The sequence below is a fragment of the Artibeus jamaicensis genome, unplaced genomic scaffold (genome assembly GCF_021234435.1).
Source record: "Artibeus jamaicensis isolate MK-2021 breed Jamaican fruit bat unplaced genomic scaffold, CSHL_Jam_final contig_444, whole genome shotgun sequence".
NCBI lineage: Eukaryota > Metazoa > Chordata > Mammalia > Chiroptera > Phyllostomidae > Artibeus > Artibeus jamaicensis.
In genome coordinates, this window is record NW_026521831.1 from 4004433 (window position 1) to 4145370 (window position 140938).

Below are 140938 nucleotides of genomic sequence, written 5' to 3' on the forward strand. Positions count from 1 at the left end.
GTGTCTTTCCCTCTCTGACCGGCGATTTCAAGTCTTGCCCTGGGCGGAGCAGCACTTGGGGGGAGGGGGCGTTTTTCCAGGTCGCAGTAATTGTCAGGGGTGGGAGGGGATCGGGGGACCGGAGTATCTTCGGAGATCTGGCCACGCTTACTTCAGGGTCAGCGCGCACGGGTTCCTCTCCCACGTGGAGCACCTCTACTCCGGCACCCCTACACTTCCCACAGACCCTAAGAGGGCGGGGACATGTTCGGCCCCGAGGAGTTAAAGGGGTGAGGAGGTGGGAGCGCACAGAGTGCGGCGAACACTCCTTCCGGAATGGGACTCGGACAAGGTGTCACGTTCCTCCTCCCCCAAGTGTGCTCTGAATTCTCTTCCCTTGGTATCTTTCATTTTGTCCACTTGGCTCTCCCAGCGTTTGTACTATCAGGATTTACAGGGAGACACTTTTTGGAAGTTTAACCCCATGCCCCAGTAAAACAAAAAGTAGAAACAGCCAGGCTACTTTCCGCGGAGATGAGCAGTTGACCATCTCCCCTGGTCGCGGTGCCCACCCCAACCCTCCTCCGCAGCTGCCCCTCCCGCTCCCCCCTCGGCCCCCCGCAAGTCCGAAAGACCTTTCGGTGGGCGGGGGGGGGGACTGGCCCGGATTCAAGTTCCACACACACCGCACTCCGCCCCCCTCCTCAGGGGGTCCTGTTCCCTGGAGGGGAGGAGGGACAAGAGGATTTTCTTTTATTTAAAAATATCCTGCCCACCGTCCTCCTCCCCCTTTAGCGCTGCCAGTGCACGCGGAGGAGAGTAGTGCACGGAAACGCCGTTTGCACGTGTGGCCGGCCTGGACTGCGGGTGTGCGCACGGGCGAGTGTGTGTGTGTGGGTGTGTGTGCGCGCGCGCGCCAGAGAGAGTGTGTCTCTGTATGTGTGTGTGTGCTTTCTTGTTCTCTTACAGGGTACAATGTTAAAAAGCCACCGCTAGTCGCCCCCAGTGCTCCGACTCTCTGGGTCTTTTTGTCTCTCTAGTGCAGATTAAACGTCACGTCCGCACTTGAACTTGAATTTTATCCCATTGTACAGAGGCAGCCCCAGCCATAGAGAGACCGAGAGCTCCCAGAGAACCCGGACTCCGCCATCTTCACGTTGCAATCTATAGCTCCCAGTCCGCGCCCGCACCGACCCAGGCGCACTGGGCGAGCCGCCCCTCGGCCCAGCTCCCCCCGGGCCCGCGGCGCCAGGGGAGCGCGGGGGAGCGCTCGCGGGGACCCGGCAGCCTCTCCGGCCGGCGCCAGCCTGCCAGGTGAACTGGGAAGGAGCCGATCCTGGAGTCCCCCCAGAGCCTCGGAAGGGTCAGGCTCCGAGAAAAAACCAGGCAGCCCGCAGGAAACCCAGAAACAAGCAAACCCGGGCAGTTTTACATTGCTTCGGGTTTTTTTGAGGGGGCGGGGTAAGGGGGTACGAGACAAGTCCCCAAGTTTTCTTTGCTTTCTTTTCTTTTTCTTCCTTTATTTTTTATTTGTTTGCATTTTTTTTCTTTCCCCCTCTCCTGGTAGAAGTGCGCTTTCCACCTACCAGACCCTGAAAGAAAGTGTCAGGAGCCGGTGCAAAATCCGGTTTAGTTCAAGAAGACATTTGGAAGTCCAGGAGGCCAAGCAGTTTGAAGAAGTGCAAAGGATTTTTTTTTTCATTCTAAAGAACATATTTTTAAAGAAACCAGCCAGTCGGCGGCAAGCCAGAAACAGCAGATTTTTTTTTTTGCCTCTTTCTCATATTTTAGATCGAGGGTTTTCTTTCCTTTTTATTATCTTTTTATTTTTGCAAACAAAGCAAAAAACAGCATAGAAGAAGGAGCAAAATAAAGAAGAAGAGGAGGAAGAGAGGGCAAGAGAGGAAGGGGGAAAAAAAAGCCAAAACACCAACCCGGGCAGAGGAGGCGGCGGCAGCGGCGGCGGCGGCGGCGGCGGCGGCGGCGGCGGCAGCGGCAGCAGCTCGGACCCCCTCCGCCGGCTCCCCTCATCAGAGCAGCTCTCCGGGCGATGCCAGAATAGATGCCGGGGCAATGTCCCGCCGCAAACAGGGCAATCCGCAGCACTTGTCCCAGAGGGAGCTCATCACCCGTAAGTGTCTGCGGCGTGCGCGCGAGGGGCCGGAGGATGGGGCTCCGGACGCCCGGGGCTGGGGACAAGGAGCCGGGTGCAGCCAGGCCGGGCGCCCGGGCGGCCCGCGAGATCGCGGCAGCAGCGGCGTCGGCCCAGAGCCTGGTGGGGGGCCGGGGGGGCCATAGGAAAGTTTCTTTGCATCCCGGGGACTCGGGGCGCTGCGCAGTCAGACGCGCCCCGGGCTCAGGGGCCTGCGGAGCGGGTGCTGGGCCGGGGAGGGGACGCGCAGGCTGGAGGAGGTGTGTAGGTGCGCGCGCGGAGCCCGGCCGGACCCTAGTCCCTCCGAGCTGCGTGTGTGGCGGCGGCGGCGCTGGTGGCGGGGTTTGCAGAGGAGGGGGAGGGGGCTGGCGGAGAGGAGGGGGAGGGGGAGCCGGGAAGTGGGGAAAAGTTGGCGAGCGCGTGGGTCCGCGCGGACGGCGCGGGCGGAGGAGCGCGGGGTGCGCTCGGGGCCGGGGGAGACGCTGGTCGCTCGGCAGCCGTCCTCCCCGAGGCTCCCGGCCGCTGCGCCAGGCCGGGCAGGGCTCCGGCCGCGCGGGTCCTGGGATTTCGCGGCCGCTTTTCTCGCCCCTCCTCTTGCTATTTGCAAAAGAATCCAGCTGCGCGGCTGTTTGCCGGGCTCTGGCAGCACCCCCACCCCCATCTCCCCACCTCCGCGGTCTCCTGGGATGATCTCCTCTCCCCCCTCTTAAAAAAAAAAAAAAGTGGGATTGGGGGCTGATGAAAAATCCACGCCATGGGGGGGGGTTGTCAGCTAGAAGTGGGAAGAGAGGGATGTGCTTGTAAAATAATAGTAAAAAAAAAAACCAAAATGAGAGAGACCTATCAGTTTCTTTCCCACCCTTCTTTCTCAGTATCTTTCATCTTTTGTATCTAAATAAACAAGGCAGGTCGCAGTGGAAATCCATCGGCCGAAGTCGTGTGGATTTCAAGCCCATGGCGGGGCGGGCAAAGTCAGGCGGAGGGGCCGAGAGTTGGGCTGATGTCGCGAAGGGAGAAAACGGGCGCGAGCGTGAGCCGGCCGGTTCGGGGCTGGCCGCGGAGCTGGCCCCGGGCGCCTGCTCAGCTGCAGCGGGAAGGTCGGCTCGCCGCGCCACCCGCTCGCCGGGCCAGCCGGGGCCAGTGCTTCGTGGCGCGGGAACATTTCCCCGCGGTCCTTGCTCTCGCGGTGCCTCGGTCGCTGTTGCTTTTTTTTTTCTTTTTTAAAATTATTGCAGTAGAAATAAAACATCCTCTGGGTGCCATCGAGACCGCGGGCAGGTTGTGTCCCTGCAGTCCTCCGGGCACCCCGGGCTGGGGCCGGGCTGCCCGCGCGGAGCTGGAGAGGACGGCGCGCCCAGCCGCCGCCGAGGACTGGCTGCGGGGCGGCCGAGAGCCGAATATTTATGTTATATTTTAAAAAAATTTAAATAAATAAATAAATAAATAAATAAATATATATATATAAAGGGGTTCTCCCCTCCCCTGAAAACCCAGCATCAGGAGCCATCTGCTCGGAGCAGTTGCTGCTGCTATCGCGCCTTTGTTACGGCAGATACCTTAGTAAGAATTTGCGGATTTATTATTATTTTGGGGGGGGGAGGGGAATAGATATTAAAGTGGGGTTCGCCCGGGGAGAGGGGTGCCTTGGGAGGGAGGGACGAGGGCGGCCCTTTTATTTTTCACCATTCCATCGTGAGAGAAGACCCTCTGGTTGAATTTAATACGTAGCGTTTGGCAACCAGATCTGAGCCTGGTTTGACCCAGTCCTCTTTTTGGCCAGTTGATATTTGGTTTTTTTTACCAATAATCAATTGCTTATCCCCCTGACCACCTCCCCTCCCCCCTCCTTTAGATGGTGGAGTGGTCGTTAGAATGTCTGTAACTTGCAGATGCCTAATTTCTCCAGGAGGCAATTGGCCCCACATAGCTTCTGTATAATCGCAAGAGTTGTTTTTGAGGAGGGGGAAGTTGGGGGGGGGCGCCGGGGAAGGGGAGTCGTCAGGGGTGCATTGCTAAGCCAGCAGCTTCAGAAAAGCAGCCAGGCGTATTTGCAGTGGTGTGTCAGGGGGAAGAAGCAGGTAGGTCTGCTTGGCGTTTGCTCTCTCCTCTTCTGGCATCCCTGGGACATCAGGAGAAAGCCCGGAGCAGAAGAGCTGGTGGCAGCTGGGTGTGGGGGGTGAGGGGTGCCTGGTGCGCTATCCTTCCCGGCTCCATTTGTTCTGAGTCTCTCTCTGCCTCGCTCAGAGCGCGGCTGGGGAAAGCCAGCGCCGAAGCAGTGGCAGGAGGGAAGCGAGAGGAAAAGGAGAAGGGAGGTGGGAACAGGCAGACAAGAGGGCAAAGGGCATCCTGCCTGCCTCTCAGGGCACAAGGAGCCCAGGGCCTGTGCAGGGGTTTCAGCGGGGAGAGTGGTCCAACCAGTTTCCAGACAAGCCTATTTATTATCAAAAAGCAGCTGGCTTTTCTGTCTGTCCTGTGTCACTCGGGAGGTGGGAGTGCAGGCAGGGGAAAGGCAAGAACTGGGTGCCGTTTCGGCTGCGTGGCCGGTGGGTGCGCTCCTCCACCCTGATGCAGGAGACGTGGGCTGAAGGTGCTCTGGAGTCCTGGCCAGCACAATGGGTGCTGTCACAGCCCTCACCTGGGGCTCACACTTTAGATTTTAAATGTGAAAGGAACCACCTATAACTCGGTACAGCTTCAGCTGGGTGGCAGTCGGCCGGCCTGGGGAGCAGCGGCCTGGGGTTCCCGGGGATGATGCAACCTTAGATAACGGATGGTCTGGGAAACACCAAGAGCACACAAATAGCCTCGATGATCTTGGGGTGGGGGAGTGGAAGGACTCCTTAACGAGCTAGTTAAATTTACAGACAGGGCCAGTGAGAAGAGGAGGGAGGGATGAAAGAGTGTGGGAGACAGCTGGGGAGGAAAACCTGGGCTTCTGGTTTGTTTCAAATGTTTGACCCAGATGGATATGGCTTTTCAAATCGGAGGACAGACACAGCTATTAATAAAAAACAAACAACAACACAGTGACAATAGTGAAGAGGGGAGAAAGGGGGACATTGATGACCAGGCGGAGGGAAGGGCCTCGAGCTGGACAGGGCGAGCGGAGAGTGGTGTGAACACTGGCCCACGAGGGCACTGAGGCTTTCGAAGAGAGCGAGATGTTGATGGTGATCCCACCACCCCGGTGAATGCGATTTTTCGACAACCCGCCAACAGGTTTCTTGGGGAGATGAGCCATTTTCCGTCTGAATTCACCATTTTGCAAAACAACTAGAGACCTAAGATTTAACTCAGAAGTTGGGTTGTGTTCATTCTATGGTTACCTTTAAATTAGGTTTTGCCGTAGCTGTATGTGTGGAAGGCGGCCGGGCTCACAAGGATCTTTACTCCCAGGGGACCCAGTATATCTCCAGTTGCCCACAGATCTTTCAAAATTGGGCCTCCGATAAATTTCATAAGATACAGGCCCCCTTTTTTTTGTAGTTGGCAGGGTGGGGGGGTGGGTGGGGGGTGAAGTTTGTCTCCCTTCTGCACAGAAGGAAACCCCATATCATTAGAAGTGTGATATAAGTCAGCTGCTCCGGTTCCACGGGAGAATAAAATGTGTTCATCAAAGGTGTTATGCCAGCCTGCTTTTATTCATTTGTAATTCGCACCTGAGAGAAAACAGCCGTGAGCATATTTTAACAACCCCTAATATTTTTAAAGGGTATTCTTTGCCTCCCTGAAGATTATGTACCGTTGCAAATTTCTTTTTATTTTATGTTATTTTCCTTTTCGGGGGGGGGGGGAGGTGGCTCTCTGCCTATGCTCTGGCCTTGGTGATCTTTGGTCTTCAAAACAGTTCCTCGTGGAAGAGGAACCACTGTTGCAGGGCTGGAGTGACCACAGCGGCTTTGGGAGGCCTGCCTGCCCTAGGAACAGGGAGGCAGGCCAGGTCAGAGGGCCGGCCGTGGTGCCTTGCTGACCACGGTGCAGGACCGGATGGGTCCTCCTGACGGAAGCAACGGCCAACTCTGGGCGCATTTGACAGTGATCCGCGTTCTGTCTCAGTGAAGGTGGAGCAGGCAAAATAGTCCCTCTGCAGACACCAGCTCCCGACAGTGGAGCGCACGGGTTTCCAGTGCCTTCTCAGAATCCAGCTCTCGGCGCTGGTTTTTCCCTGAGAACACGGCTAGCACCAGCCTTCCCTTTTTCTTTTCATCTCCCTTTCCATCGCTTAGCAATCGCTGTTGCTTGTTGTGATAAAAGACTTTCCAAAATAAACTTTCAGTTGCATTGGCTTCTGGTGGATGGCAGACAAGCCTGAGGAGCCGCGCCGCGCCTGGCGCCGCTTGGCAGCTAGGGGGCGCTCGGCGCCCGTGTCATGGCTCGGCGCCTGGGCTCCGAGGGGCTGGGACCGGCCTTCTGCCGCCAGCCCCGGCCCTTTGCGTGGCTGCAAAATGTCTTAAGTGCGAAGTTGTAATACTGATTTTCATGCAGGGGTTTGAGCAGTAAAACAAATCAGAATATAAGTTTGCGAATCTGTTTTCAAGCTATCAATATTGATGTATAGGCTCCCACTGGGCAGATGGGGGCTTTTAAAAAATTTCTCCTAAAAAAATAAACAATTAAAATGGTTAGTTTTAACCTGTGGCATTGACTTCCTGAAAATTCCTTTAGGTTGCCGAGGCACCCCTGTTCCTGCGAGGGGGACTGGGAAGAAGTGCCGTTTTGTCCCTTTCTGGGCCGCATGTCACACAAGCAGGGGACAGCCGAGAATCGGTGCTTCGGGGAATCATGTACCTAAAACAGCTCGATGAATGAAAATCCTTTTAGCCCGTGTTTTATGATTCTTGGATTCTCAGTTCCATTTGTCAGCTGAGGTTCCCACTGTACTGAGGGAATGGCACCGCTCCCCAAAGACAGAAAGTGCCGACTCGGATAACGTGTGAAACTTCGTTTGGATGGGGGTGTGCTTGCTGGACCCGGCGCTGCTGACGCCTTTCACCCCAAACGGGGTTCCTAGTGGGTGGCTTTTAAAGAAGCTGCGCCTCCCTGGATGGGCAGCCCAGGGCTGGGGGATACGTGAGCTCTCGATCACAAGATTTCTGGGTTATTGTGCCTTCTTCAAGTTCAAGGAATCTGGAGATAGCCCAGTTGACCCCGAGCCTTGGACTTGAGTTCAATGTATGGGCAGATGAAGTTCCCCTCCGACAGGAAAGCATGCTCTCTTCTAACCTGAAAGAGAAATAAATTAGGTCAGACAAAAGCCAAGTGCGGTCCTCCGCTGCAGAAGCCTTCCCTCTCCGGCCGGCGTGCTATCTGATGATTTCTCTCCTTCATTTAACGTTTGAATCGAGCCAGTTGCAAGTGTGTCGCGGCCGCAGGCTCACTCGACGACTCCGAGATGAAGTGGCCTGTCACCTGGCTGCTTCTGGCTGGGCCGCGGCCTCTGGCCTGCAGAGAACCGTTAAAAACATTCTCTTTAGAAACCCCCAATCCTGTGCTTTGGAACTTGGGGGAGTTTCACGAGCTGTAACTAAACACAGACCACAGACATGACAGAGCTTGAAAAAATATAGGTGTCTGTTGGGGGAGGGTGAAGAGGAGGTTCTTGACCTTGGGGGGCTGTCTCCTGCATCTCCTGTGGCTCAGGGAAGGAGCCGCAACTCTCCAAGGACTTTGGCTCCTAGGTCGAATGCTGCGTCACATTTGGGAGGACAAGGGAAAATGACTGCTCTTTGGGGACTGTGCCCTGCTCTCTCTGCACAGTCAAGTTATTGATGCCGGTGGAGCATCCTTCTCCGAAGGTGGTGTTAGCTGTAGGGACGCGGACGTATTTTCAACGGGGAGAGTGCACAGAGGAATATACTGGGGATGAATGAGTGTCTCTGTCATCCAGCTGCTCGGGGCATGGCATTGGCACTTGCGGCATTCTTTATTTACTGACGACGGGGCCCGGAGTCCTGTGTGTTATGTGGCGCCCCCCCTCTGGCCCCCCCGCTGCTCCCCACTCCCACAAATCTCTCTTTCCCAGGGAGACAGACGTCACCGAAATCTACTCCCCTTCGTCCCCTTCCCAGGAAGAACCGAGTGTCGACTGCCTCCCCTGAACGGTAGTTTTCCCAAGGCGTGGATAGAAAGCCCGAGACCAGGCTATTTGGAGGCACAGGAGAGCTGAGGGCACACTTCCCGCACGAGCCAGGGAGGGGGGCCAGGGGAACGGCACCATTTTTACTGGCAAAAGTGACACCAGATGGGAGGTTTGATTAATGGTGCCACCTTCACGGGGACTTTTCGGCCGGCCGGCATTTTGACATAATGCAAGTCTTTTGTGTAGTTGGTGAAATTCAAGAAATTCATTCGTTTTTGTTTTTGTTTTCTTTTTCTGAGGTAGCCGATAATCTGCTTGGGTGTTGAATTAGGCAGGCTGAGCTATTTTACTGTAATGAAAGCCCCGGCCACACAAAATTAAGCAACTTCAAAGTTTAAAAAAATCCTCTGTTTTACATAACTTTTTCGTGACCCTCTTCCACTCAACTGCTGAAATACGAATGCATTTGTTAATGTTCTAAAGTGAGTTCGGGACTAAGACAACACGCCAGAAAGCGGCTACGGGAAGCCAAATGCCAGGGGCGCCGCGATTTACGTGGGCTGCAGAAATCGGGGTGCTGCCAAGGAAAAGAAATGGGGCTGCGTGTGAGCGTCGACCGTGGACGTGTGCTGTGGGGGGCGGCCCTGTCCCTGCAGCCTCGGTGTGGCCCTCAGAAGGTCTCCCTCCTTGGCCAGCTTGCAGCCCGAGTCCTGGATGGAGGGCCCTTCCTTTCTCCTGCCGAGCACCTTTGAGAAAGCACAGCATTCAAGAAAACGAACCTCTTCATTTGGCTGCAAACGTGCTTTTCTATCATCTCCTTAGGAGCCCCGGCGTGCTTCAAAAGATTTAAGGCATGTGCAGTTTTATAGGATGTTCTGAATGTGTTTAGGAGGATTTCTAAACACCACGATCTGTCCTTTTTTTAAAAAATGAAATGGACTATTATTTGTCAACACGTAGGTCACCACATTTATTGTTGTCATGGACGTGGCTTTTTTTTTTTTTTTTTAGTAACCTTTTAGTAACTGACGGGCGGGATCTGTGAAGACACCTGGATGCTGTTTTCCTTATTCATTTGGTCCTTTTCTGCTTTTCAGTGTGTGAGACTCGGCCTCCTGAGCCCAGTGTTGGGGGCTCTGGAGAGGTGTGTGCGGTGGGCGCAGGGGGAAGGTTGGACTCAGCCTGTGGAGCGAGGTGGGGTGTCCTCCAGGGAGCCGGTTTGGACGAGCCGCAGGGTCCTGGCACCAGGCGGTGGGGTGCAGGACCCTGTGTGTGTCTGGGGCTCTTCACGCCTTGCCCTTGCCCCTCCGGGCCTGTCCCTGCGCCGTGTGGCCGGGGTTCTTCCTGCCCCCAAACCTCTTCTCCCATCAGCAGTGTTGACTTGTGGCATGCAGCCCAGACCCGGGCCGCCGCCCCCGCCCCTCACCAGGCCTGGTCAGCCGGGCCCCTTGTCATTCTCCTGGAACGGGGAAACCCACGTGGCAGACAAGGTTGTGCCCCGGCCGCCTCTCCGTCTTCTGCCTGGACATCAGAATCTTGAAAATTTCCTCTGGAGATGTGGGCCGCATGAGAGGGCGGTCCCTGTGTGCGCCTGTCTGGTCCCACCAGTACTTTGAGGGTGGTGGGGAGCTGGCCTTTGGAGGGTCTCGGGGCGGGGGTGGGGCTGGGGGGCCTGGACCAGAGGCCCTGGGGCACCTGGAAAGGATGGATGCCTCAGATCTTCTTGCAGCAAGGCAGGTGGTCAGGGGAGAGAGTCCATCTGTATGTCGTGTCCTGCTTAGGACTCGGCCTGGCTGTGCCCTCCCAGGGTCCAGCAACAACCCTAAGCCTTGCTGGCCGTGGGAATTTGGGGGGCAAATGGGCTGGGACCTGGACCGCAGCCCCCACTCCCGGCTGTGTCTTCACCCTCTGTGGCCTCGGGAGGTCCGTCCTGCCGTCGGCCGGGCAGGGTCTCTCCCCTCTGCCAGGCACCTCATCATCCTGTGCTGGGAGAACGTCACGGAGCCCCTCGTGCCTCCCAGCGCCCTCTGGTCCCGGATTATCGCCTCCACCAAGCACGATTCCTTCTCTCTCTCATCCCCTCCCCCCACGGTTGTTATTTTCTCTTGGATCCAATAAATTAAAAATTGATGGCAGCACAGCAAGTGTGGTGCTCTGCCGAGTGCGTGTGCCGGGTGTGTGCCGGCCCCTCCCCGAACCTTCTCGGGGAGGGAATGAGGCAATCCCCGCGCAGACATCCGTGAGCGTGGGGAGGACTCGTCTTCGCAGGAAGCAGGTGGCAGGTCTCCCGTCGGAGGCAGGGCTCCACGCAGGGATGCAGTCAGTTCTTGTAAACACGAGAACACACCGCGATAGTGTCTGTGACTTTGGTGGCATACGCTTTTAAGACCCTGGCGCCCCTCCCCCATGCTCTTCCCTATCCCCCCATTCCCCCGACGCAACCCCCCCCCCCCCATCACTGAAACAGCGGTTCCAAGTATGTTTCTCTCGGACTGCGGCTTAGCCATGGAAGGCGGAGTTCGGGATTTGAGTCACTGCAGGGTGAGGGGACGCGGGCTGTGTGCTGTGTGTGCAGCAGTGCCCTGGGGACAGCAGGTGGGGCCTCTTGCTGGAATTCCCCGAGGGGCAGGTGCCAGGGCAGTTGTCAGAGGTGGACCAGGGTGGGCGGGGCCCGGGGGCCCTGTGTGGTGGCGATCAGGGGCCAGGTAAGGCCCTGCTAAGCCTGCGCAGCTGCCGGGAGCCTGTGGGCTGCCTGGCTGGGCCCGTGTTAACCAAACGCCGTCACAGCCGGGCGGAGGCACGGGCCGGTGTGTCTTAGGATGAAGCGCTTCCGCGTGCACTTAACGGCCATGTCCATTATTAGTTGTGAGTCCTGATTTCATTGCTTCTAAATGCGTTCACCAGCTCGGAGGAGGCCCAGCACTGTACATAAAATGTGGTTTTGTTGTAAAAAGAAAATGAATGTGTGTGTAAACACAGAATTGTGCGTGTACTTTAGGATGTAACATCTCAGGACCCACCCCCGCCTGATATGTGGCTTGGGGACCAGGGACCTGTGCACCCATCCCTGTTTTCCTGTTAACGAATCAAACATCATCGAGAATTCTCTGCCTCAGCAGCAGTATTTTCTAGGGCCACCTGGCGTGGGGCGCCTTCCACGATGGCTCACATCCTCTCCGGGAAAACCTCCTTCTGGCCTTGTTTTTTGTGAGGCCTGAGTTTGCCGGACACGGCAGGGGGCTGGGTGCAGGGCCTGGGGATGCAAAAGGCCGATTCTGTTCACATGTGGCTTGTCTCTTCCCTGGAGCTTGCTCAGCTGTGGGTGGCAGTTGGGACCACGCTGCCTGGCACCCAGAGGCTGGCTCTCTGAGGCTGTGCTAGGCCGTGCTGCTTGGTGCCCATGGGGCAGAGGAGAGAGGCTTCTGGGGGGCCAGACGTGGCTTTACTTTGCCCTTCTCTGAGCTTTGCCAAGTGGCTCTTCACCCTTTTATTTCTCCCATCAGTCATACGGTTCTCAGAAGGGACGCACACACGCACACACACCCAGCTTGGTATCCGCCTGCCAGCGGAAACGAAACCACAGCCTGACTTTGGGGTGTCTCCCTGTGCCTTGGGTGTGAGCTTTTAAGGCTCAGCAAGCTGTCTTGGTCCCTCTGCTCTGACCCAAACGCTGGACAGTTTGGGGGTTCAGGGTGCCTCTGTTGCCTGGACGTCAGGGGTGCCGTTGCCACAGTCTTGGGGAAGCGTCTCCTGCAGCAGGCCCGCACCCCGGGAGGTGGGGGGGGGAGGAAGCCCCATTCTTGGAGCTGGGCGAATGCCTTCTTCATCTGGAGTTTTACTTTCAACACTGCAAGTGGGGCCAGGGAGAGTTTCTGGTGGGTGTTTCTTTGCCTCCTGGCTCCTGGGTCAGGGGGTGGGGACCCGAGTTCAGAGCGGCCTGGTCACACCAGCCCACCCCGCCGCCCAGGTGGGTTGGCCAGGAGGGGACTGGAGGCGGGACCTCACCTGCAGGCAGCACGGTGAATGGGGGTGGGACACTTTCAAACGCGGTTGCTGGGGCTCACTGGGCTGGCGGGTGGGTGCGCAAGGAGAGTGAAACAGCAGGGGCTGTCCAGTCAAGGGAAGCTGACCAACTGTTACAAAAAAAATAAAAGAAGGATGAGGAAGACTGTGCAGAGTCCTTAGCAAAAGATAGAAGGGGGTGCTGCTTCCGAACAGGCCCATGGGACCCTTGCTAATTTATACTCAGTCTGTGCTTCTTTGGAATTACAAGATGAATTTGAAATTATGTACCTTTACACCGACCCCCCCCCCCCCCCCGCCGCCCCCGGCAGAGAGGAGCTATTGGTGCTTCTAGAACTCCTTCCTGCACAAGGAGGGGAGCCTGGCTTGGGGCTGGGAAAGTTGATGGAGAGCAAAGCCACACACAGGCAGCCAGCGGAGCCCAAGGTGAAGTTAAACAGCAGGCGACACCTCCCCGCCCCCCGGAAGGACGATGGGGTTGGGAACGGGGCGGGGGGGGGGCGCTGTCTCCCTTGTTTATTTGTATCCAGTGGCCTTTTGGACGGGCAGCGTGCCGGCCTGCCCAGGCTGTCCGGGCTCTCAGCGGGGTCTCGTCCACCTTCCCCGTCACCCAAGTGGTCCTTTTCTTTCTTTCTTTTTCTTTTTTCTTTTTTTCTTTTCAGAGCATTTCCTTTGTGCTTCTCTCTCTCTTTTTTTTAAAAAAAAACAAAACAATATTTTGACACTCTCCTCCCATTTAGTAGAGTTCTGTCTCTAGAAATGACGCACAATACGTCCTTATATTTCTAAAGAACTGTTTTCACAACCCTCTCCTTTGGCTCTGAAATTACGTATATGTAATTGGTAATTAAAGGTGTGAGCTCTTCAATATCAACAGTATTGCTCAATGTTAGATCATTAAAGGGAGCAGAGGCTCCGAATAATTATCTTTTCTCTCTGACGCACTGTTCACAGGGACCCAGTCCCCCCCAGAGCCGCTGTTTGGTGGGAGGGCTGCAGTCACATCCTAACCACAGCCAAGCATCTTCGCAGAAAATAAATTGGTAAATTAATGATGAAGCGTTGCCTTCCAAGCCCCTCTGTCAGTGAACTCTGACTTCCTGGTCAGGTGCAGTGAAAGGTCGCGGAGGCCGGCTTGGCAAGCTCCGCGTCTCGCACGCTCCAGGCTCCTTTGGTTGGACGGAAGTGGACCATGGGGTTCGGGTCTCCTCCTCCACCGGGTAGTTTTGTGTTTTTGTAGGACCACGTGGCGAATGTGCGTCTATGTGGGGTTCATCGAAGGCTCTGCCTGCTTTTCTAGAGCCCCAGGCAGGACCTCAGATGCTCACCCCTCTTCTCGGCGACGCCTACTCATGGGCTCCCACACTCCGCATTCACGCGTGTTCCGTGTTGTGGGCCAGCTAATCGAGGATCAGCCCTGCACATGGACTCACAGGCCCTGTGGAAGCCTGTGTCCAGGAAACACAGAGCAGTGATTTATGTGTAGGATGAAGGATGCCACAGAATTTTTCCCTTAAATTATCTGTTCTTTGGCTCAGGCCCGCCCATAACTTCACTGCCACGGAATGTGTTTTTCTCCCTTCCTTTCCTTCCCTCTGTTCTTCTGTGGTTCCCGCCACCCTTTCCTAAACATTGCGCCACTTAAAATTTACCTGCCCCCTCGGGTCTCCAGCCTTCGAAGACCCTGACTCGCGGGCCGTCTACCCCACCACTGACATCCGCCCTCAGAAACTTCCTCCCCGAATTTGCTCGGACCCCCGGGGGGACACGCAGCCTCCTGGCCCACCTCCCTGATTTATGACACTCTCTCTGCTGCCCAGTCTTCCCCTGAGGGGATTGCTGCTTTTAGAGGCATTTATTAGCTCCAAAATATTTGGGTCCTCTGCCCCCCACAATAAAAAGGAAGTATATCCACCACGCAACAAATAGGAAAACACACAACCCGTTGAAAGTGTGGTTTGTCCTCTGCCAAGAAATGCTTTTGAGTCTGAAGAATTTTTTCCCCCTTTCTTTTGAAGGGAGTGAGAGTAAAACAGGGCGGAGCCGCTGAGGAAGGCTGGGAAACCCAGGAAGCACAGGGGTGTGACCAGGTTGGGGGGGGTGAGGGGGGTGGGGGGACGGGACAGCCAGCTGCCCCTCTCAGCCCGCACGCCCGCAGGGTCCCTTCCAGGGGCTCATTTTCCTTTCGATGTTTCCTTTGGAACCGTCCCTCGCTTGTTGCTTTCTGAGCATGTGGGCTTCTTTCCGAAGGCCTGGCTCGCTGACGCTGCCTGGGTTTCTGTGTTCTTGTCTGGTGTGCAGCCAGGTCTCAGGTAGAGGAATGCAAGTCGGCCACACATGAATAGGGAAGCCATGAATGAAAGGGGGAGGCGAGGGGGGTGCCCAGCAGGGCCAGACGCCTCCGGCTCGAGGTCCTTGGCCTTGACTGCCCATCGGGATCACCCAGGAGGCTGAAACAACGACCCGATGCTTGGATCCCAGGGTCCTTCGTTGGCCTGGGTGTGGAATGTCTTCCTGGCTCCCAGGTGATTCTCGAAAGCTGCAGAAAGGGAGACTCGTCTCTGGCTGCCGCCGCCACGGTGGGATGGCCACGGTGCCTGTGGAGCCAGGATGTGCGGTGTGCACACGCACTCACACGTGTCCCTGGGCTTCGGGGAGGAGGGGAATTGGGAAAGAAGGAACTGGAAAGCAGTCAAGCCAGCACCGCTGAAGCCATGGCCTCAGGGAGCCGTGCTGTTGCTCCTGGGGCCCCAGGGTGCCCATCTGTTGCCCACCCGCGGGAAGGCGAACCCCCTGCCTCCAGGAATGCCGGGAGGACTCGGTGCGCCCTGGCCTCCCGGGGCCGAGGGGCCCGCCTCGAGGTGGGGAAGGGTTGGAACGCACGATGGGTGCTTGTGACTGCCTAAGCCCATCTCTGTCTTCTCTGCCCTCCCTTCTCCTTTCTCTCTGCAGCAGAGGCTGACCATGTGGAAGCGGCCATCCTTGAAGAGGACGAGGGTCTGGAGATAGAGGAGCCCAGCGGCCTGGGGCTGTTGGTGGGTGGCCCCGACCCTGACCTGCTCACCTGTGGACAGTGTCAGATGAACTTCCCTCTAGGGGACATCCTGGTTTTTATAGAGCACAAGAAGAAGCAGTGTGGCGGCAGCCTGGGCGCCTGCTATGACAAAGGCCTGGACAAGGGCAGCCCGCCGCCCTCCTCACGCGCCGAGCTCAGGAAAGTGTCCGAGCCAGTGGAGATCGGGATCCAGGTCACCCCTGACGAAGACGACCACCTGCTCTCGCCCACGAAAGGCATTTGCCCCAAGCAGGAGAACCTTGCAGGTATGGAGCGTCGCCCTCACCTGGCTGTGCCGCCGCAGTCTCCCCTGTTCCATGCCTGCCTTCACCCCTCGCTGTGTCAGGGGGTTGTCCTCCGACTGGGGGTGTCGGGGTTGGGACAGCTCGGGAGCTACCAGGGTGGCCTCTGGGCTACCACCGGGTGCGCCCTTTCCGAGGCCCACCATCCAGGGGACCTTCGGGAGGAGACGGGCCCGGGGTTCAGGGCAGCCTGACTGGCTAGTGGTTGCTTTGCTTTTGGCTGTGGGACGCTTGCTGCACAGGTGCGGCCGGAGGCGTGGGCAGCCAGGAGTCAGCACGGGGATTTGGGAGTGTGGTTGGCCCTCAGTCTGCTGGGCCTGGTGGCCTCGTCTCTGGCTCTGGAACCAGATAGTCTTGGGTTGGAGTCTGTTCTTTACAACTTGGCCTAGTCAGTTCCGCCATCTGGGAGGTGACACTGGTGAGCCCTCTTCCGTGAGGGTTGTCGTGAGCTCGTGGTCCTGGCAAAGTGCCTATGAATGGCATTCACCCCCTCCCTCTCCTCTCTCTGGTCTCAGTTTCCCATCTGTGCAAAGAGGCCCCTTCTGACACTGTCTTGTCCCTACGGGTAGGTGTGGGGAAGGGCTGGTGGGCACTTACTGGATGCTGTGCCCCTTAGGAAGGGAGGATGTTGCCCTTGGCACACCCACTTGGCCGGCCACCTGGACCACTGGTTCTTACTATTCGAGGACTAGGTGTGGGGCTGGCCTCCTCCAGCCGCTCGGCCACACCCCCCCCCCCCCGCAGCGGGTTTGCACTGGGGCCCTCTCTCCAGGCTGGGGCCACCGCCGGCCGGACCCCCTGCCGCGGAGCCCAGGCTCTGTGCGCCCAGAGTGCTTGCTTCTGGTTCGCCCCTCTGAGCCCAGGAGACCTGGGGGGGCAAAGGAGGGCTCTGCCAGCCTGTGTGCCCTAGAGCCGCAGTCTGTCCTACAGCGAGACAGCGGCAGAGCGTGTGTGGAGGAGGTTTGAATCACCACAGCCGGGTCCCTGCCTCAGTTTCCCCACCTGTCTCGGGATGTGGTAACGCCGGCACACTTGCGGGTGCACTGCAGGAGCAGTGGCTTCGAGAATGCTTTGCCAGTGGAATTTTTCTTGCGGGAGGCCCCTCTGTGCCGCGGTGTGCAGACAGGTGTAGGCGGCCGGCTGGGAAGACGTGCGGATTTGTCTCCATTGTGCTTCAGACGTGGAAGCCAGGGGGGAATGCTGGAGGGACTGAGGTTTTGTGCTCTCTGGAGGGTGAGCTGGGGTCCCCCACGGCCATGGGGGACACGGATGGGTGTGTGCAGGCACTCCTGGCACCAGGAGGCAGTGGAACAGGGTGACCCAGCAAGCCCAGCTTCTCCGTAGCAGCCACATGGCAGCTTTGGGATCGTGGGCCTCACTTTGCCCATCTGTGCAATGGGATTGACCAGAGCTGTCCTGTGCAGAGACTGTGGCAGTGGTCAGTGGGGACACTGGCCTTCTGGTGTGTGTCCCAGCGTGAGCACTCACATACTCCGCAGGTACAGGGGCGCTGAGAGAAAGGTCCCAGGCCGCAGGCACGCACACTCTGGTTCCGAGGTGTGTGCAGGCCTGCGTGGCGCTTCCTCTGCGGAGGCTGCAGCTTTCCGGGGGGAAGGGTGCTGCGTGGTCGGGGTCCCCACCCTCTGTTTCCTCCATCAGGCGCTCGAGGACTGTTCTCATGAGTGGGGTCAACGCCGGGGACCACTCAGGGGTGGGCCCCTGATCCATGTCTCGGTGGGAAGGCTTTCCGCTGACCCCTCTGGAGTCCCCATCTCCCTGGGAAGGCAGCTCCCTGCAACAGGCCGCAGATCCCCTGGGGGCAGGCTCATCTGAGAAGGGGGGGACACATGGTTCCACAAAAGGCAAAGGTCGTCTCCAAGGCGCTTTGTCCTCCCCCGCCTCCGCCCGCCGGGTTGGGATGCTGCAGAAGCGCCAGTATCTTTATTTCCTGTGTGACGACAGGTACCCTTGCCCTGCCCTGTTCAGCAGCAGGATGAATGGATCTCTTCATTCTTGAAGAAATACCCAAAATAATCCCTTGAAGTCGAAAGAGATGTGTTTGTTCAAAGTGCTTTCAGTGCCGTGTTAATCAAAGACGCCAAACAGACCCTGCGCCCCGTCAGCTGAAGGCGACCGTCCGTTCCTCGGCCCGTCATGCCCTTCGCTCTCGGGTCCCCTCCTCCCCCCCTTTTCTCTCCCTGCTTTGGCACCAACTTTTTCTATTTAATAAAAAGGAAAGATTAAAGAATAAAACTTCAGGGGCTCCAATGTATAAAGTCATTTGATAGGGTGGGAGCATTAATTATTTTAGCTTAATTGAATTCCGAGGGCTGCAGTGGCTGCATTTTTGCAGACGAGCCCCGTTTATTATTTCTCCGTGTAGAGTAACAGTAAAGGAAACACAGATAACTTTCAGTTATTTATTGTAAAATAAATGTGTCAATTCATGTGTAAAGCAAGCTGCTCAAAGATAATTGAGTCTTTATATTTTAAGAGAGGGACAAGGAATCACTTTTCCGCCTGGGCTTCCGGAGCCCCACCCGCCGCGGGCTCTGCGGGCCGCGCCCAGGCCTCTCTGGGGCCTGCCTCCCGCCGTGGCGGGCAGGGGATGCTCCAGCCCTTCCCTGCACCTCCGTCCCCATGCCCAGCCGCTGATAATTCTTGGGGCTTCACCTCTGGCTTGGCCATCTCAGGTGAGGTGCCCACGGTGGCCAGGAGGGCCAGGCTTTTCCCAGAGGGCAGTCAGTCTGCATATTGTCCTCCAGGTGCTTCTGGAAGCCAAGCTCCAGAAATGGATAGGCAGGGCTGGCCTGCAAATACTTGGGGTCCCTTCTGCTTTTAGGGGTGTCCCCAGGGTGAGAAGTGAGTGGGGATTCTGTTGGTCAGGGTTGGACCCCGGATCGACCCTTTCCCTGGGACGGAATTCTGGAGATGGGGTGAAGGGAGTAGTTACTGTTTCTCTTTGTTTTAAGTGATAGAGAAATAGGAGAGGGGAAGGAGGAAGTTTCTGAAGCTTTGTCTCCTGTAGGGCTTTCATTCATTCATTCGTTCATTCAGCGCCGGCGCACCTACGGCACCCCCACGGCACCCCCACCTGGCCCCCGTGGGGTGATGGGGGCTGGAAGCATGTGGAAAGATGGCCGTCAGGGCTGCTGTTCTGTCTCTCGTGAAGAACTTGGCCGTGGGGTAGACAGGTGGTGCCCCTGCCCTTGATGGGTGTAGCTGCGGGCCCTGGCCCTGCCCCCTGAGTGTCCGCCGTGGGTGAGGAGGCGCCATGGAGACTATGTCCCATCTGGGGACCGTGGGTGGAGAGGGTCAGAGGTAAGGGCCTCAGCCTAGAGGTCCAAGTCTGGTGCTGGCATCTGATTCCAGTATGTGTCCGCCGATGGAGGAGTCTCTCTGCTTCTTAAGATCCCTGACTCTGTGAGTTTTCCGATGGCCCTCGGGGTCTGTCCTTCGAGGGAGATGGCAGACCCTGGGACGGGGCACCAGCGGGCTTCGGGCTTTGCACTGCGCAGGAGTCTCTGAGCTGTTCTCTGGGATGGCCATTTTGAGGAGGGGCGAGGAGACCAGGGGGTGCAGGGGTGTGGGTTTGTGGCCTGCTGCATGCAGAGGGACCCAGCCCAGGGGTGCACCACCCTGCTGCCTGCCAGGCTCAGCAGTGAGACTCGACCTGCTGAGCTGCAGTCCCTGCATCTGGGGGTAAACCTAACAGTAACTGGACATCCAGTGGCATGTGCTACACACGTGAGTGCCTTTCCTCGCTCCGTCATTTCCTGGGGTAAGGGTGGGCCTCCCTGGACCATGTCCCCGTTCTGTCAGCCCCCATCTTTGGTCCCATTACTGTCCTCTGGTGAAGCTCTCACGGTGTGTCGCCTTGGGGAGGGGTCTTGGGGGTCAAAGCAGCGAGGCTTGGGCCTTGGCCAGCCAGGGTGGAGTTCCAGTGCCCACCCAGGCAAGTCAAGTCACTCTTCTCCTCCTCTGTGTTAGGCCGGTTGCAGCCCAGGTTCCAGCAGGAGGTAGATGACAGAAAAGTGGCAGCTTCCAAAGAGCCAAGCTCAGCGTGGCCTGGGCCCTGCTTGGTAGCACGAGGTGCTGGCTCTCCTCGGTGAGAACCTCGAAGTTACCTCAGCCCTCTGGCTCAGCCGTCCTCTCCAGGTGCCCCTTTAGAATTCCCATTCTGCTGGAGGGGAGGCTCTTGATTGCAGGTAATGCGTCCTTGGGTTCCTGTGTGCTGCCACCTCTTCCGTCACCAAATGAAGCTATAACGGGAGGAATGAGCCATCAGCTGTCACTCAGAAGTTTGCCTTTTGCCTTTCCTTCCTCCTCCCCTCAAACCCCAAATGTCAGATTTCTGGAGAAACGCAGGAGACAGGCAGCGGGTGACAGGAGGTGGCAGGTCCCCCTGGGCTGGAGGTGGCAGGCAGCTCCCAGCTGCGATGGCCCCGCCCGCTGTAAGTCTGCATCTGAGCCCCGAAGGAAGGTCGAGGGGCGCGCCTGGGATGGTGGGCGTTTCACGCAGCAGGCAGGGCACCCACTGAGGGCACATTTGGTTTGGGGTGCCGGCGACCCCTCGCTGGGCAAACTGTTGGAGAAAGAAGGACTTCTCATCAGCTGAAGGACTTATGTGCTGCTCTGAGAAGGTTCATTTCAGACTTTAAAAAATAAATAAAATAAACGCAAAATAAAGAAGAATGTTAGTTTGGCCAGTGGCAGAAAGGAAATAATTTGCTTGTGCTGGAAATGGGAGATAAACTCACTCGCAGGTTGTCTGGGAAAAACTTGCATTTGATACATTTAGAGTTGTTATTTTCCCTCCAAATTAAGACTGGTTAAATCCATGTGTCGTGGCACGGATTATCTTTTTCTATTATTAAATCGTGACAGCTAATTATTAGCTCTGTCTACACCAAGGAGAAGTGGCATGTTTCGAGGGATGTGGCCCCGCCCGGGCTCAGGCTGGGGTGCTGGGGACTGCAGGGCTGACCCCAGAACCTGGGCCGGGCTAATGGGTGGTGGGGAAGCGGGGACCTGCCTGGGAACCCCCACTATCTAGGGGTTATCTGACTTAGAAGTAGACAGCAACTTTGAAACAATACCTCTGACCCCACTTTGAAATAGACATTTCTAACCCTGCTTTAAACCGGGGTTCAGAGAGGTTAAGGGACTTGCCCAAGGTCACACAGCAAAGTGTGACCCGGGTCTACCTGGCTTCTGTGGATCACACAGGGTGCGGAGGCTTTTAGGGAGAGGCCGGCAGAGCCACTGGGGGCAGGTACTACCTCTGTACTCTTTCCAAGGGGGTCCTTGAGGCTGGTCCCAGGCTCAACCCCTGCCCACAGGCCAGGAGCCTTCCAGCTGTCTGTGCGCTTCCTGGCAAAGGTATGGGGTTGGGAGGGGCAGGAAGGAGCTCTAGAATGCGAATTCAGACGGACCTGGGCCAGGATTTTGGTTTCGACAGTGACTTCCCTGACCTTCGGCTCCCCAGGTCTCTGTTTCCTATGAAGTGGAGATAATCTTTCTCATCTTTCAGGCTTACGAGGTTTGATGGAGACAATGTACACACGTACCAGGTGTACTGTCGGCTGTTGTCAATAACAGAGAGGTGCCAGTGGGGTGTGAAGTGGGGTTCCGGCCTCCTGGCCTGGGCGGGCAGGACCTCGTGGCCAACCTGCCCGTCCTCCCGTGAGAAAGGACTTGTCCGAGCCTGTGCCTCTGATGCTGGCAGGGCTGCGTCCAAACCCAGCGATGTTGCGTCAGGACAGGTGACCTTTGGCCACGCCTGGCTGCCTGGCCCTGTGGCTTGAGACAAAGCATTTTCCCCTGCAGAGTTCTGGTTTCCTCACCTGTAAATGGGGGGGAGAAATTCCCATCCTGCCTGGCGGCCTCCCAGGAGGGCAGTGGGCTGAAGTCTGCGTGCAGACTTGGTCAGCTGATCCAGAAGGTGACCGTAGTAGCACTGAGTTGCAGGGGAAGGTTTTACTGAATGAAAATGAAGACGAAAGGTACTGGTCAACTAAAGGGTACTCTTCGTTGTCTTCTTTCTAAGTGGGGGGCTGTAGGCTCTGTGATTCATGCAGGTGGCTCCTTGTTCCGGTTCAGGACCGAGGACGAGAAGGCGGGGGAGCGAGAGCAAGGCAGCTGGAGCCGCCCCAACGTCAGCCTAGTTCCCGTTATTACTATTAGGGTTTTTATTTGACAGTAAATAGTTAGCAGTTGACTTAAGTTTTTTATTAGGCATTTGACAGCTTTTTTTTTTCTTTGCTAATTTTCATGCCTGACTAATGCGTCCCCACCAGCCCCAGAGTCTGCTGGGCGCGCTCCCATCAGGAAGCCCGCCTGTCACCCTTGTGCCCTTGGGTTCATCTTTTTGCAGAGCAGAGAGAGAGAGAGACTGAGTGTTTCGTATTAGGACTTTTAAGTTAACACATCCTTTCAGAGCTTCCCATGCACCAGTCCCCGAGTGAAGGGCTTTACAAATCTAAGGAGTTTAATCCTCCTAACGGCACAGCCCATGAGGTGGGTGCTCGTATCAACCCACTTTACAGAATGGGAAACCGGGCAGAGATGTTAACTCCCCTGCCCAAGGTCACACCGTCGGTGACTAGGGGCCCTGAGTGCACTCCGCAGTCACACTCTTCTCTGCTGTGTGGCAGTGGTGTCCCCTTCGTGTTACATGGCAGGGTCCCACCCCCGGTCTCCGCCCCCCAAAGGAGGTAAATCAGACATTCCCTTGTTTTATGGATGAGGAGACCGAGTTACAGAGAGTTTTAGGCATCTCGTACCATCATGTTGGGAGTGAGCCGCACAGTTGTGCCCGGAAGCGAGGTTCCCGACTTCCTGCCAGTGACCTTCAGAGAGTGGCGCTGGGTCTTCACTGGGTCACCTCCTTGGGCTGGTGTGGCCTGTTCACTCACCGCCACAGGCTCCCTCTGCTCACAGCCAGGCAGTGAGTGATTTCCTGTCTGAGGGTGAAGCTCCGTGATGGAACCTGGGGACTAGTGTGGGGACAAAGAATCAGGACAGTGGGCCTCCACCTGTCCTACCTGCGCATGGATCTCGTGCCGACTGCCGTTTGGGCAAAGCCGGTCTTGTTAGGAGCTGACTCCTGCTCAGCGCAGTTGGGTGGCAACAGGCACGTGGGCATTGTGGATGCACGGTGGGGAGGGGCGATGTGGACTTGTGGACTCGGGCCTGAGACGTGGAAAGGTGTCCTCGCTCTGTGGCCGACACGCTGTGTGTGACCTTGAGCAGACGCTCCCCCTCTCTGGGCCCCAGCTTCCTGAGCTGAAGAGGGAGAAGGTGCCTGCCAGTGACTCTGACAGCTGCAAGGGCCTGGCCGGGGGGGTGGGTGGGGGGGTGGGGGCTTCAGTTCCAGCTTCCCACCTAGATCCCCCTCCCGCCCAGCAGACCCTACCCAGACCCACCCGCATTTCCCATTTGTTAAATAGCAGACGAGTGTTTTCTGGGAAGAAATTGGTGGCTGGAAATGAAAGCCATTATACTAGAGGATAAACAGGGTCTCTCCCCGCCCCAAGCTGTGAAGATTCTTCTGGGAGGCTTCAGGGCACTGACTGAGGCCGAGTTCAGGCCCGGGGCCCCGAGTGTGCCCAGGCCCTTCCTGGGCACTGCCCCTAATGCTGGAGGTGTGCTTCAGGATTTGATTTGTCAAGAGGGCCCTCCAAATTGTGCAAACCTCAGGCCCCACAAAATCTGGACCCAGCCCGGCACCAGCACTGCTAGGTGGCAGCCGGTGACCCAAGGGGCAGGATGTCCAGCTGCCCTAATGGAACCCAGGGGGGAGGTCTGCATGGTGGCCTGCTCAGGGCTGCTCAGGGCATGGGGTCCAGGGTGGCAAGGCCTCTAAGCCTTGTATTCTTTCAGTGAGTTTCCTTGGGGCCCTCCAGCTGGTCTGCTGCTTTTGATGTGGAAGGGGGTGGTGGCTGAGGGAGGAGGAGCTGGGCAGGGAGTAGGGGTGGGGGGAGGAGGGGTGTGAGAGGGGACGCCTGGGAGGGAGAGGTGAGACCCTTGATGAGAGACAGGTCTGGGGAAGCAGCTGCCTGCTGGTGCTCAGACTGCATGGAAACTGGGCCTCTGGGCTCCTTTGGGTGGGAAAGAGCAGGGAAACAGCCTTGCCTTGGAGGACCGCCATCAGAACAGCCACTCTTGGTGCGTAGAGAACCGCTGCCATTCGGATGGACCACAGAGGCAGCGAGAACCGCCTGGCCCAGGGCAGCAGTGTTTGCTTAGGGCTGTTGACCCCTGGGGCTGAGTCCTGGAGCAGCTTCCAGAGCCTTCAGGTTGCAGGTGTGGACACAGCAGCCTTAGACAGGCAGACGAATCGAGACTCAGAGGTGCAAACAGGTGGGTGGGTCAGCGCCCACCCAAGATGAACCCACAATGCAGAATCCTTGGCCTGCATCCCTAGCGCCGGACTGCCATGGGGCTCGAGGGAGGGCAGCTGCCCAACCCTCCGTGTCCAGAAAACTGGGTGCCACTCTCCTGACCTCAGGAGCCAAAGGGATCCCTGAACGCAGTGGAGAAGCCCTGGCTTTGTTTCAAAGGCTTTTGGGGGCAGAGTATGATATCTGGAAAGTGTACCACCCCCCAAACGGGATTCTAGGGGGTCCTCCCTTGAGGTTGGGGGCCTGTCCAGTGCTCAGTGTGATGTCTGAGTCTTCCTGTCCCTTAGGGAGAGACAGGGCAGACCTTTGATGACCCCTTCTCACCCCAGCAGCTGGCTACATTGGCTGAGGTTGGTAGACCCCACAAAACTGAGTTCTCCAAGGAAGCCAAGTGGATTCTTTCCCTCTCCCACCCAGAGTTCAAAGCCCGCCAATTAAGCAACCTAAACAGTGTGGTCTTCTCCCTGCATCACTGACATCATTGGCTTGTAAAACTTTCCCTGAGAAGGAAAAGAAGTCTGTAATTTTCCTGACCTGGCCTTTGCTTTGGAGAGAAGGGGAAAGAGAGAACCATTTCCAGAAACAAACGGGCAAACAGGGGACATCCAGTGTCGCGGCCCTGCGGTCCCCAGCGCCGGGGGCCAGGGCACGGAGAACCACGTGCTGTGCAGACTCAGGACTCAAAGGCGGCTGCCGCGGGCTTCGGGGCCTGGGCTGGCTCGTTCTAGGACTAGCAGGCTGGGGGGAGGGGCGCTGGACATCCAAGTCCTTCCAGCTCGGAGACTGACCCTGTTCTCCCGCTCCCGCGAAACCACCTGCCTCACTACTACAGCAATTTCCCCGAGGGCTCCGACGGTTACAGCTCGCAAGACTCGTTTTGTTCCAGTCCGGCTCTCCAGCGACCCCTCCCCCCGCCTGGCCCCCTCTACTCCCTTCGACCTTGCCCACCCCCCTGCAAATCATCCCTTCCCTCCGCGGGAGGGGGCAGGGACAGAGCTCCTCCGGCCTCGAGAGGGGGGCGGGGGACACTTCAGGCTCCGCCCCCAGGAGGGTGCTGCAAGGTTGGGGTCCATTAGTCTCCCTTCACTAAGTCCAAGTCCAGGCGCACGGTGGCCTTTTCTAAGGCCGGTGACACCGAGCTCCGGCGGGGCGCAGGGTCGGCCGGCAACTCGCGCACCCTGCACGGGAAAGGGCAGCCATTCTGGCAACGTACTGGTTGCGTCGGGGGCTCCCCTGCGGCCCGTGGCGCTGCCCGCCGGGTACCACCAGGGCCTTTGGGCGCCCCTGCCCGGCGTGGGGCAGCCGGCCTCGCCCGCCTGTGCCCCGGGCGAGAGGCTTGGCGACCAGCAGCCACCTCCTTCCGGCTCCCCCGGCCCGGCCCGCCGCGCGCGTTGATTGTGCCTTCAAGGGGCGGGAGGGCCGAGGGGGCTCCAGGTCCATGCATAATTCGGGGGCTTAATGGGCCAGCTGCCGGAGCGGGGCGGTGAGGGGCGGGCGGGGGCGCAGCTGACCCTGCCCGCGTCTGGCCTCTCGGGGAAAGCGCGCTCCTTTCTTCCTCCGGTGACAGCTCCCCTCCCCCTCTCGGCCGGGGTCCGAGGAAGGCGGGGGGCTGGCGAGTCGTAGCGTAAGCCTAGGGGAGGGGGCGTCCGTCGTGCTTCCGTGCAACTTTTGCTTTGAGGGGCAGGAGGCGTGCAGTGAATCGGACCCGCCCCAGGACCCGGCTCCCGAAGGAGCCGGTGGGGGGGGGAGCTGGAATGCAGGTTTCCTGGGAGCACTCTGCTGCCGAGTCTTTTATTATTATTTTTTCCCTGAGTCCCGTCCCCTGGCGGCCCCTCGCCCCGCTGCGGCCGGCGAGCTCGCCCCTGGCCCCGGGCCAGCCCCCTTCCTTGGCAGCGGGCGGAGATGGATGGAGGCAGAGACCCAAGGTCAAGGGCGGGGAGCCCGCGGTCCTGGGGCCCCTTTGTGCACGCGGGGCCGCCCCTCCTCCACCCGCCGCTCTCTCCCGGGCTCGTGGGCGCGCACCCGGGCTACTGACGGTCCCAGGCCTGGGGAATGGCCTTTCAGTGTCCTGAGAACCAGCCGGAGGCTCCCTCCCCGAAACTGCCGCGGTAGGGGGGCGGGGCTCCTTGCTGGGGTAGCGTGCCTGAGTTCTGGAGGGTCCCGGGATCCCCACTCCTCCTGCTGCCAAAGCACAGAAGGGTCCTCCCAGCTCACGTTGGCCCGACAGAGCCCGGCAGGTCTCAGGATCCAGGTGAGGCCCGGTTGGAATGAGCCTCAGAGTTTCCCCTGTGCGTCTAGGGTCCGTTGGGACAACAGTCCAGTCCAGAGCGTGTTGTTTTGGAGTTCTCTCCACACTCCCCGCCTGCGGGAGAGGGAGCCTGCATTTCTAGAGGGAATCCCTGGGGCTGGGATTTTAAAAACACTCAAGAACAAAAGTGTTTTCCCAATTGTGTGTGAATGGAACCCTCCACTCGAGTGGGACACAAAGCCTCGTGGAATTACAGGAAATTAATGTCGTCCTGCCTCCAGCCCCCCCTTCTTTTACAATGCACTCCCTCCAGGAGAATTTGTATGCTAATGGTCACCTCGCTAAGAGTCTCTATTTTTGCTTCTTAAAAATTGGCCTCCAATTGTTTAAGCCCTGCAGCCCTTTACAGACCCACAAAAGCAGGGGCTGGACGCCCAGTGGATTTACCACAAAGCTCTGAAAGAAATGTTCAAACATTTTCCCAAAGCTGTTACTCTGGAAATAAAAATGTATGCTATTCGGCTGGAGAAGATTAAAGTTTACCTTCGGTGTGACAGCTTTTCTGGGCTGGAATTGGAACCACGTCTCTATTTTTTGTAATTCAGAAATTTGCTGCAACAGGCGTCAAGGTGATTTAAAAAAATATGCATGTACATATCTATTTATGATTTGGGCCGGCCAGATCATAACAGGATACTGCACCTTCTGTGTTCTCAGAAATACAGTATTTTGTAACCGATGCCTTCATGGCATTTCGAGTAAGAGTTGATCTTTAACAACAACAAACATTTCTTATTGAGGGAACCCCGGTCCAGCAGCCTGCTTTTCTGTAGGAGGACTCTGAAGGCATTTGTCAATTTACTTTTTTTTGAAAGGCCCCACGGAAAAGGTAACAAATTCAGCACTTGGAAACTCAAAAGCTGCTGGCAGTCCCGGGCAGGAAGGTTTTCATATCTGCCCGAACTTGCTGGTCGATTCTCAGCCGTCCATTTCCAACAGTTCCGACAAGACAGAATCTGCCTGTGAATGTCTGCAACGGCGGGCAAAGATCACAATCCAGTTCTCAGAATGGCCCACGATTGAAAAGGCAGATTCTCGTGTTTGATTAATATTTATGTTGCCGGATTCCTTTGGAGAAAGGGAGAGAAAACACTGTCATGTGAGTGAGCGAGGGCCCCGTCCCAGGTCCCTGCAGTCCCCGACTTAGAAGGATGTCTGTTTTAGGATTTGGGGAAACAAGGTGTGTGTGGGGGGGTAATTGTTTGTGTGTTGCCTGGAAGTCAGGGAACCTGTGGTTGGCTGGCTTAATGGCTATTACACAGGGGAGGAGGGGGCCCACTTAGCTGTTTTCTTTCTTTTGATGATTCATCCGTGATAAAAATTACTGGTGAGTTCTCCCTCTAGTTGTAGGTTAAGGCTGGGGGCAGAGTGGTGGGAGCCCTCTCCCCCCTTTTCTTTTCCTTGGGAGGCACACACCTTTGTGTCCCTGCGGCAGGGTGGGCTGCCCTGTGGTGTGTTGTTCTGTTCTGTGACAAGTCCCCAGGGTACAGGTGACTTGCCTGGCTTTTGTTCAGGAGCCACGTGTGGGAGATTTACTTGGGAACCCGGGATTTTGTCAGCCGGACTGTGCTGAAATAAATACCAGTGCAGTTGGTAGTCAGAGGGATCCCGGCCAGGGAGGCCTCCTTTGGAGGTGTGGGTAAGCATCTTCAGTTTTATTACTTTCAGAAATCTAGGTGTCTTTATAGGGTTTTCTGCAAGGGTGGCCTCCCAGAGCCCCGGTAAGACCTTCGATCAGAATTTGTTGTTGCTGGAACGTGAGGGAGGGGCCACCACAGCGTTGAAGCACCGATTTAACACGTGGGCACGCACTGCCTGCCGGTCCCCAATACGTCTGCTCCCAAATGGCCCAGGGCAGACCGGCTCCTAGTCTCTTCATCTGTCAGATGGGGATGTCCAGCCCGGTGCGCCCCTGCCAGCATCCAGGTGTGAGAACAGACCTCTCCCTGGGAGGGGAGTCATTGCTCGTTTCAAAGACACAGAGTGGACTGTCATTGTTCAGTCCTCAGGGCAGGGTGACTGGATTGTGAAGGACAAGGAATCACAGGCTACTCGGGCAGCAAGTCATGTTCAAGGTATGGGGAGAAATTAGGGGATTTAGGGGGGATGCATAAAAAAATTCAAGGGGCGTCCTCGAATTTTTAATTTAGTGATCTAATACCAATAGGAAAGCTGTCTGTCCCATTCTCATTCACTTTAGGGGACTGTGCCCCAGCTCCTTGTTTGGGGACCGTCACGTGACTCAGAACTTGAACGCAGATTGGCTTTGCTGTTGCCCTTGAGCTGAATGTACCGGAGAAGGTGTCTTTCCTGATGTTTGGTGTCCGGCTCCAGGAAGACAGGACTTGGGCTGCGGGAGGCAGCAGACTTGAGTTGGGGAGGAATGCATACAGCAGGCAGCCTTTAAGTGCACAGTCTTGCTCGTTGCAGGCGAGGAAGCAATGTGGCCCAGACCCGTGAGAAACCCTTCTGCTGCCACCTCTCGAAGTGAACGGAAATTGGCATTTGTACCCACAGAGCGAGCGCACAGCTGGCTGCTCTGAAGCGGCCCCTTCCCCGGGAAAGTGAGAGGCCCCCAGTGTCCTGCTGGGGCTCCATCTTACTTTAGGGGGTTGTTTTTCTTTCGAAGAGGCTTGGATTCTTTTTTCCCAGCAAATGCTGAGTGACCTGAATTGGAGTTTCAACAGGAATCCCTCTGGCAGGGCCCAGAACCTGTGGTTTAGACTTGCCACTTAGAAAATACACATGCTTGCTTTATATATTTGGTTGATTCACCCCCACAAGGCCAAGATCTCAGGCTTGAGTTTTGGGGTAGCGGTGGGGGAGTGTGGCCCTCTGCCTTTTCCACAGGTGACCTGTGGGAGCCCTTGTTCCCCAGCATCAGAGCGGAAGTTGGGGGGGGCCGCGACAGACCCCTGTAGCCTTCGTTGGTGCAGGCTGGGAGCCAGAGGCTGTCTGGCGTTCCGTAATTGAATACAGATCTCAGTCAGTTCCACGTGGGCATGCCAGGATGGGCAGGGAGGGCAGGGAGAGTCCTTCCTCTCCCCCAGGTCTGGTCCTCGGAGCTTGGACTGCGCCCCCTCACCTCTGGACCTGGCCCCACCTGAGGGGCCTCCATGCCTGTCCTGGCACTGGCCCACATGGTTTGCAAAAAAGGAAGGGAGGTGGGCGACAGGATCGTGCAACGCCCATGTAAACACTGTTTGTGTGAACTGGGTCTTCTCTCTTTTGTTAGTGGCAGCTCGTTAATTAACCAGCAGATTAGTGCTGCCTTCTTTGACACATGCATGTATTTGGGGGCAGAAGATTCTTATTCTCCTAAAACTCGGAATGGAGCTGCTCTGGAAGTCCTTGCAGTTCTGCCACCTCTTCTCTGGGTGCCCGTGGTCCTTCCTGCTGCCCCTTCCCATTCCCTCCTCCCCAGCCGTCCCCTTCACCCGAGTGGGCACCTAGTTTCGTGGAGGACAGATGCATTCAACACAGCTAAATAAATCATGTTTACGCTGGGTGTTCTTGGTAGTGCAGAATCTGTTGGCTGTTTTTACTTCCTTATTTCTCAGCATTTGCTTCCTACCTGTTTTTGAGATCATGCCCAGAAATAGTAGTTTTGTCAAATGAGGGTATAATGCCAGCCAGCCTCTCTTGCTGCCAAGGAAGCTGCTGGATTTTGCAAAACAGAGTGACGTTTCTTCAGTGACACTGATGTTTTCCCCCCACCCCACCTCAAAGAAATTAGGACATAGAATAAGGTTAGGAAAATGCACCCAGGGAAGAAAAAAATATACCCACCTCCCAGTCACCCCCAAGGCACAGGGACCAGCGGGGAGTGGGTCTGCAGACAGGTCTCACTTCCGTCTGCTCTTGGCGGCTCCAGGGCAGGGGGCAGCCAGCAGATCCGGAGGGGCTGCTTGTGCGTCGGCGGAGAGCTGACTCCGTCCCTGCTCTCAGCTCCAGACTTCATTTTCTCTGCCGTTTCCGATGAAATGGTGCAAAGATTCTCCCCCCCACCCCCCTGATTTCTGGTTGCTTTCGTGTCTGTTTAATTTCTGAGGCCTCCTGAAACTGTGTGCTGGATTCTTGCTCTGAGCTTACAGTTAGAGTGTAGTCCCCGCCGGGGCTTGGAGCACGTTGGGATCCAGCTATGCGCTCATTGTTTGCATAAAGAAAAGCCGGGGAGGCATCCCTTTTGCTGCCTTTTTCTCCACCACGGCGTTTTGGGGGTATCTGAAAAGTCCTTGTCATGATGGGGTGCTGGGCAGAGAATTACAGCCCATTAGAGCCTGCAGGCTAAGATTTATTTTTGGTAGGGAAGAAGTATTTATTTATTACTTTACCTTTATTGTTTACACTGTTACAGATGTCCCCCTTTTCCTCGCCTTTGCCCACCTCGTCCCCCCCTTCCCTCTGGCCATCAGCACTCTGTTGCCTGTGTCTATGGGTTATGCATGTATGTTCTTTGGCTAATCCCTTCATAAAAAAATTTTTTTTAATGGTTTCAAAAACAAACACATGCCAGGAGGCGAGGCTTGACTTTTCTGGAGTCTTCGCAAGGCCTCTGGAGCGCATTCAGTCTGAGGTCCGGCACATCTGTTTCAAAGACAGCCAAGGGAAAAAATGACAGCCAAATCGAAGTCAGCGTGCCGTGATCGCCCTCGCTTCTAAGGGGACTACCCTGCAGTGGAAACGCTATTTCCACGGAGGACCTGCTACTGGTTCCTGTAATTACATTAACTAGCGGGATAAACCTCAGCTGAACGTAAACCTCTGCCGCAGCGGCATCGGGAGCGTGGCTAGATTGAGTCGTAGGGAGCAGTGTTACTTCAGCTAATGTGCTAACAATCTTTGTTAAATTAGTCCCACCAAGTGTTAATTTTTACAAATTTTGTGGTGCAGGCACTGTATGTCACCGTCGGTGCGTTAGGAGACGAAAATGGGTTTCACATCAGAAAATAAAGCAGGAAGGGACCTGTCAGACGGCTCCCTTAGAAGAAAATTTGTGATTTCAGTCGTCAAATGCTACCTGTGCTGAAAGGCAGGCTCGCAGTGTGGACGTTAAATGCCATCTGCATACGGAAAACTCGGTTAAAGGGACGACTTTGTTGGAGGTAATTACAGGCCTGCTCCGTGCTTTGGTGACATTTCAGACTTGGCTTGGAAACATAAAGAGGCCAGAGAAAAATTTTGTTCTCATGTGATGCAAAGCACTGAACTTCAATATTCTATATGTCTGTTAGTAAAAGGTAAAAAGAAATGAAAAGGAAAAAAAAAGAATTACCAACAAAACCCAAGGGAGAGTTGGATTAAAAAAAAATTTATTATAACACGAGAGACCAATTGCATGTAACTCTCATAACTAGAACTAAAAACAAACAAAAAAAAAGCATTTAAACTGAAGCAGGGTCCTCTCTTCTGCCACTTGATTTCTTTTTCTTCCTTCTTTTGCAACCCTCTTCCCACTAACCAAGTTAAAATTTTATTCCACCCACAAAAAGGGTGGCTCTGGAGTCCGCCCATTTCCTTTCTGCCCAGGTACAGCTTTATGGTCTGATGTTAAAAACCGGGGAGGCTGCCAACAGCCCTGGAACCCCTCACTCCCCCTGCACCTGGGACTGCACCCCTCTTCCTGGCTGCTCCTGGCTTGCGTCATCACAGTTACCTCTTTGCTGGGCACCCCGTTCCTTGGCGTGGTTTTCTTGGCTGGGCTGCATTATTCTTCACTCTGAATGCTCCTGGATTCTCAGAGTTCAGACCTCCTCCTGTGCGCCAGGCGGCTGAGCCAAAGCAGAGTCAGAGCCCGTGGGGACCACAGCATCTTGAGCCTGCCCGCTTTTGAACGTGATGTCTGAGGGGACCCGATTTTCCACGCGGGTCTGGAGTCAGCATTTGCAGGTCATTCGGTCCTCGGCTGTGGATGCTGCCGGCAAAGAAAAATGTGCTGTTGGATGGAGTGATCTTCTGGTTTGTTTTGCTCATGTGACATGTGACTTCAGTCTTGGCTATCCCCCCCCCCCCCGCGTGCGTGTGCGCGCACACACACGCACACATACACACAACTACGGGGAAATGGGAACATGTCTGAGGGACACCTGGATGAGCTGGTCATTGGAGTCTGGCCATGATGTGCCATCGGAAAGGGGCCGCAGGTTCCTGACCCCAGGCCCCCAGTTCTTCATGCCTGGGACCCAAATGGCTTATCTGGCTTTTTGTTTCCGCTGATGGGCTGTGCCGATGGTCCAGGGGCAAGTCGTGAGGGTTTGCGTGGTGGGTCCCGACACACCCTGAGAGGAAATTGTCGGAGGAGCTCGGATAAGTTGTTCTAGGGCAGCAACTGCTGGAGGTGGAAGCAGATCAGAAGGCCTGAATCAGGAAGAAGGGGCAGCTCCTCTTCGAGGTGTTGGCCCAGTTTTTGCTGGTGACACTCAGAGACTCTGTCACCTCCAGTTTGTCTTGGGCCCCTATCAATTCCTGGGGATGCGAGCAGACACTGTTAGCATGTTCACTTTGCTGATAGACGTGTGTGTCTCTGTGTGTGCGCATACACATAATCTCTGTGTAATAGGCTTGTAGGCACACAGTTGTCTAACCAGTGAAACACGTGGTTTCGCCTTCTTTTGTCCCCATTCTTGGGTCAGGGGTCCCGATTCGGTGGGCCCTGCCTGATGAGGTTGCCCCAGAGGACTCTTGTCTGGTTCCTGTGTGTGTCCCAAAGGCAGGGTGCTCAGGCCTCTACTTCCGGCTGGAGTCTAAGGCTTCTGTCCTGTGTCCGGCGGTTCAGAGAGGTCCAGGGATTTCCCCGGGCGCCCAGCACAAGGACAGAGTGGAAGCTTCCTGTTTTCCCCGCAGGTGCCCGCTTCAGGGTTGGACTGGTCGGCTCCCTCCACCTTCCCCTGCGTCATTCATAGAGGACGGTTGGGACACACCCTCCGTCCGCAGCAGTGTCTGAAGTGCCCTCCTACCCCCCTGGGAAGGACCACCGCAGGGCTGGGCATTTGTGATGTAAACTCACTGATGCCTGACTCAGGGTGCAGAAAGGGGACCTGCTGCCCCAGAGTAGCCCCCAGCGGCTTGCACCTTGAGGAACCCGGGGTTGGCAGCCTCTGGACCTGGTGAAGGGCTGCGCCCGCCTCTGCTTCTAACGGCAAGAAGCAGCTGCTGGGGAGGACCTTCCCTTCCTGGCCCTGGCAGAGGGGGAAAGCAGGTTTCGGTGGTGTTGTTGGGGGCACAATTGTTCCTGGGCCTGGCCTGTCCCTTTGCTGGGAGACACTGAATGTGCAGTGTGCCGGGGAGCAAAAATAGTTGAGGCAGTGATTCACCGCCGCTGACAGATCTCTGCGTGCAGGAGGGGAGGTGCCCAGAGGAAGGCAGCCGGGCCTGAGGTGCTGGGAGGGATGTGCCTTTGGCTTCCCCTCTGTGGCCAGGCCTTCTCGAGGAGGTGGGCACCGGGCGATGCCCTGTGGTACACATAGGGCCGTGAGTGGTCCCCAGGGCCTCCGGATGGTCCCTGCGGAAGCCCAGAGATATTCTTGGGGGCCCCTGGCAAGCCCACCTCTCCCCTGTCCCTCCCTCCGTGCCCCCACCTGGAGTGGCCCTGTCTACGCCCAGCCGCCCAGCCAGGACCAGGTGGTGAGCATGCGCACCGGCAACCTCCACGGCCTCAGAAGGCCTGCTCTCGGCCACCGGAAAGGGCTGAGCTGTGAGCAGGCAGCCTCCGTAAAGGCTGAGGATTCGAACTGTGTTTCCACGGCTCCTCCGTAATGACCCTGAAGGAAGTCTTCAGACACAGCCCTGCAAGCTCTGTGGGACCCCATTTCCCCTTCCTGTTGCTCCTCTTTTAAAGAACACTTCCTCATGCACCCCAAACCCTAGCTTGTGGCAGCCAGGGCCCCGGAGACTGGTGATAGGCACCTGACTTAGAAAAGAGAATTTGGGAGTGGGGAGTGGAACATGGGGAGCCCCACCTCTTCGCAGAGGACTTCCGGGTCCCCCAAGCGCTCTGGTGCTGCCCGAGGCGCCTGGCACGGCACTCACCCCCTGGGCTTGCAGGTTTTGCTGACTTTCTGTGCTCACTGAAATGCCTGCTCGCATTCCCTTTCTGTTTTACTATTCTGTGTGTTTTTATAGTGAAATGAAAAACAGGTTCCCGTTTTTGCTGGCTCCCAGACCTTGGTAGTTAAAAACTAAGAAAAAGGCATGCAATAATACCTGTGGATTGAAGGAATTTATGTGTTGAGTACCCCCCCCCCACATGACCCCTGTAGCTCTGATACTGAGTAACAAAGAAGGTGCTTCAGAAACCTCCTCTGTTCCTGCTGTCTTGGCCACACCCCTGTCTCCACCTGCCCCCGCCCCCAAATGTCGGGGTCGGGGCCAGGACCTGCCTGGCAAGCACCTAGGCTGTCTCATTTAAGGTGGCACTCCACTTCTTTCAAATAGGAAATTGCCAAAATGGATGTCATCGGCTGCTAATTAGACGTGTTTTAACTGCGGGGTCGTTTTACCAGCTAATACCGCTGCTGTGTGCTTCCGAGGGAAGTGTGCTGGAGCTGTGGAAACGGGGGAGCCTTCGGCCCCAGCAGACAGCTGGTGGAGCCGGCAGCTGATGGAGGTGCTCTCCCTTGGCGGCAGCTGGTCCCCACGTGGCTGGCCCTGTGGTGGCCAGGCCAGACCCCATACCCACGTCTGAGTCCTTTTGGCTTCTCCATGTGTTTTGACCAGGGCTCTAGCCCAGAGGAGGCACTGAGCTCTCCAGATTGGGGTCCCCAAAATCACACCCCTCCCCCTTGAGGGGTCACTGCCCTCCATTCCCCCACCACCCAGAAGCAACGAAATGACCCACCGGCCTTGGGTTTTTAAGCCAGAGCTGGCTTCCTTCCCTCTTTTCTCTCTAGCAAACCGGAAAAAGAGCCCCGATTTCCCGTTAGGTCGGGGGTGGGGGTTGGGGGGTGGGCTGGAATCAGGATAATGATCCTTAAATGTGAGCGATGCCTTTGACTTCCTGTGATCTCTCTCTCTCTCCGCCCCTAGCCCCTTAACACAGAGCATTTTCATCATCCTTAAGACCAAGTAGCTGGCAAAATATTTAAGCGATCTGAAAGAAATGTTTTTATTTGCCCACGTGCGAATTGGGTTATCTGCCTATCCTGTTTATGAAATTCGGGGCTGCCTTTCCTGCAGTCTGTTCGACTCTCAAACCTTTCTCGGCTCCCATTTCCATATTTCTGCGTGCATGTTCTTTGTTAATCACTTGGCAAGCGCTTATTTGAATATTAAAAATTTCTTTAATCATCAAAGGCAGGAGCACAGTCTCATGAATATTCATATTTTCCCCCTCCTCATTACCCTGCAGTAAAAGCCAAACAGCCATCAATCGCCCTCATTACAGGCTCTGGCGTTTTGATTGGCTGCTGGCTGCCCAGAGCTTTTTATTTTTTTATTTTTCCCCTTCTCCTATGAGCTGTCTTGTACCTGCCAACAACCAAAAAAAAAAAAAATCAACAATGCAAGAATAAATTTCTCTGGTTGAAAAACAACTTTGCAAACTTGTCAAACAGACCTTGTGGCTTGCTGCTGCCAGAGCGACCACCAGCACAACCTGCACCCCTAAAAAAACATAAAGATGCAGGGAAAAGTCGGGGAGGGGGAGGAAAAATTAAATAAATAAATAAAGAGGGAGAAACTTGAGCCTCGGCGATGAATATTTGTCAAGAGAGTTGACGTAAGTTTCATTTGCATAATGACTTTGTACTTCTGCATTAATAAAATTTGCATATGAAGCCATGTTAATTACTCCTGATCATGCTTTTTGCATTCATGCATAGTAATTTTCTCCGACTTGTGAGAATTAATGTCTTGGCATGGGGGAGGGGGGCGACGGGATCGTCAGGTTTTCTTGCCAGTGGCCTCACTCACAGGCGCTGGCTCCCTGTGTGTCTGTCGCCCTTCTGGATCTATGACTCATTTTTGCACTATCAGTAGGAGTTCTTGGCTTTAAAAAAAATGTATCCATTGAAAGGCACTGGTAGGGAGAAAAATATACATCTGCACGGAGTATTCCAGCACTGCTTTCCTGGTCGGGAGACTGTAACCCTCCCACGTGGGAGGGGACGCCCGAGGAGTCCGCGCTGGGAAGAATCCCATCCTCTGAAACCCAGGCTGGGGCTCCGCCAGGCGAGTTTTTGTGTCTACCCGCCGGGGGTGTGGGCGTGTTCGCTGGGGAAGTGCGCATGTGTGAGGAGCCGAGCCCGACCATCTGCAGGGCCCTCTGGAAGGGAAACGGGGTACAGACCCCCTTGGAATGGATGCAGTGAAAGTGACCTTACACCTTCATCCAGAGGTTAGGAAATGTTCTCGGGGGCCTGATGCTTGGACTTTTTTGCACCTCCCTGTGTGGGCTGCTCAGGGGGAGATTCTGACCCTAAGAGCAGCATGGTGCTGGACATCCAGCCTCAGTTTCCTTATTTGTGGGGGGGGGTCGTATTACCGACCCCTCCTAGGGGGGCTGTGGGGCTTAAACCAGGCGATATATGTATTCATTGTTTATTTCTTTCTTCCTAATGAAAGTGAACTTCCATGGCAAGGAATCCGGCCAGCCCCAGGGGTTTACTCTTAAGACACCTGGATCCCCCTAAGGCTGGAATGGCGTCTTGCGGCCCCTCGACCACATACCGCCACGCTCGTGCGTCTGCTCCAGTTTCAGAGCGGAACCTGCCCAGAGAAAGTGTTTTTTGTAGGAATGACCTGCAGGGTATGACTGCTTCATAGGGTGCCTTTCCGTGGGGTGGGGGGTGGGGGGTAGGGAAAGTTCTAGAATGGAGAATACATGAATCATGTATTGAGTGTTTACTAGAAGCGTGGCTCTGGCCAGGCATGTCCTGACCTCCCTTTAACAGCAAGGCTCTGAGCAGGTGACTCAGACTGGGTCACGGGGCCAGGAAATGGCAGAGGAGAAATTCAAACCCAGGCCTCTGGCTCCAAGGCTGCATCTGAGCCCCCAGCTTCCCCCGTGCCTGTCAGTCTCTCCCCACGGGGCCTCAGGCGCCCTGCCAGGTGTTCTGGGTTCCCTGGCTGCTCTCCGCAAGGCTGACACCCCTCCCTTGAGGAGGAGCAGGGGCTGGGAGGTGGCCTGGGACAGGCACTGAGGCCAGGGGCAGTCCTCACCTTGACCTTTAAAAGACATCTAGATAAGATTCACCTAACGTACAGTTCACCACTTTATCCATTTTATGTTGTCCCGTCAGTGGTTTTGAGCACATGCTCAGTGTTGGGCAGTCACCGCTGCTGTCTAATGCCAGAGCCTTGTCACTGCAGAAGAGACCCCCTGCCCAGGAGCCCTCTCACTGCCCGCCAGCCCCACCCGCCCCGCCCTTCCTCTGTGTCCATCCGTCTCTGTGGACTGGCCTGCTCTGGACTCTTCCTACACATGCAGTCATACAATAGGTGGCTTCTTTTAAATTCAGTGCCTTGGACCTGGGTACTGGCTTCAGAAGAGGACTTCTGGAGTTCCAGAAGGTTCTGAAATTGCTCCAGCCCAGAACCTGCCCCAGAGCAGCGGGCCCTCTGGTCACCCACCCCCAAGGGTCCTCTGCAGGCAGTTCAGGATTGGAAGCCCCTTGATCTTGCTGGCCCCTCCCTGCCTCCGCTGAGCCGGCCCCTGGAGAAGGTAGACTTAAGCAAGGTGAGAATTCCTAATAAGGTGTGGAAGCCCCTCCAGGGGCAGCCCAGCCCCCACCCCTCCCTGAGTGGGGGATGACTCTGTCTCCACTGACTCTGGCCTGAGCCCAGCCTTTCCAGAAGTAGGCGGCGCTGCTGGACTTGCCCTGTGGCTCTTCCTTCAGACCATGGAGACACAGGTTCTGCTCTCTTCCAGCTTGGGCAATGTCACCAGGCCCAGGGAGGAGCAACTTTTGGTTTTCTCAGCCCTGGTACCTGCTGGTGGCTGGGTTGTGGCCTTACCCAGAATCGGGGAGCCCACTTGGATTTGCTTTTTTGCAACCTCTGATGGCTTGACTGAGCCCTCAGGCCCCCCTCAATCACCCACGGCCCTCCCTGTCAGGTTCCTGGGGCACTCTTGTCACTCCACCTGGCTGCAGCTTCAGGTGGGAAGCACGCACATGCAGGCTTTGGAGACACAACTGGGTTCAAGTTCCACCTCCCTGAGCCTCAGCCTCCCCACTGTGGAACGGGGATGATCTGCGGTGCGGAGCGGGGCAGTTACAACAGGCGTTCAGCACAGTTAGCGATGATCCAGAGTCTCCCATGGTCTGTAAGCGAGGGCTACATAGTGGACAGGGTCAAACGAGCAGTGACCAGGGGGTTACAGGTGGGAACTGGCCAGGGCAAACTTCCAGAAGGAGACAGGTGACACTGGCCTCAAGTGCTGACCTTTCTCTGGGGCCTTCCTTCCATCTGGGGCATTGCTTTTTGCTCAGCATCTGTGGCGGGACCTGCCTATGGGGTCCTTGGCCACATCCTTCCTGGGCCTTCGGTTCAGAAACATCTCGGGCCCTGGGCTTAGCCTAGTAGGAGGTCGTCCTGGGCCCAGAAGGGCCCATGTGAGTGGGGTCAGCTTCGTTCCCCTGGGAGGACACTTACAGGTCTTCTCAAACGTCCCGACGCCCCTAGTCCTGGGTAACCGAGAAAGAGCCCCGGTTCTGAGGCCAGGCAGCCAGGGATTGCGGGGCTGCCTGCTGGTGTGTGCAGCCTGCTGCAGCCACGTGGCCAGTTTCCTGGTCTGGGCCAGGGGCGTCGTGAGCCCCGCCCCGCGGCACAGTGGGAAACTCACTCCAGGCGAACATGTGACTCCTGGCCCGCAGTGGGTTCGCAGTGGCCCTTCTGGATGGGGGCCCCCACGTGGGGCCGTGGGTCGGGCGGGTTCCCCGCCCCCCTACAGGCGGCATGTGCGTGGGGCGCTGAGCAGCTTCCCTGGCAGCGCCGGCCCAGGGCCCAGCTGCCTGTCGTCTTGTTGATGTTTTCTTTTTGTCTCTCTGATGCTTCCCTGCTCAATTATTTACCCAGGGAATTTGGGCTTCTTCACTTGTGGTTTTGGCAAGGGCTTCACACAAATGTTTTGCCCTGGTGGTCTCTTAGCCATTTAAGATAAACGGTCAAATCAAATGCAGGCTGTGCCGGGGAGCCGAGGCGAGGCGGGCCCCCAGCCCTGCGTCGTGGCCGTCAGACTGGGGAGTCAGGAGGAGGGGTGCCGAGCAGAGCTAGAGGGTTCTTGGGGGGCGTTCAAAACCTCCTGAAAGGCCTCTAGGCCTGGGTTGATGAGGAGGACCATGGGCAGGAGAGAGGCACCAGCCGGCCCTTCACCAGGCTGGAGGTTAACCGTCCCGATAGAGCAAACAGTGGTGGCCAGGAGTTTCCCAGAGGGGGGTGGCCCAGATTTTTGGGAACAGATGCCCAAATGGAGCCTGCTCTACAGCCCTTCAGAAGCCCTCATGTTGGGGGGTCCCTACCTGGGAGTGGGCCCCCTGACCACTCCCTGCAGTAGGCCCCCAGGGATGGGAGTCCGGCCCCAAGACAGCCCAACCTGGCAGCTGTGGAAGTGGCATCCCTCAGGCCCCGGCCTGTGCCCCGGGGGTCTCCCCCATGGGGGCTGGCACCCCAGCAGGGCGGCCCGCAGCCCTTCGCCCCGGGCCCCCGTGCCACGCCCCGAGCCCCGAGTACCCTGCAGGGCCCGACTGACCAGACTTTTCTATTGTTTTTTCTCCAGGGCCGTGCAGGCCTGCCCAGCTGCCAGCGATGGCCCCCATAGCTGCCTCCTCCTCCCACCCTCACTCATCCGTGATCACCTCACCTCTGCGCGCCCTGGGCGCTCTGCCGCCCTGCTTCCCCCTGCCCTGCTGCAGTGGGCGCCCCGTCTCGGGCGACGGGACTCAGGGTGAGGGGCACGCGGAGGCTCCTTTTGGATGTCAGTGTCAGTTGTCAGGTAACAGACGCCGCGGTGGGGGGCGGGCTCCCGGGGGGGTGGGGCAAAAGCGGGGACTCCGGGGGGGCCGTGCAGCCCCTGCCCCAAAAGGCGTTTCTGGTGGGGGGGCACCAGGGAACGTGGTGAAGGATGCCAACAGAACTGCGTACCAGTGTCCTGGTCCCCACGGGTTGGGAGGTACCCCCACGCCTCCATCCATTCTGAAAGTCTCCCAGGAGGAGCACCCCCCCATCCTCCAGATTCCATCTCTTTGGGCTGTTTAGCTAAAGCTTAATTGGATAACGCTTAACATCTGAGGTTTTCTTCTGCCACCCGCTCCCCAGCCCCAACCCCTGCCCCCCGACCAGACACGGCCAGAAGGTTCCGTGGTTGTCTGTGTACATTGCTGAGCCGTCCGGTACGCGGGGTTTCTTCTTTGTGAGAATGTGTTGCCCATTAACTGAGGAAACAAAGTTACTCTAAAGGAGCCTTTCGGGGGGTCGTGAGCCCATATGGGGTGTGTTGGGGGCTCAGGGCAGGGCCACGTGTTTCCCCGAGGGGCTGAGCACCCACCGTGTGCCTGGCCGCTGGTTGGTGTGGCTGCCCATTTTACAGATGGGCACGCAGGGGCAGTGAGGTGACTCAACCTGTCCACCATCAATTACATCCTCCCCCCATTCTGTCCCCAAATAGAACCCAAACTCCTGATCCAGCCCGGAGCCCCTGGGCCTCCCCTCTGGCCTCTCTGGCCCAGGTTCTCAGCATGGCCTGCCTGGTGTGAAGCACATCAAGGCCCCCTGAGGTCCGGGTGCTGACACGCCCCGGGTGGTGGCGAGCACATGTGGTCTGGTTGCCAGGCAGGGGCCTCGTGAGGAGAGGGTGGGTGCAGAGTGAGGGCACCCTGCAGGACTTCTTTTGACTTGGGTGGTGAAAGGAAAATGCTTTTTTATGGCACAGGGTTTGCTTGTAGGTGTAGCTCTCCCAAGGGAGGGAGGGGCCCTTTGGAGCCACAGCTCTGCAAAGGGCCACAGGCAGTCCCAGCTCCAGGGCCAAGAGCTCGCAGGGCCTTGCTGCTCTGGAGGCGGCCTGCAGCCTTCGGCACCCTCCTGTGACAGATGGCGACGTCACAGGTTCCGGGCTTAGCTCTGCCTGCAACAAAGCAAAGATGAAATCACCTGGGCAGGGTGGGAGTTGCAAAGAAGCAGGCTGGCCCGGGGTTCCGGGTGCCAGGGGCGCCTGTCCAGGCTCCACGGGTCTGTGCCGTGATCCCTGCTTGCGGGGCGCCGGGGGCTGCCCTGTCTGGGTGGCTGCCCTGTTCTCTGGCTTTCCTGTAATTAGTGCTGCAGCCCCACGAGGAGGGACGAGCTCTCACAGATCAGCCCAAGTGTTTATGACTGGACTCGGTCAAGTTCTGCGGTACAGAAACACGATCCCCCTGGCGTGCAGGGAGCGGCTTAACTCTCTGCTGGCGCTGGCTCTGCCTAGAAGCCACTGTGCTGTACAGGGGCCGTTCCGTCCTCATGGTACAGATGGGGATGTCAAGGCGTGGGCAGGGTAAGTGGCTGGACCAAGGTTGGGGACCTGGAATTTCTCATCAGGATGCCTCCTGACAGGGCCACCCCTCCCACTGGGCCATGTGCCTCAGCCTCTGTCCAGGGGACGTGCCTCACACACTCGCTCAGCCACAGTGCTACCCACTTCCTCTTAGGGACTGTGTATTGAGGGCCTACTGTGCACTGCCTGCGCTCGGCATTTTGTGTGCCTTCTTGAATTTCTTCCTCGTGGCCATTTTAGGAGGTAGTTCACTCCCCACTTTACAGATGAGAGAATGAGGCTCAGAGACTTTGAGGTCTCAGAACTCCATTCATTCATACACTTACTCACTCATTCATTCACTCACTCATTAACTCACTCACTCATTCACTCGTTCACTCACTCATTAACTCATTCACTCACTCATTTACTTATTCATTCACTCACTCATTCACTCACTCATTCACTCACTAACTCATTCACTCACTCATTTACTCACTCACTCATTCATTCACTCATTTACTTATTCATTCACTCACTCGTTCACTCATTATTCACTCATTCACTCACTCATTTACTCACTCACTCACTCATTCATTCACTCATTTACTTATTCATTCACTCACTCGTTCATTCATTAACTCATTCACTCACTCATTTACTCACTCACTTATTTGCTCACTCATCCATTCTCCCTCAAAAAGCCACTTCCTGGGCACCTAGTTTGCAGACACTACAACTAAGGCAGAGTTGGGCACATGGGCCCCTGCCCCCCTGCAGCCTGGCGGTGGAGGGAGGATTCGGGAGGGGGACGTGCACACCTGTAAGGAGGACCCTTTGAAGGGGCTGGAGGAGCAGAGGCGGGATTTGGTCCTGGGCCACTCATCCAGCACCTAGTTCATCTTAGACATTGGCTCTTCAGGCTTGGTGGCCTTTCTGGGCTTTATAACTTGATTCCACAGGGCTCAGAGCCCGCGAGCAATCCCCGCACTTGGTGGCAGTGTGGTGTCGTGCCTGAGGTCCATGGGGCCTCTTGTTCTGACCCAGCTCTCAGCCTCTGGCATGGCACACCAATCCCCAGCACTGTCCCCTCATCGCGGGGTCCCCATTCGTCAGCCTGCATCAGGCTGTACCTCTGTATCTTCTGATCAGTTTTAGTACCAAAAACGTCCTATTCCAGTGGTTTTGGTCCCTTGGTAGCTTCTGTCCCTGGCACTGGGCTCTCCGCTTAAGTGCTCTTAGCGCCTGTTTAATTAGTAGCTGGAGTGGAGCCCTTGCGTCCCCAGGAACCGGCGAGGAGGAAGCAGGCCTGTGTACAGCTGGGAAGGGGCCGCTGCTCTGGCTTCGTCTTGTTCCTTTCTGGGTCGGGACGCACTGCACCTGTCTATTCAGATTAATACGGAAAACCCCGTGTCTCTGCGTTTGGCTCGGGTTAACTGCATGCCCGGGAACACAGTGATGGTTATTTATAGAAGGGTGTGAATTTGTGGGGGCGGAGACCACACAGGTAGATGTGCTGCTGTGTACCCCTCCGTCCAGCGGCACCCCAAACAGCCCCGCCTCCCAGAGCCCCAACCCTGACCTTCCGCGGACAGTCACGGTGGGAGGGGGCACTTCTCTGAGTCCTGTGCACCTGTTGCGCTTTGCGTCTGCTAAATAACGGGCGCCGGAGCCCAGGCTGAGACACTCCACGCAGGGGCTTCCCCAGGCTGCCTGCGGCGTCAAGGGGTTTGGACTGTGGTCCTGGCCCTTACTCTGTCTGGCTGGTGACCTTGAACAAGTCATTTCCTCCTCTCTGGTCCTCAGCTTCCCCTTCTATGAAAATACATATAATACACACACACACACCTAGATCTGTGATATATATGAAAATGACACATACATGTGTAACACGCATGTGTGTGATATCTGTGTCCTTAAAAACGAGGCTCCTCGTATTGACCCCTGAAGGGGAGCGCACTGGCCTGTTGGGAGGACGGAGTCCCTGTGGCAGGCCGGGTGCGGGGCTTGGCTCCGGTCCCCAGGGCAGGGGTGGGTGTGCCGAGCAGAGCTAGAAAACCGCTGGGCTTTGGCCTGAACCTGTCTCCGTTCTGAGGCTTCTGCGATTCAGAGGCTGACATCCGTGTACAGCAGCCTCTGAGGTGAAGGGTGCTCTGTCCTCTGAAACTGTGTGGCCTTGGACAAGTCATTTTCCTCCCTCTTCCTCAGTGTCCCCACCTGTAACCTGGGTTGATGCTTTGGGGGATGGTGATCGAACGTGGTCCGGTGCCCGGCGCTGAGCCCTGTAGACGTCGTGATTCGTGCGGGAGTAGCACGGGTCCCACAGCTTCACAAGGTCCATGTCTGGCCCTGTGTGGACTCTTACTTCAAGCTGGATGCCGAGTTTCCGTTCCAAAAGGCATTTAACCTCTTGGCCGGCTTTGATCCTGCATCAGCATCAGGGGGGAGAAGAGAAATAGAGAGGCGTGCCTGCGTGTTTAAAAGCTGCAAATAGTCATCAGCCCCATTGATTAATACATGAGCTCGGTGAAGTTCAAGGTCTCCCGCAAGAACACACAGGATCTGCCTGAGCTCGGGGAAGTGGGAGTGTTTGGATTTAATAGGAGGAGTCAGTTGCCATCATTAGTACCTGCTGCAATCACAGGGCCATCCTGTAAGGTGAAGTTCAATGTGCTTTTCTATGGAAAGCGTGTTTGCCATGTTATTTAACTGGTCTGGGGTTTCTTGGCTTGGGTTAAGGGGACCATAAAGGGAAAAGAATACCTGTAAGTAAATAGTAGGGTTTAACCGTCGAATCTGTCGTTTTCTCCTCCTTCAGTTATATCCATCCCAGTGTTCGTTTTGTGTCGGGTTTTATAACCGGTGCCGTCCAATGGGACGCCATGGATTAGACCACCCCGGCTGTGCAAGCTTGGTGCAATTAATACAGTCTGTCTGGAAAGTGGCCTTATTTCTGGAAGTTTTATGTTAATGATATGGTCTGTGCTTTGCACATTTCATACCAGAACAAGAAGCAAGCTGTAGTTTCGTTCTGGACTGGGTTTGATTAGCACCGGAGGATCAGTGGGAAGCAAGGGGCGCTGTGGGCCGGGCTGGCAGTGCCCGCCACGCCCCCGCCGGCGCAGGGCCTCGGTGCTGCCTGAGGGGTGCAGAGGCGCCCCAGTGGGGTGTGAGAGCCTCCATGGAGACTCTGGAGGGAGGGGTGAGTATGGGGCGAAGAAGAAGAGAAGGGAGTGAGGGGTGAGCGTGTGTGGACTGCAGAAGCGCCCGGCGGGGGAAGGTTCGAGACACGCTGGGGCACCTCCCTGTGCGAAGTTGTGTTTGTTGTTGGGTTGTTCTGGGCCCACTGGGGCCCAGGTCGATGGGGATTGGCCCACTGGGGAGAAGGGCTCCCAAGGGAGTTATTAAAAATTTAGAGTCATCTGCACGCCTTGTGATGTCTGCATCACCAAAGGGGCTGGGGCTCCAGCAGATGCCACCCAGTGGGACTTCTGCGTGCCAGTCCCTGGGTTCTGCTCCCCTGTCTGTCTGCTTCTGGGATCACCCCGCCCAGAACCACCTGCCTTTAGGACCCGTAATCAGAGAAAGCGCTCGGAGTCACCGTGGAGAGCCGCAAGGCCCTGGAATGCAGAGAGCCACCTCTCCAGGCTGGCGGAGGTGGCCCAGGGCTTCAGGGCGTGGGCGAACTCCAGAGAAGTCTCCCGTCTGATGGAGCCTGGAAGCCATGTCTCCGGCACCAGCCACCAGCCGAAGTTGCTGGGCAGGAAGTGGGGGGCTAGGAGAGGAGTTGACGCTGCGCAGCGGGGGCAGGGGCACCTACCAGTGTGACTGTCCTTCAGTAAAAAGATCCCAGCAACGTCCAGACGAGACCCGCAGTCAAGCCAGATCCCACCCCACTCTGCGAGCCGTTCTGAAGGCAGAGCTAAATCAAAGAATTCTGTTCAAATTCATACAAGATGTTGCTGTTTTTTTCTGCTCTGACAGGAGAGGCATTTGGAAGTGCAGTTTCTTTCTTTTTTTTTTCTTTTTTTTTATAGCTGTCTTAAAAAGGAGTTTGGCTGTTTAGCACAGCTGGCGCTCATTACATTATGCACTGGCAATAAAATAGCATGTGTAATTAATTTTTAATGCAGCCTGGATGCAGCATTTTAAGGCAGTTAGTGGATGGGAATAACCGGCCCTGGCCACCGGCACCAGAGATCTCGGAGCAAGGCCGCCAGGTCCTGCCGCTCCAAAGGCTGTCCAAACGTGGCGGGGGCCGCCGCGTGGAGCCGCGTGGCCCAGGACCGGCTGCACCTCGGTGGCCTGAAGGCTTGAATAAGCTTTAATGAGCTGGGACCTGGGGTCCCTGAGGGATCATTTCATCCAGCCCCTTCATTATCTAGATGGGGAAACTGAGGCAGAGAGTGGGGACGTGTGTGGCCGACCTGACCAGGATCGCATCCTCAGGCTCTGCCCTCCGGACCACCCCGCCCCATTGGAACGTGGACAGGGAAACCCATCGTCTTGCTGGGGCCACGTGAAATGTGCAGAGGGGCCGGGCAGCCACCCTGCACAGTCAGCCTCTTCGACCCTCCCTTTTGCCGTCTGCAGTTGGAACACGCCTCTGAGCATCCTTGGCACGAGACACTCTGTGGTCACACTGCCCCATCTTCTCTCCTGGGGACTCTGTGGCATGGGCTTCAGTCTGAAACGAAAGGTCACTGTGGGCACATTGGCGGGAGAGCTGCAGGCACGGCGGGGCACCGCAGAGATGGGGCCTTGCTTGGCTCCTGGTCTCCAGGGCCCTGGGTATGGCCGTGACCCTGGCTGGCCTCTTCCTGTCTTCAAGCCTTAGTGTCCTCACCTGTGAAGTGAGGGCACTGGAACTCTGCTCAGCACCCCTGCACTGGAGGGTCCACTGATGGGCCTCCCAGCTGGAGTGGTGGCAGCTGGTCCCCGCGTGTGGGGCCGCAGAGGCAAAGGGAAGTGTGGGAGGCAGGGGGGAGGGAGTTGCTGCTGAAGAGCCTTGAGGATGGTGGGCTCTGGCGTGGACTTGGCCGCCATATCTTTGAAGGTCTCCTGCCAGGAGGTTTCCTTAGCGTGAGTGGAAGAGGAGAAGGGCTCAGTGCTGTCACCACTGCTGTGACTGGCTGCTGTATTCTAAACGGCCTGCTCTGTGCCAGCAGCATCCTAGGCCCTTTGCACACCTTGTTCAGGCACCTCATATCCTCATAGCACCCCTAAGAAGAGGTAGCGCCCGCCTTTTGCTCACGAGGATACTGGGCTCAGAGAAGTCAACAATGTACCCGGCGTCACACAGCACAAAGTAGCAGAACTGAGGTTGGGACTCAGGCCTGGCCGGCCCTGGAGTCGTGATGGCAGCTCCTGCCTCCAGCTCCCCACTGGGCTGCACGGGGCTCTGCTGCAGGTGACAAGAATGCAGCCTGCGGTGGGGACCCAGGCCGTGTTTGGACCTGGGCCCAGGGCGGTCCCCGAGCTCTTCCTTCATTCGCTGGCCGTGCTGATGCTTGATCACGGGCTAGGTGCAGAGGTTCAGAAGTGGGCTCAGTGGGTCCTTGACCTGGAGGAGCTCACGGTGGTGCCGCTGCACAGCGAACTTGAGATACATGTCCCATGATGCTGTTCTAGGGCTGAAGACAAATTGAAGGGCTGGGCTTATGGGAACTGGGGGGACCGGGACGTAGAGGGATTTTCCCACTGGGGAAGGCAAGGCTGGAGGCAGGGACAGATGTGGGTGTGGGTGTTCTCTCAGAGGGGTCCTGCTGACCCGTCCAGCTTCCTCCAGCCCTGGGTGGCCCCTGAGGGGTCCGAGTTGTTAGCGACTTAAGGGGACACAGAGTAACTGATCCTCGGACCACCAGAGGGAAGTTGTGACATTGAAGAAGAGGCCTGGGGCGTGGGAAAAGCTTTTCTCATTACATCGCCCTCAAATTGCATTTCTGGGGCCTGGGCAGCTGGCCCCACTCTAGGCTCCAGCGGGTTCACACGCGTCCCTGTCTTGGTCACCCAGCGCCAGGGCTGCCACAACCCTGCAGGTGCCCTGGAGATGCCGGCGGGCAGCAAAGACCCAGAAGAGGTCATATTCACGTCTGGGGGGGAAGCAGAACAGGCGCACAGAGCGCCGCTCATGTCTCTTCATTTGGGGGCACCCCCTCCCCCCGGGAAACCATGTCTGTTTGTTCAGGAGAAGCCGGCTGTCGTTGTCCTTACAAGCTTGGCGTGCTTGCTGTCGCTCCTTTGGTGGGGGGACAGAACGCACTTGTCTTTCCAAACCTGCGGGCTGGGCTGGGCCAGGGGCTGCGCACTGAGCGTATCTCACAATCAAACCCAAATTGTCCAAACTGTGAAATATCATTTATCCAAACAGTGAAGGCCGGCCAACTTCATCCGAAAGGCAGTGGGAGAGCGTCTGGTGGGCAGGGGACCCCTGGCTGGGGACTGTTCACCCCTGAGGGGACTGTGGCCTGCCCGTCACTTCAGCCCCTCCTTGGGGTCATCTGATAGTAACCAAGGGTGAGGGGCTGGTGTGTGGCCACAGTGTGCGCTCAGTGAGGATGGAAGCATGAACCACGGTTTCCTCTCCCTATAGGCTCCTTCTTACACTTGGCAATGGAGCCACCAGGTCACGGTCAGGTTAGCATTTCTGTGTCCCCACTGTGCGTCAGACCCCTCTGCAGAGGCCTTTTCAGACGTGTAAGCTCCCCAGCAGCTTCTGCCTGAGGAAGGTGACCTTCTGTAGTTCACAGGTGCAGACTGAGACCAGAGAGGCAACATGACTTGCCTGAAGTTGCACAGCTTGTAGGCGGCAGAGGTGGGCTTTGAACTCAGCTCTCCTTGGGTCTGGGGGCCACAGCCTACTTCTCTCCTGTCTTCCTGGCTCCCAGTGGCCCTCCCGCTGGCCTACCTGGCAGGCACGAGTGGCTGCAGCTGAGAGAGAGAGAGAGAAAGGGAGGAGGGAGGGAGAAAGGGGGAGAGAGGAGCTGACGGCTCACAGAACTGCGGTGGCCTGGCCGAGCCAAGTCCAGGATAATGAGAAGGCCTGCCTTTTATGATTTCAGCGAAAGGGATCAGAGGGCTGGGGCTTCTCCAAGGAGGTTAATGCAAACACAGAGTCCCTACCTGCAGAGACGGGGGCAGTTGGAATCTTTTCATAAATCTGGATGCTTTTAAATCATTGCCTTTGTTAATAAGAGGCAAGGGTCGGCCGGTGGGAGGAGGCCCTCTGGGCCGTGAGCGTGTTTAGCCAGTTCTTTCTGACGCGGGCTCACTTTTCTCCCAGTTCCTGGCGCTTGATTAACAAGCACTTCGTTTTGTTCTTGCTGTCGTTATAAAAGCAGCCATCGCTTGCGGGCCCACTGTGTGCCGCGGCCACCGTACAGCATTACTGCCACTGGTGCTCATGAAGGCCCAAGGGCATGTCCCTGGCATGGTTTTTTTGTTGTGTAAATTGCACGCACACGGAACCGACCACTGTGACTGTTTGATGGTGCACAGTTCAGCGGTGTCAGGTCCATTCGCCAGGTTCTGGTGCCGGCACCACCATCCACTGCCCCCAGGACTATTTTGTCATCACAGACTGAAACTCAGCCCCCATTAACCGTTCACTCCCTGACCCTACCCCTGCCCACAGCCCCCATTGTTCTCTCTGTCCCTATGAGTTGTGCGCCACCCCCCACCGGGACCCCACAGAGGTGGAGTCACACAGTGTCTGTCTTTCGTGTCTGGCTTATTTCACTTGGCATGTCCTCAGGGTTCACCCACACTGCGGCAGGCGGGAGGCCGCCCTTCCTTTTCAAGGCTGCATCGTATTCCACCACGCAGTTGGGCCCCGTGTCCTCTATCGGTTTGTCCCGTGATGGGTACTGGGCCGCTTCCACCTTCTGGTCATTGTGAATGACGTTGCCATGAACCTGGACACACTGTGATCCAAGGTCCTGCTTTCAGCTCTTTGGGGGGCACACCCAGAAGAGAAATTACTGTGTATGTGGCACTGCCATGAGTAGCTCACTGGGGAGCCGCCCACCCGTCCTCCACAGTGGCCCCACCTTTTTCCATTCTCACCAGCCATGCACCAGGGGCCCTGTTTGTCCACATCCTCACCTGACCGTGGAGTTTGCACTTGAGGATGCTGAGTCTCAGGGTCCTGGACCACGATTGGCCTAAGTTCAGCGGTTAGTGCACCTGGGGGTCCGGACGGGACAGCTCCCTCGGACTTCAGGCTCGGTCCTGCAACCACGGTCCTGGGCAGCTCCTTCGGTGCCTTTGTCTGAGGGTCTCTTCCCCGTGATGGCCCTGTCTCCCAGCGTGGCTGGTTTTCGGCAGTCAGTTGTAAACATTTCACTGGCTTGAGTGTTTGGCGAAGAACATTCTGCAAGTGGACAAGTTTCACTTTCTTTTCTGCTGGGTCCTCAGGGCATTGATTTGGGTTTGGTTTAGCAGAAGGAGCCACGTAGGTAGGGTGGGGACCCCTGGGAGCACCGTGGACCTGGCTGGTCCGCGGGTGCACCTCACTCCCCTCAGAGCCCCTAGGGGGGGTTCTCCTGGTTGCCTGGGGCCCAGCATGCCGGCCTGCCTTCTGTGGCTGGACTGGGAGGGATGGGGGTGCCCTCTGTGTGTGTGGCTCTGATGGGGTACCACGGGCTCCTTGTTGAAGGGGACAGTGACCATGGGGCTATGCCGAGGGCTTTCTGGGGCTGTGATTGCTCTCTGTTGCCCTGTATTTGTCCCCTACGGCTGCCCTAGCAAATGACCACAGAATGAGTAGCTTCAAATAACAGAAATTTATCGTCTCAGGCCCAAATTGAAGGCGTGGGCGGGGCTGCACTTTTCCTGGGGTCCCTGTCCTTGCCTCTTCCAGCTTCTGGTGGCCCCGGGTGGTCCTGGGCTTGTGGCTGCTTTTCTCCAGTCTCTGCTTCAGAGTTCCTCTTCTCCTCCCCTGGACAGTTAAAATCAAAAGGACAACTGTCATGGGCGTTAGCAGCCCACCCAGATAATACAGGAGGATCTTGTCTCAGATTCTGAACTTAATCACACCTGCCGTGGCCCTTTTCCTGAAGAAGGTCACAGGCAAAGATTCTAGGCATTTGGTTGCAGACATTTGGTTTTGGGGGCCACCCTTCCGCCCACGCCATGCCCCTTGCTGGATTGTGGGCCCCTGCAGGGCAGGGACCCCAGTTTGGTGTTCTCGGCGAACTCCAGAGGCCTGGGACCAGTTCTGGCGCACGTGGGCATGCCCCAGGTGTGTGCTGGGTCGAACCTGGAGGTGGTCTGTCTCCACGTGCCCCCCATCCCCAGGAATTCTGGGATGCTTAGATGCTGCCACCTCTGGGGAACACGAAGACCGCCATGGTCAGAGCACCGTTATTACCAGAGAGTGGGGTGGCTTTAAACAAACGTCTGCAATCGTTATGAAGAAAAATTAGCAGAGTTGAGTAGGAGCTAAAAATAGCTGGACATATACTTGCCTATAATATAGTTTTTTTTAAAGAAAATGTAATTATTTTTATGAACCGACTCTGAGAGGCTAGGAGTATTTTTAGTCTGCATCTTCCAAGACGTCGTGAAGAGCATTGTGAGCAGGGGCATGGGTCGCGGGGCTGGGGCCCAGCGCTGGGCTCCGCTTGCTGAGTGTGTGTCCAACGGGAGGATCCTCCACGAGCAGCCCGGTCTGGCGGCTTGGGATGTCCGGCCACCCCTGGTCAGGTGGCTGGTAGCATGGGGAGGACTGTGGATGCTGGGGCTCAGGAGCCAGAGGGTCGGGGTTCCCTCCGGGGGAAGGTGGCCTGACCCGCTGTCCCAGCGAGGAGCTGGGCCTGAGCAGACCTGTGAGGAATAACCCAGATTTGAGGGAACACATTCCATGGCTCTTTCGCTGGGAGCCAAACATTGCCTCATATAATTTTCTCCCTGGTTTTTCCCATTGCCTCTGCCAGGGTCCTTGGGCTTGCCACAGACCCTGTAATGAAGGGCCTGTGTGTTTGTGCGTGTATGTGCATGTGCATACACACTTGCATGTGTGTACACACGGTGTATGTGTGTGCGCCCACACGGGTGTGTGCATGTGTGCGTGCACACGAGCACAGGCGAGTGTGTGTGTGCATGTGTGTGCCTGTGTGTGCGTGCACACACTTGTGCATGCTGACGTGGGGGAGCCATCAGTACAGAGTGCCCCTGCCCGGCCTCCGTGTGTCCAAGGTGGGGGCGTTGTGACGCCTCTGAGCCCTGCCCATTGTTGCTCTTGCTGCAGCATGAGCTCACAGCCACATTTCAGCGCCCAGGCCCCCAGGGGCCTCTGCAGGTGCTTCTCTCTCTGGGGATGGACTTGCCTTCCCAGTGCTTTCTAGGGGAGACTTTGTCCCCCCACCCCACCTCCTGCCTCACAGGCCTGTCCCATGTGTCACCACCGCCCCTGATCCCCACAGGAATGTGCTGGGGAAGCTCCAGCTTTGGAGTCAGGCAGCTGGGTTCAAATCCTGGCTCTGATGTTCATGAGCTCTTTGACCTTGGCAGGTGACCTTGAGTCTGTGTGAGCCTCAGTTTCCCTGTCTGTGAATGAGGATGGCAGCAATGGAGTGAGACGGGCAGCTATGACAATGGGGCGCTTTGTCAAACGTGGGCTTCATTCTGAACGTGTCTTGCCCCGCCTCTGTGGGGAGGGCACCGCTGTCCTCATGTGGCAGGTGCGGAACCTGAGGCCGTCCGGACTCAGAGCCCCGGGCGGCTTTGTTGAGTAGTGGAGAACCTTCCCTGCCCACTGGACTGCCCTCAGCAACAGCTGGTGCGCGAAACGCGGTGAGCAGTAGCAGGTATCGCTGTCGCTGTGACGGTGATTATTGTTATTATTGCCACCATCATCATTGCCATTGCCCTGGGTGGAGGTATCCCAGCATCTGCGTGGCTTTGCCCATGGTGGCCGGGACCTGCCTGAGACACCTCTGCTCTGTGGGCCCTTTCGGTTCTTGCCATGGGGCAGGCACGGCACTCTTCCCTGGCACCCCTTGCCCCCTCTGCCTCGTCTTCCCTTCCCCGCTCAGGTGTAGGCATATTTGGGGCCTCACATAGTCTTTCTCTTCTAATTGAGATAATGAACACAGTATTTCCAGAGCTGCTGCACTAAAAGTCAAGTGCAAAGTGATGGTTTTCATTTGTTGTCCTCTCTCTTTCTTTCTCTCTCTCTGAATATGCATCTCTTTACAGAGGGATTGGCTGAAAGCAAACAGCTAATAACCTATGGATTTATGGAGCCAGCGCGAGCCGGCTTAATAAGCTTTTATACCTGGAACCAGCATTCTGGCCCTTTAAGTTGAAACTCCGACTTGCTTGGTATTTTACAGTGCCTGGTTTCGTTTATGCTGGAGCCAGACTCACTATGTGAGAGTCGTCCACATGCTGGAATTAGTCTTAAGCTTGCTTCTGTGGCGTTGCCAAATTCCATGTTTGTGTTTTATTTAGAATTCTTTTCACGGCCAGCCGATTCTGTTCCGGCACACACAGGCGCTGTTGCGCCCCATGGAGAAAATAAGCAAGCTTGCGTTTTCTTTGGCAGAGGCCGCGGCCACAATAGACTGCGGTCTCCGAAACATTTTTTAAAAGCTATTTTAACCCATAACAGATGCATAAAGTCGGCACAGGCATGCCAGTTTTCTTAGTTTTAATTAAAAAATAATTACAGTCTAATGGGATGTTAGTGACACATTTGGATGAATGGTGAGTGACATTATCTGCCACTTATAAATGAGCGCCTCTCCCTTGGCCGGAGCAGGGGTGGGGGGAGAGTTGGGGGAGGCGGACTGGGTATCTGTTCGCCCTTGTAGGCCCCGGCCGGGGCACGGTGGGGTCCTTCAGAGGCCTGGGTGAGTGGTGTACAGCACTCAGAAGGGACAGTTGCAGTGGCCAGCCAGGTAGCAGCTGACGGAATGCGGCTGCCATTTCCTGGAACATCCTCCACGCCGCAGTGCTCCATGGGAAATTCTCACCTGCAGGGCTCCTGGGTCGCGTGAGTGATGGTGGGATGCCCATGCCTGGACGCCATGGGCTCAAGCCAGCACCTGCTCCTTGGCCCCCAGGATTCCTCCTCCCCTCCAGGAACCGCCCATCAGCCAGAAGCCCTGGGGACCGAAGGGGGACCCTGTTAGTAGGAGGACACAGCCGAGAAGGTGAAGAGGCAGAAAAGTGGAGTCTGGCCAGGTCCTGTTGCCTGTGAGAAGTATGCACCCCCAAGCTCACCCTAGGCCGGTTTCTGTGTAAAACTTGACACTCACTGGGATTTGGAGTGGGGTGGGCTGGACAGGGGACTCAGGCCAGGGGTGTGGGTCTGGCTGGCTGGCTGTGTCAGGACGGAGGGGCCTGGTCTGAGAGGGGTGGGTCTGGAGCTTCTGGGATGTGTTACCATGGAAGTGGGGGGGTGTCAGCCCCTCTGGGGTGAGGACTGTGGCTTGGGCAGAGGGGGGGCCCAGTGTCCTGGGGCTCAGCCCCCCAGGAGCCAGTTCTGCTCAGAGGTGGATGCTACAGGGTTGGGATGCTGAGGCTGTCCCTCTTTGAGAGGTGCTGTCATGTGGGTGGACAGCCTCACGTCCAGCCCACACAGCGTCTCCTGCCCTGGGCCCTGCGCTTCCAGGGACTGGAGGGACTGGCCCCAGGCCACCAGCTGAGTTAGGACCTGCCTGGCTGGCCTCAGGCCCCATGCTTTCTGCCGAGACCTCGAGCTCTGCTCAGGCCCTGCTTAGGCCCGTGGAGGACCGACCCGTCCGGTGGACAAGGGGCAGTGCAGGGCACCTCTGTTTTTCCCTTTGGGCTGCTGGTCTGCACTGGTGCCGGTGCAGAAAAACGAGTGTTTCTTAGACGATGCTTCCCGGAGCCCAGATTCCTCAGAAGTGAGAATTAGGCTCCTCTATTAAAACCATGAGTCATACCAGCCCAGATGAGAGCCGTTTTGGCGTTCCTCGAATTTTTGGAAGGGAAACATGGCATTCATGCTAATCCTTTCAATTATACCTTATTGCTGAATAATCCACCGGGCGCTCTGCATGGCAGCCCCTCTGCAGTCTGGTTCCAGGGGAGCTGTGCAGGCAGCCCCGGAGGAGCGCTCTCGGGGCCCGTGCTTGCCTTTCCTGGGTGCGCCTGGTCGGCAGAGCCTGGCTATTCGGCGCCTCGGGGCTCCTTCCTTCCCAGGGCTCACCCGATGCCATGCACAAGGTCTCGGGGGTCTAATGGCAGCACATGATTCATATCCAGTTGAAAAGGTGCTGCGTGAATTGTCTTCCCGTGTGAATTGGAAGCAGGTGGGAGTGGGGTGGGGTGGGTTCCCGCTCCGTGCCTGGCCGTGGCACAGAGCCCTGGGCCCCCTCTCCCTGGGGGTTTCCCTGCTCAGGTGAGGTCGCAGGCTGGCGAGGTGCTGTTCCCTCAGAGAGACTGGTCTGGAGATTTGCTGTTACCGTGTCTGTCCCGGAAGCCTCCCGTGATCGGGGGCCATTCAGGGAGGTGTCACCGGAGGGAGGGGCAGACTCAGAGACTTCGGTTTGAAGACCACGTGTCCCGCTTGGGGGGAACAAAACTGGGCAGGAGAGGGAGGCAGGAGAGCACGGTGAGGCAGGCTCTGCCCCTTGGCTGCGGGGTCTGCACCTCACAGCGGGCCCCAGCCGGCCTGGGCTGCAGTGAGCTGACCTTTGGCCCCAGGGGCAGCTTGCAGGGGGCAGTGGGGGATGGATGCCCTCCGGGAAGTGAGTGTCTGCTCCCACCGGAGGAAACTGCGGGTCTGCGTTTTTGAGAAACGTGAGGCTTGAGGCTCTGCCAGATGCAGCTGTCCGGCCAACCCGGGATCTGGCTCTCTGACTTCGGGCATGCCAGTGGGTTTGCGAAGTGTAGCCTTTTGGGGGAGCCCATTGTTCTTCTGCTCCTTATTCAACAGGATGCTCCGGCCCACCCACTGCCCAGGTGAATGCCCGTCTGGTCCGGGTGGGGGGGCAGTGCCTCGGGACTGTGCCCGCGGGGCCGGAGGGCTGGGGGCTGCTCCGGTGGAGGTGTGCTCCCCGGACGGCACAGGCCCTCGGTTTGGACTGCGTACAGAGCGTGGTTCTGAGTTCGAGTGGATTTGGGGATGTGTGTGGAGGCGTGGGGGTGAGCAGGGGTTCAAGTTTGTTTCCTTCCATTAAGTTGAAGTTTCCTCTTTTCATGAGGAGGGAAAAGTCCACACAGATGATGACAAGTGCCGGTGGGACAGTCTGGGTTTGTCTGCTCCTTAAATTCCCCAGACAGTAAACAAGGGTTTAGCACGGACGGACCGCACTGGGGAGCTCGGGAGGGTGGGAGGGGCTTGATGATGACCCCCACCTGCAGGTGCACTGCTGTCCAGGGGACAGGCGTGGCCTGGGGAGTGAGGAGGGGTGTGCGCGCGCATGAGTGTGCCCACACCTGCACACACGTTTGCACGTGTCTGTGTATGCCATGTGTGCACACATCCGCACAGGTGTGGACATATTCGTGCATGTGTGTGCGCATGCACCACCAGTGTTTCTGCCCTCTGTTCCGGGGCCCAGGCTCCGTGGCCTGCTGCCCCGTGGTGCTCTGTGGGGAGCCCGGTCCCAGGCGCAGAGGACTGGGAGGGAGCAGGCACTGAAAGAACATGGAACGGGTGAGCGCGGGCTCTCTCGGGAACGGCCCTCACTCACCCGGCACACAGAGGCTGCCCTGATGCTATGTCAGAGGCAGAGCTGGGCGGGCAGGGGCCCTGCTGGGAGCTGCCAGGCCTGAGGTGGCCTGGCTCTGCCCCATCCTAACTGGGTGACTGTGGCCCTTCAGTCCATCTCGGAGCCTGGGTTCCTCTCTCACTGAAAGGGGAGAACGGTGTCTCCCAGGTTCCAGTGTGTGCCCGGTGCTGAGTACAGGGCCTGACACCTGAAGGTCCCAGCCAAGGGAGGTGGTAATGATCTTGTTATGACAGTAGTGGCTGTCCTCGGCGAGAGGGAAGGTGTCCTCTCCTTGGTAGCCCCAGGGCAGGCCGTGCAAGCGGCTCTGTGTGCTGCTGCGCTCACCTGGGCCCAGCTCTGGAGAAGTCCTCGTCCCCTGGGGGAGCCCTGTGCTCAGTCTCTCTATAGGGCCTCCTGGAGCCCCTGGCCTACGTGGTCTCCTGCCGTGGCTGGGCGCCTTTTCTCCCCGAGTGGCCCTTTGGACCTCTCGGCCAGGGATCCAAACTTCAGGATGGCAGCTTCCTGGTCCTCGGGCTTGGGGGGCTTGGGCACCTCCTTTGGGGGCCTGTTTCAGCTGCAGAACGAAGGGGCTGGAGCTGGGCGGGGGCGAGGCGAGTAGAGATCTCTGTTTCTCCCTGGAGGAAACCTTCCAGTAAACACCTCTGTAGTCAGGACGGACTGGAAAACTTGTGACCTTGGCTGTTGCTGATAAACCCCAGAGAAGTATGGAAGTTCTGGGCCGCTCCTCTTCCTCCTCTCCCTGGGTTGCGCAGTTCTTGTGCTGTCCCAGCTTCCTTATTATCTACAGTTCTTGCTCCACCTGTTTTGGCTTGTTTCTCCCCGAAGGAATGAGGATCTGTTGTTCAGAGACGGGGTGGGCAGGCACCTGTGTAGCATGGGCACCTCTGTCGCTCCTTCCTGTGCCCATGGCAGACAGCACTAGTCGATTGCAGCGTCTCTACACTCTGCTCCCAGGCCTGTGTGTCTCAGGTGGAGGCACTCGCTGCCAACTGGTTGTACAGGCCCGGAAGCTGGAATTTCCTTTCCACCCCAGCATGACATTCCTGAGAAGAAAGGGTGGTAGAGAAGGCACCACCTTGAACTGTTCCCCGAGCCAGTGAGGCAGGTGCCTGGGGGGTCGGGGAGGGCTGGCCTGGTCCTTAAGCCCCAGGGCTCTCACCTCCCCTGAGCATCGCTCTGGAGGCCCTGGCCTGGCCTCACCTGGTGGTATTACTCTGGCTTGGCTGCCTGCACTGCAGTGTGGGCCTGGCTACCCCAAGGCCAAGTTCTCCTGCCTGGCTGGACCCCCAGGGACCTGGCACCTGGTTGAGTTTGCTGTGAGTGTAAAGGGCAGTATGAGGTTTCGGCCACCTGCTTCTCCTCTCTGCTGTCCCTGGTGCTGCGGCCGCTCTGAACTGGTGGCCCTCGTGCTGACCTTGGCCTGGCCCCAAGCTGGCCTGGGCTTGGCTCGTTCCATCACGTGGCCTCCATGGTCTCCATGGGTTTCCACCCCAGGGCCGCGGCCTGCTCTCCAGTCGCCTGAGAATTCCCACTGATGTCCGTGGAGGCCATGTGTTTTGATCAACAAGCTGTGGAGCTTGGGTCCAGTAGGACTGTGAGCTCTCCAGGAGGAGGAAGATGGGGTCAGGGCTCTGGGAGGCAGGATGGCCACTCCCACCTCACAGATGGGGAACCTGAGGCTCAGGAAGGTCAAGGTTCTCCTGCAGAACCACACGGCTGTGAAGTGACAGAGGGAGGGTTGTGCCAGGTCCCCCAGGCCCCAGTCTTGCTTTTCCTGTCTCTGGATGTGGTGTGAAGCAAGGTGCCTCCGTCCTGGGCAGTGGGCAGAGCCCCAGCTTCTGTCACTGTGTGCTGCCCCCTCCCCCACAGCACGCCCTCCTCCCTCTCGGGCACTCGCTGTTCTCACATCTGTGCAGGTCTTGACCTGGTGGCAGCAGGTGTGTTCGTCTGTGCGGCCCTCACACCAGCCTGGACCTTGGCTGAGGTGGGGACTGAGTGTTGAGACCTCTGTTCCCTGATAGGAGCATCCTGCCTACCCACGGAAGGGGCCTCATGGAGTCTGGCAGATGGGTGGGTGGGCACCAAGGTGATTCTTCCAGCAACTGTCCCTCCACGACGACCTTCTTGTACCTCGGCCCCACACAGAGGCCCAGATGAATTCTGGGACAGGATGCGGGCAGCCTGAATTGTGGGGTTATGAGCCAAAGAGCACCCGAGTCCCATTCCTCTTGTTAAGGGCGGCCCCGCACTTGACTTTGCTTCCTTTGGTCTCCTGTTTGCAGTGGGATGGAGCTGCCCCTTCATGACGTCAGTGTTCAGGAGACCCAGGGGCAGCCAGGTGCTAGTATTAGCGCCTGCCCATGGCCTGTGGGGCAACCGCCTAGGAGCTCCGAGTAAGTAAGGTGGTGGTGATCGGGGTGACAACAGCCTCCTTCGGGGCAGGCCCCTTGCCCACACCTGGCGTGAAGACTCAGGGAAGCCCCAGGGCCCATGGTGTGGCCTGGCGGACACCTGGGCTTTTCTGTTCCAGCAGGGGACGGCAGGCTTCAGTAAGCTCAAGGTCAGACTGTAGGACAGAATGGCGAGGGCCTAGAACTGCTGGCTCCCAGGTACCCCCTGGGAAAGCAGCTCCCCACTGTGCACGCACAGCCTCGGGCGCCTCTGTACTCAGCTCTCAGAGCTGCCCGGTGTACTCCAGCACCCAACCAGGCCGCCTGTCTTAGCTTCCACTGATTAAGTTCCCCCTTGGAGGCAGGCCGGCTGTCTCACATCCTCTGAAAGGCTGCTGCTACACTCTGCATGTGAGGAATAGAGACTCAGGGAGCCCCTGTGACTTGCTCGGGGTCGCCTGGCTTGTACGTGTCTCATTTCTAGGTGGAGCAGTGGGTGGGACTCGGCTTGCCCGGAACCCCGGTGGCACAAGGCTGGTTGTTACTGATCTCGGTTTCTTGGGCTTGTTCCTGGGCTCTGGGTACCTCTGCCCTTTGAAGCCCAGCTGGACTCTGCCCAGAAAGTCCCTGGGTCTCTCTGGGCATCGGGGATCCTGTTTACTTCCTGAGACTCAGCTCCCTGCAGCATCTCCAGGAAAAACTCCCTGGGGCAGCTCTCAGCACGCACCTGGGCTGAGCTGGTCACATGGTACCCTGTTTGTGGGAGCGGGAGGGTCTCTGGGGCACGGGTTGCGCTTTGAGTGGGTATGTGGGTCTCAGCAACCGGGGCAGGCCTTGGGGCCCAGGAGGGTCTGGGTGAGTGAGAGGCGTCTTTCTTGCTCACCAGCAGCAGGTAGGACACTGGAAGTGACCAGAGCGAGTGCCCAAAGCTCGCCCAGCTTCATGCTTGCATTCCCAGCCTAGAGGACTCAGCCAGAGGGAGTTCCTTCCGATTGGACAGGGAGGAAATGGGGGTGGGAGGTGGGTCCTTTCTCCAGGAACATTCTGAGAGTGGGGCTTGCAAGGGCTCATCAGATGCAGAGAGACCTGAGCTACAGCGCCATCCTGTCTCTGCACTCTTTCTCTTCCTTCTTTATGCCATAACTGCTTCCATAATAAAGGAGTCTGAAGCTTCTTACTTTAAGTAAACTGGTAACAGAAGCACTAAAATGATGGTGAAAGCAAGGGAGCCATACCCTGAAAAGATGGGAAAGGTTGTTCCAGGAACCTACACTGTAGTGGAGGGCAGAAGTTGGCGCTGAGCTTCCTGGTAGCCTTGGCAAAAAGAGAAATATGGTGAATTCTGATTTGCTTATAAAAGAAACAGTAATGGTTCATCATAGATTTCTGCAACAAACTCAAGCCCGGAAGATTGCCTCTCGTGGTTTTTTACATAAGATGGGGCCTTTGTCTGAGGTGGAGGCCCATACAGTCAATATTTTAGGCTCTGTGAGCCGAATGATTCTGTGGCAACTACTCAGCTCTGCCATTGCCCGGCGAGAGCGTACTTGGACCATGCACATCAAATAGATGTGGCCGTTGTTTCCACAAAACTCCGTTTACAGCAGCCGTCATCCTGTCCACAGCCCGCTGTTGGCTGAATTTTGAGATAAGGAATTGTGAGTGTCGCCCTGATGGCCATCAGGATATTGGCTCACAAAGCCACAGACATCCTCTGTTGACCTTGATGGCAGGTGAAGGTGAAGGGTCTGGTGTTCTTGTGCCTTTGGGGTTGACCTTCCTTCAACACCTTGTTTCTGCAAAGGAAGGGTGTTTGAAGCAAGGCCTTTGTGGCTCCCCAGGGGGTCAGAACCGACCTGCTCTTGGGAACCGATACGTGTGTGCTGGCCTTCTCTTTTAATTGTTGGAGGCAAAATAGGGGGACAAGAAATTGCGTGAAGCTTGCTCATTTCCTCTTATTTTTAAATCTTTTTCTTTTTACTGACTCCTGACCTCATTCCACAAGGACCATGGAAGGTGAGACCGCAAAGGTGTGCGTCTGAGCTTCTTTCTCCTGCTCCTGATGCACGCAAGGTGGGCCTGGCAGGAGGTGCGGGGGTCCATCTCGTTTCCTTAGCTTCCAGTGTAGCCGCCGCCTTGCCCTGGGGCTGCAGAAAACACAGTTGGCAGAAGTGGGGGTGTGCAGCCTTCGGGGGTGTGCGGAAGTGGGGCGTGCAGCCTTTGGGAGAACTTCCAAACTGGATAAAACCCGCGTCAGGGCACCAGAGTGGATGGGTTCTTTCGGGGTGTGCCTGGGTGCTTATTTTTAGGGTCTGGGGCACCTCTGGCCACACCACCATGAAGAAATGGCCAAGGACAAAAGCACCATCTCTGCCAACCGCAGAATTTTCTTGGCAGCCCAGGGTGGCCTTACTGGTCCTTCAAGGACCTGATCCATTTCCTCCCCCCTCCCCATCGCTATGGAAGGTCCTGTTGCCACCAGGTGATGGTCAAGTCGCCCTCCCCTTAAAAGGAATTTAACTACAGGTGCATGTCCTGAATGCCTGCCCATAGGTGACCTGGAACCTGGCCCACCTGTCCCGTCTCAGGTGCCCCTTGGGGAAGCCGTGGCAGGTGCTGGGTTGTCACACCAAGTGGCCTGAAATGAAGGCCCCAGCCAAGCAGCTGTGTCTTCCTTCACCCGTGTGGCCTTATTGTGGATGACGTCATTACTTTCTTTAGGTTTTTAACATTTGGGGGCAAGAAATGCCCTTCATGAGGACCTCCAGGGACCCAAGGGCAGAACTAAAGTGGTGGTGCTCGGTTTTGTCTGAAAGTTCCCTTTTGCACTTGGGCCAGAGCTCTGCCCTCTCTGTGTTCAGGGAAAGAGAGCAATTACTGGGGAAGGAGAAGCTTCCAGACTTTGGTGGGCCAACCTTGGCCCCCAGCTCCCAGCTGCTCAGCACTGGCCCCAACAGTAAGGACACATTGAGCAAAGGGGGTGGGCAGCTGTGGGGTTGCTGCTGGGCCCTGGCAAGACATCTGTGGGGCAGTACCTGGGGGGTGAGGGTCCTGTGCCCCCTGCCCAGCACAGAGCAGGCACAGGACCCCGGGGCAGCAGACCCATTTGTGAAATCAAAGAGCAAATAATAAGTGAACGAATGCATGGGTTAATGAATGAATGAATGAGTGAATGAATGATCTCCTCTAAGGCAGGGGACCTTGGCAGGATCCCCACAACGCCAGGCACATAGTAGGTGCTTAGGAAATGCTGTGCAACCAGTGAGCACAGAGAACCCATTCTGAACCCACCTTTAGGAAGTTAAAGCCACTGTGCAAGCCTGTGTTCCGTCCGCCACGGATGTGCCAGTCAGTGTCCCTGCTGCTGAAAGGGTGTCTGTGGTTCTTCTCCTCACGGAACTGCCCCGTGTCCCGAGGATGCGTGCGCTGTTCTGCCCACGGAGGTGGGATTTGCGGGCAGGGACCTGAGCCAGGTGGGGACCCCAGGCTGGTGCAGCTCATGTAGCCTGTTCCGCCCACCAAGACCCTGGGGGTGGGCGGGGAAGGGGTCTGCTGGGCAGTGCCGTGGCTGCTGCCTTCCTGTTCTGTGACTGCAGAAGCTCCCTCTTGACTCTGAAGCTGCAGAAAGTGGGAGCTGATGGAGATCCCATGTGCAACCGCCCAGCCTGGTGCCTGGGCAGGCTGGGGGCTGGAAAAGCAGCTGCCATGGGTTTTGTCCAGCTGGGCTGTGGCTGTTGGGCTGCTGAGGGCAGGGCCACGGGGCCCCTCTCCAGTCTCCATGGACATGGCTTTTCAGTGGTCACCCCTGCCGCAGAGCACCTGGGCTGTGAGGCCACGGATCCTTGGTGGAGGGCAGAGAGCTTTCTGGCCTGACTCCCTCCCGGAATGGAGACCCAGGCCCAGAGAGGGGGAGGGTCTTGTTTGGGTCACTCAGCAGGGGCAGAGCAGAGTTGGACTCTGGGCTTGCACCACCCAGCTGCCTTGCTGTCCCCATCGTGAGCTGGCCTCTGAGGTGCTGTGGTCTAAGTGTGCCCCCCCCACCAATTTATACGTTCAATCCTAACCTCCAAGGGGATGGCGTTAGGAGGCGGGTCTGCGGTAGATGATTAGGTCGTGAGGCTTAGTGTCCTTATAAAAGAGGCCTTGGAAAGCTCCCTGTGTGAGGAGGACACAGTAAGAAGTCGGCGTCCGTGACCGGGGAAGCGGGTCCTCCAGACACTGAACCTGCAGCGGCTGCCTCCTGGACTCCCGGCCTCTGGACCTGTGAGGATGCGTAGCTGCTAAGCATCCAGTCGACGGTGCTCTTTTAGAGCAGCCTGGACGGACTGGGACCATTCTCTGTTGCCCCAAATTACTGCCTGGTCCCTCCCCTGCTCAAAGAGCAGCTGACTTGCTGAGCAGAGAAGGGGAGGGCCTTCCTTCTCCCGGAGTGGGTCGGAGGAGAGCCGCCTTTCCCTCCCACCGTGTACAAAGCCTTCACAAGAAACAACCAGCGCCAGTGGTGCTTATAGAAAAGGACAGTGTGTCCGACTGACGCTGGCAGCGCACACCTGTCAGTGCTTGGGACCCCCTTGGAGCCCTGCCCTGGTCTAGGCCCCGGGCCACAGGGGCACCGTCAGTCGGTGGAGGTCACCAGGGACCGTCAGGGGAGGCCAGGAGCTCTGGAAGGGGTTCTGAGCTCTGATGTGAAGGAGACAGAGACATCCCCTGGTGTATGGAGGATGGAGGGCCGGTGATGTGGGGGCGCCTAGAAGAGGGTGCGGAGAGGGTGGAGGGGGCTGCAGGCAGCGGCTGAGGTGAGAAGGGCCTCAGGCTGTGGAGAAAGGGTTCACAGTTTCCCAGGGGCAGCCCCATCGTGGGTGACTGAGGGCTCCCAGCTGTGTGGCCTTGGATAAATCACTTCACCTCTCTGAGCCTCAAGCAGTCATCCATAAACTGGAGGGAGCACCCCAGAGGGATGACAACGATGGTGATGTCTCATCAGGTCGTTGCAAGGCTTAGCTCAGTGTCCAGATTTGAACATGCCTAGTACAGGGGAGAGTGTCCCTGTCCCCATTTGCGCCCCCACACCCAAAAATACTTCTTCAGTGTTTGATGTGTTAACTGTATGTGATGCTTTGACCATGAACCAGTTTGGGGCAGTGGGTGGTCAGCTTGTTTTCTTTACAGTGTTTTGCCTTGGCTTCCTGGGGCAGGCATCCCAGGCTAGAGTTGCTTTTCCTCTGTGGGAATATTTGCCCAGGCTACTGGCCACCTCTCTTGAGAAAACAGGTGACCTGTGGTGTGGATCCCGCCCTTAGAAAAATGCTGGGGGCCTGGAAAGTTGGGGTGACGTGTGTTTACTCTCCAACCTGCCCTGACGCCCCCACCACCCTGGGTGAGGCTGTGCCCACTTCCCCATGACAGCTAAGGCTGGCCTGGAAGGAAGAAGGTCGGAGTGCTGCCCGAGGCCCCCTCTGTGGCTGCTAGACTCTGGCAGGCCGCTTCATCTTCCCTTTGCCTCACCTGACAGTGACCGAGGGCTGCTCTGTGCCGGGCCTGGGGGAGAGCCCCGGGCCCTGCAGTCGAATGGTTCCCACCCTGGGACTCCCTGCTTCTGATTCCGTTCTGAGTTTGCCCAGCAGTGGCTGTGCCAGCCTCCTGCCCTGTGCCAGGGGGCATATGGCCTGGTGAGTGTGGCCTGGCCCTGGTGCAGGCCTTTGCAGGGGAGTTCAGAGCCCTGGCTGGAGGGGGGCCATGTGAACACAGATGCCCCCTTGCCCCAGTGTCATGGATGAGGTGGCTTCCCTGGGCCTGGGCGGGGAATCCTCCATCTTGTGCAGGGAGCAGACAGAGCGCCAAGGCCCCCAGAAAATGTTGTGGTTGGAGGGCTTCCAGATGTGGGCTCCCCAGAACAGTGCTTCCAGTAGCCCCCTTGCCCCGTGGCCGCTGTGGCTGGACCTCAGCACCACCCGCGTTTCCGGCTCTGGCTGTGGTACCACCAGCCCTCCAAGGCTGGGCACGCTTAGCTGTGGGCTTTCTGAGCAGGGATGACAAAGCCCCAGATAGGATTCCAGCCAATCCCCCTCCCCTGTCCATGGGGCCCAGGCTTTCAGGGCCAGGGAAGTGTTCCCTGGGACCTGCACCCCTGTAGCACCAGATTCCTAAACCCTCAAGGGTGGGCCTCATGGAATGTGGCTGCTTACTGGTGCTGCGTGTTAATAAGATTGTGAGCGGAAAAAAGGACCAGCATCCCCATGGTGGTGGAATCTGGCGCTGTAGAAGCGGAGGGATGGAGAAGTCAGGGGGAGCTCTTTCACAAGAAATCCACTCTCCTGTCTTGGGATTTGGGGGAAGAGAACAGACAAGGGTTTTTTTTCCTTCCCAGGCACTGCGTATTATTAAGACACTCTGTCTTATAAGGGATGTTGGATAATTAATCCTGTAGTGAGGCAATAGCAACAAGCCTTCGAATATATTTAAATAATGAGGAAGCGTTCTTACATGGACCCGGCAAACCATCGCCGGCTGTGGTGTGGTGGAGGGAGCATCGGATTTATTGGGATGGACTTCCCCCCCTCTGAGGATGGGCCCTTTGCGTGTGCCCTCCCACGTGTGAGTGCACGCACACACACACAGACACACACAGAGCATTTAGCCAGAACCCTGCTAGGTCGTTCCCCTTTTCAGTGGAAAAGAATCAATTATGCCTTGTGGTCGCTTTCCAAAAACCACTTTTGATGGTGTGATTTTGTTTCAGTCGAGAGTGCTCCAGTCAGCCCCTCGGAAACAAGCCGGGGCGGGGGGTGGGGTGGGCAGCCCCTCTCACCAAATATCTGGGCGCCTCGCAGATTCTCGGCAATCGAGAATATTGATGGCAATCAGAGTTCCATGGCTGCTGAAACTTCGCCTCTAATTGAACTGGGAAAGGTAAACCCAGATTCAGGGCTCTGCACGCTGTAATTGCAATAATTTAATTTAGCTATTTAACCTGTAATTCAGTGGTATTTATTAAGAAGCATGGGAGAAAATGAGGCCATTAGGAGCCAGAGATGAATACATTGAAGTGGAAATGAACACTTCTAACTGCCAGTTGACCTCTGGTTTGTAGCAGTTTTTATTAGGCTGGTCACGGTAATTACCGGGACGTGAATCAGGGAGGAAAGCGAATAATTCCGTAATGAACATTTTTATTCATTATCTCGCATTTTCAGGAAGCAGACGAGCATCGCGCAAAAGTATTAGCGACGTGCTCGTTCTGTTTGTTTTTTTTTAAAAATGATTGTTTGTGGACAATAGCCCCATGCAAAGCGTCGTGCCGTGGGGAGGGAGTTGGTGTCCAGGGAGAGGAGAGAGGCCCAGGTGCGTGTCTTGGGTGCGCCGGATGGACGGCTGTCCTGGATGCAGGCGGCGTGGTCACCTTGGCAGTGAGTGGCCAGGAGAGCCCCAGGCAGGCGGCCTGGCGGGGGAGGTTTTCCCCAAATCATCCATTAAATGGGTAGCTTTCTTGATGTGGGTTGACTGAGGGCGGGGTGAACCGGCTAAGCTGGGGGCCCATGAGGTTGGGTTGTGAAGCGGAGCAGCGTTGGAGGGCGGGGCACCCTCGGGGAACGTGCGGCTGGGTCCTTCCCATGCGCACATCCAGGGATTCTACCGCCTGGGATATGCGCAAGGACTCATGCGCATGTGCGCAACGTCCTTGCGACAGCGGGAAGTTTGGGGGGCAAGTGGATTCCAGTAGGAGGAGCGCGGCTCAGGGTCCCTGTGCAGGAAGGAACGTCGCAGAGCGGTTAACAGGAAGATTTCGCGGCCTTCCTGGGGATGTGGGAAAATGCTCCCAGTCAGTACCCGGAGAGAAGAGACAAACCAAAATTGTAGACAGTAGGCGCTCCATTGGTAGGTGTCTGTGTGTGCACTCGTAGCAGGGGGCTGAAAGAAAACACCCACATTCCAATGCAAGTGACATGAATGGTTTCTGTTTTCTTCATATCCTGGTGTGTATCTGTAAAGTTTCCTGCAAGATGAAATTGTTCCTTTAAAAATCAGAAGCCGCGGTAATATTGATTTCAAAAGTTGTGACTTCTGATTGGACAGAGAAATCGCTAGCCCCGCTCCCTCCAAGCAGCCTGCGGTTTCCTCGGTCCCTCCTTCACTTCCCAGAAAACCCTTCAGCCCTGAGGTGGGCCAGGGGACCCGCGCTGAAAACGCCCCTGTCAGCCCAGCTGTGATGGATGGCCTCCCCACGCGGAAGGCCGGCCTCCTGTGCATTTCAAGGCATCTTGTTTTTATTGGCTTGATTTCTATTCTCTGCTTGTTGGTCCAAATTGGGAATCGGGGCCTGCATGGGGGGGGTCCTTATTTTGCTCCTCTGGGGCTGGGGGTACATGGTCCAGAAGGGTGGACATTTGTTGAGTTGATGGCCCCAGCTTCTGCATCTGCTCCACCCCAGCTCTCCACCCCACCTGTAGCTGTAGGAAGAACTTTCTATTCATGCAGCTAGAAAGAGCGAGTTGTGTGTGTGTGTGTGTGTGTGCGCGTTGGTACTGTCAGAAGAACCTTATTAGATTCTCAGACGATATCCCCTCCCCCATCCGGGGTCCTCCTCCCCGAGGTGCCCCTCCCTTACCCTCAGTGCCCACGGGAACATCCTGGAGGCTTGCCTCCTGGAGAAAAAAATTATTCTCTTTCCAGTTTCTAATTTTCCAACTTCACTCATTCTCTTTATTGAGTGCACTGTGGTTCTGGGAGAGAAAGAGGTGGGACAGCAGCCTGGCCCTGAATTCAGAACGTCTGCACCCCCGCTCTGCATACAGATGGTGACGGGCTGGCAAGGAGGGGTGGGGGGGGGTTCCTGAGGCCCCAGGCGCGGTCTGGCATGCTCCGGGCCCTCCTCTCACTGTCTGTGTCTGACCCGACCTGTGGCCGCCAACTGCAATCCCATACAGTGCCCCCAAACAATATGGGGGTAAAGGCTCTGGTTGTTAGCCCGGGGAGGGTGCAGGCCAGGGGATCAGAGAGATGTCCCTGGACACCCGGGTCAGCACCTGGGGCTTAGGTGTACATCCGGATGGGGGAATGAAGTTCACGAGGTCATGTATGGGACACCTTGGGCCAAGTTCCTCACTCTTAGCAGGTTCTTGGTCAGGGATGTTTTTTCCGCTTCCAGCCCCGAGCCCTGAGCCCCAAGCCCCTATCAGGGGTGGTGATCAGAACACCCGCCCAGCCCCTGCCTCTCAGCCTGGTCTTGGATGTGAAAATGCCTGGCGTGTGCCAAATGCCCCATGTGAGAGGCTTGCTTTCCAGGAGTCTGATGTGGTCTCGGAAGTGTTTTTGAGTTTTCAGAGTAGAACAGCGCACATGCCTTTGGCACCCAGAGCTTCCATTTCCTTGAACCTGAGACCCCTTTCCTCTCCCCCCTTCGCCAGACCCAAGGCATTCTGTAGGCCCAGGTATGTTTCCCAAAGGGCAGCGGACCCCGCTGCACTTCTGAGGCTTTGGTCCCCTGGCATCTTGGGAGCATTTGTCTAAATAGCTGCAGATGGCCAACGGCCCAGGGGGATGGGCTGCTGCAGAGCTCGGGCCTTACTGGAAAGGCCATGGTCTGGGGCCTTTGGCCGCAGACTTGCCGGTGGCTGCGGTTGTTATGGACAGCGAGCCCCAGCCCTGCCGTGCTGGCTGGTGTGGCTGGGGCAGAGAAGGGAGAACGCCATGACACATGTCTTCACAGCAGGCGAGCAGCTAGGGTACCCCACCCCGTTTTTCATGGTCTGGAAGAGGGTGTCGCGCTGCTGCCACTCAGTAGCCACCAGGAGCGGGACGCGGCCCTGTGAGCTCCTGTGCAGGAACTCTGGGACCTTTCCTCAGCCTGGTTGCCTGGTTACGAGATCATCTGTCAACAGCTCCCAAGGAGGGGGCTTGGCTGGGAGACTTGGGAGGGGGCGATGGGAGATAGTGTCTGCTGTTGGGAACGCAGTGAGTACATTTGATCATATCTAATTCCCATTTATATTAAGCCGGACAGCCCCACTGCCCAGCTGCCCTCTTGAAGCCTCGGACCGCTGGGGTTTTTTTGATGCATGAATGAAGACTGGGAAGTGGGCCAGGACTTGGCTCATGGGCTTCTTCATCATTTATTAGCTTCTAGTTTTAATTGTTTCCCGACTTCTTTCCAGATATTTATCTAGGAAGAATTGTCAGTTCTTGCTGCGCCGTGCAGACGCGCGGGGCAGGCGCCTAATGCAGAATTTTAACGGCTCTTCTGGGTGGCCGGCAGGGGGGCCTTTCCATTCAGTCCAGCGGGTGTTGAGAGAGGGCCTGCTATGTGTTGGGTGGTGCCGTGGGTCGAAGGGCTGTAGGGATGGATGGGACAAGGCTCCCGCTCTGGAGAGGTCTGTCACCCCAGGGGTGTGTGGCAGGGCGCTGTCACGTGGAAACTTATGTACATTTGTTTTGAGCCCAAACCCATTTGGGCTGCAGGCCTTGGATGGGTCTGAGCTGGGTGGCCTCAGACAGGTTGCTTTACCTCTCTGAGCCCTGGATTGTCCCTCTGGAATCTGAGGTGAGGAGCCCAGCAGTGGTTAGGGGAGGCACGTTGAGACCGTCAGCACGTGCTTGGCGAGGGCAGGCCGTTGTGTTCCGGGGAAGTGTCCTGGGTCTCAGGGTGAGGGGAGACTGTGGGGTGGGGGGAGTGAGGACAGGACGCTGGGCTGGGAACTGTAGGCTGTGGGCGTGTCTTTTGCCTTCTGTATTCTATCTGGTCTCATCAGTGGCACAGGTGTACTTGGGGGAAACACCAACGACATTCGGGGGATGTCTCTCTTCCTTTCCTTCTAGAAGGAGCACTGGGTCGCAGCAGGCCAACTGCATTGGTGTCTGTGGTGTGTTTGGTGGCGGGTGGTGGGGTGAGGAGAGGTGGCTCAGAAGGCTGGCTCAGGAACCAGGGCTTGGCTTACTCAACATGTGTGTGACCTTGGGAAGACCTTTCTTCCTGATGGCAGCCTCAGTTTTCCCATCTGGCTCTGCGGGAGGGCTGGCGACCTTGCCCCTTGTCAGCCCTTTGTTTCACAGTCTGGGTGGCCTTAGGCAGAGGTGAGATCCCCAGCCACAGGCTGGTCTCTGAACTGCAGGGACTGCTGGGAGCCAGGCGCGGGCCTGTCGGCTTCCCCTGGGTTGTCACTGCAGGCGGTCGTCATGGTTAAGACGTCAGGCTCCTGAGCAGCGTCACCCAGGCCCAGGTCTCTGCTCCCCTCCCCTGACACAGGCCCTTGGCCGGCCACGCAAGCCCTTCCGAGCTCATTCTTCTCCCTGAAAGGCTCAGAGACCTGAGGTTCCTGTTGGCATCTTTGTGCAGCCAAGGAACGTCACACTGAAGGACGGACTGGGAGAAGTCGAGCTCCGAGTCCCCAGGGCCCCAGCTGAGAAACAAGTCAGTGCTTCCTGGGAGTGGACACCAGCATGTCCTGTCCCTTAATCAGGGGCAGGGAGCTGCGCAGCACGGTGTCCTGGGCGGCCCAGAGGACAGAGTGCGGCCCTGCTCACTGGCCTTGGGCTGTCCCTACTGGGCAGTGACTGCCAGGAGCCCACCTCCTTGGCAGGCCCGTCCCTCCAGATCTGGGCAAGTGTTCAGAACCTGTGCGGCTCTGTGAGGCTCGGCCATTCACTGTCACCTCCGCTGCTGGGGACAGCCTGCGCCTGGAGCATTTGCTCCGTGCTCAGGCCGGAAGGTCGGAGGGCAGGTGCGGAGCGTAGCAGCCCTGCCGCCGGCCCTGCGCTGCCTGGATTGTGCCGCCTCTCCATCCCGTCTGGGACAATTGCGGTGAAGACCAGCGGCTTCATTTGGGGGACGTACAGGTGTTGCATAGATTTCCCCTTTGCTTGGGAACTCGTTGAATTTACAATTTGGGGGGACACAGGGACTGGCAGAAACCGTCAGAGACCACAGCGCCTCATTCCTGTTGACGGGCACCGGGGCCCAGGAAATGGCCGGGTCTGCCTGGCGTCCGGAATGGGTTTGAGGCGCCTGCAGGGAAGAGGGAGTAAAAACGTGCTTCGATTTGTCTGTGTGTTTCTGAACATGAGGTTAAAAAACCCATTTCAGATTCAGGGTTTTCAAAGACAGATAGATTCCCTTCCGAAATTTGGCCAAAATGATTCCAAGCACCATAATCTTGATTAAAAATCGGTGATGTTAGCTTCTCTTCCTGGTCCGGACCGGAGGGAGCTTCTGTGAATGAATGGTGGGGTTTGGAAATGTGTGTGTGTGACTATTGTTCCTTCACTCAGTTACACTCATTATGTTAGGCTTGGGCTCCACCATTTATTTTATTTTTTTTAAAGGGAAACATTTTTACAGAAGAGACTGGTAAGAAGATTGGGGGGGAGGCAGCCCCGCAGCTGCCGGAATCTGAGTTCCCCGGTGTGTTGCGCCGGGTTGATGGTTATTGTTCCCCCAGAAAACAACGTCCCGTTCTTTTTTTTTGAACTTGCTTTCACCGTGCTGCCCTTGGCATCTGTGCAGGCATCGTGGACGAGCGCGGCCTGCGCTCTGACGGCGGGTTAGAGCGAGCACTTACTGAAAAGCATTCTCTACTTAATTACATTTCCTTCCTCTGGAGCTATTTTAATTTTTTTTATAATCACATGTTAATTGTGTATTAGCGGGGCCTTTCTGATTAGTTGAAAACATAATGAAACCTTTGTAAACAACACAGAGAGAAAGAAAGAGGAACGTGTGAAGCAGAGACAGTGAGGGTGGACCGCTCTGTAAAGGCTGAAATAACTACATCTCTAGATGCCAGGGAGGGCCGGAAGTTGTACCTGGAAGTCCCTTTTTTTTTGAGTGACAACTTCCTTAATGGGGAGGGCGGGGCCCCAGCTACTAATCAGTGAAGGAGAGAGGTGGGCTCCTGAGCGATCCCTCTCCTGCTCCCTCCTAGCCCCCCCTGCTGTCATTCGCTCATTTACTTGTTCATTCAACACCCACTCATTCACTCACTCACTCATTCATTCACTCACTCACTCACTCATTCACTCATTCATTCACTCACTCACTCATTCATTCACTCACTCATTCACTCACTCACTCACTCACCCACTCGTTTACTCACTCATCTACGTTCTGACCAATCAATGGCTTCCTTCATGAGCCCTGCCAGGAGGCAAGGTTCCTTACACATATGCTCTATGCCTTCGGTAGAGGTGTTAACCCCGGTTCTCAGAGGAGTCAAGCTCTCCCATTCCTGTCCAGCCAAGGCTGGGAGCAGGAGAACCGGAGCTGTCAGCCCTGGGACCCAGCCCTGGTGTGGTTCTGAAGTCCCCCTGTCCTTTCCCCTCCAAACTTCAGCAGGTTCCTACAGAAGGAGGGTGGGAGGGGCCATCGGGGCTGGGCCGGCCAGTGTGTTGTGGCGGGAGTTGGCAGGCAGGTGAGGTGAAAGCCCGCTGCTCTCCCCAGGACATGCTGGCATTGTTTTATTTTCCGCCTTTTAAACAGCTTTATTGAAAGCAGCATCCCCGTTTACTATCCCTGTTGAGGGGAGAGGGCCCCGGAGAGCCCTGCTCTGCTCGGTTCCCCATTTACAGGGCTGGCCAGACAAGGCCTGGCAGTTTCCAGGCTGTTAGTAGGGAAGCGTGGCCGGGGCCCTTAAAATGAAAGTGCTACCGTGTGCAGAGCGCCAGGTCCACTGTGTGAGCTCCAAGGGCAGGCCGCCAAGCCAAACACGCACCCGTCCGGCGGAGCCAGCGCACTTCTGCAAATAGGGGAAAAACTGACTTTCTGATTAGGAGTGCTTCTACAACTCAGAAGAATCACTCCAGCGATTGCTCTAAAAATATTCTGGAGAAGGCTCGTTCTCGAGGGCCTTGGGATTCTGAGCGGTCCTTAATTGTGCTTTTTATATAATCTCCCCGGATCATGTTTAAAAAAATGTTTACTCAGGCTTGCATGGTCATCCTCCCCACTCCCCCTGCCTCCCCCCACCTAAGTGTTGCAGCAGCATTAGGAGTGGCGTACGCAGCAGAAATTGTATTTTTATCTCTTTGACTTCAGGAAGTATATTTGGGTTTTCGTCTCCTGCAGCCGCTGTTGCAAGGCACACATTCGAGCAGCCTAATGTGGGGCAGCCCCTGCCCTGCCCGCATTGGTGGCTGAGCCCAGTGGAGGGAGGGAAGCATCCTTCAGGGACGTTTTTGTGGGCTGGCGAGCCGGGGGTGGGGGGCACGGCCCTGGAGAATGCTCCGCCTTGCTGCCTGCTCAGGCTGGCACCCTCTGCATAGGCACAGCTCCGGGGAGCCCCCGTTCCACAGCTCCAGGCAACTCGGGAATGCAGATGATTTCTATAAGGAAGAAAGTGACTGGGGTGCCACAATTCACTTACTGCCAGAAGGGGGTGACGTCTGCCCCTCCTCCCTGCGTCTCAGTTCCTCTCCACCCCAGGCCTCCGTCTGCCTCCCCCCATTCTCGCTCTCTGCCTGACCCCCAATTCCGAATTTCTCTCTTGCAGTCTGTCCTGCAGTTCCAGGTGGAGTGTCCACCAGGAAACCCAGCATGATGCAGCCCCAGTGCCTGATGACATCGAGGCTGGTTCATTCTTTATTATGTACCAACAGTGTCCCTGCCTCTACCCACTAGATGCCAGGAGCAGCCCCTCCCAATGGTGGCAATCACATGTTTTAGGGCACAGCCCGAAGTCCCGGGGGGTGCAGATCAGCCCTTGGCTGAGAACCACTGGTGTAGGCCGCCCCCCAAAAGAATTTACCACCAGGAAAAGGCCTGGAGAATATTAACATTAGCCTCTATTTTTAGGTTGATGAATAACAACAACAACCAAAAAAACCCCAAAATGAAACAAAAAACCAAACACCAGCAGAGTGGAATCAAAGGCCTTGCAAATGAAGAATGAGTCTCCTGTGTTGGATTTTGCCCCCAAAGTATATTTTAAAAAGAAGTTGCAGGGCCTTCTGGGTTTGAGGGCCGACCAGGTGTGGCTGATGTGGGTGGGGACCTGTCTCTCACATCCGTAACTGCGACGGGTCCGGACGGTCAGTTGGGGCTGTGGCCAGAGCTGCAGCTTCCACTAACCAGGCACTTTCCTTGAAAACATGTCCTATGCTGAGCTTGCTTATAGGATAGATTTGCTAGAATGGGGTAGCTGATGTTTTTATTGATGGATGGACACTTTTGGGGAGTTTGCCAGTGTTTTTGGCCATGCATGCCAGGGCTTTCTTGGTTTATTGTCTGTCCTTTCATCCTTCCTTTCTTTCTTTTCCTTTACCCCCTCTCTTTCTCTTCTCTTCCCTTAGAGATATTTTTTGTCCCTTTTTGTTTTTTGTCCCTAGCCTGTCACCTGCAAGCACCTCATCTGGATGACATGCCCCGTGACCATGTACTAGGTTTATATTCTGTGGCTTTGAATGTTGCCTCGTGACTGGGGCACCAGTAGGGTCAGGTGACAAACCCATCTTCAAGAAATCTAGAGTTGGGTGGTCAGTGGGTTTGTGCTGGGCTTCCTGGGAACGTCGTGTGGCCAAGCATGCGAGTGACAGCGTGAGAGTGATTTCCTGGCTTCTGCTGGCTCCTCTCCACCAGCCGAGCCAGCCTGGAGGTGCTGTGGCCGTTTGGAACTCACAGCGTTCGGCCTCCCCCGGGGCCTGGGCTTCTCAGCGTCAGGTTCTCCAGTGCAAACCCAGCAGCACCGTCCCGGGCGCCTCCCTGGTCCAGATCCTCTGGTCCATTTGGGCTGCAGTTCCCCATCCCCACTCCCCACTCCTTCTGTCACCTGCCTAGCCTCCTGCCACTCGGAGTCACGGCCCTCTGATGCCAAGTGGGCAGTACTTTGAGACTCAGCCAGCCCAGTCTCTGGGGGCCATGGTCAGGAGCCACTGGGCCACCCAGCCACCACATCGGGCCCACTGGTGTTTGGACAGGGGCCATGTCGGGAGCCTGGGTGTTTATCTCCCCTCCACCTGGCTGTGTGTGTGCATGTGCCAGCACATGTGTGTGTGCGTGCGCAGACACTCTCATACACCCCTGCATTTTCGTGTGAACCTGGGCGGGGGTGAGGGGTGCTAGGTTTCTGTTTCCTGTAAGCACCCGTGGCGGCTGCTACATCTCCCAACGCTCTGATTTCCTAATTGCCGGGCAGCTTGGCCAAGCCTCGGGCCCGGAAGCTCGGGGACTGTAAGTCGCGCCTGGCGAGGATGACCATCTCCCGCTGCTGGCGGGCTGGAGGGAGCTGGCACCGCGGTGGAGGCTCAGCGCTGTGCCGCAGGTTTTTCATATGGAAATGTGAAATAATGGGGTGATTAAATAGAGCTGTATATTAAAGTACATCTGACATTAGAATTACCATAATGTGCTGTAGCCCTAGGCTGAGTACTTTATTTGCCATCTGCGTAGGCCCAAAATCCCCCGGGGAAGCGCTAAAATATTCTGAATAAACTCAGCTCGAGTTCTTATTGAGAGTAAAATACCATTTGTGGCACGTCGTATTGATTCGTCTTAATTGTGGTGCAGAAAAGAACATTCCCTCGCTGATGACTTTTGTGCCCGGTGACAAGCTGGCTGGAGTCACTGTAACGCCACAGCTGGTTAACCTGGGCGGGCTGGGCGGGCACCTCAGCTCAGGGCAGGAGCTGTGTGTGGCTGGGGGCGGGCACAGCTGGGGCCCCCTGCCAGCCCCCTGCTCTCCTCCAGGGGGCGCCTTTGGGAGGACTGAGGAAATTCGCTCTGTGCCCCCAGGCCCCTGCCCGCCTCTGGGCCTCCCTTCCCCCGCCACTGACCTGCTGGGGTGGCCCTAGAGTGACCATGACCTCTGTCTCAGCCCTTCCTGGAGAGGTGTGCTATGGAATTTTAAGAAAACAAAACTGAAAAGGAAAAGGAAAAAATCTTACCCGCCTTGGCAAACCCAAGCTTGGCTGGTTCCTGGTTAGTGGCGGTGGGAGCTGGTAGCGGTCCCTGCAGCCCTCATGTGTGTGTGTGTGTGTGTGTGTGTGTGTGTGTGTGTGTGTTGGGGGGAGTGCTTGTGTGGCACATTAAAGATAAATGAGTCACTGGTGGGAAAACACGCGGCGAACCAGACTGAGCTCCCCCATTCGAGAGGTCCAGTTTTTACCCTGTAATTGCCTGTCATTATACACAATTTAAATATTCAAACATTCTCTACAAAGCTTGGGCTAGCATGTTTTTATTACAAATTCAGAACAAGGGAATAACCTTTAACTTCAGAGACAAATGAGACAAATTTACAAGTGCATGTCTGCTGTTTTCTTGTGTTTTATCAATCCCCGCGGACCGGAACACTTTGGCTGTAATGCCGTTCAGAACAATATACATATATTACTACTTGTTTGTGGTGCGTCGGTAACGAGGCCCCTTTGCATTAGCAAACCTATATCACTCGGGCGGAGGCTCTCCATAACGTCAATTATCTCCTCAGAGCTAAACGCACACTCCATTAAAACGAGATTTACTGCCCCTCCAATACTTCTTGGGGTGGAAGGTGGAGATTCGTGTGGATTCAGGGGAGGCAGGGGGGAGACCTGCTCGGGTGAGGGATGCAGGAGGCAGACTTCCTGGGTCAGCGGAAGGCACGGCCTGCGGCCCGGTGGAGGCGTGTACACACGTGCACACGTGTGCACACACATGTATACTCGCAGGCCTCTCCCGGCTCGTCTTGCCTGTTCATTTCTTAATTCGCTGTTTTCCCACGAAAGGGTAAGGGTGGTTCGCTCTGTGCTTCCCTTTCATGTTCTCTGCTAAATTCCTGTCCCCAGCACTGTAGACACCTTTCAGAAACCCCCCCATGTGGGGGGTTGAGGCAAGGGGAACAAAACCTCCCAAACAGCTCTTCGGTTCGCCCCCCAACCACCCCCCGGAAAAGGTAGGCCCTTTTCAGGGACCGTCAACAGACAGCAGCTTCAAGGGACTCTGACGGCGCATATATCTGTTTCTGGGAGGACGAATCATTTCCAGCAGACCGAGCGTCTCCTGCGAAGGCGGAACTCTGTAAAGATGAGCTGGAGATGCGGGCCTCTTTTTCCGAGAATGTCGCATGTGTGCTGCCACATTTAAAGCTACTCCGTGTGTCCTGCCCCTGGCTCCGGCACCTTAGTGGCAAACGCTGCCGTTCTCACCCTGCCCCCGAAGGCACCCCGCGGTCACCAACGTTGCTCTGTTTCAGGGCTGGGGGCCTGTTTCCTGAGCCTGAACTGCACACCTGGTCTGACCACAGACTTGAGCAGTTGACATCGAGACCGGGGAAATCTGGGGTGCTCGGTGCCTACAGCTGTAGTTCTGTTTTACTGTGTCCTAGCTTCATTAAGAACCTGGACCGCCCTGTTCCTGAAGGTGGATTCCTAGGGGTTAGGGTGAGAGGCTGGATGGAAATATTGCACTGCCGGTGTTTTAGAAGCCACCTTGCAGGGCGGTGGTCCTCCTGGATGGGATTTTCAGTTCCCTCCATGTGTCTTCCAGCCCCTGGTTTCATTTCTTCAAATGTCATGGGTTTGAAACCCTCTCCAAGGGTTCAGCTACATCTTCCTGTCGTACTGAGATTCTGTCTCACCAAACAGTGGATCGCTGAAGTGGTCTTGCATGTGGGCTCTTAAATGTTCATTACGAAAGTCTTTTTCTCAGTGCTAGAATGGACAGCCCTGGAATTTGATCTGTACACAGCCGAGTCTCCGCACATTTCCGGAGCCTCCTGGGATGAGTCCCAAACCCCCTTGTCAACTCCACCTCCAGTTCCCTGTCCCCTCTGTGACTCCGGGACACCACCTCTATGTCTCGGCTGCTGCAGGTTCCCCTGCCAGGCATAACCTTTCTGCGACAGACTCGTTCCTCCCGAACTCAGTTCCAGGGGCTCCTCCCGGGAGAAATCTTCCTGAGCCTCCCAGGCAGTTGGTCTCTCCTTCCTCTGGGTCCTAGACCATAGCCATGTGGGTCACTCTTTACTAGTGACCCAGTGGCCCGACCCCTTACTCAATGTCTGTGGGCGGATTTGCCTCTTGCCCTAGACCACAGGCTCTGCGCGAGGGCAGACGCTCGTTGCTGCGTCCCTGCGGACACTTCATGCACCTGTGTGGTCAAGGATGGAAGGGAGGAAGGAGCAAGGGGTAAGGGGGGTTGAGAAGGTCCTTTCACCTTTTGCAACAAGGGACCAGGAGCTTCTGGCCTGCCAGTGTCGTGTGACCTTGGCTGCTACCCTGGTTCACTTCCTGGAGTTCTTGGGAGGAGCCTAAGAGCCCCGAGAGTGGGAGGGGCTCCTCCCAGGATCCTTTAGCCCTGGGTTTGGCTGTGAGTGTGGGGGAGTGTGGACAGCCCTGCCATGGGACCCCTGGGAACGGGCTGGGCTGTGCCCCTGATGGAAGTCTCCTAGGTGTGCCCCTCTCGGCCCACATCTCCTATCCCCTCACCGGCCGTGACCGGCAGCGACCAGAACTTTCTCTTCTGTGCAGCTCAGATGTCCCGGCACCTTAGGCGGGGAGCCCCACCCTTCCTTTCCTCCTTGATCTGGGCAGGGGCCGTGTTCTCCCCGTGTCTGACTTGAACTCACCTCCACGCAGTCTCCCGCCTGCCTCCTGCGTAGGTGCCCTGAAGCCACTCAGCAGGTTCTGCTCTGCCTTAGAATCCTTTGCTTCCGCAGCTTAACCGGCCCCTCTCCAGCTCCTGACCCCCACCTGTGGCCTCCTGGGGAGAGGGGTCCGGGCCGATCCTCTGCCACAGCTCGCACCTGGTGCGCGGTGACTGGATGGCTGAGCGAGTGAGTGAAAGAAAGAGAAAGGCCTGTCCCTAGAGCATGTGGGGCAAGGTTAGCTCTGCTTGGGTTCACTCCCTTCCAGAAATGCCTTTTTTCTTTTGCTGGAAGCAGGATTCATGGGTATTCTCGGGCACAACTGGCGGTCTGGGGGACGTCAGGGCACAAGGTTGGGGCTTTGATGAAGGTGAAGGGTGTCCCGCCCCAAGGCGACTGCGGACAACTAAAGTGCCAACGACGTTCACCAGTCACGCAGACTGGGGTAGATGGACTGCCCACAAACACTTGGAGGCTAAGTGAGGTTTCTTTACTGTGTAAGGCCTCTTTATTCTCGGCCTGGAAACACAGGGCCAAGCCTGCAGCTGCCCTCACTGGCCAGCTCTCTGGCGTTCACGGTGCAGCTGGAACAATTTGCCGCAGCTGGTTCAGGTCCCTCCCCAGGGCCCTTGGTGGCGGCATTTGCGTCCCAGTGCAGGGGGTGGCCCGGTGTGTGTCTGGACTGAGCTGGGCCCTGGGCTCAGACTGGCTGTGTGACCTTGGGCCCCTCGCTTAACTGTGATGAGCCTTAGTTTCCTTTTTTTAAAACAAAATCTGGATGAACACCCGTTTCCCAGAGTTGCTGTGAGTGTCCATCTGGCACGTGCCAACATTGGCACATGCAAGTTGGATGTGAGTTGAACATACCAAAGTCAAGGGCTAAACAGACAATCCGTACAATGATCAGTGCCCAGCAGCGTTCTCAGAGTGCTATGGGAGGGGAGAGGGGTCACAGCCGGTCTGGGTCTAAGGAGGTGTGTTGCAGGCAGAGAAGGCGAGGCAGGCGCGCCAGGCTGGGCAGGTGACGGACGTGTGGAAGTCGAGAAGACGACCAGGGAGGGGTGGCTGACGCAGAGGCGGGCTGGGTCCTGTGGGCTGGGCACTGGGGGCTTCCTCAAGGACGGCAGCGGCCGCCTGCTCTGTGACCAGGGAAGGTTACTGGCCGACTGGCCGGCTGGCCCCTCTCCTGAGGTGGCTTAAAGGTGGGCAGTGTGGTCTGTCTGGGAGGAGCAGAAGAGCCTTGAGAGTGGGAGGGGCTCCTCCCAGGATCCTTTAGCCCTGGGTTTGGCTGTGAGTGTGGGGGAGTGTGGACAGCCCTGGACCCCGGAGTCACCTGGATCCCGGCAGAGGCTGTTGGCTCGCCGCCGTCTGAGGGCTTGGCATGCCGGGTGGGGCCTAAGCGGGGCTGTTTGCTGAGAGTGCCGAGCCGGAGCTGGCGGCGCTGGAGCTGCGTGGGTTCACCCAGACCCAGGCGGATGTCCTGGTCCCGAGGGTGATGACTTCTGTGATGCAGGCCACGGGGAGCAGACAGAACACACCGTTCACGCAGGCCACTGACACTCCTGCAGGCAGTGTGCTGGTGGCCCGAGTCACCAGCCCAGTGGACGAGATGGACGAGACTGGCTGGATCCCTGTCCTCCGGGAGCTTGGAATCCAGCCCAGACAATAAATTTTAACATAAATAATCCAAAGCCAATGATGTGGCCTTGAGCAACTCGCTTATGGTTTCCAAGCGTCCTTTATTGCTCCTGTAAATGGTCTCTGTGTGGAGTCCTGGCAAAGGTTAAAGAGGGTAATGTAAGTGAGAGGCTGGCATAGACCCCCGAATCCTGCCAGACCCCTGCGTTCTTCTTCCCGGCACCTTGAACTTCTCCCTAGCGGCACTACTGCTTTTCATTAGACAACTGAGCGGGCAGTTACCAGGTGTCCTGTGCTCGCTGCAACGTGAGCTGCATCCCTGGCTGCCCGAACAGGACCTGGAGGATCAAAGGTCCCCGGCCCCTACGTGTTCCTTGAATGGAGGAGAGGCAGGTGTGGTCCTTGCTCTCAGCAGGACGCAGGCTGCCACCTGGTGTATTCAGCACTGTCTGTCCTGGTGCCCCATGTCCCCTGGGATCCAGGGCTTGCCAGGAGGCAGAGGCACACCCTACTCGGCCCTGGCTACATGGAGGCAGAGTCTGGAGGGAGTGTGCGGGGATAGATTGCTAATGTCTGCTGCCAGCACAGGTGGACGTGAATGGGCCTTGCCAGTCAAGGCCGGCTCGGCACTCCATCACCTGGGGACTGGGCTGCTGCGATTTCTCCGAGTCATTGCCATCCTAGTGGACAGCAGCAGGTCTCCACAATTCAGGTGGCACGGGGGCCAGAAGCAAAGGTGAAACGCCAGGGTGTGCTCAGCTGCCCCACGCCCCACCCAGCTCTGTGAGCTGTTTTCCCTCAGTCAGGCTTTCATGAGTCCAGCGTAACATTCAGGAGCCGAGCTGGCTGTGCAGCCTCTGGGAAATCATTGTCTCTTCTGCTCCTCACTTTGCTCATCTGTGAAATGGTGCTGACGGCAGCTCTAACCCTGGGAGTTGTTGGGAGACTCCTGTGAGGTCAGGTGTGCTTAGCCGCGGTTCGGCTGGTGGGAGGGATTTAACAACGGTTCCTCGTTCTGCTGCCGCTAGGATTCCCCCATGCCGTGTCTCTCTGCAAGTCTGGACTTTGATGAACTGCATTCAGAACCAGCAGCCACGGTCAGAGATCTCCTGGACCTCTGTGTTCAAAAATAACACAGACACCAAACTTACAAAGGCCCCCCAGGTGGCCACTTGACATTTTCTCTCTGGGATCCTGAAAGAGCAGACAGTTTCTTTAAACTTTCTAAGAAGGGGCCTGGACAACTAAGGGGTAATAGTGATAATAATTATCCTTTATGAGGAAGGCTGGGTGGTGGGTCAGGGAAGCCAGCCCTTTCTTTGGACACTGGGCACCCCGAGGTGGGGGAGCAGGGAAGGTGCCTGCCACAGGGGACCCTGGGATCCTGCTTCCTGCTCCTGATCTGGCTGCCCGGTGTCTCGTGGCCCCTCCACCAGGTGCTGAGTGGCGTGTTGCCACCTGCAGGATCGGTCTTTCCGCGAACGGTCCCCCCTCCAGGAGCCAGGCCTGTGGGGGCCAGATCGGGTCCCACCACCGGACACTGGATGCCCTTCTGGGAGGGTACACAGAGGGTGGCGGGAAAACTCTCTCTCTCTTTTTCTGTCTCGGCTGTTTTCATTGCAAAACAGGCCCAGACAAGCGTCGAGGGAGTGACCCATCCTGGGTGGGGCTGTGTGCTGGTGGGTGGCCGATGGAGCCTGGGGTCCGGAGCCTGAGGAGGGGTGAGGCCCTACCCTTGCTGGCCGGGGGACTCTGAGCTTGGTCACCAGGAACGCAGTCCTTGCCTGGCCTCCCCCAGAGGCCTGGGAGCGGCTGGCCGTGGCCAGTGCACAAGGCAGTGCCAAACCCACTGTGAAGCACCCAGCTGGGGCCAAGGCCCAGCACCCACGGCCCAGCACCCACGGCCCAGAGGCAGGATCCTTGCTTTCACCTTTGGCCTTTGGAGGACAGTGGCAGCCTACGCCCCCCGCTCTGCTTGAGCTGGAGGTGGGGGCTCCGTGCTCCCTTTGAGCAGAGGGGAGCCGCTGTCCCCCGCAGCAGGACGCCCGTCCACCGTGTCCCTCGCCCTGAGGAGCAGGCCCGTTAAACTGGTACTCTCCGTGATAGCCTTCGGATGGAGTAATGCTAACTCAGGGAAGGGTGTGCTTTTCACTGGACATCCCCGGTACCTTTACTGGTATTATTAGAGTTACCGGCATAATGAGGAGGGGATTATGTAAACGCTCATTTAAAAAAACAACCAGCGTCACAGCAGAGGCCGGGCAGCATCTCATCGTAGGACTCCAGTCACCGTCTGCTTCCAGGCGGCACAGTAAAAAGTGATGTTTCCTCGACATTTGCAAGTGTCTGCTTTCCTGGAGCCTCCGACGCGTTAGGTGGGCTGCGTTAGAGTCCCTCCGGGGTTTTCTTACCTCCAGAGCCGCACAGAAAGACACCCCAGGAGCAGTGCTCGGTGTGAGCTGGGTCATGAAAAACAAATCACGCAGAGCCCGAACTGTAACGTCTGCGTAGGGATGACGTGCCCCTTGGTCCGGGGCATCCACACTCAGGGTCGCACCTGGTCCCTCGAGTCTGTTGTTCCCGTTCTACTGATGAGGAAATCCGGGCTCAGAGAGCGTAAGGGCTTGGTGGACGTCACTCTGCTGGGTATGGGGAGGTGTGAACCCACACTGCCATTTCACCCCCGGGAGACTGCAGAGAGGGTTTTGAACTTGACAGAAACACAGCGGGCCCCCTTTAGAGCCCGGAGGGCAGGGGAGTCCAACCTGTGGCCTGAGGGCTGCGTGCAGCTCAGGGTGGCCGTGCAAGCCGCCAACCCAAACTCCTGAGTTTGCTGAAAACACAATCAGATGTTTGTGGGATGACGCGTGGCAATGTATTTAATGTGTAGCCCAAGACAACTCTTCCTCTTCTGCTGTGGCCCAGAGGCGCCAAAAGGTCGGATGCCCCTGCAGCCAAGAAGACCTATCACAGCTTCTGCCAACTGCCATTAACAATGTCCGAGGAAGGGAGGAAGGAAGGGAGGAGAGAGGCGGGCCCTGGCTTGGAGCCACTCCATCTGAGCCCGATCAAGTGCTTCCACTGCAGCTGACATTTTTAGGTCCATCGGCCGAGTTTCACATAGGAAAATCGCTTCCTAACAATTGACCCAACAGGTTGCAACTTTAGCATTTTGTCTGGGGCCACCGGTGATGACCTCACCTCATGGAGACCCCTCTTCACCTGGGTGGGTGGGCCTGAGCTGTATGTGGCACAGGGTGGCAGCGAGGAGACCTCTGGTCTCGGGAAGGAGCGGGGGCAGCCCTGGGACCCAGGGTCTTCGGCTGCATGTACAAGTGGGCCGTCCGTGACGGTGTGTGCCATGAGTCTGAAATAGTGAGCGAGTGTCTGGATGGAACCACGTTCCCAGGGGCTCTCAGAGACTTTCTGACGTTGCTCACTTCTTAAAAGGGAGCAGCCCCGGTGCTCAAGGCCACTTCTAGAGAACCGTGACGTGGTGGCGTGGGAATGAGCCTTGCATTAAAAAAAGAAGGGAGGCCGAGTGCAAAGGGAGTTGCCTTGAGAGGGCCTTGGAGGGCTGGGAGGGTTTTTAAAAATCGGAAGCTGTCAGAGCCTGGGATGGCCGGCACCTGCAGAGATTGTCACCATTGCAAGGAGGGGAGCCTGGGGACCTGGGCAGTTTCGGGGTGCAGGAAAAGAAAGAGCTCTCCCCGGCACGGCAAGTGGCCCTGAAATCCGATTTGACGGAGACACCTGAGGGTGAATTACAGGCAGGTAACTTCCTCCCCAGGCTGCTCCCTGTTGGAGAGTTCTGAGTGTCTTCCCTCTTTTTTTTTTTAAAACAAAAAGTGTGCACACCCGAGCAGTTCGGAGCGTGTAGCTGCACGTTTCCCAGCAGCTGCCATTTTGAGTTTATTTTTTAAAAATGTTTTCATCGGCCATTTCGGCGGTAGTGCAACCTTCGTTCCTGACCTGCCTGGGAGTTCTGAATTTTCTCTTGCTAGCCACATTCCTCACCAGCTGTAGAACTTTCTAGAAAATGTGTGGCCAGCAGAACAAGAAACAGGAAGCGCTCTGAAGATACCCAAGGAAATGGAGAGGGCGGAAAGAGAGACTGGGTTGGGGGAGGGGGGTCCTCCTGAGAGGCACGGGGCCCCAGGGCAGCTGTGTGCCGTAACTCGCTGCGTGGGGCCGAGGTGAAGGGCAGAGAAGCATCCTTCAGCTTGAAGATCCATGACCTTGTGGGTGGCACTTCATTTGCCTTACTGGCTTCTGTGTCAGAAAGGGACTTTTATTTACCTGCTTCTTATTTATTACTTATTTTTCCTGCCTCACTGGGGAAGCGGGTTTGAGGGTAACTCGAACTGTGGCTTCTGGCCAGCTGTCCTGTGAGACTGTCAGAGATGCAGGGCTCTGGTCCCCACGCACAGCTGCTAATAGGCTGAGGCCAGGAGGTGGTGCGGCACTTTCTCTGCTGCTGAGTGGTATGCAGAGGGCTGGCGGCCGGCTGGGCTGCGGGTGAAACTCAGGCTGCCCAGAGACTTGGGAACACTGCCCCCTGCCCTCTGGCCCCGCCCCAGTGCTTTCCAGGTGGGTCAGATTCTCCTTGGGCCCCAGGGTGAGGAACTGAATTACCCAGACATACTGGGAGAAGGAAACTACCCAGGTGTCCTGGAGAAAGAAAACAGTGTCACTCACAAGTTCTCCTTGAGCCGTTTTTAAAAGTGGGGCCAGGCTGAACCTCGGAGCTCTTTTTCCCTTTCTGTCCTCCCTGCCCAGTGGTCTCCTCAGCACCACACACACAGACACAACAGAGGAGATGGCGGTCAAATGATCCTGTAGGACAGCAAACATGTAAGGCCTGCCCTTGGTGTCCAGACGCGGTGTGCTGGCCCTGGTGGTTCTTGTTCCAGGAGAGCTGATGCCCTGCCGCCCGGACGCACTGTGCTTCCCTGGGACATTGCTCGAATCACATGGTGGGGGAGGCCCTGGCCCCTTGGGAGTCGTCAGGCCTAACCGACCAGTATGGAATTCATGGCACATGGTCCCCGAGTCACTTGGTTTTCATTGCTAAGGGCGCAGCCCCCCCGAAATACAGTTCATGGGTTGAAAACAAGAAATAAACCTCTGCATGGCGTTTCACAAGTCCTCAAATGCATGGGGAGAGGCGAGATGAGGGGTGTCCTCTGGGCTCAGCCCCCTGCACCCAGGAACCAGCATTGGTCCCGGTCACCGGGGAGTCTGTGGCTGCTGCACGCCATCCGTGTTGAAATCTCCTCGGTGCAGGGGGGCTGGACGAAACCAGAGGGGTTCTTCAAGACCGGGACTGCGGTGTCTTGTTCCCTGCTCCTTCCCGGCCCGAGAGTACATCCGAGGGCAGCGGGCAGGGTCTGCCCGCGCCCGTCCCGTGTATGCGAAGCATCAGACAGGAGGAGGGCAGCCTTGAGATGGATTCTGGAGGACACGTGTGGACTCCATCTTATCATCGCTCCAGCGACGGATGGGACCTTGCCCTTTGACTCTGTGCGCTCTGTGTCCGCGGTGGCTGGCTCCCAATGTCACCAGAGCCATTCATCCTGATGCCCTGTCAGACTGGATCTTTCTTTCATTCAGTTAACATTCTGGTGAAGGACTTCATGTAGGCCGGAGGCCCCCACTCGCCCCCTCCTGGGGGGTCTGCGGAGGCTGGACCCCCCACAGTGGTTAGGGTGCAGGAGGCTGCGTGTGAGGCCATGGCAGGGCAGGCAGCTGTCACACAGCAGCCATCTTCATAACACGCTCGCTCCCTCCTGTCCCCACACATCCATGTTTAACTTGGACAGTGCTTTCTGCACCAGTGCCGGTGCTCGGACCTCTAGAACCTCCTGGAGCTAAAATCCCAAACGATGCAGGAGTATCAGTCATTTCTCTTTAAACAGTGTTTGCAAGGCGGTTCAGTTTGACCTGCGTTTTTAGAACTTCCTGGGATCGAATATTATCTTATCATTGGTGGTGCACAAACTCGGGGGAGGGGGGTGGTGGATCCAGGATTGCCTCCCAGGGGACATTTGGTAACGCCTGGAGAGATTTGATCCTACTGACTGGGGGTGAGGGGTGCTACTGGCTTCTAGTGGGCAGAGGCCAGGGATGCTGCGGAACATCCTAGCATGCACAGGGCAGCTCCATGACAAGGAATTACTGGGGTCTGAGTGTCAGTCATGCTGGGTTGACACCACGGCCCCGGCGTTGCCACGTGTGGCCTGGACCCTCCCTTACACAGTCCAAGCTGGACATCACTCCTGTTACTGGAACCAGATGTTCTCACAAGCACATCTCATCTGGCTTCGGAGGTAATGGGAATAAGGACACCTTTTCTTTTGGGGGGACAAACCAGGGTCTGCGGCATTAAAGGGCCCAGCTGAGGTCCTGTGGCAGGTCTGGGCTTTGCCAGGCAGGGCCTCCTGTCCACGTAGCAGCTGGAGCATGCACGGCGTGGCCGGAGGGTCTGGCACTCGGCACACAGGCCCGGGACTTGCAGATGCATGCTTTCGGGTCAGTGGTCCTGCAGTACACATGCCCCAGGCTGCATCTCACGCTCTCTTCTCTGCCTTTCTGTCTGTGTGTCTCCCCAGGTAAAGATGAGCCTTCCAGCTACATTTGCACAACATGCAAGCAGCCCTTCAACAGCGCGTGGTTCCTGCTGCAGCACGCGCAGAACACGCATGGCTTCCGTATCTACCTGGAGCCCGGGCCGGCCAGCAGCTCCCTCACGCCGCGGCTCACCATCCCGCCGCCACTGGGGCCAGAGGCCGTGGCCCAGTCCCCGCTCATGAATTTCCTGGGCGACAGCAACCCTTTCAACCTGCTGCGCATGACGGGCCCCATCCTTCGGGACCACCCGGGCTTCGGGGAGGGCCGCCTGCCCGGCACGCCGCCCCTCTTCAGCCCGCCGCCGCGCCACCACCTGGACCCGCACCGCCTCAGTGCCGAGGAGATGGGGCTCGTTGCCCAGCACCCCAGTGCCTTTGACCGAGTCATGCGCCTGAACCCCATGGCCATCGACTCGCCCGCCATGGACTTCTCAAGGCGGCTCCGCGAGCTGGCGGGCAACAGCTCCACACCGCCACCCGTGTCGCCAGGCCGCAGTAACCCTATGCACCGGCTCCTAAACCCCTTCCAGCCCAGCCCGAAGTCCCCGTTCCTGAGCACGCCGCCACTGCCGCCCATGCCCCCGGGCGGCACGCCGCCGCCCCAGCCTCCAGCCAAAAGCAAGTCGTGCGAGTTCTGCGGCAAGACCTTCAAGTTCCAGAGCAATCTCATTGTGCACCGGCGCAGCCACACGGGCGAGAAGCCCTACAAGTGCCAGCTGTGTGACCACGCGTGCTCGCAGGCGAGCAAGCTCAAGCGCCACATGAAGACGCACATGCACAAGGCCGGCTCGCTGACCGGCCGCTCCGACGACGGCCTCTCGGCCGCCAGCTCCCCGGAGCCCGGCACCAGCGAGCTGGCCGGCGAGGGGCTCAAGGCGGGCGGCGACTTCCGCCACCACGAGAGCGACCCTTCGCTGGGCCACGAGCCTGAGGAGGAGGACGAGGAGGAGGAGGAGGAAGAGGAGGAGCTGCTGCTGGAGAACGAGAGCCGGCCGGAGTCCAGCTTCAGCATGGACTCGGAGCTGAGCCGCAATCGGGAGAACGGTGGCGCTGGGGTGGCCGGGGTTCCAGGCGCGGCCGGAGTGGGTGGCGCGGCCAAGGCTCTGGCCGACGAGAAGGCACTGGTGCTGGGTAAGGTCATGGAGAACGTGGGCCTGGGCGCGTTGCCGCAGTACAGCGACCTGCTGGCCGACAAGCAGAAGCGCGGCGCCTTCCTGAAGCGTGCAGCAGGCGACACGGGTGACGACGACGACGCGGGAGGCTGTGGTGACGCGGGCCCGGGCGGCGCGGTCAACGGGCGCGGCAGGGGCTTCGCGCCAGGCGCCGAGCCCTTCCCGGGCCTCTTCCCGCGCAAGCCGGCGCCGCTGCCCAGCCCCGGGCTCAACAGCGCGGCCAAGCGCATCAAAGTGGAGAAGGACCTGGAGCTGCCGCCCGCCGCGCTCATCCCGTCGGAGAACGTGTACTCACAGTGGCTGGTGGGCTACGCGGCGTCGCGGCACTTCATGAAGGACCCCTTCCTGGGCTTCACGGATGCGCGCCAGTCGCCCTTCGCCACGTCGTCCGAGCACTCGTCCGAGAACGGCAGCCTGCGCTTCTCCACGCCGCCCGGGGACCTGCTGGACGGCGGCCTTTCGGGCCGCAGCGGCACGGCCAGCGGCGGCAGCACGCCGCACCTGGGCGGCCCGGGCCCCGGGCGGCCGAGCTCCAAGGAGGGCCGCCGCAGCGACACGTGCGAGTACTGCGGCAAGGTGTTCAAGAACTGCAGCAACCTGACGGTGCACCGGCGGAGCCACACCGGCGAGCGGCCTTACAAGTGCGAGCTGTGCAACTACGCGTGTGCGCAGAGCAGCAAGCTCACGCGCCACATGAAGACGCACGGGCAGATCGGCAAGGAGGTGTACCGCTGCGACATCTGCCAGATGCCCTTCAGCGTCTACAGCACCCTGGAGAAACACATGAAAAAGTGGCACGGCGAGCACTTGCTGACTAACGACGTCAAAATCGAGCAGGCCGAAAGGAGCTAAGCGCACGCGCGGTGGGCGCCCCGCACTTGTACAGTGGAACCGTTGCCAAGCGACAGAATGCTGACCTGACACTTGCCTCCGTGTCCCCGCCACTGAGCGCCCCGCGTGTCCCCGGGGCTCAGGGGGAGGCGGCCCTCCAACCTAACCTGTGTCTGCGAGGTCGGTTGTTAAAGGCAGTCAGAAAGGTGGAGCCTTTTAACTGTGCAATAATTTCTGTATTTATTGGGTTTTGTAATTTTTTTGGCATGTGCAGGTACTTTTTATTCTTCTTCTTTCTGTTGAAATTCCTTTAAAAGATTCTGTTGGGTATCCATCCCTTCTTCATTTTTTTTAACCCTGTAGTCGCCTGAGCAATGACTCGCAAGCAATGTAGAGGGGAAGCATATCTTTTAAATTATAATTTTGGGGGGAGGGCGCTGCTTTTTTGAAATCTAAGCTAAGCATGTGTAATTTCTTGTGAAGAAGCCAACACTTAAATGACTTTTAAAGTTGTTTACCTTTTTATTCCTTTTTTTTTTGTCCTGAGATAAAACGTGGCATGCATTTTTTTTGGGGGGGGCGATGTACAGCGGATAACAATCTTTAAAGTTGTAGCACTTTGTTTCGGAACCGGAGTGGGGATGTAGCACTGACGATGTCCTGAGTGACAGAGGCCTTCTCTGTGTGACTTCAGCCTTCCCATGAACGGCAGGAGGGGAACTCGGAGTGGCAGGGGAGGGGCCCAGAAACTCCGCACTGCCAATAAAATAAGAGTTTTTGAGGGCTCCTCGTGGAAATGGCCCAGAGGATTCTAAGATTGTGCATTACCAGCCCATACTCTCCCCTTCTTGAAATGCGGGTGCGCCCCGGGATGCCATCTTGGCTGCTTTGCTGTAGAACAGGCTAAATAAAATGGGCTGAGGGTACCTTTGGCGGGGTAGATGGAGGTGGCCTTCAGTGATACAGAAAGGAAGAAACCAGACGTGTTCTTTCGGGCTTCTTCTGGCTTGACAGCTTCTCTCTCTCTCTCTCTCCCTCTCTCCCCCTCCCTCTACCTCTCCCCCACCATGAAAATCCCACGACTTACGTTGCTACATGTGATAATTGGTTGATCATTTCTCAAGCAGACAAGTGCCCTGATGGTGAATTGAGGGAAGTGAGAGCTCTCATTTCATGCACACTGATGACATTGTAGAGGCAGGGGGGGAAGTCTTTCGAATTTCTGCTCCCTTTGACTGGAAGGGCAGGGGAAGTTCCATCCGAAGGTACCAGAGCTACTTCCCGATTTTTTTTTCTTCTATCCCATTCAGTTGGGAGGTACTAAACATCGGACTGTTGAGATTAGACATTTGAATTCTGTTGACCCGCACTTTAAAGCTTTTGTTTGCATTTAAATGAAATGGCTTCTAAACAAGAAATTGCAACATATTCTTCTCTTTGGCCCAGAGGTGGGTTAAACTGTAAGGGACGCTGAGACTGAGTGTCAGTGTTGCTAAGCATCCACAATACTGGCACTATAAAGAGCAAGATAAAACAGTAACTCATTGGACAGTTTTTCTACTGCCAATCGATCTGATGTGAGTGCCTTGAAAACTGATCTTCCTATTTCAGTCTCTTGAGACAAATGCAAACCTTTTTTTTTTTTGAAATGAAAAGACTTTTTTAAAAAGTAAAACAAGAAAAGTACATTCTTTAGACACAAACAAAGCCACATTTACTTTAAGTAAATTTTAAAATTCCTGGTTGAAGATAGAGGACATGAAAATGCCATAAGACCCAATCACGCGAAGAGACAAACCCAGCACAACCTTGGACATCCATTGCTATAGCTGCACGATCCTCAGCCCCGTTCTGTTTGTGGGACTGTGCTGCTCAGAGGTGGAGTGGAGGTGATTTACTGCTGAATTAAAACTCCAGTGACATGAGTTACAAGTTGATATCGTTGAATGAAAAACAAAACAACAACAACAAAAAAATTCAGGAACAATGGCTCATTTTTTTTCCTAAAGTTAAATTTAGTGCACTCTGTCTTAAAAATACGTTTACAGTATTGGATACATACAAGGGTAAAAAAAAATTGTGTGTATGTGTGTTGGAGAGATCTTTTTTTTTCAAAGTTTGCTTAATAGGTTATTAAAAAAAACGCCACAGTGGCTGCGTGTATATTGTTTTCTTTTGGTGACGGGGTTTTAGTATATATTATATATATTAAAATTTCTTGATTACTGTAAAAGTGGACCAGTATTTGTAATAATCGAGAATGCCTGGGCATTTTACAAAACAAGAAAAAAAAAACCTTTTTCCTTTTCCTTGAAAATGTTGCAGTAAAATTTAAATGGTGGGTCTATAAATTTGTTCTTGTCACAGTAACTGTAAAGTCGGAGTTTTAGGAAATTTTTTTCTGCCTTGGGTGTTGAATTTTTATTTCAAAAAAATGTATAGAAACTTGTATTTGGGGATTAAAAGGGGATTGCTACACCATGTAGAAAAAGTATGTAGAAAAAAGTGCTTAATATTGTTATTGCTTTGCAGAAAAAAAAATCACATTTCTGACCTGTACTTATTTTTCTCGCCCCACCGCCCTCTGGAATGGATATATTGGTTGGTTCATATGATGTAGGCACTTGCTGTATTTTTACTGGAGCTTGTAATTTTTTAACTGTAAGCTTGTCCTTTTAAAGGGATTTAATGTACCTTTTTGTTAGTGAATTTGGAAATAAAAAGAAAAAAAACAAAAACAAACAGGCTGCCATAATATATTTTTTTAATTTGGCAGGATAAAATATTGCAAAAACAATTTGTATGTTGAGTCCTATTGTACAGGAGGAAAAGGGTTGTTTGACAGCCTTTGAGGGAGAGACAGAAGGGAAGCAGTGAAATGCTTTGGTTCACAAGTCATTTTAGTTGTACATATTTTTGATGGAATTGGCCCGTGCAAAGGAATGTGGGAGCCGGGCTTCCCCCTGCACGCAGCTGAACCTTGCACCAGGGCTCCCTGGGGTGGCCGCGGCAGCCCGGATGGGAAAGCCCTGATTTGTGACGAGCGGAAATGTCAGTTTTGTAAAGGTGTCGGTAACATCTCACAGAGCCCCCAGTGCTCTCACAGGCCATCTGTAAGAAGTCAGCTGCAGAGCGAGTCAGTGGGCATCTCTCTTCACCGTCCCTGTGGTGGCCGTAGCCACCACCACCACCACCACCACCACCACCTCTCCTGCCCTTAAGAGCAGAAAGAAATGCAAACCGAGCTTTCTTGAGCCCTTGACAAGACATTAAACAAACAAAGAATGTAACAAAAGGAGCTGGCCTATTAGCTAGGCACAGACAGCGCAATCTGCTGCTGACCCCAGCGCAAACTGGATTGTGGGAGGGCGTCCCCTCGCAACCGAGCTCTTTCATTCCACGGAGAGCCTTGGCCTGTTGTCTTTCTTACCTGCTCTGCAGCTTTCCTCTCCCAAACCTGCGTTCCGTCTGTTTCCGAACGCCTGGGCCCTGGGGTGAATTCCGTGCCTTGCCGCCTCTCTCTTTCCTCGTGTTTCCTCTCCATCCTCCAGCCTCTGTCGCTCCTACATCTGTTCCTTTCATTTTCATTTAATTTATTTCCTTTCTCCCCTCCCTGTCCCTTCCCTACTTTTTTTTTTTTTTTTTTGTGAAGCCAAGTAGCTTTAAGATTATAAAGTGGTAGTTTTTTCGATGAGGGAATAATACATTAAAAAATACCTATATCAGGAAGCCATTTTTTAATTTCAGGAACTGTAAGAAATCATTATTTCAGGTGATGGAAGTCTAACCAAGCATCCTTTTGGGCAATTCTTGACCAAATGCAGAATCTCTCCTCTGGGGCCTTCTCTGTGTCATTGGCTCTTTCCTCCCGGCCACTAACTTTTGCTAAAGTGAGAAGAAGGGGGAGGGGGCAGGAGATGAAGCTAAGATGTCAGCTTCCTGCCTGCTTGACCCCAAGACCCATGGGTCACCCTGGTAAGGTGCCCCAAGGGCCTCCAAGGTGACCCTTCTGCAGTAAACGCAGCCAGCTCTTCCCTGCTCACACCAAGTCACCCGAATGCCAGGACTAAGCCATCCTAAAGCACAAAGATTGTGTCTCCGTCCACCGACGGCAGAGGAAAGAGCATTTTGCTTCTCTTTCTCGTGTAAAAAGCCAACACTCCAGCAGATGACCCGCTGGGAGAGGCCCCAGCCTGGTGTCTACACTGCCACAACTCTGTTCCAAGTTGCCCCCCCGCCCCTCCCGTTGGAACCTGCCACTTGCCATGAGAGGGAGGGTCTTTCGTGGGGGAGAGGAGGAGGCTGAGCTGTAAGGAAAATGTGAAAAGTCAAGGGAATCAGCCTTTTACCCCGGTCCCAAGGGCCAGCCAGTGGAGGTCGCGTCGAACACAGGCAGCCCCGTGACTCGGTGCTCTCGGATCTCAGCGCTGCAAGGCAGAGTTCCGTTGCTTTCAGTTGTGTTGGCCAGGCCAAACATTTTTATTACCTTTTCTATTCCTTATTGTATGAGCTTTTGTTGTTTACCTGGAGGTTCTGTCTTTTACTACAAGTTTGGAACTATTTATTATTGCTTGGTACTTGTGCTCCGTTGAGAAAACGGGCACTTTTTTTTTTTTAAATTGTGGATAAAATGTTGAGATGACGGGAGGTCATTTCAATATGGCTTAGTAAAATATTTATTGTTCCTTTTATTCTGTGTACCAGATTCTGGGCCTCTTTTTCCCCTTAATGTCACGATGTTGAGTTCAGCATGTGTCTGCCATTTCATTTGTACGCTTGTTCAAAACCAAGTTTGTTCTGGTTTCAAGTTATAAAAAATAAATTGGACATTTAACTTGATCTCCAAACCTTGTCCTTTTCTGTGTCTTTTAAGGGTGGGGGAGGGACAGCTTATTTCTGAGGGCGACTTGGAGGTCTTTCTCCATTTTCCTCCTGACCCAAGCCCTCCTGCTTGTATCTGGGGGGACAGGAAATAATGGCATGAGCGTGGGACAGATTTCTTTATTTACTCCCGTCAGCCAGCGCGATTTAGAGTGGAGGTCCTCGGTCCTGGCTGGACACTGGAATCAGCTGGGAGCTCTGGAGAACCTCAGTGCCCAGGCCTCACCCCAGCCCAGTTTCCATCGGGACCTCTGGAGCTGGGACCCAGGCATCAGGGACTGTGAAAGTGGTCCAGGTGGTTCCCGTGCACAGCCAGGCTTGCAAACAAGTGGTTCAGAAGAAAACACCGAGATGGACAAGTCTCAGGTCAAGTCTCGGGCTCACGTTGCCCAAACACCCAGTGAGAGCCCTGGGCGAGGCATCCAGGGGCAGGTGGGAAGGGAGGAGGCAGAGGCCCAGCGTGGCTCTGCGCCCCGAAACAGGTCCCCTTGGGTCTCTGGCGTGCAGAGCCTGGGTGCTGGGCCAGACAGCACCTCCAGGCACCATGAGAGGTCACAGATCACATAGGAAGACTGCTTTCCCGCCCTGTGTTTGAGGTCAGCGGTTTTCAACACTTTTCATCGCACGACACACGTAAAGATGGTGATCACTAAAATTGGGTGGCACAGCAAAAATACATTTTTACTGATCTGACCAAAAAATAAGTACAATTTCGATTCACTCACTCAGGACAGCTATTGTGTCGACAGTCTAAGGGAAAAGAGGTCAGTGCCCCTGACTAAATGGTCGGGTATTGCATGTTTTAAAATGTCTTGCTGCCCCCTGCTTGAAGATCGCCCTTGTGGATGTCAACAGATTTGAGGAAACTTCCTTTGGGGATAATGTCACTTATTCAGAGGAGGAAGAAAGGTCTTCCAGAAGGAAATAGGCTCAAACTCGGTTTCTCCCAGTCCTGGGACCGGAGCCGCAGACGGGATGGAGACGGAACCGGCCGTGTGCTGTCGGGTATCAGCCACGCAGGTACCTTAGATTTCCTCCCTGGGTGTGAGTGAGCCCACCGCTGAGCGCGAAGCGATCAAAGACCCCTGGGGTCCTGACCCCTCCTCTCGTGTTTCCTGCTCATAAAGCACAGAGCACATTTCCCTCAAGTCAGTTTCTGCACATTCACAGGGCACCAGCCACGAAGTACACACCGAACTAGGCAGCCCGAGAACCTTGGTGAGGAGACCTGGCAAAACACAAAAACACCACACCCTGCTTGCTAAGGTGTTTTGTGGGTTCTGCCCACAGAGATGATGTCCCCCTTTTGTTCTGTCTTCACCCTGCTCTCCCAAGACCATATCCAACCACTGGAGGAAAGGAGGTGGGATTTGAACCCCAGCACCCCCAATGGAGTTGGTGCCATTCAGGAAAGACCTGCCCTGTCCCGGAGCAGGAGCTCCCAGCCAGGAATTCTCTTCTTCTCCTCCGCAGGTCCTGATCTCCAAGTCTTTCCCTAGCTGGCTTTAAAATGCTGTGTCTGTGCCTTTCCCAGCCCAGAAAACGGGGCAAATAGCAGAACTGAAGAACCTGTTGTCTTCTCCCATCTAAGCAGTAACCAGGCCCGGCCCTGCTTAGCCTCCGAGATCAGACGAGATTGGGCGCGTTCAGGGTGGTGTGGCTGTCGACTGCCCTGTTGTGTTCTGATCTGAATGCACAGCGGTGCGCTCGTTTGGGGAAGACTGTGTCTTCGGGTTGGGGAACAAACACCTAGACTCAGGTTTCTCCCATCCAAGTACTAACCAGGCCCGACCCTGCTTAGCTTCCGAGATCAGATGAGATCGGGCGCGTTCAGGGTGGTATGGCCGTAGACTAGACTGAGGTCTCCAGTTGCTTGGGACGAGTGTGTAAACGCTAGTGAGTGCCTGTCATTTACACTTAGAGCCTGTCCCTTTCCCCTGTCCTTTGAAGAAGGCCAAACTTGGGGGTCACCGGCAGGGCCAAGGAGAGGCTCGGTTCAGTTCCGTAGCTCTGTGACTTCAGGTCAGTCCTTCCCCTTGCTGGGCCTCAGTTTCCCCGTTTGTGTAATGGACAGGGAGGTGATTGGAAAGGACTCGATCCTCCTTCAGGTCACTGGGCTCGGTGAGCGCATCTGCCACGTGGGAACAAATGATGAAACTGGATGGGAGTGTTAACATCAGCAATGTCCCTATTTGGATTACAAAAACCGGGGTGAGAATAGGTTCTTGAACAAACACCCCCATGTTGTTGCTGGTTGTAACTCAAAGTCTTCAGCCTCCTCAAGAGTCACAGGGCGCCCGCCTTTTCCAGACACCCCCAGTCCTGGTGGGGGGCCAGCAGAGGTGGCTGTTGCCTTCCCCACTCCTGAGCTGGAAGTTCAGCAATTAAAGCTAGAAAATATCCCCTTCTGCTTAGGAGATAAAACCAGATGAGGAGAACTTTTTAAATGTTAATGTGATGAAATGTGTAATGAAACTCATGTAACTTTCAAACCGGGGAGAATGAAAATTCCTGCGTGCAGGTGAAGTCTTGAGTTGTTAATTGCCCGCACGGCATAACCTTCAAAACAATTTAATGGGATTCTAGCTGCAGACCATTTAGGGTGCTCCAAAGATGTCGAAACAGGCTGAGCTCAGAGGCTTGTTTAATTCCCAAAGTGAAGGCTGAGCTGGGTGTTGGGCCCGGGCGCACAGGCGCGTCTTGGGCCCGGTCTTTGCTCTCACAGAGCCCCTTGTTCAGTAGGAGCAGCGCACGAAGGAGAACAGACCACAGGAGGGGGCGGTGTGGGCAGCGAGAGGATCCCGGGGCCTGGAGCAGCTGATCTGCCGGGGAGAGGGGTGATTAGGGAGCTTGCTGCTCCGTGAAAGGAGAGTCAAGAGTCACTTGGGAGACGAGGACAGGAGGGGGAGACGGCCTGTCCTGCAGAGGGTATGACATGGGAAAATGCATGGATGTGGGACAAGCACAGTGAAGCAGAATCCTGGAGGTGGGTGGGACTCTTAGAAGTCATCAAGTGCCATTCCACCCAATTAAGGATGCTCTCCCAAACCCTAATGTATAACGTTTCTATCTGTCCATCCATCCATCCACCCATGTACCCATCCATGTATCCAGCCACCTATCTATCCATTCATTCATCCATCCATTCACAAGTTGTTCATTTACTAAGCATTTAGCGAAGGCCTATGCTCTGTCACAGACTCGGCCAGGAGGTTACAGATCAATAAGACTCGCACCTGCCCTCCAGGGGTTTGCCTTTCAGTGGGCACGAGGGACGTGTATCCATAAATTCAGGTCTTTATCCTCTTAACTACCCTGAAGTTCTTACTTAGTGCCCCCCATTCCCTGGCCTTGGAGCTCGTGCCCTGGGGTGACTCCCGAGGAGCCAGGGAGGCTGTCAAGGGCCAGACAGCAGGGCTCTGTCCTTCAGATGGGAGCCCCAGGGTCCAGCGGGAGCTGGGAGGGGACACCATGTCCTTCCTCACAGGTTAGGAAACCCAGTCCTCGCCCCATTGTGTCCGTCGCCATCCACACTGGTCTCTGTCCCTGTGGCTTAGTTCTCACAGGCTGTAATGAAAACATACTTGTGTTTCTGGATCCTTTATAATTAAAAACGTAAAGCAAAGACTTGTCCAATTTAGGGCACACCTCAGGGTGTGAACCCAGGGGTGCTGGTTAGAGGAAGTGAGTGGTTGCTTCCCATGTCCAAACTCTGAGATATGGTAATGATGCGGCCATGTCACTCACGGGGCAGGGCACATATAACTTTTTTGGGGGTGGGGGCTCTGAATGCACTGCAGGATAAAGTTTCCAAAGGGTGGGCCAGTCTTCCGGCAAAGCAAAGAGCTCCTCGCCTTCCCTCCTCCCTTCCACTGACAAGCAGGCACTAAGCATCGCCTCCTTGTCCTGTGTGCGGTGTGGAAGCCATTGTGAAGACCCAAGGAGTGAGTAAGAGAAAGAAAGAAGAGGTGAACCCAGAGGACACTCCCAGACCCCAGCCGCCTTCAGCACTCAGCATGACCCAGCCCCTCGGCTTGCGTTTGGAGGTTCATCATAAATACTGGATTGTGTTATCACCTGCCATCAGTGGTCATTTCTGGGGCTGGCCACAACAAGAGTCATCATCACCTTGTCGTCTTCTCTCAAACAGAAGAGCGATAAAGGCGTTTTCTGCTGTGTTGGTCTGATGCGCCCTGGGTGTCAGTTTTATGGGCTTGGTTCCATCAGTCCAAGTTCTCCGGTGTCTCGAAGGCTCTCACGGACCTGACTCCTTGGTGGCTCGTGATTTCAGATTGTGAGCTCATCCTCGTGGGTTCCCCCTCTGGGCGAGGCCGCTGAGTTCTGGTGATAAAAATGCCCTTCAGAGCACGTTCTCGGCTGCGTCTGTGGAGCCCAAGGGCTGCCATTGTTCTAGACAGAGAGTGTAGGCCTGGATCCCACACACGCTTGGCTCTCGGCAGGCCACGCTTCTGCAGCCCTCCAAAATCCAGGCTCTGCGCCCAGGGGCTCCACTGCAGGTGCCCAGCCTCACGTGCACGGACGCCAGACGCTAGTTCCCAGGTTCCTGTTTCGTCCGTGGGTCTGCGGCCCGGGAGCTGTGCAGTCTGTGCTCACCACTCAGCCTTCCATTTGTCTGGCTGTCAGGGCTTCCTTTATGTTTGAGTTTAGACACACACACAGTACATACAACTATATGTTGGGTTGGCCAGAAAGTTCGTTTTTTCCCCCCAAATGATGGCTCTAACCGTGCTTAGTTGTCTTTAATGTCATTGAAAACAATTTTGTTAGATTGTATTGTGACAGCTGTCATGTCAGCATGCATTTAAAAACTTACCAAAGCTGGCGAATTTTTGTATAGCCATTTTAAAATTGAATGGAAGAAAATGCGCAAAATTTTCAGTGTATTGTGCTTTATTATTTCAAGAAAGATAAAATGCAACTGAAAAGCAAAAAAAGCTTTGTGCAGTGTACAGAGAAGCTGCTGTGACTGATCACACACGACAACAAAAGTGGTTTGTGAAGTTTTGTGCTGGAGATTTTCTCTAGAAAATGCTCCATGGTGGGGGAGAGCAGTTGAAATTGATATCAGTCAAATCAAGACATTAATTGAGAACAATCAACATTCTACCATGTGGATGATAACCAGCATACTCAAAATATCCAAATCAATGAAGTTATTGCTGAAAGTGAAAAATGGGTCTTTTATTTTACAGGAAAAATGAAAAAGACTTTTTAGCCAATCCAGTACCATTACTATACATATCATATAAATATATACTATATAAATATATAATATATAGTATGCAAATATATAACACATAAATATATAACTATAATCAACTATATATTACTAGTTTTATAGTTCTATACATAAACAACTATATTGTTATATATGCATATTTTTATATATATATAGTTATGTGTGTGTTTGTATAGCAGTATAACAAGTGCTTGACATTTTATTTATCTGGAAATCTTATCCACGATTTCTAGGATTTAGCATTGGAAAATAAATGTTTCTCTTGATAAGTTAGTGTGTTTCATGTTGTAGCTGAACCATGTAATCATGTAACTTGTTGCATTTCCCTTTTTGCCACAACTGCCAGGGAGCTCACTGTTAAATTTAATGTTTGATCATAGTATCCCCATTAGTTTGAGATTTTAAAAGAGGATTTTTCCTCTCCACTATTTTTGCTTTTCTGTTTTGGCAACCTTATTGTGTATTTGATCTCACTGTGAGCACCCAGGACTCTTTAGAAGACGGTAGGGCAGAGAATTAAGTAGCGAGACAGCTCCCTCTGCCCATGAAGCCATCCCAGGACACGCTGCCCACGCCACTCGGCTCTCTCCGGACTCCGCTGTGTCCGATTCCCTGTCTAGGAGCAGTCGGGGTTGCCTTGCCACGGCTCTGCCGTTGCCACACTGTACTGCTGAAAAAAGCTGTGTGATCTGCTTTACCTTCTTATGAACTTGCCAACTTTAGTGCACTGAGGAGAATATGGAATTTAGAATTGGATGCACTTGAGGCCAAGCAGGCACCTCCACTCTGCCTCTTCCTGGCTAAAGCCCTGATGTCTGCAATTCCTCAGCCTCGGTTTGCTGATCTGCAGTTTGGACGGGTCTGTGCATCTCAGAGCTGCTTCCGGAATCAAACGGGAAGATCAGAGCACCTGGGACGTGAAAGGTGCCCACCAAAATTCCAGTTGAGATTTTAATCTTTCCTTTTCCACTGTGCTCCCAAGTTCCTAGCTAGTCCTTACCCCTACTCCACCTCCTTGCTTCCTGCTTCCTACCCCCGGCAGCCCACACAGTGAGGGGGACCCAGCCTCTCACTTGCCTTGCCATGCTCAGTGGACTCGGCGAGGCTCATTCCATCCTGCCCCGCCCCCCACCCCCCCACCGTGTGCTCCCCGGGGAGCCTGGCCTGGCCCAGCCCGGAGACACCCACTTGGCACAGCCCTGAGCACCTGGCAGCTGGGCAGGGGGTGGCTGGCCTGTGGGGAGGGGCCAGCTCTGGGGGTGGGGTGCTGATCTGGCTTGGTCTGCCCCTCACTTGAAGAGCGGGCGTTGGAAGGCCTGGCAGATGGGAGTGACTCATGTCACGTGGCCCCCTTCTGTTTTCTGATCTCTTTCTCTGGCTCCACCCTCTCTCTCCCTCCACTTTCGCTGTCTGTCTCTGAGTCCCCCTGGCCTCTCTCTCCAGTCACTTTCTCCCTCTCTCCTTGCATGCTCGTGTGTCCTTTACTGCCTGTCCCCTGCTCCCCGACCCCCCTGCAGGCTTACACCCAGTGCTGCTGCGAGCACCTCTCTGGGCAAAGACGCTGGTTCTCCCTGCCCAGGACCCACCCCGGGCCATTCTGAGGGCTCTAGGGAGCTGCGACCCCGTCCGGAGGCCTGCTGCCTCCAGGAGAGAGGCCCCCAGGGTCCCCGAAGATGGGGAACCCGAAGGCCTGGTTGGTCTGGTAGTCCCCACACTTTCACTAGTAAAAGACTTGTCCACCAGCTTCCTACATGAGGATTCCTGGTCTTGCGGCTCAGAGGTTCTGAGGCAGTAGGTCTGAAGCGGGGCCTGGAATACGCTTTTTAAACACAAATTCAGAGAAAGTCTGAGGCAGGGGTTTCCTGGGCCACATGCAAGATGCCTCATGTGGGTTGAAGGATGCTCCTGTGCACGGCCCGCCTGTCCCCTGCTGCGTCTCTGTCACCTCCAGCCTCTGACTCCTTTCCACCCTCTTTCCCTGCAAGCTGGAGTGGATGAGCCCGCCCTGCTGCATGACAGCGGGGGTGGGGGGTGGTTAGTGGGTGACACGGGGCGGGGGGGGGGCGGGGAGGTTCCGAAGAGCTTTCACATCAGCAGTGACGGCTGCGTTAGGTAAAGCACCAAGGGAGTGATGGCGACCCCTGGTCCACCTCATCTTCCCCCAAGTGTCCCTCAGAGGATGTCCCCTGCCCCCGGGGACAATGCAGGCCCTTCCCCAAGCTGTTCCCTCCTTTGGACATACCTGTTCCCTCCCATCTAAACTTTAGGGACCTATTGTTCAGGGCCATCTCCTGCCCCATCTCTTGGACCTTCCTGCACTCCAGACTCTGTGGGGCTTTCTCACCCACGGACACGTTTGCCCTGATTCAGTCCCTGTGGGTTTTAGCAGGATGGTGGGGGCAGGAGGGGCTCTGAGTGGGAGAGGGGAAGTGTCCCTGCTGTGCTCGGTGAGGGGACAGAACCCCCGGGAATCAGCAGTTCCCCCCTCACAGGCACTATCAGGGCCGCGTGGCGGGAAGGAGTTCCAAGCCAGAAACAAGAGCACCAGGTGCCTGGCACCTCTTTTGCCATGAAGCCTACCTTCTCTGAGCCCCCTTAGATTGTGGAACTTTGGGGGGTTCATCTCTAGCTACCACTTTCATTGTGGGTCCCTGGGTTTCAGACTCAGAGGGGTTCTGGAGACAGAGCCACCTGAGTGGAACCCCATCCAGTCTGTTGTGTGACCACGCTGTGCCCCACCTTCCTCATCTGTACACTGCACTCCATGCTTGCACTTGGTCTACAACATCTAGTTTATCACCCCAACAATGGAAGGGCAGCTGAACTGTGCAGAACCTCCCAGCATGTCCTTGGAGCCTCAGGACCCTCGCTGGTCAACGCACCAACTTTTTAAATGACTGGTCACCTGGGTTGTTCCAGCAGTGAGTCTGCCTTGCTCACGCTTCCTCCTCTTTCTCTTTGGATTCTGAACTGCTGGGTCCTTCCCCAGCCACTGCGCCCGCTTAGCAGCCCTCCACTTCCCCATCCTCCTTGGCTTGGCTTCAGCATTCCATGTACTTTTTCATTTTTTCCTTCCTCTCATGAAAGCAAAATGCTTTAATTATTTGTTTGTTTGTTTATTTATTTATATGGTGAGAGGCGCCCAAGCATTTAGCTGTTATCAATGATCAAGGTACATGTTGTAAACAAGTAATAAAGTTTGACTTCCAGTCAAGATGGCGGTGTAGGCAGTTGTGTCTTGCCTCTTCGCACAACTGCATCAAAATTACAACAAAAATATAAAACAACCATCACTCAGAACTGTCAGAAATCAAGCTGAGTGGAAGTCTGAAAACTACGGAATTAAAGAAACCACGTTCATCCAGACTGGTAGGAGGGGCGCAGGTGTGGAATGGGCTGGTCCCACACCCACGTGTGGTGGATAAAAATTCGGGAGGGACATCTCAGGAGTGAGGAGTCCCAGCCCCACACCAGACTCCCCAGACCAGGGTTCCAGTGCCAGGAAGGTAAGTCCCCACAGCTTCTGGCTGCAAAAACCAGTGGGGACTGAGTCACTGGAAGAAACTCCTGGAGCTCTAAGCAGTTCCTCTTAAAGAACTCACATGACTCACACACTCAGACTCACTCCCTCTGAGCTCCAGCACTGGGGTAGCACCTTGACAGGCACCAGTGACATAAAGGGAGGAACCGAAGTGTCTGGCATCAAGGTGAGCAGAGGCCATTGACACTTTTCTAAACCCTCCCCCAGCAGAGCCGCAGAGCCAGCAACCTGATTGCTAAGACTCCACCAGCCTGGTTAACACCATTCGACCTGCCTTGGAGATCCCCAAAGATCTGCCCCACCCGACCCACCTGAGACGCTTTTCCATATGAATGGCTGGTCTTGGCTCATGCATCGTAACTTCCTAAACTAGCAGCAGCTGGCATCAGTGAGCCCCAGGCCTGGCATTAGGGCCTAGGCCCAGGAGCTCAGTGAGCTCCTGCTTAGCAGCAGCCAGCCTGGAGTCACGGCTTGTTTGTTTCTGGGAATCTCCAAGCCCAGCCCAAGTAGCAGCCAACTCAGATTGCTTTGTAGCTCAGGCAGGGTGGCCCCAGGCAAAACACAAGTAGGGGCTGACCTTGGCCTGCACCACTTGGGAAACCCCAGGGCAAGTGCATCCAGTGGACAGCTGTAGACTGCATAGGAGCACCACCACCCTGCCCCTGCACAGCTGGTCCTCCATGGAGGGCGGAGGTTGGTGCTCAGTGGTCACAGGCGGTCCTCACAGCTGACTGGCCTGGGTAAATCCCTCTCATTGACCTGCCAATAGCAACCAAGGCTCAGCTACAAGAGGAGGGTGTACTCAGCCCACACAAAGGGTGCATCTCAAGTATCCAGCTTGGGTGACAGGGGAGGCTGTGCCACTGGACCCTACAGGACACCTGCTGCATTAGGCCACACTATCAAGACACGGAGTCAAAGCAGCTCTGCCTAATACACAGAAACAAGCACAGGGAGGCTGCCAAAATTAGGAGATATAGAAACCTGGCCCAAATGAAAGAACAGATCAAAACTACGGAAAAAGAGCTAAATAAAATGGAGATAAGCAGTCTGTGAGATGCAGAGTTCAAAACACTGATTATAAGGATACTCAGGGAACTCAGTGAGGACCTCAACAGCACCAAAAAGATTCAGTCAGAAACAAAGGGTACACTAATTGAAATAAAGAAGAATTTACAGGGAAACAACAGTAGAGTAAATGAAGCCAAGAATCAAATCAATGTTTTGGAACATAAGGAAGCAAACAAACAAACAAACAAACAAACAAACATCCACCCCCCCAACCAATCAGGACAACGAGAAGTAAAAAGAATCCAAAAAATGAGGACAGTGTAGGCAGCCTCTGGGACAACTTCAAGAGGTCCAACGTTCACATCATAGGGGTACCAGGAGGAGAAGAGAAAGAGCAAGAAATTGTAAATCTATTTGAAAAGATAATGAAATAAAACGTTCCTAAATTGATGAAGGAAATAGACGTGTAAGTCCAGGGAGCACAGAGACTCCCAAACAAGATGGATGCAAAGAGGCCCACTCCAAGATACATCATAACTAAAATGCCAAAGGTTAATGGTAAAGAAAGAATCTTAAAAGCAGCAAGAGAAAAAGAAGTTAGTTACCTACAGGGGAGTCCCCATAAGACTGTCAGCTGATTTCTTAAAAGAAACTTTGCGGGCTAGAAGGAACTGGCAAGAAAGTCAAAGTTATGAAAAGCAAGGACCTATAGTCGAGATTGCTCTACCCAGCAAAGCTATCATTTATAATAGAAGGGCAGATAAAGAGCTTCCCAGTCAAGAAAAATCTGAAGGAGTTCCTCATCACAAAGCTATTATTATATAAAATGTTAAAGAGACTTATTTAAGAAAAAGAAGATCAAAACTATGAACAATAAAATGGCAAAAATGCATATCTATGAACAATTGAATCTAAAAAATAAATTACACAAACAAGAAAAACAGAGACAGAATCACGGATACAGAGAGCCTTTTGATGGTTGCCAGATGGGAGGGGGGTGTGGGGGGATGGATGAAGAGGTGAGGGGATTAGGAAGCACAAATAGTTAAAGAACAGCCATGGGGACGTACAGTACAGCACAGGAAATGGAGTAGCCAAAGAACTTACACACGTGACCCATGGACGTGAACAATGATGGGGGCATTGCCTGAGGGAGTGGGGGGTGCTGGGTAGAGGAGGCAAAGAGGGAAAAATCGGGACAACTATAATAGCATAATCGATAAAATACATTTAAAAATAAATACATTTCGGCAACAATTTGTCTACGAATTGTAACCTCTCGATGATGTATCTGATTCCCCCCAGAAGTCGAACTTCTTTGTCACCCAACTTTGATTCATATTTTAATTTTTTAAAAAGCAAATGGCCTGTATAACACGTTGCCACGTCGAGCTGATTGCAAGTGCTGTTTGGGTTGCGGCCAACGTTTTAATTTATGCCGTCGGAGATGCCCCGGGAGCCCCTGACCCACTTGGCTAGCAGCTGCAATCCACACCTCTCTGCCCCTGACATTTTATACTCCGTAGTTTTCTTCATGTTGGATGGATTTTTTCGTTAAAGGAATTGTACATAATGTACGCCAGCACCTTTTTAATGGTGTGCCTTTACCCGAAGATAGAGCCGGTTGGTGGTGCTCCCTTTGGGCCTGGGTGTTGCAGCGGGTCCTCTTCCTGCGGAAAAGATTCTGGAGCCTGATACCCCCCCCCCCATACACACACTGGCGCATTCCTTGTGCTAAATACCTCAGGACAGGACAGTGGCTCAGAAGCAATCTTCTTTGTTTGTTAACACACCCTAGCGGCACCACAGCTCCCCATAAATAAAACATCACTGACATTACAATGTCATGTTCACCAGGACTCCAGCCCCTGACAGGGGCTCCAGGAGAAGGCGGAAGATGTCCCTTGGCAGTGGGTTCTACTGCGGCACAGGCCAGTGGTCAGGATCCTTTCTCGTTGGCAGTCCCCTCACGTCCTCCAGGCCTGGTGGCATCCGCAGTCCCTGGTGTTCTGAGGCTGGGAAGGCTGGCAGGAGGCTGACTGCTTCCCCTTTAACTTAAAAGAGGCTTGTAAGCACACGGTTGTATTTTTAGCTGCTTGGAAAGGGCCTGAGCGGATGCACAGGGTGCCAGGCTATGGTGAGGAGTTTAGCAGGCATGACTGCGGGGATATCAGAAGTGACCCTCAGATACTTGTACGTTTCTTTACTTGTGCCAGTGCTTGGTTCTGCACACAAATAAGAAAAAAGAGAGATGGCTGATAAATACATTTAATAAATGAGAACAATATAAATAAGATTAGAACCAATGTCAATGTAGACAGAAGAATGAAAACATTCAAGGCACAAGGTTCTAATGTTTGATTTGCAAATTTGGCTCTGAGCTTCCTGGCAGTCAAAGAGAAAAGGGAAACAATGAATGTCATCATCAGGGTGGAAAGAACCACAGTATTGCTTCAGGGGAAGCAGAGTGTTTCTGACATGAGTCTGGAAGCAGTTTCTCCTATGCAGTTGTGTTTCTCAATGTGTGGTCCACTGTGGGGGGTAAGGGACCCCTGCAGACCCACAGACCGAGTGAGAACACACATTGAGTCCAGTTCCTAGTAGTGCATGATGCACGATCTTACTTATTTTTGTTTTGTATGACCGATGTCTATTTCATATTTAATACTCATTGATTTATTCAAAGTTACCAAATGTACTTCCCATAAATGACATCTAGCACTTTCCTGAAGTTAACTAAGGACTTCATTTCAGCATTCCGTCCGGAAGTCTGCCTTCCTGACCAGATTGCAAAATTCCTGCACATCACAGGTGTAGGTGAAGAGTTGAAACTTCCTGAATATTGGGTAAGGACTCTGTTATCAGTGAATGATGAATACGGTCTTGAATTTATGTGGGTCTTAGAGGTTTCTAGTCTGGTAGCGGTAAGTGTATCGGTAGAATACCTTTTAGGTTTTAATCTTGTTAACCTTTTATTTTCTTGGTAATTGCTTGGAAAATGGGAGGGGTCAGGTAATGAACTACAAACTCATTTGCTCCACTTAAGTGGGCATGATAATCCCAGTGCCCAAGCTTCTAATAACATAACTTTAAACTCCATGTAGCAAAGCTGATAGAATCAAAAAGAGAAGCAGACAAACCCACGGTGGCAGTCGGAGAGCACGGCAGTCCTGTCTTGCCACTGGGAAGAACGAACGGACAGAAAATGAGAAGATGCCGGAGACCCAGCGTCCCACCCACTGCACTGCCAGCCCGAGCGGCTCGAGTGGCATTTGCAGGGCACTGGCCACGACGCGAGCAAAATGCACATTCTTCCCAAGGGCAGGGGAACCCTCGCCGTGACAGACCATATTTTGGCCTATAAAAACAAGTCTTAATAAATTTCAGTGGTTGGGAATCATAAAAACATGTTCTCTGACCACAGCGGAGCAAAGCCAGAAATCAATAACAGAAAGATCTGGGAAGTTCCCAAAGCGGTTGGGAAGTAAACATCACACTTTTCAATGATTCATGCATCAAGGACGGAATCACAAGGGGAATTGAAAAACATTTTGAGATGAAATGACAACGTAAGCAAAATATGGAAAGCTTGTGGTGCAGAACCCAAGTCATGCTTCAGGAGAGGTTTACAGTGCTAAATTGGTACATAGAAAAGGCCTTGAATCAGGATATATGATCTTTTACTTCAGGAAATTAGAAGAAGTAGAGCAAAGTAAACCCAAAATAATGATAAAAGGAATAATAAAGATAGAGTAGCAAGCATCGAAATAGAAAACAGGGAAACAATAGAGAATATTAATAGAACCAAAATTCAGTTTTTTTTTAAGATTTTATCTTTAGAGGGGAAGGGAAGGAGAGAGGGAGAGAAACATCAATGTATGGTTGCCTTTCTTGCGTCCCCTGCTGGGACCTGGCCTGCAGGGAACTGGCCTGCAACCCCAGTATGTGCCCTGACTGGGAATCGAACCGCGATTGTCTGGTTCGCAGGCCCGCGCTCAATCCACTGAGCTACACCAGCCAGGGCCAAAATTCAGTGTTTTGAAAGATTAATAAAATTGGCAAGTCTCTGCCTGGACTGATTAAAAAAAAGAAGAGAGAAAACTCAAATTACTGATATCAATAATGAAAGGCAGGCCATGGCTACATGGCTGACCAACATTAAAGTAATATTAAGACAATACTGCTAACATCTTTATGCCAAGAAATGCCACTGTTTACATGAAATGGACACGTTCCTTGAAATAAACTACCAAAGCTCACTCAAAAAAAAAAGGACTGCCAGTGTAGCTCTATGTCTATTAAAGAAATTACATTTAGGGACTTCCGCCAAGGTGGAGGCATAGGTGGAAACACTTTGCTTCCTCGCACAACCAAATCTAAAAACAACAAAGTTTTAACAACAATAAACACAACCAAACCACAGAAAATCGAACAACACGAAGTCCGAAAATAATAAACCACTCAGCTAAACCGGTGAGAGGGGCGAAGCCAGCAGTGGAGCAGGTTGGGCAAAAAAGATCCCCCGACCTGGATCCCAGGTGCGGGGTAGCTACAGGCGGACCCAGGGAAGGCACTGCGTGGCTAGCTGTCTGTGGTCCCGCATTTGCGTACAGATAAACCAGTGAAGAGATGAACACTGAGACAGACCGTGCAGGCCCCAGTGCAGGGCGGCAGGCTCACACATTTGCGCTCAGATAAACAGGCAGGGCGAGCAGTGAGGTGGACTGGGTGAGCGGAGAGGACCACCATAGTCCTTCTCTGACCCCGCCCCCACATACAGCGTCACAAACCAGCGACCTGGGTGGCCCCACCCTGGTGAACAACTAAGGCTCTGCTCCTCATATGTAACAGGCACAAACAGATCAAAACATGGCTCAAGAACAATTCAGAGCCCCAGAGCCAATAAATCTAAGTGATGAAGAAATAGCCAAACTTTCAGATGCACAGTTCAAAACACTTGTGATCAGGATGCTCACAGAACTGGTTGATTTTAGTCACAAATGAGAGGAACATATGAAGGCTAAACTAATCGAAATGAGTGGACATGCACAGGAAACCAGTAGTAATGAAAAGGAAATTGGGATTCAAATCAAGGGAGCAGACCACAAGGAAGGAAAAAATGACCAAACAGAAACACATGAAGAAACAAGAATTGAAAAAAATGAGGAGAGGCTTAGGAACCTCCAGGACATCTTTAAACGCCCAACATCCGAATTATAGGAGTACCAGAAGGGGAAGAGGAACAGTCATGAGTGGAAACCTTATTTGAACAAACAATAAAAGAGAACTTCCCCATTCTGGCAAAGGAAATAGACTTCCAGGAAACCCAGGAAGCTCAGAGAGTCCCAAAGAAGTTGGATCCAAGAAAGAACACACATCATCATTACATTAGCCAAGATTAAAATGAAGGAGAGAATCCTAGAATCAGCAAGAGATCAGGGGACAGTCACCTACAAAGGAGTTCCCATCAGACTGTCAGCGGATTTCTCAAAAGAGACCTTACAGGCAAGAAGGGGCTGGAAAGAGGTATTCCAAGTCATGAAAACCAAAGACCTACAACCAAGATTGCTCTATCCAGCAAAGCTTTCATTTAGAATGGAAGGACAGATAAAGTGCTTCTCAGATAAGATCAAATTCAAGGAGTTCATCATCACCAAGCCCTTATTATATGAAATGTTAAAGAGACTTACCTAAGAAAAAGAAGATAAAAAAGATGAACAGTGAAAGGACAGCAAACTCACAGTTATTAACAACCACACCTAAAACAAAAGCAAATTAAAAGGACAGCTAGATCAGGAGTGAACCTTAGAAGTGAAGATCATGTGGAGGGTTAGCAACAGGGGAGTGGGAGAAGGAGAAGGGGGGAGAAGGTACAGAAAATAAGTAGCATAGACGGTAGATAGAAAATAGATAAGGGGAAGGTAAGTATAGTAGGGGAAATATAGAATCTAAAAAACTTGAGACACATGTTCATGAACTAAAGGGGGGAATGCTAGGGAGGGGTGTGCAGGGTGGAGGGGAATGAAGGGGGGAAATAGAACAAATGTAATGGCATAATCAATAAAATACAAAATATATTAAAAAAAGAAATTATATTTAAAAGTTAAAAACTTTCCCACAAAAATCAAACAAATGAAAAACTCTCTAGGCCCCGCTGGTTTCACTGGTGAATTCTAGCAACCATTTAAGAAAGGAATATATTATTTGTATACTAACTCTTTCTGCAAATAGGAGGAAGGAATAGTGTAACTTATGAGGTTAGCATGACTCATAACTTACCATATCTGAGCCATACAAAATATACTCTCTCTTTTGGTGGTAGGAGGTAAGGATTGGAGGGTTTTTTGCATTTGGATATATAGTTGTTGTTACAAGAAAAGAAGACTATAGATTAATATTCCTCTCAGACATAAATCCTTAACAAAATTTTAGCCAATTAATTCAATAATATATAAAATAATAATAAATTACAACCAAGTGAGTTTCACTCTAGAAATGGAAAAAATCAATTAATGTAATTGATCACATTAGCAGACTAAAAAGAGAAATCAGAGGATCACCTCAATAGATGCAGGAAATGTATCTGACAAAATTCAATACCCGGTAATGATTAAAAATCCCAGCAAACTAGTTACAGAAAGGGACTTCCTAAATTTACAAAACCTTACAGCTAATGTCATAAATGGTGAAAACCTGAGACCATTCCCCTTAGACTAGCAACAAGGCAATGACATGCACGTTTTCCACACCTGCTCATTGTTATATGTGAGGTCCTAGACAATGCCATAAGGCATGAAAAGGAAATAAGAGGGATACAAACTGGAAAGGAAGCAGTGAAATTCGCCAGACATTATCTTCTATACAGAAAGCTCTGAACAGCTAGGAGAGCTGATATTAGTTTCATAAGGTTGCAGGATACAGGGTCAGCATGCAACCATTAACTATGTTTCTACATAATTCAATGAATAACTCATTTAAATGTGGAAAAACAGTATCATTTACAATTATCAAAGAAAGATTTAAAGGATAAATTGAAGAAAATAGGTGTGTGTATACCAAACACTATAAAACATTGCAAAGAGAAATTAAGGAAAATTCAAATAAATGAAGCGGTACAGTTTATTCTATTTTTTTGTAGATCACCAGACTCAGTATGAAGCCTCTCTGCATTAATCTATGTATTCAAAGACATCTTAATTGAAATCCCAGCAGGATTTCTAAAAATAAAAATTGATAAGCCGATTACACTTCGGTCCCCTTTGAAGTCCTCACCATGTGATACACTACACCCATCGAGGGTTTTTTTCCCACTGCTTACAGCAGTTTTTGAACTCATTGATTTTGGTGCTTTTTAGTGCTTCTGCTGTTTTGTTTCATCTCTTCCATAGCAGCAAAACGTTTCCCTTTGAGGACTTTTTTCATCCAGGGGAACAAAAAAGTCACTTGAGGAGAGATCGGGGGACGAGGGAGAGAGGCTGGGGAGTCACACCTTTTTTGGTCAAAACCACTGAACACTCAGGCAGTGTGGGCAGGTGCGCTCCATCATGAACCACCCAGAATGAAACGGGCAAGTGTGTTGAAAGTCTTAAAAAAAATTCACTGAAGCTGAACGCAGCCTCTCACAACAACACCAGCTGGTGCACTGGTACAGATGGGCTCCCAGCACACTCACCTAGTGGAGGAAGCCTGTCCTACAAGCGGCCCACCCTCCAGAAGATAATCCCCGGTTTTGGGGGGTCCCCTCGTATGTTTCTCCTAACACACAGAGGGTGGGGCACTGAGGGCACGGATGAGGCCAGGACGTGGGATGTTAGGAACATTCAAGTGAGTCAGGCTGAACTGTAAGATCATGTGGCCAAGGACACAGCAAATTCTTGGGCTCCGCCTTGACCTCAGATTCCATCCCAGAATCTGAGTCTAGGATGGAGCCCAGGAATCTGCATTTGATGAGCCCCCACGTGATCTGACACATGATAAATCGAGAGGTTCTGGTGCAGAACATTAGGGAGAAAATGACTACTGGCTGAAGACAGGATCCTAAAGAAGTGCCTTGAATGAATCTAAGTGCTAGAGCCTCAGTCAGACATAAGGTCCCTGAAGCTGGTGATGGCTGTGCCAGCCAGACTGAGCCCAGGGGGGCTCCGGCCTCTTGGCAGAGGCATAAGAGTAGGGTGATTCTGCAGTTCCCAGCGCAGGGACCTGGAACCGGAGATTGGAAACCTTTCCCCGGGGGAGTTGGGGGAACCAGGTTCTGGCTCACTGGGAGATGGGCAGGGAGCTGCTGAGCCGTCCCCCTGAGTCCACATGCCACCAAACATTTCTCGGGACTGATAATTAGCATTCGCGCCTGCGTGTGCATGCGGACTGCGTGTCATAGAACAACTGCACACTCCGAGGGGCCTGGAGACCCAGCCTCTGACAGGGGGAGCCGGTCTGAGGGTGGGCGATGAGCTCCTCATTTAGGGGTCTAGAGTTTCCCATGGGCCTCACTGCGGGGAGCTGGAAGATGGAGGCCCTGCTGAGGTGGCAGCAGGACCCCATGACCCGGTCTCTAGTGGCCCAGCCTCTGCAAGCTTCAGTGTTCTCATTAGTCGAATTGAGCCACGAGTCCCTGTCCTGACTGCGTGGCTTGTCACAGCCTCCCAGCTGGCCCTCAGCCCCAGCTCTCCTTATACCAAGCCCCATGGGGGCCAGGCTCTGAGCTGGCCACCCCAGGCCCTTTCACATTTGGTGGCAGCCTCTCATGGACTCTGTCCCCATCACGGCAGGCTGGGCTCATCCGTGGACACGTCCCCAGCTGAGCTGCCATTTGACATTTACTTGCATGCTTCTGATTAATACTTGTCCGCTCTTAGACCACAAGTGCCACAAGGACAGTGTGTAATCGCCGCTGTGTGCCTGGCGTGCGGCACAGGGCCTGGGGCTCTGCCGGCGCTCTGCCGGTAGTGCTGAATGATGCACTGAGTGGGGATGAGCAGTCACTTCCGACTTCCTCTTCCTCCTTCCTTTGCTTTGGTCTCAAGCCTCTTCTGGGCCACAGAACACTCTGAGAACTCGACTGAAGTGCTTCAGGAACATGCATGTGGGCACAGGCAGGCCGGGAATCTCGTCCCTTCCAAAGCTGTCCACAGTCCCCTGGTTGAGGGCTGAGGTCAAGCGCCAGGCTCCACGGGGGGCCCCCGTTGACATTGTCCTTGACCTTCAAGGTCCTGCCCATATGGGGCAGGGCCTGCAGAATGACCTCTAATGGAGGCCTGCAGAGAAGACAGGGATAGGAGAGAATACACCGCACGGAGGCTGGAGGTGGATGATGAGAGAGGCTTCATGGGAGATGGGGCTGTGCCTTTGCCTGGAGACAAAGGACTGCATCTGTGTTGCGCTGGACGTGCCTTACCCCTGGGCTTTACTCCGAGCCTGAGTTTGAAACCTGTCCCCTCTGGGAGTTGAACTCAGAGGGCGGAGTCTCAGGGTTTTTCAATGGAAAGGAGCCCCAGGCATCCTTTGGTCAAGCTGCTTTGGACCCGGGTGAACAGTGTGGTCCACAAATGGGACAGGTCTGCCCAGGGCAGACAGCGACCCAAAGAAAAGACGCAGCTCGAGTTCCCCTGCAGCGGGAAGACCCTCTGTGAGCAGCAGGGTGCAGACAGGACTGCGGTGCCCGGGTGTGCCGTGGGTGTCACTTAGCTGCAACCCTCTAGGGGCCCTGCCCGGTGGGTGGGGAGCATTGCTAGTGTCAGGGGGACCCACTGGGTGCAGCAGTATGCGGACAACACTGGATGGTTTCCTAACCTGTGGTTTAGCAAGAACAGCCCATGGGTGGGTGGAACGTGACCAAACCTACACTCCAGGACAAGAGCTCCTTGCAGTTGTGACGGGCTTTAAAGGAGGTCAGGGGACTTGGTCAAGGGCTCCTTTCTGTCCTCATTGAGGAGCCAGTGAGGCCTGCTTGCCTGCGGACCTGGGAAAGCTGCTCTGGGCCCATCCACATCACCCCATGGCTTTGGCCTTGAGCAAAGCCATGGGTCTATCCTTGGGCCTTGGCTTTGTGTCCCTACGCTCCCCCTGCCCATGGTAGTAGTTCAGTGTCCCCTGGTGCAACCTGCCTCTTGCACCCGAGAGCGCTGGTCCCCAGGAGGCTTTCTTCCCTAGTGCTGGTGGCAGAAGTGTCAAAACCCTGCCCTAAGCCTGAGGAGGCATTTATTTCATTTCCTGCTGGGAGTTCCATCTGGAAACACACCCCCCACTGAGTACTAACAGGGCCTCTGTGCCACTTCCTGTGTAACACCGTGAACTGTCCCCCCAGGAGCAGCGGCCCGGAGCAGCTCAGGGCCTGTGCTGTTTCCACACTTCACGTCTAAGGCTGAGAGGGCTGTAAACGCCTCTGTAAACGACACCCCTGTGTGAGTGGTTTGAGCAATTATGACTGGCCTTGGAAAGCAGCGAGGGCTCGGGCACCTTTCAGGTGTGCCCTGCAGGGGCAGGGAAAGGCGAGCGGTGGGAGCGGGCAGGGCACCTGGGGGAGGCAGGATGTTGTGCAGACATCTGGATGCGTCTGGCTCTGGCTGGGAGGTGGAGCGGCTAACAGCCGGGTGTCCTTCCCTGATTGAAATCATGTGGAGTCTTGCTTAGCTCCTCTTGGGAAATGCTGTCCTAGTTTGACTGTGGGTCTCCCTCCCCACCCCCGCCGGCTGCCTTCCAAGGAGCCTGTTTTGTAACAGTTGGCCCCGGCTCTCCTGTTCTCACCCGGAGTGGAGAGGAGACTGTCATCCTCGCAGCAAGGCCTCATGAACCTGCGGCAGAGACAGGACAGGGTTTTCACTGGAGTGCCGAGTGCGGAGGGCGGGCTGGGAGGCTTCGCTGTGACAGCGAGGTCCGCTCTCCCTAGAGAGAAGTCAGTGCGTCGGGAGACCGGGAAGCACGCGGACAGGAAGAAATCCTTCCATTCAGCTGCCACTTCTGGTGACGGCAAAGGCCACTGCTGGCATCTCCCTTGTTCTTGGTGTGAACACAGTCTTGCGGGGGAAATATGACAAGTTCTTTTTCCCTCCCGAGAACTTCTCATGCAAATGGAGCTGCGATCAGAGTCAAGTTCTCCCCAAATAAGGAACTGCTTTGGGAGGAGAAAAATGCAGGGGGTGCTTTCACACCTTTGGTCCCCCCTCCCACCCCCCAAAACCACACTGCTCCCCATCCCCACCGACTGGGACTCCTTGTCTTGGCTCTACCTTCCAAAAATGAGTAAGGACTTTTATTTCTGACTGTGGGCAAAGGAGGGAAGACTTTGAGGCTGCAGGAGCTCTGCCTTCCTCTGCCACTCTCCGAGACACCTGGAGCGGAGTGAGGCCTATGACAAGACTTCTGGAATGGAGTTATGGATCTGAGACGTGCCAGGACCCTGCCCTGCTGCTGGGGACGAGAGAGATGCCTGAGTCACGGCCTTATTATTATGGTTTTATTTTATCTTTCTGGGAAAGGAAGAAGGGAACGCACTGAGCTGGGGAGCCAGAGAATGAGGTTCCTTGCCTCCCAGAGTGACGCCACGCCCTGGGTCTCTGCTTCCTGTCTTTATCGGGAAGGTGCCCAGCGTCCCCTTGCCTCTCAGCATGGCTCAGAATGAAAGAAAAAGAGATAATTACACGAGGTGTCACCTGGTGCAGGATCTGAGCTGTCGGTGTGAGTCAGATCCTAAAGCCCAGAGACTCCTCTGTCATCACAGACTCACTCAGGTGGGCGGTCAGTGGAAAGCTCGGAGGTCTAAGGCCTTCCTTTCTGGGGGGACCAGAGGCCCAGAGAGGTGGAGGGACTCGATGGAAGAGACTTTGAGAAGCAGAGAGAGGTGGGCCTGGGGTTGGAAACACAGCTCCTGACTCCAGTTTGCTTTGGGGCCGCCGCATGCTCATGCGTCTCACCCACCTCCAAAAGAAGGGAAGAAACCTCGAGGCCGTCGGGCACCCGCTCCGAGCTGGCCACTGTATAAACAGCTGTTATTGGACGTTCTCAACAGCCCTAGGAGATAGGGCCCAGTGTGGTCCCATTTTATAGAGGGGGAGCTAAGGCTCAGGCCGAGTAAGCGGCTCACTCAGACTAGGGTGTGCCAGGCTGGGGTTCGGAGGCAGGTCTTTCCGACTCTGACACCCTGGGCATCCGGCCGCAGAGAAGGAGGACCGGACGGTTCCTGGTGGCCTTTCCCCAGAGCCTGGGACTGGGCAGAGCTGCTCCGTGCTGGCGCTGGTGCCAGATCCGAGGGCCCAGCCCTTCTGACGCCCGCTGCCCCTTCGGCAGGGATGTGGTCACTGCCTGCTGCCGGCTGTGGAGCAGGGAGTTGGGTATGGGGATGCCCGGAAGGTGTCCGGGGTCACCGTTGGCTGTTTCCTCCCTGCAGGGTGGGTGCTGCAGCGAGGCTGACCCCCAGCACCCTGAAACCACAGACCTTGAACTAGAACACAAGGCTGGCTGCCCGAGGTTTCCTCCGCTCTTCTCCATCGGCCTTGGGTCCAGACCCACCCATCATTGAAAAGGGCATTCCAGCAGGGCTCCCTTCCCTGGTTCCCCCAGCAGGGCAGCCCCCGGGCTGAGAATGAAGGGCCCCCGACTCGGTTCCCTGCTCTTCCCTCTCCTGGGCAAGGCTCCGCCTTCAAGCGGCTCCACCCACTGGGCAGCCGGGTAGCCTGTGCGATCCCATCCTGATGGCCAGCTCAGTTTAGGTTCTTACAGTGCTCTCACTTGCAAACTTTCAATGTTTTAATTATTTTACACATAAATATTTATCAATTATGTATAGATAAAATTGTATATGCCCACAGATTTATATGCTATGTATAAATTCTATTAAATCACACATATAAAATATCAATAGTTAGATATTACACATTACATGTGTGCTACATATGTTCTTATGCATGTTCTATAATATAATTGAACATATAAATATATGCACTTAGATATATGCTTTATATATTTCATATACTTTTACAGTTTTGAGTGTTCGAATATCAGCTCTGCTTCTCACCGCTGTGTGTCTTTGGGCAAATTACTCAACCTTTCTGTGCTCAGGGCACAGAAAGTATAAATAACATAAGCTTTTTATTAAAATAACGATAGAAAAAAATGTATTCATATTTATCTCAATAACAAAAAATCTTATTGTGATACTCACTTAGGAAAATAGTCTTACAATATCCGCCTGTTGCTGTTATCCCACTCACTTCTCCCACCTTCCTGCGCTGAGCCCACCAGCAACCCGGGGCCTGCACAGCCCCTGCTCCCGTCCTGGCCGGATGCTAATGATGTCTGCAGTTGTGCCAGCTCTCCAGGCCAAAAAGAGCATCTCTTTCTGTGTGGCAGAGGAGTTATTCTAGAAATCTCTATTGGCTTAGCTCCAGGCACTGCTCTGTTCTGGGGCGAGGCACGAGCAAAGGGAAGACAGCCTTCAGTTTGCTGAGCGCCTGCTGTCGTGAAGAGACAGGGGGGAGAGAGAAGAGGAGACGGGGCAGAGGTGGAGACGGGATGGGGTTGAGCATGTGGCAGTCCCTGCTTCTCTCAGATCAGTATGTTCACCTTTCTGTCAAAGGCTACAAAGGGGTGGAACCTGGAGGCGAACTTGAGCTTGTCTGACTCTGAAGTCCCACAGTGGCAGAGGCCAGGAAAGGAGCAAATGAGCGGCCCCCCCTGGAGAGAGACCTACAGAGGGAAGGTGGAGTCTGCTGGAGACGAATCCGGGGAGAGAGGCAGAGAGAAACCCGGAGGGAAGAGACAGGGGAGGCAGAGCTAGAAGAACAGAGGCGCTTAGAGAGACTAAGAGAGGGAGACATGGAGAGAAAGATGTGCTTGGACAGAGGAAGAGGGGGAGGGGAGAGAGAGGGGGAGCATGGAGGCCGGAGCAGCTCAGAGACCTCCCCAGAGGACCACCTGCCCAGCTCGTTTCAGCCCTGGGGGGCCTCTCCGGTGGCCCCTAGGCTTCTAGGAAGGACCCAAAGCTCCATGTGCGGAGGCCCTTGGAGAGGGTACCGTCTGGACCTGGAGCTTGGGGCACCCAGGAGGGCGGGTGCAGTCCCAGGAAGCTGAACTTGGTGTGTCCCGTGGGAACCTGCCTGCCCACCTTCCTGGGCTTCACGGCCTTGGCTGAAGCCACTCAGCTTAAACTGACCAGGAGATTCAGCCACAGGGCCATTTGGAAGATGGGACAATGGTTACACTCACAGGCTTCGGTGCCCATGTCGGCTCCTCTCGGCAGACCACAAAACAAGACACCGAACCAATGCCCCTTCAGCCCAGCCTCAAATCAGTTGTGCCATGAATGGAAGGAGAGCTGGATCCTGAGCCCCCAGAAGCTGAGTTAGAAGGGCACTGAACCAGGAGCCAGAGGCCTGCGTTCCCGGCTGCACCTCACCTGCGACTCGGAGAGGTGGACAGACAGGCCCAGAGTCAGAATGACCTGGCTTCGATCCTGCCACCTCTCAGATCTGTCTGTGACTCAACTCCTAGTGTCCAGGACGCCTCATCCGCTCACTGGACACCTGTCTTACAGGACTGTCTGTCACAGGACCCCGGAAGACAGCAGGTGTCTGGCTCTCGGCACTTCGTAGGTTCCAACTGGGGCTGTGAGCCGCTTTGCCTGTTCCCCTCAGTGTCCTCATCTGTGCAATGGGCCGGCCGTCCTGAGCTCCTTCCAGCTTGACTGATTTGATTCATCCAGAGGGTTTGCCAGACCCATTCGGCCGGTGGCTCCTGGCACTGTCTCCACCCATGCGATGCAGTGAACTACCTCTTCTACACCTCTCTGCCCATCGAGCCTCCTCACCTTTACTCAGAACAGCCGGGAGGGGCCCAGGGTTTCCAGCCCCAAGGGGCTTGGGAATGAAGGTCAGCAGTGAGAGGAGAAAGGGCATTTGGTGGTGGGGGGGCCTGTCTCTCCTGCTCAGAGTCGACTCCTGATTCCCAGCAGTGATGTTCCGGGTAGTGAGTGGCTCCTGGTTCGACGGACACCCTGGTCCTCTCACGTACACACTGGTGGTGCACACTCACACACGCTCAGGCTCTCACGAACACACCCACTGGTGTGCACGCACACGTGAAGGAGAGAAGCAGGGCCTGGTTTCACAGGCCACGGGGGCTGGGCGGGCGGGACCCTTCTGCTGTGTACCTTGGGACCTCCGGGGCTGGCGGTCCTCCCCTCTCTGAGCAGCTGCCTGTTCCCACCCCGTGTGCTGGGAAGGCGGGGCTGCAGGATTCGTCTCCTGGCCTGTGATGGGGGTGGAGGAGTGGCCGGGCTTGGCAGGGACCCGCGCGGACAGCTCACTCCTGGAGATCTTTGCTGATGGTTTGCACTTTGGGAAATGGTGTTCTTACAGTTGATTGTGTCAGCTCAGGTTTCTCTTCCTCCCACTTGTTGATCCCGCTTCCAGGGCGGCGCGCCGGCCTTGCTCCTCTGTCTCTGGGGAGAGCCCGGACGCCGTCCGCGGGCGCAGTCAGACTCCCACGGCCAAACCAGGGCCTACAGCTGCCTGGCCTGCTGGGCCCGGCTTCTCAGCGCTAATGATGGGGCCCACGTACCGGGTCTGTCTGCGCCGGGCCTCCAGCCCAGTGGCCACAAGCCCGATCCTTCACTCGCCAGCTGTGAAATCCTGGGCCATTGACTTAATTCTTTGAGTCTCATTTCCTTACCTGAAAAGCAGGGATGGTGGCACTAGAGCCAGTCACCGAGAAGGACTATGCCATGGCCACGTGAAGGACACGGCAGGCGGTCTTGCCTCCTGCTGGCTCCTGGCTGGGAGGGCTTGCCACTTCCACACGGCAGACCGAGGGGGAGACAGTGGTCCGTGGGCATGGAGGGTCCCTCTACTTCACTTGAATGGGAGGCAGTAGTGGTGGTAGGAAGTTCCTTGTGGCGGAAGGTAATCAAGGAATAGATTCACACTCATTTGAAAGGAAAGGCCTTTCAGTGCCACTTGCGCTGTGCAGCGTGGCGATGTGTGTGGGGGACACGGGAGGGCCAGCTAACTGACTTTGCAGAGTGGCGTGAGGATAATAACGTGCTTCTGTGAAACCGGCGGACCCAAAATACAGACTAAGGAGACTCGGAGGCCACACAATTAGTAATGAGGGACAGACATGCTATTTCCTCTCATTTTCTTCCCCAACGTTGCCATGAGGGTTTCCTGTCATTCACCAGCAGTAAGGGCTGTAGGACGGCCAGACCTTCCCCCCGGCATGGCGCTGCCTGGCGCCTGCTGGTCCTGAACCCAGGCTGGTCTGGATGAATCACAGCCCACGCATCTTCCAGTGACCTGGAAGATGTCACTGCCTCCCCTGCCTAGAGCACTGAGGCTTTATAACAGGCAGAAACACAGGTGTGTGAGAGTACTGAGCAGGTGCTGATTATTGTGTGCTCAGTGATGGTGATTCAAAGGAAACCCCAAACCAACCAACTAACCAACAGACCAACCAGCTTACCAGCCATGCTGCCAACCACCTTAGTAACCAACCTGCCAGCTAACAAACTAACCGACCTTGCAACCACCCAGCCTACAAACCAGCAACCAACTAACCAGCACACCAATCAATCTACCAATAAATTTACCAGCCTACCAACCAACAATGAGCCAATCAACCTATCAGCCATCTTGCCAACCAACTTAGTAAGTAACCTACCAACTAATGAACTAGCCGACCATGCAACTACCTACCTACCAAGGAACAAATCAACCACCCACCCAACCAATCAAACAATGGCAGCTCCCGTGTTGCTGGGAAGAGACTCATTGAGAAGTCCCACAGTGAATGTGAGTGGCCCTCTGGTAAGGGCTTGGAGGCAGAGGAATACGCCACCCGGAGAGCTTACAGCAGAGCACACTGAGCTGGCCGGGAGGTCCTGCAGGCTCCTCTGGACGTGAGGACCGAGCCGGGGTTCGGTGGAGGAGCTGGTGTGAGAGGGAACGGGGTGCGTGCTGACGCCAGGCGCAGGGAGCTCGGCTGGGCCGCGCTGACCCTTCGCAGTTCCTCCTTCTTCGCTGCTGGGCTCCGAGGGGGGCGTCATCCACATGTCTGGTGGTCCTGGACACGGCCGCAGGGAAATGGGAGTCTCATCCGAGGGTGCTCCGGCCTGGTGGCCTTCTCCCCAGAGGCACAGAGAGAGGGGAGCAAAGAGCACCAGATCAGGGGCCCTGCAGCTGTGGCTTCAAATCCCAGCTCCACTAAAGAGCCATGTGTCTTCGAGAAAGCTATTTCTAGTCTAGCTGCCTCATCAGTAAAATGGGAATAATTACAGCCACCCACAGAGTGACAGCTATCCATCCTGCAGTGCCCGGGCGATGGCCACTGTGCCTGTGGCAGCTCCCCAGTGGAGAGGTGGACAAGGGCGTGGGCAGTGGCCTTGCTGGGCTCCCTCTCGGGGGAAGATATGTTTGTAAGAGACCAAGGGGCTTAGTGGATACTCCTGTTCAGGCCACATGTCCAAAGCTTTCTATGTTATTTACCTCCAGAAAATTTGCAAAGCTCGTCTGTGCTGTTGGTGACATAAATGTTCTCGTCGGATACTTTTTTCTAAAAGAAACACACCGACCAGCAGAAAACCATGGCGGGTTGTTAAACGGGAGGTTTCGGTGGAAGCATCGCGGTCTGACAGATGTCGCCTTTCCAAGTGATGTCCCAGCACGAGTGGCAGACTTTCGGAGGGAAACTGACCTGGGTTTTAAAGTCTCCACCCACGCGGAGTGAAGAAGACGGGAGTGGGGGAGTGAAGGGAGAGGTTTGCGGGGGAGAGTACTTGGTGAGAGGAGACGCTTGCCCTCCCAGAGTCTAGTGAGAGGCATGTCACGTCCGTCCCTTGCAGAATGGACACATGGGACCTGCAGTCCAGTTCCTGTCCAAGAAAAGCAAAATCGTGTGGCAGCTGTCAGAGGGGCCAGAGCTGAGCTGGTGGCGTGGACCCTGGTCTGCATGCCCACTGACCAGAGCCAGGCACCCACACGTGGTCCCTCTGACTCAGGGGCCACACACTGGGAGGGGCCAGCCTTGAGCCACCAGGGATGATAGCACTTTTATGGCCTGTGTAACCTGCAAAGTCAGAGGCCTTCTTCCGGTCATCCAAGGGACCAAAGGAGCTTTTCCACTGAGTGGGTTTTAAAGGAACAACAGGAGGCAATGCAGGGTTGCCTGAGGTCATAGCCCAGGAATCCCGCTTGTCTGGCACATGGGATCAAGGGCACATTGGCTCACACACCCACTGAAGACCAGAAGCAGACTCTGCCTCTGACCCCCGGGTGGCCTTGAACCGGTCCCTTGCCCTTCCCGACTCTGCATTTCGGGTCTGTGGAATGAGGCTCAGTGCCCTGGTCCGGAGGGCTCAGGCGCCTGCCTGGTAAGATGTTGGCGGCAGTGACCTCTTCTCCTTTCCGTCCAAGACCCTTGGTCTTCAAAGACTCTTAGGCTACTGAGACCCTGCTCTCCTGGATCTCATGGTGCCATGAGGAGAAGGAGGAACTGGACGCAGACAAATGTCCTTGCATAATAGGTCAACCACCGCCAAGTCCTGGGAGCAGGTGGGACCTGAGGCAGCGAAATGGTGACCCTGTGAATACCCTGGGGAAAAGGTCCAGCAAAGGATGTGAGGCAGGGCCTGCAGGTGGCGGACTGGAGTGCTGGGGGAGGGCCGGGGGCGTGGAGGCTGGCGGAGGCTGGGGTCAGGAGGCAACCGGAGGGGCAGGCGCGCCGGCACATCACACAGTAGGGGAACCCCCAAAACCTGGGGTTTCTTTATAAAAACTGTGCATTGATTCTTACATGTTTAAACCTCATTCACCATCAAAGTCCTCTGCATTAGATGCACCACACCCATCGAGATGTTTTTTTCACTCTTACAACAGTTTTCAGCTTGTTGATTTTTTATGTCCATTTTACAGATGGGACAACCGAGGGCAGGGAGAGGCACTGAGCGGGGCCAGCACCTTTCCAAGTCCAAAGACCTTGTGGTGTGTGTGGAGCACGTGTCTTCTCCTCCTCTTAACGGCCCCCCCCATCTCCGGAAGGGGCTTGCTGTTCCCGCACGTTGGCTGGGCGCCCGAGCTCTCTATGAGATGCGTTCAGACTCGGGCTTTGGCAAATTTGATTTTTACTGAAAATTACCCATTTTTTAACATTTAAAATGTTATCGAGCCATGTGGCCATTGCCGTCTTGGGCAGAAAACATCTTGGATGAATTTGCATTTTTAATTCTTGGCATTTTTATTTTGCTTCAGTTCCCAAAAGAGCCTTTTTTTTTTTCCTTCTTAAAAAAATTAGAGAAAGGAGGCAGCCCGCCACAGGGCCAGGGTGGCAAGAGAACATGATAATAACAGCAGTAATGCATGCTCCCTCGCTGCTAATTGCGCTGAATTCCACGGAGCTCCCACTGCAGAGTCTGCCTGCTGCTCTCCACCCAGCATCCCCTGCAGCCTCTTAATGGCGGCGAGATAATCGCGCCTTAATGGGCCGGCTCCTCGGGGGTGGCTGCCTGCCTCGAGGCCGGGCTTGCCTGGCAAGTCAACAGAGTAGCTTGCTTTCTCCTCCTCTCTGCCTAGGGCTTGGCTCCAAGGCTGGCCCAGGACTCTTGAGGGCTGCAGGAGTTGGTCCAAAGGGTGTCACAGCTGCACAGGACTTTAGAGACTTGAGGACCATATTACAGAGGGGGAAACTGAGGCTGAGAGAAGAAGAAAGGGGTGAGGGCTCTTTATCTATGAACCCGTGATTATTTCTCGAGCATCTATTTTGTGACAGGTGGCAGAGAAGAAGGCTGACTGGCTGTGCGGTAATCCTGGGGCCAGGGTCAGCAGGGCACACAGAATAGGTAAATGCAGACGGTCAAAATCAACTGTCAGGAGCTTGGATATGCAGGTGCCAGGGGAGGTCAAAAAGCAAGGCCCCGCCCTGGCCCTGCTCCCCAGGTACCTGAAGCCTCACATAGCCCCGAAGGCAGGTGTTTGAGCATTATTTTATAGATGAGGAAATCCAAACACAGAGGTGGGTCTCACACTCAGTTTATAGATGAGAAAGTTGATGCCTGGATTGTTGGGCTGGCCTGGCCCCCACCCCCCGTTGCTGGGAATCTCGGAGAAGGTACCAGGAGCCTGTCCGGGGGGAGCCCACGGTCTGGTGCGGGGAGCAGAGACCACAAACAACTCGTAAGGAGGATGGTTTTAGATTTGATGGGGGTATGGAGGGAAATGCAGCAGGACCCTGTGAAAGAGGGTGACCCAGTGAGGTGTGGAAGCCGCCTCAAAGGCCTGGACATGAGCTCTGTTTCATTTGGGGATGGAGAGGCCCCGGAGGACAGCCTGCAGGGACGGGGCGGGGGGCTGAACCCTGCGCCCTGCTTGGGATCCACATTCTGCTGGCTGTGTGGCCATGGACAAGTGAAGCAGCCTCTCTGGGCTCCTGTTTCCAAGTCTACATAATGGAATAGGAACAGTATCTAGCACTCAAGATTGTCGTGCAAGTTAAAGAAATTATACACGCACACCGTTCACTTTCCACACACACCTCCATCCCCCCTTAGCCAAGGGTGCGCACTGGGCGGGGCCCTTTTTCCTCCTCCCCGGAGACCGCGCACGAACCCCGGGCTGCATCAGTCCTCTCTCTCCACCAACTCTGACGTGTGGGGGGCCATTCGGCCTGCTTTGAGAAGTGAGAAAGCCACATTTGAATTTGCTAAAAAAAAAAAAAAAAAGGAAAGAAAAACAACGAAAAACAACAAAAGCCCCAAACCAAACAAACACGGCGACACGGACGCTGTTTCCTGCAGCCCGCGCCTTCCACAATATGGTGCCGCGGGCCGGGGACGCTCGGCCACAGATGGCGTGCTCGGGACCAGCCCTGTTTTCTAAATAGCCGGCTCCTCAGTGTAAATGGTAGCACGTAGACACATGGTGCCGCTGGCTCCCGGCGCCTCCCGCAACGTGCTTTTCTTGGCCTGGTGCCCCGGGTCCGGCTTCCTGCCTCCAGATGGCGGGCATCAGAATCCTTCAAGACGCCGGAGGAGGATGCTGGCACTCAGGTCACCGTGTACAACTTACTCTCCCACCTGTGGCCTTGTGCTGCAGCCTGTAAGGTGGGGTGCACACAGGGGCACCTGTGGGGAAACCTACAAAGGATGTTGTGGTGAGGCTGGGACTCGAACCCAGTTCTCCCGCAGGTGTTCTTCAAGCTTAGTGTGCCTTCTAGGAGGACTCACTGAGCACCCACCTCAAAGGCAGCTAAAGGAGGTCAAGGGCAGAGGCAGGGGCGCCCATTTCTCACCTGAAGGAAGAGATCTCTGCTTTTGCACCTTCGGGCTTGCAGGCAGCCGGGCCGGGGAGCTCCCTGCACCCTTGAATTTGAATTCCTCCGTTACTCGGTACCAGTGACTTCACACTGCTGAGCCTCTGCAAAGCTCACTTGCTTTATCTGCAGAATGGAAACGATGTATCGAGGGCAGGGCCTGGGGGAGCAGGCAGGAGAGGGAGGGACTGTCTGCGGGGAATTGAAACAACCGTTTCAATTGGTGCATCTGAGGGTGACTCTCAACATCTCCTGCAGCGTCAAGCTTACACGTTCTTGTTACTTATCCTTCAGTATCAATTGTGTTCTGCACGGAGGTTATACTGGTGGCCCCTCACAGGCAGTGGGTGCGTGGACTCAACCACATGCATTCACCCCCACAGTCCCCAGCAGCCCCTTGAGCTCACCTCGGACACGCCACAGTCCTAAATGTTTCTGCATTCAAGCAGCAGATTTGCAATGTAACAGCCACCACCCATCTTTGGAAAGGCGGACACAGCGCTTGAGTCATTGGGATTAAGTGACGAGGCCTGGGGACTCTCTCCTCTGGGCAGCACCCGACAGGCTGCTGGTTAATCAGTCAGTTACCTTTCATCTAGAAATATGGGCCCTTCAGCTGTGAAAGTGGGGACAAGAACATATTCCCGCACTTTTGGTTCAAGCCCCAGCTTTCCTACCTGTCTGCCTATCACAAACACCATGAGGTCTATTTCCTTCTCGGAAGAGTGGGGGTCACACTGTCGACTCCGGTGGGCACCGGTGAGCTCACCTCCACAAAGAGCCTGGCTGAGCCCCAGGCGGCCCAGGGTCAGCAATGGCCCACTCAGCTGCTGCCCTCGGGGTCCGGGCCCCCTCCCTGGCCTTCGTCCTTCCTGAGTTTCACCTGGTCTTGGCTCCCAACACTGGCCCTTCCGGAGGGCCCGGAGTTTCCCTCCCTGTAGAAATCTGGGGTCTCCCCTGCAGGACACACCCGCCCGTGGAGCGCAGGCGGAAGGATGTCGACGGGTGTTTGGTGTCGGGAAGGGGTGGTCTGAGGTGGGTGGGAAGCCCTGGGCCAGACGGGGAGTGTGCAGACGCCAGGGGCGCTGGAGCGGGCGGAAGGGAGGGAGCAGGGAGAACGAACGTGGTCTCCCGCCCGCAGCCTGGCCGGGCGGTGGCCCCCACCCATCACAGCTGCTGCTGCGCTGCCGCAGAGAAGCCTCCATCACTCGGAGGTGGTGATTCAAGTAAGATTCAGATCCTTGAAGGCCGGTCCTGGGGGTGGAGCTTAGCCCAGGAGGCTCACCCCTCCCTCACCAGGGCATCGCCATCAGAGCACGCACCCAGGAAGAGGTCTGGTTTCCCCAAGGAGATCCGACGCTCACCGGGGAGGTGGCGCGGACCAGATACAGGGCAGCGGATGACACTGAGTCTACCACACCTGCCCGTGGCTCGTTGTTCTTCCGAGGCCTTGGCAGGGCCCGCGGCAGGCCGCCTCCTGGTTGGCCCAAGAGAGCTTCTACAGGGGGTGTCGACCTGCAGCCCGTGGCTGCGTGTGGCTCCGAATGGCTATGAATGGGGCCCCAAATGGTGAATTTGTATGATTTACAAAATCGTAAATTTACTAAAAACATTATGAGATATTCGTGTGATTACGTGCCGCCATGTATCTAATGTGTGGGCCAAGACAACTCCTCTTCTTCCAGTGCGGCGCAGAGACGCCGAAAGGTCGGACAAAATCTCACCGCAGCTGCTGGATTTGAACACCCCGACTTCCACACGGAGGTCTGGGATGGACGATGCTTCGGTCTGAGTGACCATGAGACTGGCATGTAGCTGCTGCTGGTGGAAGAAAGAAAACTCTATTTAATAAGCTCCTGGTACCTACGGGGGCTTGTACTGTGCACTCCACACTCCTTTACCCTTTTCTAATCATTGCTGGAGCCCTCGGGGCTGTGTCATTACTGCCATTTTGCAGACAGAAGACTGAGGTTCAGAGGACTCAGCGGAATTACCCACCATTTCATTTAAGGTGGTTGGACGTAACTGTCAGAAAGGGACCAGAGTTAAATGAAGCCAAAGGGAATGAAGTGGAGTGGGAATGGAATGATTGATCGCTGTGCTTTGGTCGAAGCCTGATTTCGTATAATCATAGGCCACCCCAAATTATATGCTCTGTCTTTTATACAGCATGTTGCAGACTGGTCGTCAATGGGTGAGAAAGGGAAAAAGAAAACGAGAGCTTTGTATACACACGTGACAGCAACCTGCTTTCAGGTGAAGATTTCTGGTGAGGAAGCTCTCTGCATCTGAGGCAAAAAATGGATGAAAAATAGTTACTGAAATGAAAAACAAAACCTTTCAGTAGATGAATGAATCACCAACCAGACACAGAAGACAAGTGAGTTAGACGAGTGAACTGATTAAGTCTTCCAGAACGAGGACATGGAGTTGAAGATAAAAACTATTTAAGCATGGAAAATAGAAAAGAGAACTTAAAAATATAGAAGGAAAAATGAAGCATTTCAGCATATGACTAATAGAATGGAAAATATGGAAGAGATGGTAAGTATTAAAAATAGCAATGCTGAGGGAGAAAAAGAGACATGGAATATAGAATGAGAAGCTTCAACGTAAATCTAATAGGAGAAAAATTATTCAAATAGAAATAGAGAATTTAAGAGCCATAGAAGGTGGAAGAAAGAGAGAGAGAGAGAGAGAGAGAGAGAGAGAGGAAGGAGGCTGAAGTAGAAGATTTGAAGATACTTAAAACAGTAATAGTTGGAAAATTTTCAGAACTATGGAAAGCCCCATTAAGCTCCATGTTTAGAGACTTTGTAATGAATCTGCGGAACGTCAAGGAGAGAGAACCTCTTAAGGACCACCAGAGAGTAAACACGGACTGCCTTCAACAGAACACCAGTCACATTATTGGCCCAATGCTCATGAACAACAACATGGGCCAGAAAGAAACAGGATAGTGTCTTTGAAGTTGAGAGAAAATAACTGCGTACCTATAATTCTATACCCAACCAAACTATACTCTAAGGGCAAAGATGACTAAGGTATTTTTAGGTAAACCAGAACATAGAACAGATCCTCCCTAACATAATTATCAAGTGAATTATGTAAACAAGAAAGATCTTTCCAGAAGGAAGGAGTGGGAAGCAAAAAAAATTAAATGTAAGGATGGAGATTAGAATGATAGGATGCACAACTTCTGAATCAGTAGTAGAAAAGAAAAGAAATATAAAAAGCTTGATCAATCCAACAAAAGAAATAAAAAGAAAAACAAAAGAGGCAAAATGAAAGCAAGAATGTAGAAATAAGTCCACATATATGACTAACCACAATAAACGTAAATAGATTAAACTCACAATTAAAAGTCAGAGACTCCAGGTCAGGTTTAAAATACGAATGTATATGGTAGTGGTAAAAGACATACTTAAAAATTCATAGGATGTTTAAAAATTAAGGTATATAGAGAAGATATGCTAGACATTTACTGACCAAAAGAAAGCTAATGTGTTGTTCTTAATAACAGAGGCAAAATAGAATTTAACATGAGTAACATTACAAGTAGTATTTAAATTAAAGACGGCTGTTTCAGATTGATAAAAATAGCCCATTAGGATGACAGAATGATAATTAATTTGTGTATACCTAACTTATAGCCTCAAAATATAAAGAGCAACAACTGTCAAAACAATAGGGAATAACTGTGAAAATGTTTGACCATGGTAGGTTTAACACCCATCTCCCAAATAAGGATCATTAGGCAAATAGTAAATAAGTAAATAAATATATAGGAAAACAAACTCTATCTGGCATAAAATATATAGAAACTTGCTCTTTGGAGAACATGTATTGTCTTCAAGCACATATTGAATATTTATCCAGAATGGTAATGTATTAGACGCTAAGGAAGTCAAAACACATTCCAGTAATAGCCATTGTACAAACCACGTTCTTTGAGCAAAATGAGGTAAAATAAAATATCACTAATAGGAAGGGAGTTATTTCCCATGTATTTAAAAACATTAAATACAAAATCTAACTCCTAAATAGTCCATGAGTGAAAGAGAAACCACGAGGAAAATAATCAAATATGTAGAACTGATGATAAACAAATCATATATAATAGCTTGGGAGATGCAGGTCAATTTGTTGTTAGAGGAAAATCAATAGTTTCATGTGCAGTTATTGGCAAATAGAAGAGTCTGAAAATAAATGAGTTAAGTGTGCAGTTTAAGAAGCTACGGAAAGAATGCCTTCTCCCAGAGGGCCTCCCGTGAGGAGCCGAGAAAGAGTTGATGACAATTGGGGTTGTCACCTGATTAAGTTGACCTGAATCCAGCATGTTCTCCAGCTCATCCGTTTTGCATGGATGGAAACCCTAGAACTGAGTATGGGTGTGATTAAGATTATTATCAACCATTTGATGGCTGCAATTCTCCCAGGGAGGTGGTATTTTATTTTTATTTTTCACTTTGAAATAATTTCAAACTTATAGAAAAGTTGTAAGATAGTATGAAGAACTACCCTTGGACCATTTGAGAATAGGTTGCTAACGTCACGTCCTGTCGCCGGGTATCTTGTGTGTCTTTTTCTTAAGGAAAAAAGGATGCGCTCGTGCAGAACCACAGTGCAGCCACAGAACCACAGCACGACCGTCAGAATCAGAAAGTCATTTCTGATGCGTTACTACCATCCATCCTTAGACCCCGTTCAATTTTGCCAATGTCCCCAAAATGTTCTATATGGGGAAAGAATCCATGATCACAAGTTGCGTTCAATTGTCGTGTCTCTTTAATTTCCTTAAGGCCGGCAGAGTCTCAGTGTTTCCTGAACTTTTATGATGTTGGCATTTTAGATTACAGACCAGTGATGTGGTGTGATGTCTACCATTTTGAAGTTGTCTAATATTTTCTACCGACTAGATTCAGGAACATCGCAGAAGTGGTGCTCTATTCCCTGGTTTTCTTGCTGTGTGAAGCCATTCGGGCTGATGAAATAAGAGACCATAGACTGGGGGGCTTCAGTAAAAAACGTTTATTTCTCCCAGTTCTGGAACCTGGAAGTCCACTATCGAGGCTCTGGCTGGTTTGGTTCCATGGCATTCGTGGCTGGCTCCTCACCGTGTCCTCAAAAGAGCACCCTCTGGTCTCTCTTCCTTTGCTTTTGAGGCCATCTGCCCTCTAACAGTAAGGCCTCCCCCGATGGCCTCATTTAACACACCCCTTTCTTAGAGGCTCTGTCTCCAAATAGGAGATTTAGAGCTTAACATGTGGATTTTGGGGGTGGGGGACACAACATTCAATCTGTGACGCTTGGCTTCAACATCTCTCCCCTAACCCTCTGGTGGCCTCTTCCCTGGCGTCCCTGCCTCTGTCCTCCACCCAGAAGTCCCTGCCTGGTGCTGTCGGGCGGTATGATTTTGATAAGGCCCACGACGGGCTTTGTAAACTTTTACCCCTGGTGGGGTCTGGCAAGTCTCTCTGTTGCAAAGTTCTTCCTTCGTCTTTTGTAACTAATAAAGATTTTTTTTCTGGAATCTTGGAAACCATGAGATATCCCATTCCTCATCAAATATTTATTACAAGTTTCATCATCTACTGATGTTTCTTAGCTGAATTAATCATTACTACCATGACTGCCAAATGGTGATTTTCTAATTCTATCATTCCTTGTACATTTATTGCTGGCATGCTACTCTAAGGAAAAAACTCTCTTTTCTTTCCATTTATTTATTTATTTTAAAGTTTTTAAAAGAAGATTTAATTGTTTTTTGAGAGAGGGGAAGGGAGGGAGAAAGAGAAGGACAGAAACATCTATGTGCAACAGGTACATTGATCAGTTGCCTCTCACATGCCCCCAACTGGGAACCTGGCCTGCAACCTAGGCCTGTGTCCTGACTGGGAATCGAACCTGTGACCTTTTGGTTTGCAGGCTGGTGTGCAATCCATTGAGTTACACCAGTCAGGGCCCATTTATTATTCACAGAAGAGTAGACACATGGGTTCTATTTTATGCAGTAGATGTAACCTGTTAGCATTATTCTTTTATTGATTCTCAATTTGTCCCTTATCTTGTCTTTCCACGAAGAAATAATTGGTGCTGGACAAGTTCCTCCCCCATAAACTACCAAAGCGCAGGAGAAAGCATAGAAAACCACACATCCAGATACTTGACAACAGGCAGAGCAGGACTGCACTCGTTGGAGGAAGGGAAACAAACCACCACAAGCCCTATCATTACCCCGGCTTTTTTCCTGGACGAATTTTATGTCCATGCTGCAAGAAAGGGGAACTCAAGGTAAGCAGTGCAGAGCTGGGGAAGTACAGGCCACACCAGCCAAAGCTGAAGGAGGACCGAGGGGGTTGGAATTCGTGGGGCAGAGGACCAGGGAAGAGGGAGCTGCCTAGTGAAGGGTCTCCAGGAATCTTCAGAGGTCTTGTGAGTCTTTGGTGGAGTGCTGATTTGTGCATGCGCAGGGTGAGTCTCGGTGAGCTGGGCTAAGAAAACTGTAGGAGAAAAAACACGCTGTTCAGTGATAAGGTGAAAAAGTTATCTGAATGCACCCAGAGCTGTGAACCATTCAAGTTCTTACTGACGAGAGCGGAGAGACTTGTTTAGTACTGGGGAATTTAGTAGGGACCCCAGACAGGCTGTGTCTTAAGAAGAGTGCCACAAGAACCATAGCACATGGTCAGCTCTAGACTCATGTCAGCAAGGTTTTCTAATGCACTTCAAAGGCTGGTGCTGATCTGCAAGTGAGTTAACTGCCCGCCAGAGCAAAATCCAGCCGGTCCACAGCGCAGCTGCCCCAATGTCCAATGTCCAGTAAAAACATTACCAGACACGTGATGAGACAGGAGAATTGTGGCACGGAAGCTGGAGGGAAAAAAATCAATAGAAAGACTCAAAATGACAAAGGTAGTGGAATCACAAGGCAAGGACTATATAAGAACTCTTATAAGTATGTTCAAGGATTTAAAGGAAACATAAATGTAATGAGAAGAAATAGAAACTATAAAAGGGAAACAAGTGGATCTTCCAGAGCTGAAAAGTGCAATCTGTCACTTAAAAAATCACCGGATCAGCTTAAAAGTGTATTAGAGACTCCAGAAGAAAAGATGGAAGACACAGCCCTGTAAACCGTTTGAAGCGCAGAACAGAAAGTCAAGGACAGAAAAACGAGCAGAGGCTCCATGGCCTGGGCACAGTAGCGTGACCTCTCATAGACGTGTGACTGGAGACCCAGACAAGGAAGAGGGGACAACGGGGCAGAAAAAATATGGATGAAGTTAGGATCCAAATTTCCTGCAACTTTGTGAAAAACATGAATCCACACATTCGTCAATCTCAATGAACCCCATGCAAGATAAATAAAAAAAAAACTGCATTAGGTCACTCTGTAATTGAATTTCTCAAAACCAGGGATGAAGAGAAAAATCCTAAAGGCCTCCAGAGAAGAAAGACACATTACATAAAGGAAAACAGAGATGACAAACACACACACACACACATACACACACACACACACACACACACACACACACACACACACTCTCCGTGGTCTCTGGCTCCCTCAGAAACAATAAAAGCCAGCTGACACTGTAAAGTGTTGAAAGGGAAAAAAATGCATGACCCCCTGGCCAGCTAGAGTTTTATTTCTAGCAAATATCCCTCAAAAGCAAAGGTGAAATAAAGACATTTTCAGTAACGGAAATAATGTTAAACCAAGTTTTTCAGACTGAAAGAAAATGACTTTATGTCAAAACCCAAATTTATGGAAAAGAATGAAGAGTGCCCAAAATGTCAACTATATAGACACACAGAAAGACATTTGTTCTTGCTCACATGTGAAAGAAAAGCTAATTGGCTGTTTAAATAAAAACAACAACAGTCCACCAAGGGATTTATAATACACAGAGAAGTGAAATGTATTGTAACAAATTCTCCAGAGGAAGGGGGAGGAAATGGGTGTGTACGTCATGGGTTCTTACGTTACTGTGAAGTTAAATAATACCACCTGAAGGTGGATGGTGATAGGTTAAATATGCATAGTGTAAGCTCTAGAAAAACCAATAAATAAAAATAAAATCCAAGATGTATAGCTAATAAACCTATTGATCTGATAAAATTGAATACTAAAAACACTCAATTAACCCCCCCCCAAAAGGCATGAAAATAGAGGAAAAGAAACAAAGAACAGATGGAACAAATATGAAAGAAATAGCAATATAGTGTTTTAAATCCAACCACATTATTAATTATGCTAATTGTAAGTGGATTAAATACTCCCATTAATAGACAGATATCTTACAGTAGACTAACAAAGAACATCCAACCATATGCCACACACAAGAAGCATACTTTAAATGTAAAGAAATGTATAGGCAAAAGTTAAGGGGTGGAAAATGTATTATAGTAGAAGACTGGTACCCAGAAAGCTGGAGGGGCTATGTTAATACCAGAAAAGGGGATTTCAAGAAAAGGGATATTACCAAAAATAAGGAAGGACATCTGCAAATTGTGAACGTCCAGTTCACCAAAGACGTAATAGCTCTGAACGTGTGCGGACTTAACCACAGAACCTCCAAGTACGTGGAGGAAAACATGGAGCAGATTGGGATGAGAAGTGGGCAAATCTGTAGCTTGAGCTGAAGATTTTCAACACTCTTCTCTCAGTAACTGATAGAACAGGAAATAAACTAGCAAGCTAAATAAAACTTGAATGCCACCATCAACCTATCTGACCTAACTGACATCTGTCGAGTACTCCACACCACTGGAGAAAATAAAATGCGTTCTTTTTAAGTGAATCACTTATCACGATAGCCCCTGTGCTGGGACGTAAAATAACTCTCCGTGAGTCTAAAAGATTGCAATCAACAGAGTATATTCTCTGACCACAATGAAACTAAATGAGAATAAAGTTATAAAAATAAATCTGGAAAATCTCCAAATATTTGGAAATTCAACAAGACACTTTCAAATAACCCATGGGTCAAAGAAGAATCCTAAAGGAAATTAGACAATATTTTTCACGGAAATAAAACATCAAAATTTGTGATGTTCATATATCCTTTTTAGAGAGATATGTTTATCTTTAAATGCTTATTTTAGAAAAGAGGAAATATTTAAAATAAATAATCTAAAGTTTCATGTTAAGAAATTAGGAAAAGGAGAGCAAATAAAACTCAAACTAAGAAAAATAGGGAAATAAAAAAGATAAAGCAGCAATGGATAAAATTGCAAATAGAAAAACAAGAGAAATTAATGAAAACCAAAGATTATCCCTCAAAAAATTGTGTAGGTTGATAAATCTCTGGGTTGACTGATCAGAAGAGGGTGTCTCTGAGTGTTTATCAACATTAGTAACAAAATAGAGGATATTACCACTGATCCTGCAAACACAGGACACTAAGGACCTGTCACGACAGTTTTCATGCCACTAATTTCAACAGCTGGGAATGGACAAGTTCCTGAAAGACACAACTTACCAAATCAGACAAAAGAGAATACAGAAAATATCAACAATCCTATTAAAATTAAATTAGTAATTAATAATTCGATAATTAGTAACATAATAATTAAATACGTTTATGCTCAGGTATTAAACTGGTGAACTCTCTCAAACAAATAATAGCAATATTATGCTATTGTAACTTTTTCATAAAATAGAGGAAAAGATGACATTCCTCAACTGATATTGCAATGCCATGATAAAAAGACAAAATAAAAAAGTACGGGCTAATTTACCTCATGACTATCGAGGGAGAAATTCTTAACCACATATTATTAAATCAAATCCAAAAATATTAACTGGCTACAATTAATATACAAATTTGGGTGGACATTCAAAAAATAGCGTCAATACAATCTTACCAGAAAAATGTAGAGAAGTCATATTATTAATTCATAGATGTATAAAAATTATTTGACAATATTTAACATTCACAGATGATGAAAACTATGGAGCAGAAGGAAGCTTCCTCCACATGATAAAGGGCATCTATCAAAACATACCGCTAACACCATAATACTCAATACTAAAGACTAAATGCTTTTCTGCTAAGATCCATAAAAGACAACAGTGATCATCCTTACCATTTCTCTCTCTCTTTTTAAAAAATTTTTACTGGCTACATGCTCTAGCCAGTGTAATAAAGCAAGAAAAAGAAATACAAGGCATAAACACTGGAAACAACAAATAAAACCATCTTTATTTACAGATGACACATGAATCTGTAAAAATGCTGCAAGGTGAATAATTTTACAGGGTTGTTTGTTACAAGGTCAAAATGCAAAACTTTATTTCTATGTACTAGTAAGAATAATTGGAAATATAAAATATTTAGCACTGAATTTAACAAAGGTGAAAACATCACCCTTTACAAAAACATTTCTGAAGGAATTTAAAGAAGACCTAAAAGTATGGAGAGATAGACTCCATAGTGGAGAGGTACCTGGCCAGACTCAGTCTTGCTGGGGATATTTAACCTTTATCCGAAAATTCCTTCCTACCTGGGAACATGCCCAACACTGAGTATGTGGAGGTTTTCCAAGTGTTTCTGCAGCAACTGGTCATCAGACCACCCAATTTTGACTGCAGCCCCTGTTAGTGCAGACCACACAGGTTAAAGGCTCAGTCCCACAAGGTCACCTCCTACGTCACATTTCAGCTACAAATGAGATGTCCAGCCACCCACATTTCTGCTTGGCTGAATACAAATTTGGGGGCTCCCAGGACCCTTTCTCAGGTTTCACAACTTGCTGGAATGACTTACTGAACTCCAGAAAACACTATTACTTATTTTTACTGGGTTTTTTAAAATGAGGGGTGCAACCCAGAAACAGTTAAAAGGATGTGATGCATGGGGAGGGGTGCAGAGCATCGAACCCTTTCCAGCTACACCCCTCTCCTAGTACATAGATCTCGCCACCAACCCAGAAGCTCTCCAAGCTTCCTGGCCCGGGTGTCTTTGTGAAGCTCGGTGTCCAGCCTCCTTCCCCTGCTCCAGGGCTCAGTGGGTGGGGCTGAGCATTCCAACCATCTGTCTAATCACTTGGTCCTTCTGGTGACCAGCCCGCTCCTGAGGCTATCTTGGGGGCACACCCAAAGCTACCTCACTGGCCTAATCTCAGGGATGACCAAAAGGGGCTTGTTAGCAATAGCAAAAGAAACTCCTACCACTCGGAAAATTCCAAGGGGTTCAGGAAGTCCATGGCAGGAACTGGGGACGAAGACCAAAGATATTTTTTATTACACCACAATATCATTTCTACCCGAAAGAACGTATAGATTAAATGTAATTCTAGTCCGTATATCGGTAAGTTACTAGAAGACATTGACAAAATGGTTATAGAATTTACATGGAAATTCAAAGGCCTCGTGTAGCTGAAATAATTTTTAAGCAGTAGAGCAAATTTGGAGGGGCCTGTAATATCAAATTTCAACTCTTAACCCAGAACTACACTATTCAGTTCAGTGTATGTGTAGATGCAGAGATTAAGGGAGTAGAATCGTACGTACATTGTTAATTGATTTTTAACCAGGGGCAGAGGTAATTTCACCAGAAGACGATGATCTTTTCAGCAGATGATTCTGGGACAACTGAATATCCACGTGGAAAAAATAACCTTTGACTCCATCTCACTACACTCCCGTTAGCGAACTTCAAACACATCATACGTGATAGCACGAAGACTTAAATGACGAGACTTCAGAAGGAACATTAGGACAAGGTATTTCGACCTTGGAGTAGGACAAGGTATTTCGACCTTGGAGTAGGTCGTGGGGGCTTAGGACATGAACAACACAAACCATAGAATGAAACGTGGTCAAACGGATTTCAACAAAAACCAAAGAAACAAACGAAAAAACTCCTGCTCTTCCAAAGACACCACTGCAAACAGGGAAGACAGGCTGTGATGGGCAGAACGCACTTGCCTTGTCTGTGCTCCGCACAGGGCTGGTGCCCAGAAAGGCGTTTGCAACTCCACACGAAGACAAGGTACCCAACCAATAGGTGCAACAATCCGAGCAGGTGCCCTACAAAAAAGCAGTGGGAGTGGCCAGCATGGCCATGAAAAGATGCTCAACAGCATCAGCTGTTAGGAGATTCAAAGTAAAACCGGAGACGCTGCCCCGCCCCTGCTGGAGTAGCTACAGTGAGAGAGGGTGAAGCTGAGGGTCGGCGGGGGTGTGGGCAATGGGACTCTCCCACTCGGCTGGCGGGGGGACGTGCAAACGTACAGGTGTTTTGGGAAACGGGGGAAAAAACTAACTATGGAGTTAAATATAATTTTATCATAGAACCCAGTAATTCTACTTCTAGGGATGATCTTAGTGAAATGGATACATATACCCACACAAAGACATATATATATGGATATTCAAACAAGCTTTATTGATAATACCCAGAAACTAGGAAGGACATAAATGTCCATCGAAAGAGTGAATGGCTACACCAAGATTTTTATAAATTAGGGAACTCCCAGCACTGAACATGAGCAAACTCCTGATGGGCACAGCTGTGTGGGTGCATCTCAGACACCTGAGACAAAGGAGGCAGACTCCGAAGAACACACACTGTGTGAGTCCATTTACATGAGGCTCTAGAGGAGGCAAATTTATCTGCAGTGACAGAAATTGGACCGGTGGCCGCCTCTGGGGAGAAGTGAATCCAGCAAGGGCCTGAGCAAATTCTGGGGCTGATGAAATGTTCTGTCTCTTATTTAAAGTGGTGGCCACCTGGTTGTGTATAAGTATACGTTTGTCAAAAGTCACTGAACTATTATTAAAACAGGTGCATTTTGTGGTGCGCCCATTATAACATTGGTGAAAGAAATTTCTTTATTCCCCGTTTTGGCCAGTGTGTATGTCTCTCAGCTGACTGCTGTTCTCGAGTGTTCCCACTGCTTCCAGGGCACTTCCTCACCTTCTGGCAAACGATGTTTCAGGTACATCTTGTACTGTCCCTGCCCCACCCTTGAAGTCATACAGGCTTCTGAGGAGCCCGTGTTCCTTTAGGGGGAGAGTGATGTTTAGAAACCAAGATCCGGGTGCTAAGCGTGCTCATGGCTGCTGGGCATCAACGGGCCACAAACACATGTCCACATTGACAGTCTTGTCTGTCTCCACAGGTTCAAAGCCAGGAGGTCCGACTGACACTTCCAGCTCTAACCCAACCTGTTTCAAGCCAGACCCTCACTCTTGAGTCTTTGAGAGTCCTCCATCTGGTAACCTCACTAGTGGTGTCACCTGTAGGTGACAGCTGCTGTGAGGTTCCCACTCCGAGTGTGAATTTACGCCCCCGGCCAGACAGCCACTTCAAGGTACCCTACATGTGCTCGAGTTTCTTTTGCATGAAGATTCACTCTCCGCCATTGACTTCTATGCTGGTGAGGGGTTTTTTGTTTGTTTGTTTGCAAATCACATCTCAAATTGTAACTAAGGAGCAGAAAGGGCATTTACTGGAAGACCGAGTGGCTCACAGAATCTGAAGGAAAGGGGAGGACTCTGTGTTGGGAAGAAAGAGGAACTAGAGAAGGTCTAGGGATCTGAGAGCAGAACCAGTCGGCCTCCTTCGAGCGCCACAGCGGGATGCGCCAGCTGCCGGCATCCTCCTCTGTGTACTCCTGCCCCCACGGTGCCCAGGTGAGGGTCTGACAGCCCCCTCGGGTCAGGTACCGGTTTCTTTGCTGGACGAGTCAGGGCACCGAGACTGGTCACCCACGGAGACTGAGCCATGGAAGCGGGGCGTGGCTGCGGAAGGAAGAGAGGCTGCCGGGTGGGCAGAATGACAGATGTCCCCAAAGGAAACGCCTTCACTGCCTGTTCCAGGTGGCTGGGATGCCCTTTGATCTCTGGCCTAGTCTCAACTTTCAGGTTTTATCTCAAATTTTATTTCCTCGGAGGGGCCTCCCTCCGTGGTCCACCCTGAAGGGGGTCTTCTACGAGGCCCCTCTTTCCAGGGCCAGTTCCCCAGACCCACTATCATCTCCCGGGCCTTGGTCTTCACCACTCTGCAGGGCAGCCGCCCGGCAAGAATGCAAACGCCTGTGAACTCCATCCCTCTGGTTCTTCTGTGCAGCCCGAACCCAGGACAGTGGCAAATTCAGCCTGTGCCCGAGGATCTCGCCTCGGTAGGGGAATGGTGAGTGCTGAGTCCCATCCCTGGTGAGCGGGTGGGGCTTCCTACCCAAGTAGGTGAGACCCCCATGGCCACGCCTCCTCTCTCCTGAAGGCACAGAGACAAGCAAGCCCCAGAGCCCTGCAGGCCAAATTCTGTCCTTCAAGGAAAAGCGCATTAATACTCGAAAAGCGAGCGATGCGGCTCAGTGTAGCCGAAAGGGCTAAATCAAAGCTGGCAGGAGAAGCCAGTTAAACTTTTTTCTCCCTTTTTTTGTAGGAGGCCTGAGTTTGCAGTCTGCAGAGCTATGCACGGGGCTGTGAAAAGAAACCAGAGAGGCTTGCCGACAAAAGGCTGAAATCCTGGTGTCTCTTTTGTTTTCACCCAAGTCTGTGGCCACTGACATCCTTTTTTTACACCACGGGTGGATAATAAGCCCCCTTCTCGGGAATCGAAACGCTCTTATACATTTTAATGTGACCTTAGTGAGCGCTTTTCAGAAATCACAGGCCCATCTGAGTACACTTGAGGTTGAATTGAGCTAATGGTATTCACCTCACCTTTAGATGCAAAATTGGAAGATAAAAAGACCTTGATGTGGAAAGAGGGGAGTAGGGGGTGGATGAGTCGTGGGGGGTGGGTGGCGGGGGGGAGGGGAAAGGAGACTGGAGATACTGCTTAAAAATCTCGTGATTGCCTGATCACAAAATGCCTCCTCTCCCTCAGTCCCCCCTTGGGCTCAGAGGTGTCCGCATGCCTGTGTTTTTAATGATAGAATCTTTTTATTCTAGGTCCAGGGAAATTTGAATGTTGCTGCATATGTGGTCAGGAGGTACACTGACCTTTAGCCAATCTCATTGTTTAAAAAAGCCCGGTGAAACAGCTACTGCAATGTTCTAGCCCTGCAAGATGAAAGAGAAAGGGAGAGAGGGCGAGGGGGAAGAAGGGGATGGAGAGGGCTTTCTTCCCTGGTAATCAGGGTGGGCCACGTCTGTTGGGAGGCCGCTTCTCCTTTTAAATGACTTGTGATCGTCTTTCTGAATTTCGAGGAGCTGGTTGGAGGCTGGCACCCTTCTGATCTCATCTTAAGATCATAGTGAAAAGTCTTCTAAAGCGGCAGGAAACTCGGTCCTGGTCTGTAGCTCTGGGGCTAACGTGTGGCTCTCCCCCAGGTGCCTAGTGCATTCACGGCCGCAGGTATGAAGAGAGGTGAGGGGAGACGGTGGGGTGCACAGGGTGTGGTCAGGACAGAAGCTGGGAAGGAACCCTTGCAGCACAAATAAAACGCACGTCCCCCCGAGACAGGTTCATTTCCAGTTTTGACCTGCCTGCCATCTGTCAAAAGACCCCGTGGATGCTTCTCGGCACCCAGGCTCCCTGTCTCCAGGATGGAGGGGCCCGTCGGGCAATCCATCACCGAGCACACCTGGTCTGCCCACAGGAGACAGCAGGCAGGGAGGGGCTGGCTGAGCTGGGGGAGGCGGGTGCGGACAGCAGGGAGTGGGGGGCCCCAGGCTGACTGGTGAGGATCCCAGACAGGACCTTGGGCCTCCGGCACATCCATCTGAGGGGCGTACATAATTTATCATCGCGGAGAGGGTGACAGATTGGGATGGTCTGGCCTTTTGACTTGGCAGCTTCTGTCTGTATTTATAGAATTGGACGCTTGGGCCTCCAGGCCACAGCATTTTGACTTTCACATTGGGCATGCTGACTCAGGTACAGGTGGTGAATGGGGTTGTTATTATGATTTAAAACATTTTTTTAAGATATGAGGATCCTGTTTGCTCCCACTCGTACAAACACTGAGTTGCTCTGGGGGAAGAGTTCTTGTCAAGAGCCTTGGCCGTTTGTGTCTTTATAAAGCTCGTCCTTGCAAAAGGGGAATTCTGAGATCGGGCTCCAGTTCCCCGTTTGGAAAGGGAGGGGCAGTCAGGGCCCCCGGGTCGAGAGGCACGATCCTTTTGGAAGGCTGACGATGACAGGACTCCTTAGAGCCAGAACTTAAGGACTTCAGAACCCACTCACCCTGCCTCCCGGCTGCTGCAGGAGCTGAGATGCATGCAGGAAAACCTGTAGTTCTGATTTCCCGTAGCCTGGATGTCCTTCCTTCACTCACGAGGGAATGCCAGGTTAAGAGACGCTTTTGCCTGAAACACTTGGGGATTGAA

At 54.0% G+C, this 140938-nt stretch overlaps 1 protein-coding gene across 6 annotated transcripts; it reads left to right on the plus strand.

Moving 5' to 3' along the window:
• Window positions 1-1082: 1082 nt before the first annotated feature.
• BCL11B (BCL11 transcription factor B) lies at window positions 1083-93482 on the plus strand. Of its 6 annotated transcripts, none has more exons than XM_037130220.2 (4): window positions 1083-2110; window positions 15186-15554; window positions 40018-40233; window positions 86640-93482. In XM_037130220.2, the coding sequence occupies exons 1-4, from the start codon at window positions 2053-2055 to the stop codon at window positions 88679-88681; spliced, it is 2685 nt and encodes an 894-aa protein (XP_036986115.2). In that variant the 5' UTR covers window positions 1083-2052; the 3' UTR covers window positions 88682-93482. The 6 variants fall into 6 exon arrangements, with proteins under 6 accessions (XP_036986115.2, XP_036986116.2, XP_036986117.2 ...); XM_037130221.2 differs by having other exon boundaries at window positions 15189-15554; XM_037130222.2 differs by lacking the exon at window positions 40018-40233.
• Window positions 93483-140938: the final 47456 nt, after the last annotated feature.

Excerpts from the sequence above, each read along its gene's own strand:
- BCL11B (XM_037130220.2), top strand. The coding sequence starts at position 2,053 with ATGTCCCGCCGCAAACAGGGCAATCCGCAGCACTTGTCCCAGAGGGAG. Across the intron at positions 2,111-15,185 it reads CCAGAGGGAGCTCATCACCC|CAGAGGCTGACCATGTGGAA; the intron begins GTAAGTGTCTGC and ends TTCTCTCTGCAG. Across the intron at positions 15,555-40,017 it reads CAAGCAGGAGAACCTTGCAG|GGCCGTGCAGGCCTGCCCAG; the intron begins GTATGGAGCGTC and ends TTTTTTCTCCAG.